The following is a 126236-nucleotide window of genomic DNA, read 5'->3' as shown; positions in this document are numbered from 1 at the left end:
TTAAAAAAAAAAAAAAAAAAAAAAGAATCATTGATGCAACCCATCAAGGGAACTTGCTTTCCTCATAATTTTTGACTTTCACTTATCTGTACTTTTTTTTTTTTTCCTTTTTTAAGTTTTTTAGTTTTAATTTAAATTCTAGTTAGTTCACATACAATGCAATATTGGTTTCAGGAGTAGAATTCAGTGATTCATTACTTAAATACAACACCCAGTGCACATCATAACAAGTGCCCTCCTTAATACCCATCACCCATCTAGCCCATCCCCCACCCACATCCCTCCATCAATCCTGTTTTTTTCTCTGTCATTTAAGAGTCTTTTATGGTTTGTTTCCCTCTTCCCACCCCTCCATATGTTCATCTGTTTTGTTTCTTAAATTCCGCATGAGTGAAATCATATGGTATTTGTCTTTCTCTGACTAATTTTGCTTAGCATAATACACTCTAGCTCCATGTTGTTACAAATGGCAAGAATTCATTCTTTTGATGGCTGAGTAATATTCCATTGTATATACATACCACATCTTTATCCATTCAATGTACTTTTAGTTCTTAGAATGAATTATTAAAATCTATTGTCATTAAAATCTGTTACTAGAGCTTCATCTTCACTCTCTCCATGAAACCTTCCCAAATCCCTTTTTCTTTGTTGGATTGGAAGCTGCAGGAGAGGAGAAAATATAATCTTACACTTTATTTCCTCACGTTGCCTTTTGCTTTGATGTGCTATGCCTCGTACTTCTTTGTTGGATTGGAAGCTGCAGTAGAGGAGAAAATATAATCTTACACTTTATTTCTTCACGTTGCCTTTTGCTTTGATGTGCCATGCCTAGCGGTCTGCTAGAGATGGGAGAATTGTAAAAATTATGTACTGCTTCATCCTCTTATGTTAGTCCACAAGAACAATTAAAAAGATATGATTTTAACATCTTTAAACTTTGGTTTTGTGGCCTCTGAATAGTCATTGGCTGCAATTTCAGCTTTTCTATCTCAACCTGCAAAAATTCCACCTGCTTTGGTGCAGTACATGAGAAATTTCAAACACTTGATTTAGACTAGTAGATAGGACTGACCATTTCAGTGGTCATTATCATTTTCACTGTTAGTTTTCACTATTAGTTTTTTGAGTATGTATATCCTCAGTAGGGTCATTTCATTAATACTAGAGAAAATACTTGTTTGAAAGTATTTTAATTGTTACATTACCTTATACAAACCTACCTAGTTTGCCATCTTTGGGTGATTATACTTTCTTTGGGCTTGTAGGTGAACATAAAAAGAGGAAGAAAAATTTGTCCAAGTAATACAGCACTTAACTTTGTATCATAAAGGCATGCTTACAATCGCTGTTGCTTTAAAGCCTTCATTGAAATGTAAACACTGTAGTCAAATAAAAAACAAGGATAAGTTGTGTGAAGCTTTATTCATTCATCTACTCATGAAATAACATGCTTTGCCTGGTTTTATTCTAGGCCCTAGGAAAGCAGCACTAAACAGAAACAAGGCTCCCACTGTCACAAAAATCTTATTGGGGATAACAAACCATAAAAGATGTCTTAGGTAGAGTTAGGGAAGTATAAGTGCATATGAAGAATAACCAAGGTGGTAGGACAGTGCTGGGGATAAGAGGAAGGTTTTTGCAAAGAGCAGAGCAATGATGTAAAAGAGCAAGCCATACAAAAATGTGGGGAAGTACCCAGACTAGGGGCAGGAAGTAAAACAGCTCTGCCTTTTTGAGGGCCTGCAAACATGCCACTATTGCTGGAGCTCTGGTGAGCAAAGGTAAGAATGGAAGATGATGTAAGCAAAGACTAGATCACTTAGGACCTACAGGCCACGCTAAAGTACGAAAGGAAAACCACTGGAAAGTTGGAGCAGGGTCATGACATGACATATTTAACATGTTTTTAAAGTTCTCTGGCTATTGTGTGGACAAGCAAGGAGATTGGTTAAGGAGCTATATTATAGTCCAGGTGAAGGATGATGTGACCTTTGGTAAATTACTTTTCTTTATGCCTCTACTTCAAGTGTAAAATGAGACTAATAATACTCCCTCCCTCATCCTGTTAGAATTAAATGAGTCAACATACGTGAAGTATATTCTGACACATGAATACATTATATAACATCCCCTTTGGCAGACTGTAGAAGATGGTATGAGTGGAACGGATTCACCATGAAAATCACCTTGAATTTAATATTCCTTCAGCCGATTTCATTTCTAAACAGGGAAAAAGGGGGCACCTAGGTGGCTCAGTTGTTAAGCGTCTGCCTTCAGCTCAGGTCATGATCCCAGGGTTCTGGGATCAAGCCCCGCATCGGGCTCTCTGCTCAAGCGGGAAGCCTGCTTCTCCTTCTCCCACTCCCCCTGCTTGTGTTCCCTCTCTCGCTGTCTCTCTCTCAAATAAATGAAATCTTTAAATAAAAAACAGGGAAAAGGGGCAGAGAATCAGCATAATGTGGCTTATCCACAGTTCATCTTCAGCCCAGCAGTTCTTGGGAAGCTGGAGTGAAAATGTTTTAATGTTGCTTTTTGCATTTAACTCCCATGACCTCGAATTACTTGGCATGGAGTTGTTCATCTAACATTGTGGTACAGTGAAAATAGCAGTAGAATGGAAATGAAAAGATTTCCTTAGGCACATTACTGTGAGCTTCAGTTCTCATTTGTAAGGTACAACTAAATATTTCTTCTGCCTGCTTCACAGAGTGGATAAAATGACAAGATAACTATACATGGAAGCTTCTCAGAAATCACAAATGGCTAAATCCACAAATGGTGCAAAAAATAAGATTTTGAGTACCGGTGATGTGTAAGAAGATCCTGGGGATGCAGCAATGAACAAGATCCAATTTCTGCCCTCAATGAATCTTGCAGTATTGGAGGCAGACAATTTCAAAACACTCTATTGTCTTAAGACGGAGTAAATGATCAGGGATTCTGAGTACACAAAGAAGGGAGGAATTTAAAGAACAAGTATACATTGTGAATGAACATACTCTTTGCACTCTATTCTCAATTCCTCTTACCTTAATTTTCATTGAATTTATTACCACTGAACATAGTATATATTTGTTTATTGCCTATCTCTCCCAACTAGAAAATATATTCCATGAGTATACTGGGTTGTCTTATTTTTTTTGTTAATTGTATCCCTAGCAACCAGTATAATGCCAGACACCAACACATACGAAACATTTAGTAAGTATTTGTTGAATGAATAAATGCAAATTCCCATAGGTACAGCAACATGGAACCACATCTAACTGTTAGAGGAGTATAACATGCAACGGGACTAGGGAGTGAGTAACAAAAGCCCTATGTGGGTTGGGGAGATAGAGAGCAGAGGCCAAACTATAAAGGACGTTACATGATAGGCTTTTGGAATTCATCTTGAGGGTAGAAGAGCAGCATCAGATAAATGCTTTAAAAGACCACTCTGGAAGACTTGTCTCAAAAATGGCAGATAAAAAAAAAGGGCTGATAAAATTCATATACTTATATCCTGTTTGCAAGAAAACCTGATGAAAATGACATAAGAAATAGAACTATAGGAATCCATACCAGAATTCTGAGGAATTTTTGGAAGCTACACAGTATATGGGATCAAGACTGATGCAGAAACTAAAACTGAATCCTTTTATAAAGTCAGTCTTATGAGAAGTTAACAGAATCACCACTAAGGTTGTGGTTCTTAACTTTGGGTGGGGTGGGGCTGTTGCATAAAAACACCTTTGGAGAATCCGATGAAAGCTACAAAAACTTTTCTCAGAAAAATTCACACAAAATTTTGGGTATATCAGATGTCATCTGGAACTCCCTTGCCCTGCTGAAATCTAGGCATAATTAGCTTAAAATCTGTGACAGTTCCACAGTCAATGAAAGTCCACAACTCTCCATGATTTTTACTAATTCACAGAGATTGTATTGAGATAGAGTTCACTAGACCAGTAGTGCTGTTTTTACATTATACTATATTGACCAGACATGAAATGTACCAGGCACCACTGGACACAACTATGAGTTGGACATACCTTCTACCCTGAAGGAACTCAGATTAGGGGAGAAATAAGCAAAAATTCATGTTAAAAAGTTGAGTACCAACTATGTGCCAGGCAGTGTGCTAGATCCTAGGGATACTGCGGTGAGTAAGGGTAAATATGGTCCCTGACCTCATGGAAATGATAGTCCATATAAAGAGATAGGCTTCAAACGATGAGTGCTCAGAAGTACAGAGCTGTATTAGAGAGTAATGGGGAATGTTGTCTAGTCTGCAAGGTCAAAGAAGTAATTTTTAAAATCTGGAACCAGGTACAGAAATATTGAGGGATAAAAAGAATAGAATGCTGGGAGAGAGAGAGGAAATGGCAGGAGTTAGTAGGATTTTGACAATATTTGGGTCTGCAGAGGCGTTCAATAAAATGTCCTGTCTTTTTTAAGAGCACTCAACAGGTACTCAGTTCTGACCTTCAAACATATCTTGATATTTAAGCTCTTACAAAAACCCTAAACCTCCTATGTCTTTGTATTGAGTGCCAGTAAATGCCAGGATGCATGAAGTCTATGTTGTCCCCAGAACAATAATAATATTTTCCCTATTTTACAGTCGGGAAAACTGGGACTCTGATAAATAACTTGCTCACAGTCAGACATCTAGGGTCGCAGAGCCAGGAACTGAGCCTGGACATTCTCACCGCTTACACGTCCTTTGGCCTTATTGCTGACTGTTCCTGAACTGGAGCTCACAGTGCAGCCAAGAGGGTTTCATCAAACGTGCTTTGCACTTGTTGGTTCTTTTTTCTTCTGTGCCTTTCCTCATATTCGCTTCTCTGCTAGAATTTTACTCAGACCCAACCCCAGGTTTTCCTAAATCATCTTTCAAGATCCTTTTCAAATACAATTCCTCTATGAAGTACTCTCCAGCAGCAAAGAGAAGCCGTCTCTCTCCCACTCTCCTTCAAAGGACTCCCTAAGGCTTCTAGTTGGTACTTTACCACCCTAGAGACCTCTTATTCTCTTCCACAGATCGTCACTCAGCTCCGCCTCGTAGGAAGAAGGTGCTGCTTCGCCAGGAGGGGTAGCCCCAGAAAAGCAGGCTGCTTTGAGCCGAAACTACCTGGTGAACCCCTTCTCAACCCCCTCCCAGGGTCCGACACTTCGTTCCTTCAGACAAGTTTCAGGTAAGGTGTATCGATTCTATCTATCCACGCAAATTTCTAGCGAACACCGCTAAGATTACGAACTCCGACACAGACTCAGGGATAAGGGCGTTTCCGACTCCAAACCGCTTAGCAACCACCGGCTTCCTCCTCCGCTTGGCCACCTCCGAAATCCTCTTCCGGGGCAGAGGTCGTCCCGCCCCTCCCCGCGTCTTCTCCAAGATGGCGAGCGGCGGCGGCGGGGGGGTTTCGGTGCCTGCGCTCTGGAGTGAAGTGAACCGTTATGGCCAGAACGGTGACTTCACGCGCGCTCTTAAGACCGTCAACAAGAGTAAGTGTCGGGGCGGGCGTTGGGGCGGGCCCAGGCCGCAGAAAGGACGCGGCCTCCTTCCGGCGCGCGCGACCACCTCCGAGTAGACGCGGGGATCGGAGATCGCCGCCCGCGGCTCGGGGGCCCGAACGCCCGATGGGCGTGGGTTGCAGCCCCTCTGCTCCACCAGATCAACCCAAGGTCCTGGGTTGCTCAGAGCCACGTGTACGTCCCTCTTTATCCACCGCTGGGTAGTGAGCGTGGAATTTAAAGAGACCGCAACTCCATGCGTCTCTTTCAAACTGTTTTCTTATCCGACTCCTCCGTTTTTGCTCCTTAATTCGGAAATATCTCACATCACCACCTTTTCTCCTTCCCTTTAGAGGAGTGATCAAGACAGTATTGCTGAGGGAGCTTTTTCTGCCGCATCGGAGGGAGGAATCTGCTAGGGACACGTAGTTTAGAAGCTGGTGCTGACAAGGTGGAAGCTGTACAGACTCCGGAGAGGGAAAAGGGCTGGATATGGATGTTAGGCCTGTCAGTCTCATAGATAAAATCTCTCTCCAGTGTCATTAGATCAGAAAATGTGTGTGTGAAAGCACATTTGAAATAACATTTGAAATTACGTCGGAAGAAAAGTTTGGCCTGGTTTTTTTTGTTTGTTTTTCGGTTTGGGGGGGCTTTTTACCCCGTAACTGGTAAATCTTGAGTCAACTGCCTTTGGTGTGAGGTTTACTCATTATATTCATTTATCCTTTACTGTGTAATTGTAATAGGGCCATGCTTTTGTTTTGTTTTGTTTGTTTTTTAATGCTCTCTGTCATGGTAAATTCTTTACTGAAGATGCAGCCTGTACTTGGTAGATTTGAAAAGTGATTACCAAGACAGGGTTTGGCTGTTTAAAGCAGTAACATACAAAGTATGTCAGTAGCATACAGGATTATGTAATTTTCAATATCCTATTGTTAATGTAAAAAGAAGTGATTATGCCACAGTGCACTTTTGGTAATTTCAGACATTAAGGAAAATAGCTACTGATTAGAGTTAATTTTATTCTTAAACTTGTTTTGAATTAACTTTAGCTTTTGGCTAAACCTGCAACCAGTACTATTCAGTAGCAGTGTAATAAGTATTTGCAGGAATTATTTAATCACGTTTTTTTTTTTCAGTTTGTTGATCAATACATATTTTCTTAATTGGTAAAAATTTATATGATTCTTACACTGAATTGGGTTCCTAATGTTACCCAGGGGCAAGGGGAGTGATTGTGGTCATTTTTACACTGAACAGCTGTTTAGCTTTCAAACTTTGCCACCTGAGTCTTTCCTTGTCCTCTTTTGCTCGGTCGTCTTAGGTGAAAAGGGAAATATTGAGTGGTTTTTGGAAATACTGCCAGCAAAATAAGTTGCATTTGTATACTTTACAGCTTATAGATTTTTCTAAAGTATTCTCATTTAATCTTCTTTATAACTTTCATACTAGTTTTGCAGATCAGAAAACTGACATTTTGCTGTGAAATGATTTGCCCATGACCTGAAGACACTAATGACAAGCTTGTACTCAAACCTAAGTCATTTGCTTCCAAATTCTACATGAACTTTTTTCTTTCTTGGTGAACTAATGAAATATGTAGGATGTAGCATGTGTCCTAAGGTGAAAAAGCTGGAGGAGATAGCTCCTTTCTCCTTTATTTCATTATTTAAATATTTATTTTTGCTACAAGCATCTTGGAAATCTATCTCATTGGAAATCTTACTAAATTTTAACTGTCCTTTTGCCACTTAAGTTAAAAATGAAGATCGGTCATTTTTTTTTTTTTAATGTTTCAACTGATTGTTGCTGCAATAAAATTGGAAATGTAGCTTCTTGAAGCAGGGGGTGGGAAAATTTAGTAAAAATGTGAGAAGGGAATGGATTTTAAAATTTTTTCCTAAAATTGTTCTCTAGTACTGCAGATCAACAAGGATGATGTAACTGCCCTACACTGTAAAGTGGTATGCCTTATCCAAAATGGAAGTTTCAAGGAAGCCTTGAATGTCATCAATACTCACACTAAAGTGTTAGCCAAGTAAGTGATTCAGTTAGTTGTTTGTGCCGTTATTAGAAATAATGGTTACCATAGCTATAAACATTTCCATGGGTTTTTTTTCTCACTATTCAGTGATTTTTTTTACCTTTTTTGGTTAGCAATAGTATTTCTGAAACTGGAAGGAGCAATAGCACCTTTTTTTTTTTTTTAAGATTTTATTTATTTACTTGACAGAAAGAGCACAAGCTGGGGGAGCAGCAGGGCAGAGGGAGAAGCAGGCTGCCCGCTGAGCAAGGAGCCTGATGTGTGCCTCGATCCCAGGACCCTGAGATCATGACCTGAGCCGAAGGCAGACGCTTAACCGACTGAGCCACCCAGGCGCCCAGGAGCAATAGTATCTTTGTTTTTTTTCTGCCTTAGGGAGCATTTTTCTTTACCTCTGTCTTCCCTTTTGAACCACTAAGAAGCAGGTAAACTGCTGAAGGATATGGGTCATAAATGTAATGAATTCTTGGAGGACATAAGGAGAACAACTCAGAAGTTTAATTAAAGGAAAAAAAGGCAGAGATGGAGGAACATGTAGGGTAGGGATGTATAAGTAGAGGCCTTTAGGATGGTATGGCAGTCTTCACCTGACTTCCATGCCTACCTCCTTTGAGAAGTGTTGAGGTGAGTATGATTTTAGGTCAAGATCATTCGGTGTCAGAGTTCTTTAGCAGTCTTTAGAATATCTAGCATTTGTTGTTGTTGTTAATCTTTTTCATTTATTTCATCATTTCACGAAATGTGAATTCTAAATTTTTACTGTAATATGATTTTTCTTTACAGTTATGCCTAAGCCGCAAAAGAAATGTGTATTGAAATAAAGTTTTTTGCAGCATATTTACTCTTTAATGAAATACTGGCTTATAAAGTTAAAAACAGTGTACAGTTGACCCTTCAATATCTCAGGGGTTAGGGGCACCAACCCTCCGTGTAGTCGAAAATCTGTGTATAACTTTAGACTCCTCAGAAACTGTACTCATAGCCTACTATTGACTGGAGGCCTAACAGATGACATAAACAGTTGATTAACACGTATTTTTATGTTATATGTATTATATACTATATTTTTAGAATGAAGTAGGCTATAGGAAAGAAAATGGTATTAAAATCATAAGAGAAAATACATCTAAGATGCTATACTGTATTTATTGAAAAAAACCCACATATAAGTGGGCTCATGCAGTTCAAACCCATGTTCAAAGGTCAACAACTATATAGTATACTTTTTGTATAAGAAAAGGAGGATATAAGAATTTATATGTGTATTTTCCTGTATTTGCAAAAACAAACACTAGGTGAAGAAACAGTGAATAAAAGTCACTTGGAGGTAAAGGAGAGCAGGATAGATGTGAATAGCAGTGGGAGTAAAACCTCTTAGCATATACCTTTTGGTATGGGGGCAGTTTAAGCCATATCTATACAGAAAGATTGAAAACTAATTTTAAAACTTCAGTAAAAATAAAAAAGTAAAGGGGACACTACTTTCTAGTAAACATATTTATACTAAAATTCAGTATCTTGAATTTTGGTTATTTTGTGACATAGGGAGATTTTCAAGTAATTTTTTTTAGACAAGTAAATAAAGGATATTGTCATTTGCTTGATAAATATTCTTCCTCATGGGTTATGGTTAAAACTCCAAAATGAGGGTCGCCTGAGTGGCTTAGTTGGTTGAGCATCTGCCTTCGGCTCAGGTCATGATCCCAGGGTCCTGGGATCGAGCCCCACATCGGGGAGCCTGCTTCACCCTCTCCCCCTGCCTGCCGCTCCCCCTGCTTGTGCTTTCTCCCCCTCTGTCAAATAAATGAATAAAATCTTTAAAAATAAATAAATGAAACTCCAAAATGAGTTTCAAGTGTCACGTTAATGTGATGAGTTGTCAATGTAGGTAGGTAATGTTTTTATTGTTGTGTGTTTATCAGTTGTTTGGTTACAAGTACTATGTTCTTTTAAGATTTTAGTTACCTTTTCTTTGCTATTCATTTGTTTTTTGAACACATTTAAAGCAGCTTTATAGGGCTTATTATTTGATTAGTATATTTAAGAAACTTCTGTAATAACCCATTTAAAATAGTGTTCAGGGGCACCTGGCTGGCTCAGTCGGTGGAGCACATGACTCGATCTCAGGGTTGTGAGTTTGAGTCTCATGTTGGGTGTGAAGATTACTGAAAAACAAAATCTTGAAAAAATAAAATAGTGCTCAGATTGTTTTTTTATCTAAGACAATTAGTTATTTAGCTGATTCATGATTTCATTCTTAAATGTTTGTTTCAAAGAATATCCATGAAAGCAAGAGAGGCAAGGGAAATGGATGTAATATTATCTGCCACTTGGGAACTGATTTTCAGGCATGTTACTACACTTTGTCAGTTTCCTCATCTGTTGTTAATGGAGATTAAATGACTTAATATGGATCAGGTACTTACAGCAGTGTCTGGCATACAGTGGATGCTTTGCAGTGTTAGCTAATGATTAGATATTGGTTTTTTTCTTTTTCAGTAACTCTCTTTCCTTTGAGAAGGCATATTGTGAGTACAGGCTGAACAGGATTGAAAATGCCTTGAAGACAATAGAAAGTGCCAATCAGCAGACAGACAAATTAAAGGAGCTTTATGGACAAGTGGTAATTACTGCTTTAAAATACATGTTGACAATCATCCTGAGTGGGCATGACTGTACCTGTAGTGAGGAGCAGGGATGAGGAACCTCAGCCCATCCTGATGCTCCACAAAACTTGTCACCAAACCAATTCTTTAGGTTTGACTATATTCCCTCTTCTTGATCTTCACACAAACAGTTGCATATATAATATTCTATGAATAAATTATTTCTTCAGGGTAATTAGAAAATTAGAATTAAAAACTATCCTATGAAATTTTGATTTTAGTTGGAAAGATGAAGGCCAGTTTTGATGGCCTTCACAGTTTTGAAATTATATTTCTAGTTTTTAACACGTTTTAAGGTTAAAATAAAGTAAATCATGATAAATAAGAATTTGGATGAATTTAACTAGTTTATGAATTCCCTAAAACTCTTATTCTGAAAGGGTTTGAGATATTTAATTAAGCCTACTGTAAAAATAAAGCTGTTAATGATGAGAGGACAAATGTTTTAGTAGAACTAACAAAACCCTCTTAAAGATTTTTAAAATGTCAGTAAGGGCAAATAATGTAATAAATGTACTGTCTCCAAGAGATACTAAGAGTTTAATAATACATACAGGTTGGAGAAAGATTTGGACAAGTTCATGGATTGTAGGTTTATAAAGAACTTTTAAGGTAAGCTGGGCAAATTTAGGGTAAATTCCAGCATTTTGAGTTTGATGAAGGGCATCAGTCTCTGTCATATAAAGTTGACTTAATTTATCCAGAGTGGCAGTTATTGCCCTTTGAGAACAACTTGAATGAAATAAGCAGGAATTATGTTTTGTGTACTTGATTATTAACCCTATATTAGCTGGTTTCTGGGAAAAGGAAATAAAGATTTAATATAGTGAACTCTTAGAAAATATTAAGTCCTGTTGTTAACATCTAATTTTGTTCCTGTTCACAGGGGCTTAACAATCATTTTGTGGGTGGGAAAATTTTTTCATTGTAAGTCAGATTTAGGTAGCAGGGTGATTTCTTTGGAAATGTTTTCTTTCAAAACCCACTTAGCCATTTCCCTAACCTCAGGAAGGAAGTAAATACAATGACTTCTATCTGAATCATGACTACAAATCTACAGTATAGTAGAGATTCATTCAGTGCAAGTTTTTGAAAGTATTAGTAGCACACAGAACTAATTGAAAAATTGCAAAGGAAAAACTGTTGATTGCCCGTATCATGCTGAATAAGGTTTCCTACTTAGTGATTCAAAAAAGGGTTTGTATGATGTTTGAGACATAATACTATGTATGTCTTCTCCTCTGATCTCTTACTTGGTGTTTGTCTCCCTAGTTATACCGGTTAGAACGCTATGATGAATGCTTAGCGGTGTATAGAGATCTTGTCCGAAACTCCCAAGATGATTATGATGAAGAGAGAAAAACAAACCTTTCAGCAGTTGTTGCAGCTCAAAGCAATTGGGAAAAAGTAGTTCCAGTGAGTATCCCTGTGTACCCACACAGCTATGAAACAATATTCCTGTCTAGTGTTTGACTGGTATTTTGCTCCATGACAGGAGAACTTGGGCCTCCAAGAAGGGACACACGAACTGTGCTACAATGCTGCATGTGCTCTGATAGGACAAGGCCAGCTGAGCCAAGCAATGAAAATCCTACAAAAAGCTGAAGGTTGGAAGTTTATTAAAATTATGTGTAATTGTAATGTGCATATAACTTAAAATAGTATTTCCAAAAATTGTATTTGATTTTTGTGAGATTTATAATTGGAAATTATTGATGCAGTGGGAATTTCTCAAAATTCATCTAGCTTTTCTCTTGGCATTTTAGCATGTCTCCCCTAGTTCTGTCTAATCCCTAAGCCAGAGTACTTGTCCATTTTCATCCATACCAGACCTTATTTTTGAGGAGGTTTTTTAATAAGTTACTGTGAATATTAAATGTAAATTGAGTTAACATCAAGCATTTACAGCAGTACATGGCATATAACATAAGCATCCAATAAATATTGGTTATCATTATTAAACTAGGGTACTCAAGTTCAGTGATAATCAGTGTGCCTTTGTGTGTATGTGCACGCATGCACATACACTGCATTTATATTGGTAACACTATTCAAGCACAGTTTTAACTCCATTTAGTATGTTGTCATATATAACATTTATATGCTTTGAAGCTTTAATTAAGAAAAAAAGAAAAATAGTCTTATTAGCTTATGTTTGGTTTCAACTCCAGAAAGATGTAGACTTTTCTTCTGCATACATATTTCCCTGGAAGCTATAAAAGTGATGCAGGACTGCAGTGATGGGGAGGGAAAAAAGGTGAAGCAGGGTCAATTTTTAATGTTGAAGGTTAAAATAAAAGCAGAAGTTGGAGCATCATGAGAAGAAAAGTATGTTTGAGATTTATAATTTCTTGATTATACCCAGTATTGACAGTAGTGTGGGAAAAGGACATTCTTATACATGGAAGTTTTGAGTGTAAAAGTAATACTGACTTTGCAGTGGGCAGTTTGGTGATGTGTGGCGGATTTAAAATTTGCATACCCTTTGATCCAAGGATTTCATTTTAAGGAAATAATTAGATTAATTAATAATAATTAGATAAATGAAGAAATTTATTGTAAGGAAATAATTAGATAAATTCATATATGTATGTTTATGAGTGCTAAATGAAGGATGGTCATAAGAAAAAAATTAGAAACATCATGAGTTTCTGTCCTATAAGAGGATTGGCTAAGTTTTACCATGACCACAAAATAGGTTACCATGCAGTCTTCAAAATAAAAATGTAGATGTGGGGGCACCTGGGTGGCTCAGTCCGTTAAGGGTCCTACTCTGTTTTGGCTCAGGTCGTGATCTCATGGGTCCTGGGATCTAGCCCCACATCAGGCTCCATGCCCATTGGGGAGCCTGCTTCTCTCCTCGCTCCCTCACTCCCTCCCTCTCTAAAATAAATAAATCTTAAAAAAAAAAGCCTTGATTAAAAAAAAAATTGTAGATCTGTATTTATTATAATAGAAAGATGCCCACAATATATTAAATGGGGAAGGTAGGTTTCAAAATAGTGTGTAGAATATCATATCACACTTTCATTTTAAAAGCGGCTGTGCATTTGCATTTAAAAAATAGTAATGACAGGGGGCGCCTGGGTGGCTCAGTCGTTAAGCGTCTGCCTTCGGCTCAGGTCATGATCCCAGGGTCCTGGGATCGAGCCCCGCAGGATCGAGCCCCGCATCGGGCTCCCTGCTTGGTGGGAAGCCTGCTTCTCCCTCTCCCACTCTCTCTGCTTGTGTTCTCTCTCTGTCAAATAAATAAATAAAATCTTAAAAAAAAACAAAAATAAATAGGAATGACAATGCTAATAATGGTTATCTCTTGGTGGTGGGGTTATTGTCTTTACTACTTTTTTGTCATTGATTTTTTGCAATCAACATTTGTTACATTTATATTTTTTAAATGCCCTTAAAATTTTTTTTAACCTAGAGATTACAAATGAAAGAAAAATGCCAGAGAGCTAGAATAGTCAGGGACTGATGGTATTTATGTAATGTTTATTATTATTTATGTTGATGCTAATAATAAATTTCCAAATTTGCTTGTTATTAAAATTACCTTGAAATCTTCTGCCCAAGAATTTAATTCTTGCTCTTCAGAATGGTGAAAGGAATGGGAGTTACCCTGCAATATTAATTTTAAAACCATTTTTTCCCCATAGATCTTTGCCGCCGTTCATTATCAGAAGATTCTGTAAGTATTCCACTCTTATTAAACCCAAATTTTACACTTCTGACTAATATAAATTTATAGGTCGCTTCATTGTAGTATTTATTGACTTGTTGGAATAGGTGGTGGTTTATTAAATAATCACAGTAAAAATCCTCTTGATCAATTATTTGATGGAGTCTTAGGCTGGGAAATTACAATACCAGAATTTTTATATGCCATATATATTTTATTTTAAATTTATATTAATATAAATTCATTCTCTTATTTTATATGCAAGGCTCAGATCTTTGAATACGGGTCCTTTCATAGGAATCCAATGCATATTTCTTAAATGAACCACAAATAATCCAACAGTCATGATTTCCAATTGTCTTAAAGACAGTTATGAAGTAGTTTCATTACAGAATCCTTAGAGTTGTTAGCCTTTTCACCAGTCTTTTATTGTTTTCTGGCGCTCATCTACACAGTAATTTGCTTTTGGAATCACCTTTATCAAATTCCTAAATTTTAACAAACTGATTCTAAGGGAAGTTTTCTGAAAATGATATGTTGTCTTTAAGATTGTGTACCTTTTGAATGTTTGGAATACTTGATAAATATGGAGATCGATTTGGAAAATTTACAAGGGAAAAAAAGTTTTTTTTTCTTTTTAGGATGGGACTGAGGAAGACCCACAGGCAGAACTGGCCATCATTCATGGGCAGATGGCCTATATTCTACAGCTTCAGGGTTGTACAGAGGAGGCGTTGCAACTTTACAATCAAATAATAAAACTAAAGTAAGTTTATTTTAAATGAAGTGTCTTTTATAGGGGGTGAAGTCTCTTTTTAAAGGTTTGTTTCTTTTTGACTATTGCTTATTGTTCACAGGCCAACAGATGTGGGATTGCTAGCTGTGATTGCAAACAACATCATTACTATTAACAAGGTATGGGATATACATTGCTTTCTTACACTTATATTTTACATTGAAAACATTACCTTAGCTTTATCCCAGGTTAACTTCTTTTTTCCATGACACAGTCCAGTTGTAGCAAAATCACAATCACAGTTTAACTTTCATAATGATGATTCTGCAAACTGTATTCAGGTAATAAAACTTTTTTGCAGTTACAGTCTCTGGACTGTCTTACCCTTTTCCCAGTTTATAATAATGTGGAGAATCTATATATTGAAAAATAAATTGTTTTGACTTTATACTAAGCATGTGCATGTTTTATGTGTCATTTTCATCTAGTGAGTCTGAGTATAAGTTTTCTATGTGTAATTCTTTTCTTTCCAGTGGTTTTTATTTTGGGGGAAGGGAGACATGCCCACCCTCAAAGCCACATGTAAAATATTACAAGTATGAATATAAACAATCCTAAAGACTACTGTACTAGTAAAATTAACCACCATTTAGAACATTGTTTTAATAGAAGAACATTTCAGATTTGAAATGGAAATCAGTAGAAAATAAGAAAAGTAACATTTGCTTTCTTTTGATAAACTGTGATTTTTCAAGTGCCATCGTATTTCATCTTCACAATTATATTTTTATTTTTTTAATTAATTGATTTATTTTTTAATATTTTATTTGACACAGAGAGACACAGCGAGAGAGGGAACACAAGCAGGGGGAGTGGGAGAGGGAGAAGCAGGCTTCCCGTGGAGCAGGGAGCCCACTGCGGGGCTCGATCCCAGGACCCCAGGATCATGACCTGAGCCGAAGGCAGACGCTTAACGACTGAGCTACTCAGGCGCCCCCACAATTATATTTTTAGGTGGCAGTACTTGGCTGCCAATTTGTAGGAGTATAATCTGAGGCTGAAAGGAGTTAAGTAATTTGTATAAGGTCACAGCCTGTTAGAGGTAGAACTTGGATTGAGATTCCAATCACTTGACTCCAGAGTCCTTCATGGTACTTCCTTCCTCCAATAGCAGAAATTCAGAGGGTCTCCAGAGCTGAGATAATAGCACTAGAAAGAGTAGTAGTTATAGGATGTTGCAGGCTTTTGGCATGGTTTAGGTTTTCAAAAATTGATTCTGGCATTTGAATCTTAGCAGCATTATATACTTGCCTGTGTTTGTGATTTTTTTTTTTTTTTTTTTTTGTGTTTGTGAATTATTTGAAGTGCCGGTGAGGATAAATTCTTTTTACCTGATATGGGAAGGAGAGTGTGTAAAACACTAGATATCTTTTTTTTTTAAGATTTTATTTATTTATTTGATAGAGACAGTGAGAGAGTGAACACAAGCAGGAGGAGTGGGAGAGGGAGAAGCAGGCTTCCCGCGGAGCAGGGAGCCCGATGCGGGGCTCGATTCCAGGATCCTGGGATCAGGACCTGAGCCGAAGGCAGACGCTTAACGACTGAGCCATCCAGGCACCCAACGCTGGATATCTTAATCTTGTTGTCATTATATACCAAACTTTTTTTTAAAGATTTTTTTTTAAATTTATTTATTTGAGAGCGATCACAGAGGGAGAGGGAGAAGCAGATTTGACACTACTCGACGCTGAGCAGGGAGCCCGATGGGAGGCTCGATCCCAGGACCCTGAGATCATGACCTGAGCTGAAGGCAGATGCTTAACTACTGAGCCACCCAGGCACCTCTATTTTTTAAAGATTTTTTTAAAATTTATTTGAGAGAGTGAGAGCAAGAGAGATCACAGAGGGAGAGAGATAGTCAATAGACTTTTTATTCAAAATAGTGCTGGATTCAATAGCTAATGCAAAAGAAATATGAAACTCAGTGGTTTCATATTATATTTTTTAAAAGTCTCATTCTGGTATTGAAAAAAATTGTGCATGTTTAAATTTTTTACTTTTTAACTGCAGTATTGGTGAAAGAAAAGATCTCTGACCTGGCAAATTTGTAGCTGACCCTTGACAAAGAGGGTTACAGTTTGAGGGTTAAAACAACAGCATAAGCAAGTGAACATATGGAGAAATACTTATGACATATGGGAAGAAAGAGAAAACAGAAGTTAAGAGGATACATACATGCTAGTTAAAAATTTTTTAAAGTTTAGATTGAATGGTACCAAGGTATGGAAGGCCTTGAAAATCAATTTTTTTTTTTTAATTTTTATTTATTTGAGAGAGAGCACAGAGGGGGTAGGGTCAGAGGGAGAAGCAGACTCCCCACTGAGCAGGGAGCCTGATGCGGGACTCGATCCCGGGACTCCAGGATCATGACCTGAGCCGAAGGCAATTGCTTAACCAACTGAGCCACCCAGGCACCTGAAAATCAAATTTTTGAGTAAGTGCCATGATAGCAAAGTTTAAGTGGCATGCAAGATGAATTGAAGTATTAAAATAGTACAGAGGAGAACCAACTAGAAATCTGGTTTCTTAAGAAGTGATTTATGTGAGGGATGCCTAGGTGGCTCAGTTGGTTAAGTGTCTGCCTTTGGCTCAGGTCATGGTCTTGGGGTCCTGGGATCGAGTCCTGCATTGGGCTCCCTGCTCAGCAGGGAGTCTGCTGCTCCCTCTCCCTCTGCCCTTCTCCGCAGCTCGTGCTCTCTCTCTCTCAAGTAAATAAAATCTTAAAAAAAAAAAAAGGATTTATATGAAAGTTTTTTGCTGTACATTAAAGTAATTTTACTTTGGTTTGAAGCTTCACACTCAGAAAAAGTATTTATTTTAGATTTCTTCTTTGTTTTCTTTTACTCTTCAAACTAGTAGAAGACCTGGTTTAAAAAACATAGGGTATTGGGACACCTGGGTGGCTCAGTCTTTAGCGTCTGCCTTTGGCTCAGGTCATGATCCCAGGGTTCTGGGATCGAGCCCCACATTGGGCTCCCTGCTCAGCGGGAAGCCTGCTTCTCTCCCACTCCCCCTGCTTGTGTTCCCTCTTTCGCTGTGTCTCTCTCTGTCAAATAAGTAAATAGAATCTTTAAAAAAAAAACAAAAACATAGGGTATCACTTATTTGCAGATACTTATTTACAAAGCCAGAATACTGTGCACACAGTAGGTATTCAGATGCTCAGTTTGTCCTCAAGATGCATGTAATTTAATTGTCTTCCTAGAAAGGTATGTGACATTCTGTAATTCTTAACAGGACTTTCTTAAGGCAGATAACATTGTGTTTGCTGCACACAGAAGTTTGAGAATTTGAGCTTCTTTGAGCTACTGCCTAGGTGAGAAGGACCTTAAGGAAAAAAAAAACAGTAGCTGTGTTACATTGGCATTTTTTTGCTAAAAATGCTTTCAAAAGAGGTGTGAATCTAATTCTGAATTTTATTGATTTGCTTACATAATGACTGTTTCAAAGAGGAAAGAATTACTTTCCTCATTTGTCATCTAAATTCTAAAGGGCATAGTGTATAGATTCCAGATTTCTTTGTATCTTTGTAGTCCTGATTTCCACTGTAAGATTTGTTCTGTCCGTAAGTACTTTTCTTCAAAAAGCTCAAAACAAGCAGTTAATAGTGGAAGGATAAATCAAAAGAAAACCAAGAACCCAAGACAAATTTATATGCATCTTAGGGGTTTAAACAACCTAACCAGGCAGATGTATTATCTTCCAAGCTCTCTTGTGTATAAAATAACTAAATGGAAGAGGAATAAAGCCTTGAAGTGTTAAAAGATTAAAGTCTGAGATTGCTGTTAATGGCAAATGAACTTTTCTTTTTCAGGACCAAAATGTCTTTGACTCCAAGAAGAAAGTGAAATTAACCAATGCAGAAGGAGTAGAGTTTAAGCTTTCTAAGAAACAGCTGCAAGCTATAGAATTTAACAAAGCTTTACTTGCTATGTACACAAACCAGGTAGGTAACAAATCTCTCATTGCTCTGGCTAAACCTTTTGGAGTATGGCATATGAGGCATAATGGGTGTAACAGTTCAATCTCTGTATATTGTTTGTCTTATACCAATGTATTTTTCAGAATGTCATATATTATAGATTTTGTTAAACAAGTAATTTACTCAATTCTTTGTAAAGGTCTACAGCTGCCTTTTAAGAGGACGAGAACACTATTCACATTTGTAAATGAGATACTGTTCTCATTATCTTATTTCTAATCTCTCTGAATTAAAGTAGAAATCATCAAAGATGTCAACTGGAATTATAGGTTTAAGATCTGTCTTTCATTTTAGTTTGTGCATAATTATAAATGCTAAGGAGGTCCATTCTAATACGCATTAATTCTAAAGATTTCACACTTTTCCATAGCAGAGGTGTTCAGTGGGAAAGTGAGAGTCAGTAACATTTTTATTATTTAGAACTGAGCTAAGTTATTCTTGAATACTTTAGCAAGAAATACCTATACATTTTGTTGCTTTTAAGCAAAGGGTGATACTTGTGTTTTCATTTTTTTTTTTTTATTTTTTTTGTGTGTGTGTTTTCATTTTTGTGTGTGTGTGTGTGTGTTTTCATTTTTTAAACAAAACTCTGGAATTTAAGCATCCAAATTAATATTTAGAACTAGTCCTTTCATGGGGCGCCTGGGTGGTTCAGTGGGTTACACGTCCAACTCTTTTTTTTTTTTTTTTAAAGATTTTTATTTATTTATTTATTTGACAGCGAGAGAAGGAACACAAGCCGGGGGAGTGGGAGAGGGGTGAAGCAGGCTTCCCGCTGAGCAGGGAGCCCGATGCGGGGCTCTATCCCAGGACCCTGGGATCATGACCTGAGCCGAAGGCAGATGCTTAACAACTGAGCCACCCAGGCGCCCCTACACGTCCAACTCTTGATTTTGGCTCAGGTCATAATCTCAGGGTTGTGAGATTGAGCCCATGTTGGGTGTCGGGCTATAAGCTGGGCGTGGAGCCTTCTTAAGATTCTCTCTCTCCTTCTGCCCGCCCCCCCAAAGAAATAGTCCTTTCCTAAATGCTTTTGTAACTCATAGCTTAAATTCAGTAAATGGAAATCTTTTCTTACAGGAGAAAATTGAAAATAGATACTGTAAACCAGTTCTTTTACCCTAGATAGTTCTTCACTATTGTCTTTCAGCTGAGTTCCTTCCCCTTCCACCCCTTCCTTTTCTTTTTGGTTATTCACTTAATGTTTAATTGCATTAACCAGCTTATTTTTGTGGGGGGAAATACTGTTTTTTAGGCAGAACAGTGCCGCAAAATATCTGCCAGTTTACAGTCCCAAAGTCCTGAGCATCTCCTGCCTATATTAATCCAAGCTGCCCAGCTCTGCCGTGAAAAGCAGCACACAAAAGCAATAGAACTGCTTCAGGTAAAGAAATTGAGTTTTTAATGAGGTGTCATGTAGTTGCATCCTTTTTTCATTTTTATTAGAATAGCCTACAAACTTGTAAGTAAAGTGGGAAAACTAATAGGTAACATACCAGTAGACAAAATCCAGAGTGTCACTTTAGTTAATTCTTGAGCTACAGCTTTGTTTTATGTATATTTGCATTATGGGGCATCAGTCTGGCTCAGTTGGTTGAGTGTTGGACTCTTGATCTCAGTTCAGGTCTTGATATCAGGGTGATGAGTTCAGGCCCCGTGTTGGGCTCCATGCTGGGCTGGGAGCCTACTTTATTTATTTATTTTTTTAAAGATTTTATTTATTTGACAGAGAGAGACAGCCAGCCAGAGAGGGAACCCAAGCAGGGGGAGTGGGAGAGGGAGAAGCAGGCCCCCCACAGAGCAGGGAGCCAGATGCAGGCTTCATCCCAGGACCCTGGGATCATGACCTGAGCCGAAGGCAGACGCTTAAGGACAGAGCCACCCAGGGGCCCCCTGGGAGCCTACTTTAAAAAAATAAATAAAGTTTGCATTAGTGAATGTTTACCATAAACCTGAAGAATCCTTTTCATTTGGCGATCAATTTAGGATGAGTTAAAGGTTTGTTTTAGGCTTATAATGCCAGAATATGCTTAACCTCTTTTTTCAATAATGTATTTTCCAATGAGTCCCAGTCCAAAACCTCAAACAATTACAGAGATACTAACTTGGTTTTTATCATCCTAAATCAGCTGTTAGATTACATGTTTGAAATTCCTGAGGGTACAGTACCCTGGAAGGTTGAACAGGGTGAAGTTAGGACCATCCTGAAGGGCAGAATTGCCTAGCAGGGATCCTCAGTAAGGAGACAGCATCTATTTGAGTATCTTATTTAAACAGACAAAACTATGTAGTAATCTTAATTATTATTTCTCTATTAGTGATTTCCTGGAACTTGATATTATTACACTTTCAGAGCATAATTTTATTATATTTTTATTTTATTTTATTTTTTAAGATTTTATTTATTTGACAGAGAGAGACAGCCGGAGAGGGAACACAAGCAGGGGGGAGTGGGAGAGGGAGAAGCAGACTCCCCGCTGAGCAGCGAGTCCAGTGTGGGCTCCATCCCAGGATCCTGGGATCATGATCTGAGCTGAAGGCAGATACTTAACCGACTGAGCCACCCAGGTGCCCCTCAGAGCATAATTTTAAAACAAAATGGGAATCAAAGTTTTTCCAGAATTAAAATTTTGACCTGAAACCAGAACTTTAATATTTCTGTGTAGAAGTGATAATTGAACTGTGTGCGGTTAGTTGTGTAAATTGTGATTTTTTTTTTTTCCTCCAACTGAAAACATTTTAGGAGTTTTCAGATCAGCATCCAGAAAATGCAGCTGAAATTAAGCTGACCATGGCACAGCTGAAGATTTCCCAAGGTATTAATAATTATTTCATCATGATTAAAATATTTTAATGGAAACATGGTTGAAATGTTTCTGAAGTAGTTGTGAACTATGTGGTTTTAAAAATTTTGCAAAAAAATTTTTTTGCATAATGATGAAGCATAATTATTACTGTTTCAAACAGCCTTTTTTTCAGGTTATTCTTAAATTTTTAGAATGATTCTCAATCTATGCCTTGAAAATGGGTAGAAGCAAAGGATTCCTATGTTTCAAAAGACCATACTTAAATTTCCTGGGTATGTCATATGTAGAAATGCTTATATCTGTCACTTGCTAGCATTTGCATGAAAGAAGGGTTACTTTGCATTTAGCTTTCTTAACTTAACCCTTTATCCTTTGTTTATAGTTTACCCATATCTTTGGGGGAAAAGAGGCAGGGAAATTTAATGAAAACTGACATTTTTGAATCCTACAGAAAACTGCTAGTGGTTTTTGGCCATGATTTGAACTAGCCTTAAGTGATTATCTAGAGCTTTTGGTAACCATTATTTACATGTAGCTATTTTAACTTTAAAATAAAATGAAATTTGTTAAAAGTCAGTTCCTCCCTTGTGCTAGCCACATAGAAATTTCATAACCACATGAGGCTAGTTGAACAGCATAGATAAAGACATTTCCATCATAGGAAGTTGTATTTCTGGTGTAGACCATGCATTCTCAACATGGGGGTAGGGATCATTTGTTTGGTGGGTGGCCAAAAAAATTACAGATATTATGGCCAAAATGAAAATTTCATGGGTAATGATCAGGATACTTGATAATTAGAGAAAAAAAAAAGTCTTACGAGATTTCTTAGTGTTTAGTAATAAAAACAAGGTTAAGAAACATTATTGGTTTTGGGGTACCTGGTTGGCTTAGTTGGTAGAGCATGCGACTCTTGATCTCAGAGTCATGAGTTTGAGCCTCAGAGCTCCACATTGGGGGTAAAGATTACCTAAAAAAAAAAAAAAGAAAAAATCATTGTTGGTCTCCCATAATATTACCCATTCTCACATTTCCTTATCTTTCTCTCTTATTTCTTTTTTTTTTTTTTTTAAGATTTTATTTATTTATTTGAGAGAGAGAATGAGAGAGAGCACATGAGAGGGGTGAGGGGCAGAGGGAGAAGGAGACTCCCTGCTGAGCAGGGAGCCCGATGCGGGACTCGATCCCAGGACTCCAGGATCATGACCTGAGCCAAAGGCAGTCGCTTAACCAACTGAGCCACCCAGGCGCCCTTCCTCTCTTATTTCTTATTCCTTTTCCCACTTCTGCTTTTTCTTGCTCTTCCCTTATTTTCTTTCCTTATCCAGTTTTTAGTTTATTTTTGAGAGGAGTATTTATCCTACTAAAATTACTAAGAAAGAGCTGTCATTGGTTTCTATTTTGCTTTTAAAGACTTTGGAAGGTTACATTATTGATGTTTACAATGACTAGAAAATCGGTATTTTGACACTGTAGGAAATTTTCCATTGCACTCACATCTGCAGTAACATGTTTTAAAGTCTTTAAGGGTAGGATGTCCTTTAAGTTACAGTCTGAAAATGGAGAAAGACTGGGTGGGAGTTGGGAGACTTCTTTTCTGGTAGAATCTCTGCCATTAACTTTCTTTGTGGGTGTAAGCAAGGTATATTGTTTCTTGGGACCATTATCCCAAAGATCCCAAAGCTTGAGCATTTGGAGATACTACAAAATAGGACTTAAATTTTTTATTGTTATTGTTTTTTAATAATATGTTTTCTTCAGTGTGATGATGATTTTTTAATCTCTCAAGGTAATATATCCAAAGCATGTCTAATATTGAGAAGCATAGAAGAGTTAAAGCATAAGCCAGGCATGGTGAGTTTATAACTAAAATATTATAAGACTAAAAAAGTAGCGGAATTATAGTCTATTGGTATGTTTGATGTTTCTTTGTATTTAATTTCTGTTTATTCATAATGTAGGAGTAGTAGTTAAAATAAGTTACTGGTCTGCATTTAATGTCATTTTGTTTTCTGCTGTGCATTGGTTTATTATTTAGGCAAATATGCTAGGCACTATTTAAGCCTTACATTATCACTAAAAGCCAACCTTAAATAACCTAAAACCTGTATAGGGAATTTCTTAGCCTAGTTTATTTTATCATGTCTTCAATGTGATATTTTGAGATAAAAAAATTTAGTGATAGTGGCCAATAAATTTGGTTTTTAGTTCTGTGATGATTCAGTCATCACAGATTTAGATCACCGATATAGCTGTGAAAGCATCTATTTCAAAGTAGAGGCTAATGCTGTCACTGGTGGTATGTACATTTATTGAACAGGGACTTTTATTCATGTCTGTATACTCTAACACAGCTTGTTTACAGTTGGCACTCAGTAAATGTATATTGGTAATGTATTATGGTAATGCTTTCTCCTTTGAAGATTCATATTTTCAAGACTGGACTACAATTACTCTGTATTAGAATCAAATATAAATTTCTAAAATTTCATATCTGGCCTTCTATTACCTTTCAAGACATTTGTCCACTTCATCATTGTTGAACTTACTGGCATAAAAGTTGTTCAGGTATTTCCTTTTTATCCCTTTAATATCTGTAGACCAACTCTCATTCCTGATACTGGTTATTCAGGTCTTCTTTTTTGTTTTCTGATCAATTTAGCCAGAGGTTCATCAGTTTTATTGATTTTCTTAAAGATCCAGTTTCTTGGGCGCCTGAGTGGCTCAGTCGTTAGGTGTCTGCCTTCAGCTCTGGTCATGATCCCAGGGTTCTGGGATCTAGCCCTGCATTGGGCTCCCTGCTTGGCGGGAAGCCTGCTTCTCCCTCTCCCACTGCCCCTGCTTGTGTTCCTATTCTTGCTCTGTTTCTCTCTGTCAAATAAATAAATAAAATCTTAAAAAAAAAAAAAAACCCAGTTTCTTGTTTCTGTTTCCTTTCTGTCCTCATCTCATGTTGCTTCTCCTATTCTCACTCTACTCCAGCGACATGGGTCTCCTTGCTGTCCCTCCAACACACTAGGCAAGCTTTTCACTGGCCTTTTGTAGCTCAGGCCAGATAGAACTTATCATGGGAGTTTAGCCACGCTGGTGTGTACCTCACTATCACACATTAGATGTCCCAGCAGTGTTTTATTATATAAACTAATTTTTAAGCACTAGTCTCAACTATTATGCTTGCTACGCACTAGTAACAAACTGTGAACTGGCACTAGTTTAAGAGGAAAGTTGTATTTTATAGATAACTACCTTTGTATTTGGGAACCACTGTTGTATATGGTATTTCTAGTTATTATGGTCTAGAAAGATAATTTTTTGTTTTAAAGATTTTATTTATTTGACAGAGAGAGACACAGTGAGAGAGGGAACAACACAAGCAGGGGGAGTGGGAGAGGGAGAAGCAGGCTTCCCGCTGAGCAGGGAGCCCAACATGGGACTTAATCCCAGAACCCTAGGATCATGACCTGAGCCAAAGGCAGACGCTTAACAGTTGAGCCACCCAGGCACCCCAGAAAGATAATAATTTTTAATGATGAATTTGGTACTGGCAGAGAGCCTAACAACTTTTATTTGCTGTTTTCTAATTTTTTCATTTTTCAAAAAGCTTATTCTGGGAGAGAAAGGGGAATTTTACTCATTAATTTATACTTTCGGCTGGGTAGGTATCTGCATTAGTGACTATGTACAGCCATGAGGAGGATATTGATAGTGCCATTGAGGTCTTCACGCAAGCTATCCAGTGGTATCAAAACCATCAGGTAAGTAAATGGAGTAAATTGTATGAGGACATGTTTTTATGTAAAAATGAAAAGCTGCAGTAGTGAACTCAAGTTATGAGATTTGAAATATTCCAAGTCACTATTTAAAGAATGGAATACTGTTAGACTGTCAAATTACTTTTTTTAAGTATACCAGATCCAAATAAAGCTATTGGAAATAAGAATTATTTCAGAATGAAAAAAAAAGCTCAGTTATGGTTTTGAAGGCCTTTCTGGTTCATTGTATTTGTGTATAATCTCAAAAAATAATACGTGAGTGCATATGGGGGTGCTCATCTTTAGTGGCTGGAGAGCTCATGGTAGTAAGTGGTGAAACAATAAATATGTGCAATAATTGTATCTCATGTTTTCCTGGAATAGGAATGTCTTCATTTTTTCCGGTATAAGTCTCTGCATAGGCAGTATCCAACTTATAAATATACATGCACACAGGTGGCATTTATACCGTTGGTACTAAAGGTAGTAGAGGGATATCCGTGTTCTGGGAAATACTGTGTTTGAGAACTGTGGTGACATATCTTTAAGATCTGATTATGGGGAAATATTTCTAGTTATAGGCAATCTTAAAAAAGATAGGTTGTGATCCAGATTCATAAATTGGTCATCACTTGTATAATTTGTCTACCTCCCTCCCTGTATGTTTGTGTGATTTTTGTTGTTGTTTCATGTATTCAATAAAACTTTGAGGAATTTAATAGATAGGTCTATCTTAAAGGTCTAATGAATGTAGTAACTTCACAAACATGGTAGATATCTAGCTTAAAACTTTTTTTCCTTTTTTTTTGAACCTGTAGCCCAAATCTTCTGCTCATTTGTCCTTGATAAGAGAAGCTGCAAACTTCAAACTCAAATATGGGCGGAAGAAAGAGGCAATTAGTGACCTAGAACAGCTATGGAAGTAAGTTCTGAAAGCTGGAGATGTAAAAATGCAAATTTTATTGCTGTTATTTGATACAAGAAGGTTATTTTGCTTGTTTATTTGTTCCATTTTCATAAACTGTACACTAACTGTTCACTAACTTTTTTTTTTTTTTTTAGACAAAATCCAAAAGATATTCACACCCTGGCGCAGCTTATTTCTGCTTACTCACTTGTAGATCCCGAGAAGGCAAAAGCGTATCCTTTTGACCTTTTGATTATTGTTTCAGACAGCTCCCAAGTAGCGTGCTAGATACCTTCCAATACCTATTTTGACCATGGCTTTTTCTGTTGTAAATTTCAACAAACAGACAGAACACTCTTCTAACTAGTAAAAGCAAAAATGAGAATTTATTGGTCAACATGACTGAAAAATATAGTAATAGATCCGACTTGGGGTACAATTTGATCCAGAAGCAAAAATGAAGTCAAGATGCAGCTTGTATCTCTTCAGGTTCAAGTCCAGCAGCAAAAGAAAAAGTGTATTTTATTTGGGTAGTTGTGAAAGATTCTGAAATGTCATTCTCATTGAAATGTCTTAGATCACATGCCTAACAGTTACTAAAGATAAGAGATTCAGTGCCCTGATTGGCTAAGTTTGGATCATGTGCTACTGTAGTCAGGGTATGCCCCCAAACCCAAGGTGGAGTTGTGGATGCTGAGCAGCCACAAGTCAAAACCTTTGTAGTGAGCAAATCTATGTTTGATAGTTGTTTTGGAATAGAGATTTTATTAAGCCCCATCTTGAAGTACAGCACTGAGTTAAGGAATAGATGATTAGATTGTGACCTCTTTTATTTTTTCAGGGTATATAATATATAATTGACCTTATAATCTAATTTGTTACTATTATTATTTTTTAAGATTTTATTATTTGAGAGCGAGATAGCACAAGTGGGGGTGAGGGGCAGAGGGAGAAGCAGACTCCCTGCTGAGCAGGGAGCCCAATACAGGGCTCAATCCTGGAACTCTGGGATCACGACCTGAACTGAAGGCAGATGCTTAACTGACTGAGCCACACAGGCGCCCCTAATTTGTTATTCTATAGAAGATTTAAGAACATTTTTTTACTTTTGAGAAAGGACATAGAAAAAAAGACTTTTTCTTTTGGCAGACATATATATGTGTATATATTGTGTTCCTGAACTCCTGTTCAATCCCAGCCTTAGTAAACACCTGCCCTCGTCCGATAGTATGTCTCTAAAAGTAGATGTTGAGGCTCTTGAAAATTCTCCTGGTGCTACTTACATTCGGAAAAAGGGTGGAAAAGTTGCTGGAGATAGTCAACCAAAGGAGCAAGGGTAATGTTTTCATTGTAACATTCTCTAATGTGGACTTTAAATTACAGAAGGAATGAAAAATACATTCTCTGAAAATTCCTCATGAATAAAGTTTAAGTCCCCCTTGTTTCTTTTTCCTTTCTTTTTTGCTATGCCCAGTTCTTAGTCCTTGTCCTGTTTACCACCTCCCCCCATCACACCCCCAAATTAACCTTTGGTGTTGAGTGTATATCCTTCAGGATCTTCTTTGTGTTTACACACACAAGTGATTTAGAAATATTTTCCTTGGATTTATTTATTTATTTATTCATTTATTCATTTTTTACAGAAGGGGATTATATTGTACTTAACTGTTTTCCAGCTTGCTTTCATTTACTAAGTTGTGGAGATTTCTCCATATTCTTTTTTTTTTTTTTAAGATTTTATTTATTTCTTAGAGCACAAGTGGGGGTGAGGGGTGGAGGGAGAAGCAGACTCCCTGCTGAGCAGGGAGCCCAATGAGGGGCTCAGTCCTAGGACCCTGAGATCATGACCTGAGCCTAAGTCAGACGCTTTATCAACTGAGCCACCCAGGCTCCCCTTCTCCATATTCTTAGTATAGACATATTTCATTCCTTTTATGCATAGTATTCCATTAGCTGGTTGTCCCCTACTTTATTTACCTCTAAATTTTTTATGTATATTTAGTACTTAATTCTATACTGAGTTCAAATGAGGTTTATTTTGCTGATTTGGAGGAAAGATTAGCTAGCTTCATTAACTTATAAGAAGTCAAATTCTTACTCTTCTACCACCTGGCCATCTCAGAAACACAGTGGAGGCCTACAGTGAAATGTTTAAGATTCCATGGATAGAGACTTGGGATGAATAGAGAATGGAAGAGATATAGCCCTTCCCCAAATTTGTGGCTTTCATGGTTTTTCACTGTTTTCTCTTTTTTTTTAAGATTTTATTTATTTGAGAGAGAGCTAGAGAGAGCACAAATGGTGGGGAGGGGCAGAGGAAGAGGGAGAAGCAGACTCCCCGCTGAGCAAGGAGCCCGATGTTGGGACTCTATCTCAGGACGTTGAGCTCATGACCTGAGCCTGAAGGCAGGTTGCTTAATGACTGAGCCACTCAGGCGCCCATTTTCTCCCTTTCTGAGTGCTTTTGAAATATAAATTTTTTCCTAACTTAGAAAAAAAATACATCAGCAACAGCATATGAGTAACGTTATTATGAACTCTGGTAAAAAAGCATTATCATCCTCATAATAATTTTTTTTAAGATTTTTCTTTAAAGATTATTTATTTATTTGACAGAGAGGGAACACAAGCAGGGGGAGTGGGAGAAGGAGAAGCAGGCTCCCCACGGAGCAGGGAGCCTGATGCGGGGCTCGATCCCAGGATCCTGGGATCATGACCTGAGCCGAAGGCAAGCACTCAATGACTGAGCCACCCAGGCACCTCTTAATTTTTTTTTTAAAGATTTTATTTATCAGAGAGAGGGTGAGCAAGCACAAGCAGGGGTTGCTGTACGCAGAGGGAGAAGCAGGCTCCCTGCTAAGCAGGAAGCCCGATGCGGGACTCAATCTCAGGATCCCGGGATCACAACCCAACCCAAAGGTAGACACTTAACCACTGAGCCACCCAGGCGTCCCACTCATAATAGATTTTTAAAACTAAAATTAGGAATTGGAGTCTCAGAAATACTACCTTGTTCCAAATTCCATTTCATCATAAGAGTCCCACCTCAAACCTTATCAAGAACCCCAAAATTGAAAAATTCAAGCCACATCTTAAGGGGATTTTCAAATAATGCCTATTTAAAGGTCTTCCTTCCTTCCTTCCTTCCTCTCTCTCTCTCTCTGAACTGTCTCTCACTCTGTCTCCCCGCTCCCCCACCCATGCTCAGTGTGGAGCCCAGCGCAGGGCTTGAACTCACGATCCTGAGATCATGACCTGAGCCTAGATCAAGAGGTGGTTGCCTAACTGACTGAGCCATCCAGGCGTCCCCTATTTAATTATTTTCAGTACTTTTTTCCTCTTTCAAAACAGAGTTTAGTAATTAGTAAGAATATAGTTCTTTTCTAGTCCTTTAATCCTCTCCTTTTCCTTAGACAATTATTAAGATATTGGCTTTTAGGCTTTTAAATTTCAGCACATTATTTTCATTAGGCATTATTAAAGCCTTTTATACTAACTTTTGGATACAAAGGTTTAGTTTCTTGGGTTTTTTTAAAGATTTTTAAGGAATCTCTACACCCCACGTGGGGCTTGAACTCACAACCCTGAGATCAAGAGTCACATGCTCTACTGACTGAGCCAGCCAGGCACCTCAAAGGTTTAGTTTCTTTTGAAGATAAACTATATTGTTGACAAAAAGTAAGTCATGGTCCTTGCCCTTAAAAGAACCTAAGTCTAGCAGAAGGAAGTATTGCAGTAATTGCAATAAAGGTTGCGTGTTCTGTGGTTGTGCAGGGCATAGAGCACCAGGGAGTATAGTCCTTCCTGGGGACAGTCGGGGGTTAGGAAATCACCTCATGGAAGAGGTGATTGTGTTGACTTTAGAGGAGGATGAATTAGGCCAAGTGTGAGCAAAGGCAAGTAAGAAAGGGCAGAAGGGCACCTGGGTGGCTCAGTCGTTAAGCGTCTGCCTTCGGCTCAGGTCATGATCCTGGGGTCCTGGGATCGAGCCCCACATCGGGCTCCCTGCTCGGCGGGAAGCCTGCTTCTCCCTCTCCCTCTGTCCCTGCTTGTGTTCCCTCTCTCACTGTGTTTCTCTCTGTCAAATAAATAAAATCTTAGAAAAGGGCAGAGAACCTTTGGGAAATAGCAGGTATGGCTGGAGAGTGATTTGTAGAGACAGTTTAGAAGACTGTTGCATAGTCTGGGTGAGAAATGAAGCTCTTTAAAGTACGACACTGTATGTTGCATTTCTTATTCTTCAGGATACCCTGAAAGGATTTTCACAATTGAATGACTTGGTAGAATGAATTTTTGGCAGAGATTGTTGCTGTCTCATCATTTTAATTCACTGTTTCATAGTTCCCATAGAGGCATATCATGTAGGATTATGTACAGATTTGATGTCTTCCTCTTATAGCCATCAGAGTACTTAATTATTTTTGAAGTGTTTTATTTCTGATGCTCCTTTCAGCACCCCTTCCCCTTTTTTTTTAGTGTATTTAATAAAGATTTTACTTTAAAAATTCAGTAAACTCACCAGGTTCAAGATTTGGAAAATAAAAACGTAGAAAGTAAAAGCTTCTTCCCATCCCTGTGTGCTCTCCTCTCTCCAAGGTCACTACCAATGTTACTTGTCTTACATACCCTCCCAGGGATAGTCTTGGCATGTATGATACCTATGCATGTTCTTGCCTAAGTGTTTAGTTATCTGTTCTCTAGTTTTGCCAAACATGTAACTTAACATAGTATTATAGATTTTCATGCTTGTGCAGATTTCTTCTCTTTTTACATAGACGTAATGTATGGGAATGTAATCTGAAAACCTAGCTAATCCTCTTTTTTAAATGACTTTCCAAAAACTACAGTATGTGAAGCTTGATTAAACTTAACCAGTATTAATATCCCAGCTAGTTTATTAGATTTGGTGAGACAGTGCCACATCTTAAATGCCTAATGATAAAGTGCCCAGCTCACTCTTTTGCACATGTTTAAAGCTGTGTAAATATTTTATCATGACTATGGTAATGGTTTTTTTTCTTTTTATAGACAGGGAGATTTGAAAAAGAAGAAAAAGAAAAAGAAGGGTAAGGATTTTTTTTTTATCTTTAGATTTTACAAGATAAAAGTTTGAATTTAGCCCAATATAAAAATCTTCAGACAAAATTACTGTTCTCTCTACTGTCTTTGAACACTGACTTTTGTCTTGACTATAAATTTTTTTTTTTTTTACTTTAAAGACTATAGCTCTAGAGAGTTTGATTGCCTGAATTCAGATTGTTGCTCTAGTGAACGTTGCTCTTTTGCTGTGACTGTGAACAGATTACTTAATGTACCTGCCTGAGTTTTTCATCTATAAAATGGTATGTGATAGTTATATACCTCATAAGATTAAATGAGATACCACATGTAAAGATCTCAGAATGATGCCTGGCACATAGTAAGCCCTTTATTCATTAGGCTGCTTTCACCTACAAACTGAACTCCATCAAACTGGCTGTTTATGAAAACGGCTGTGTATAGGAAAGGTTGACTGATCTAGAAGTTGTATCTCTTTGTTCATCTGTATACAAAACTGAATCCCATTAGAGTCCTGTGTTTGTTAACAACGGTCTGGGCTTGTCTTTTTTTTTTAAGATTTATTTTAGAGAGTGCATGTGGGGGCTGGGGTGGGGGAGAGGGAGAGAGAGTCCCAAGCAGACTCCATGCTGAGCACAGAGTGCAACATGAGGCTCAGTCTTACGACCCCAAGATCATGACCTGAGCCAAAACCAAAAGTTGGATGCTCAACTGACTGTGCCACCCAGGCACCTCTGGGGCTTGTCATTTATATCCAGCAGTTCAAAGAGGGCCTTTCTGCAGTTGTCATGTCTTTCCCATTAATCTCATGGGCCAACATAGGTCATTGTCCAAGCCTGAGCCATTAACCAGGAGAATGACATGCATTGATTGGCTTAGGCTGTGTTCTTAATTCCTGGCAAGAGTGGGTAGAATTACCATGTTTGGCTTCATCTAGTCAGAGGTTATCCCTGGAGCCACCTACCTGTTCCTGACTCTGGGAAATCTGCGGTATAAATCAGATTCATTCTGTCTTCTTTCTTTCGTTTATTTTTAAGTAGGCTCCATGCCCAACATGGGTCTCGAACTCACAAACCTGAGATTCAGTTGCACGCTAAGTATTTGTTTTATGTATTAGTAATACTGCAAGGGAACAGCTGATAAGTACAGGTAGCAATAACCTGCAATATCACTTTTCTATTTTTTGTGGTTTCCAGATGAGTATTTTTTAAAACTTAAAAGCGATATATGCTCATTCTAAGAACAAACAAAACTTCTGTCATTATACAATGGCAATAAAGCATGGAAAATTCCCTACCCGAAATTCATACTCCCAGAGATAATTACAATATAACTTTTTTGTATATAGAAACATACATTATTATACATACATTTACATGCTCAGTCAATAAAAGTTTTTACAAAATTGGTATGAACAATGTCTTCAGGATAATTTGTTTTAATCTTCTACTTTAGACTGTATTGTGCAGACATTTCTCCAAATTATTAAATATGGATGTACTTTTTAACCCATAGCTATAGCTTTTTTTTTTTTTTTTTTAAGATTTTTTATTTATTTATTTGTTGGGCAGGGAGGAGAGAGGGAGAGTGCGCGCACAAGCAGGGGGAGTGGTAGGCAGAGGGAGAAGCAGGCCCCCCAGCTGAGCCAGGAGCCTGATGCGGGACTCAGTCCCAGGACCCTGGGATCATGACCTGAGCCAAAGGCAGATGCTTAACCGACTGAGCCACCCAGGTGTCCCCATAGCTATAGCTGCGTATAGTGTGGGCATACTGTAATTTATTTAATCATTCTCTTACTGATAGACACTTAATTATTTTAAAGAAAACCATAGAGAATATCCTTTTTTTTTTTTAAAGATTTATTTACTTATTTTAGAGAGCGAGTGCAAGCGGGGGTGGGGGATAGAGAGAGAGAAAAGGAGACTTCCCACTCTACATGTAGCCCAGTGTGGGGTTCAATCCCATGATCCTGAGATCGTGACCTGAGCTGACATCAAGAATCAGATGCTCAACTGATTGAGCCACCCAGGCACCCCATGTTCTTATATATAACTTTGTGTCTTAGGGGTATCTGCAGGATAAATTTCTAGAAGTATTAATTTTGACTAGTACTGCCAAATTAAATTACTCTCTACAAAGGCTATACCATTGTACACTTCTGCCATAGTGTTTGATTGTTTCTCACTATCTCATCAACACTGGGTATTGTTATTGCTTTTAATATTTGTTAGTTTGATAGAATTTTGCTACCTTTTTCATTTATAATTAGTGAGGTGGAACATTTTTTCACATGATTAAGGACTCCTGTTTCTCCTGGCTTACCCTAATTACAGCAGTGCCCATTTTTCTTTGCATGATTTATCTATTGATTATTAAGACCTCTTTCTATATTAAGAATATCAGTCCACTCTGTTATATAGTATGCAAATATTTTTTTGTTATTTCTCTTAAAAATGTATCTCTTACCAAATGAAATTAAACATTTTTTATATAGGGGCACCTGGCTGGCTCAGTCAGAACTCCTGATCTTAGGGTTGTGAGTTTGGGCCTCATGTTAGGTACAGAGATTACTTAAAAATAAATAAAACTTAAAAAAAAATTTTTTTTTAATAGATACATATGTGAGGTCTTTTCCTTTATGGCTTCTGAATTTTGTATCATGCTTAATAAGGTCTTTTCCCTGGCTAGATTATACAAATAAAACTTTCTCAGATGAACTTGTTTCAGTTTTAATGTTATTTATTTCCAGGCCTTGGACACATTCTTTAAGCAAACTATCTTTTTTTTTTTTTTAAAGATTTTATTTATTTATTTGAGAGAGAATGAGAGAGAGCACATGAGAGGCAGGAGGATCGGAGGAGAAGCAGACTCCCTGCTGAGCAGGGAGCCCGATGTGGGACTCGATCCTGGGACTCCAGGATCGTGACCTGAGCCGAAGGCAGTCGCTTAACCAACTGAGCCACCCAGGCACCCTTAAGCAAACTATCTTGAAACCATTATAGACATATCTCATTTCTTTAACGCTTATTACACAGGAAAACTGCCTAAGAATTACGACCCAAAGGTGACCCCAGATCCAGAAAGATGGCTACCAATGCGAGAACGTTCTTACTACCGGGGGAGAAAGAAGGGTAAAAAGAAGGATCAGATTGGAAAAGGGACCCAGGGAGCAACTGCAGGAGCTTCATCTGAACTGTAAGTCATTGTTCCTCAGTTGAAGTCACTCAAAGCATAGGTTGATTCTTTCTCAGATGGACTCAGGATCATTAGTAAGAATTTTTAAAATATATTTCAAGTATAAGGAATACAGTCAGATATCTTTAATAAATGTTTTTTGCCAATAAGCTTATGTAAAGGAAAGAAAATGTGTTTTGGTTTGATTATATTATAAATATTAGGATTATAGAATTGTATCATAAATATTAGGATTCCAGTATCTTCAAAAGGAAGCTAAATACACTGAGTCATTCAACTAATTGAGTATAAAGAACAACAGATACTATAAATAAAATGATTAGGAAGAAGTATTAAAAGTGTTACTAAAGTTATTCTTATATTGTAGGATTATGAGTCATTTAAATTTTTTTTCTTTTTCCTACGCTTTCTAAAAATTGGCATGTACCATATATTACTTTTTCTTTATAAAGCAGTAAATGTATTCAAAAGAAAAGTGGATAGGAAGTTGGGGAGCCCACTTTAAAAGAAACAGAGTATGTGTGGGAGATTGTTAGGAGTAGAAAGTGAAATCCACGTACATAGGTTTTTATAGTCTTTTCCTTTGTTGAATGTATGAATGACCAGCACTCTCCTGATCTGATTTCAGGGATGCCAGTAAAACTGTGAGCAGCCCACCAACCTCCCCAAGACCTGGCAGCGCAGCAACAGCATCTGCATCTACAAGTAATATCATACCCCCAAGACACCAGAAACCTGCAGGGGCTCCAGCAATAAAAAAGAAACAGCAACAGAAAAAGAAGAAAGGTGGAAAAGGTGGCTGGTGATTAGAACATTCTTGTTTGCAGGCTATTTTTAGTCGTACTGACACTAAGAACATAATAAAGGTAACACAGCAAGAAGCACAGAGCTACTCCCTCTCCCATCCCCACATTTCATGAAATGATTTTCTTGTGCGTCGTCACACAGGAAACATCTTCCTCAACCTCTGCCTAGTCCATCTTGGCCTGCTTGTACCACCTAGCTTTGCACAGATGATAAGGACTGAAAATAATGGGGCATTTTCCCACCTTGATCTTTGTTGCATTCTTTCTCTTTGTGTGCTGTGATCTGGTGTTTCTTCAGTTTCACAAACAAGGCATGTTATCCAAAGTTTCCTAGGATTTAAACAGAACCTACTTCTGTTTCAACTAGAGTCCGAAGATACTTGTTCCTAGCAAATCCCACTTTAAATTATGTCTTAGGAGGCCTTAGGAGACTGAAAGTGGAATCTTCTGAGCATTCCAAATATCTGCTAAGAAATACATTGTGATAAAGGGAACCTTATTAATACACTGGTGTTCTTTCTTCACTTCATTACATGAATGACCACAGGAAAACTAAAGTAAATGTCAATTTTAACCATAAATTCTCTGTAATGTGATCCTGGAGTATGGGATACTATATATATGTAGTAATGAAATGTGTGTGTATGTACATATATACACACATATATATGTAAATTAGGACTCCTTTGCACCCCGTATTGTTTTCAGATTATGATGACATTATGCTGATTTAGCACCATTAACTCAAGGAAAATGTATCAATGTTGTAAGAAGTTGACTCTTAGACCCAGTGTTCTGAGATCAGATGGGTTTGGAGTGTCTCAATCAGAAAGATTTAATGGCCCTGTCAAGAGCATGAACATTGACTTCTGAGGTAGAGAGGAAATCCTTCAGAGTTCGGTAGTGGGCAGTATTAGAACTTAACAGAACTGTTTGGCCCAATTAATAGATACTAAAATGACTCACCTTTGTCATTTGGGGTAGAACTATTACCCTTCTCAAAGTAATGAAGTATTGTACAGTCTGGTATCAGTGTTGCTCTGGTCTTCCTTGCTTACAAGCCACTTTCCCATTGAACAGCTATGAGACAGGCACACTGGGATGCCACCTTTGTTAGTATTCATTTTGTGCTGCCCAAGATAGCATTGAATTTAGACTTTGAGTATTTCCTTGTGATCATATTACTTCATCCTTGTTAATAAAGTGCTACTGTATTTGACTCTGAACATATCTATTGAAACTTCTTCAAAGATATTTTTTAAAAGGCTTTCCTCCTTTACAAGAGTAAGAAATGTGGTGCTGCCTAATCAGAATCTGCAGTAACACCTAAACAAGAGACGACCCTCATATATGAATGACTTATTATGACGTAATACTTTTTGAGCTTAGAGAATAATCTTTTGGTAAGAGTGTTGTACTTATTCCTTCTGAATATATACCCCATTACAGGAATAATTGTTCATAAATTTGTTATTTAGGATTCCATTAAATTTCTGTGGTGAAGGATAATCATTTTTAGGTTAACTGAGCTACAGAATTTTGGTGAAAGTTATCCATCATTGAAAATTTTGACCCAAGGCACCAAGAGTGAAAGTTACATTTCTCTATTTAGTCATTGTAATTACTAGCCATTGTTATTACCAGTCATTACTAAGCAACTGAAACCTCAATTGAAATAAGTTATAATTGTCAAATGAAGTATAAGCATCTACATTAATTTTCTAGTAATTATTTCTTCTTTTGGACAGGTCTTTAATCAAGGACATATACTTTGTATGTGTGTGTGTACATTTATAAAAGCCAATATGGATACATCCATTCACTGCAGTACATTTTAAAATAAAATATTCTAGCAGTGAGTATGGATTAAGGTGTTTTGGGTTTTGGCATTTTATTGAGGACTTCCTGGTTGGTATACCTAAGAATTTTTTAGGCTAAATATCTAAAATTGTTTCTTGCCCCTCCCACAAAGCTTCAAACCTAATCTGATGGAACCAAGAGAACCCAGTTGTAACTTCACTGACAATTCATCATGTTCATATGTGTTTATAAACAAATTGAGGAGTAAACATTTTTTAAGTTACTAACCACAGCATTTTCAAGGCTGCTTGTAAACTGCTAACCTTAAACATTTACATCACTCAAACCTGGAACCAGCCTGTCATTCACTGTTCCTTACAAGCCTATCTGAACAGTAGATCTGATGAAAGAGAGTCAGTTTATTGCATTAAGATAATTTCATTAGATTGTGAAATATATTCTTGAGAGCAGTTTAACAAAATAATAAAAAGAACCATCCCTATACTTTTCAACCAGTTTAAGAAATGTTACCACCACCTTTGAAAAGCCCCATGGGTTACCTAATTTGCTACATACGGGATCATTGTTCGTGACTAGTTTGTTTAATTGTTTAATACCCATCATTACTAGTCTCTATGTTCCTGGCGGACTACTAATTTAATCTCCAGGTAATTTTGTTTAAACGATATGTAGCGGGAATTTAAAATAAGCGAGCTGTTCGTGTTTCTCTTAAGCGTCCTGGATAGCGGCCTCTAGACACTCCTAGTGGAGTTAACGGGACGGAGGGCGGGAAGATACCCGACTTCACTTTTCATGCTTGTGATTACTGGCTGGGAGAGGCGGGGAAACCTCTGGAACGCTCTGGACGCTGGCTTCCGAAGTGTTCTTCCGATGGGAGACTCGAGGGTCGGGCGGCTCTAGGATGATGTGGGAGTGGTGACACGCTAGGAACTGGGCTGGCTTGGAAGGCCTTTCGGAGACACTGCGCCCAGCACAAGGGAATCGGGGCCATGGTGCGACCTCCGGAGGAGGTGTCGCCTGGGGTGTTTTTCCTACTCGGAAGAGCAGTCCCGCGGGTCTCTCCACCTCCCTGCGTCAACGCTTCCCCTAGCTCCCTCCGCTATCTCCCCTTCCCCGCCCCGGGATCGGCGAGTCCGCTGCGCCGCAGACCCCCGCGGCACCCAGCGCGCCGGGGGACCGGCCTCGGCCGCGCAGTGACCGCGGGTGTTGTCTACGCCGCATGGACCTACGTCTCCACCCTGCGTCCGTCACGGGGGCCACACCTGCCGGGACTCAAGGCCCAGGCTCCAGCGCGCGGGCGCGCGGAAGGAGTGAAGGAAATTAGGGCGGTGGGGATGGAGAAGGGAAGGGTGATGAAGAAGGGGAAGGTGAAGAAGGGCAAGGAGCCAGAGAAAGAGAAAATTCGGGAAAAAGGAAAGGAGGAGAAAGAGAAAAAGAAGGAGGTGGAGAAGGAGAAAATTAAGGGAAAAGAAAAGGGAAAGGAGGAGAAAAGTAACTGTAAAGAGGAAAAGAGGAAAGAGCGGGAGACCGAGAAAGAGAAGGAACAACTTAAGGGAAAAGAAGAGAAAGAGAAGGACAACAGCGCCTTGACGAAGCGCCCGCTGGAGCCGCCGGTAAGGGTCGGGCGCCTCGACCCGCTCTCCAAGGCCGCGGGGGGCAGTCAGGCCCGAGCGCCGCCGGCTCTGTTACGTCCGAGGCCCCGACCTGCGCGGGAGGGAATCAGGCCTCCTTTCAGGGCATTTTAATCTGTGGGTGGAAGGGGGTGTGCCACGCTTCCCAAGACCCGTCGCTAGCCCCTTCTCCCTGTCACCTGCCTTACCCTCACTCCTAACCCAGCCCCTGCCTCCCACCCTCGGGCGGGGTAGCGGTGAGGAAGAAGAGGTCCTGGTTGGTGTGCACGGGGCGGAAGCGGCCCTTCTCGGGCCCCGTCTCCGTGCAGCGCTCGGCGGCGCTGGCGCACACCCCGCCTACAGTGCCGAAACCAGCCCCGAGCCGTCGCCGCGCTAGGGCTCTCTCTCCGACTCCTTTCCGTAGTGCAGGGTTCCTGAATTCGTGCAGATGTGTGTGAGGGCTGGACCTTCTCCGTGGTTACCCCTTCCGTTGTTTTCCGGCTACCAGCGCCCAGAGGGACGGTCACAAAGTTGTAACTGAGAGGTCTCTGCACTGCAATCACAAAAAGAAATACCTATGGTACTATTTATATGAGGTACCTACAGTGGTCAGAATCGTGGAGTAGAATTGGTGGTTGCCTGAGGCTGCGGGGAGAGAGAATGGTAATGACTACAGAGTTTCAGTTTTACAGGATGAAGCGTTAGGGAGATGGAGGGTGGTGATGGCTGCACAGCATCATGAATGTATTTAATACCACTGAATTGTATGCTTAATAATGGGTAAGATGGTAAATTTTATATTATGTGTATTTTACCACAGTGAAAAAATTGAGGGGGTGGAGGATAAAAAGAAAGAAAAAACAGGCATTGTTTGGATCAGCTTAATAAGCTTCTTGCTCCTGGAGTTCCTGAGCTCACAGGTGCTTTCTGGTTCTAAACAATTTTAATTTTTTTTTTTTAAAGATTTTGTTTATTTGACAGAGAGAGATAGCGAGAGAGGGAACACAAGCAGGGGCGGGGGGCGGAGAGGGAGAAACAGGCTCTCCGCGGAGCAGGAAGCCCGATGTGGGGCTACATCCCAGGACTCGGATCATGACCCTTGGGATCATGACCTGAGCCAAAGGTAGAGGCTTAACGACTGAGCCACCTAGGCGCCCCTAAACAATTTGAATTATTAACTGCGATTTGATCTCTGGTAAAACACAGATTATTATAGATCCATATATTGTTAAAAGAATGACTATTGACAGGGAACAGTGGTGTTCAAAATCACAAATTGTGTCAGAACTTTTGGCTTAACAGTAATCCTAGCTTTCCTGAAGAGATGATAAACATGAGAAAGCATGTATTTTAGCATGTGTTTTGCTAAAAAATAAAGTAAAATGTAACCATCAGTGACTGCAGAATTCCTAGACAGGGTAGAGTAAGGACAGGCATGTGGTTGGAAAGAGAGTAGGGAACTGTTTTTACTCACAATATTTCATAGGATCTCAGATACCATTATTTTAGCACCACTGAGAAAGAAAAAAAAAGTGCTGCCAATCAAAATATGACATACCCAGACACTTGGGTGGCTCAGTCGGTTAAGCATCCCACTCTTGATCTCAGCTCAGGTCATGATCTCAGGGTCCTGAGATCAAGTCCCACCTGGAGCTCTGTACTCAGCCAGGAGTCTTCTTGAGATTCTCTCTCTCTCCCTCTGCCCCTTCCCCTAATCCCACAGCCTACGCTCTTTCTCAAAAAAAAAAAAAAAGACATGAATTGTAAAACTCTCATTTTGGAGATGTTAAAATGGGGGGAGGAGTGCATCTTGGAATTGATAAAATATGTTGGGGTAGCCTTAAGTGGGGCCATTGGTAGAGACAGTAAGGGGGACACAATCCACACCCTACAGCCATTTCTTGGCCCCAACTTTGCTTTAAAGCATGCAATTTAAATCATCCTATGAAGTATTCTCTAACAATGAAGTCCTTCTTCCTCACCACCACACTCCCAGAATGACACTATAACATTTAGATGCAGATGGGAGGGAATGGGGATGAAGATAGAAAATAACTATGGAGGGGTGCCTGGGTGGCTCAGTCATTAAGCATCTGCCTTCTGCTCAGGTCATGATCCCAGGGTCCTGGCATCAAGCCCCACATTGGGCTCCCTGCTCAGCGGGAACCCTGCTTCTCCCTCTCCCACTCCCCCCTGCTTGTGTTCCCTCTCTTGCTGTGTCTCTCTCTGTCAAATAAGTAAAACTTAAAAAAAGAAAATAACTATGGAAATACCATTTGCTTTGAGCCATCAAGAACTCCAAAAACAAACATGTACCTTTTCTAATTCTGTTATTCAAAAGACAGTTTTCATAAATCATGCTCTCTATACAACCATATTAGAGCAGATCTTCAAACATCTTACTTTCACATAGATCTTATTTTCAAAAAAAGTGGGGTAGTGAAAAAAATTAACTTTCTATTAGAAACCCAGTCTAAATCTAATGTCAATATTTAGTGTTCAAGTACAAATGGAAAAGATTATTATTTCCAAACCAATGTCATTGAAGATTACTGGTGTTTTTGTGCATGAGAAGCTTCTTCAGTAGGCAGTTTGGGAAATAGAATTGAATTCCTATGGGTAATCTGGCTGTATTGTTGGTCATTTATTACTGTTCACTTTAAATTGTGCACCCTAAAAGCCACTTTTCTGAGCCCTTTGAACTTTTCATACCAGCCTGCCCTTCTTGTCTCTCAGTCACTTGTCATAAAAATTTCTAAGTCTGGTATGTTGGTAGAATGATTCTTTCTAAAGTTTGTGTCAAGTTCAACAGGTTTTAACATCAGGTTCTAAAATAAATGTTCATTTGTGATAGGAACCTGTTTAACAATTTCTATAACCTTAGCCTTTTCATTTAATCATGATACTTATATTAAAAAGTATTCACTTGCCCTAAAGTCTTTTAATCTAGTTAGTGATCCAATTAGGAAAAGAAAACAGATCAATAATATGAGACCTTAGGTGCTTACATGCTGAATGGCATAGTCAGTACATGAACCATAGAGGTCCCAAGATCCCAAACAACAAACTGAATTCTGAAGCAATCCCCAGTGGACATGAACTCAAGAAGCAAAGTGAAGTCTGAAAATTGATCCTGCAATCTATGGCACCTCCTATAAATCCTGATATATATATATGAAGTCTTTATTTAATAGATTAATCACCATCATTCTAGTTGGGGGTTGGAGGGATGTGGTATGATTAATACCACATAACTAATGGCTGGTTATAAAATACAAATTGTTTGGTACAGTTTGTTCTAGATCTATTAAATTTTTTTTTAAGTAAGCTCTATGCCCAACATGGGGCTTGAACTCATGACCCCAAGACCAAGAGTCCCATGCTCTACCAACTGAGCCAGCCAGGTGCTCCTAGACATATTAAATGTTCTGTGAAGTTTTGTTCTGGTTTACAATTTCACAATTATTATTGGGTCCTATCACAGGGAGGCACACTGCCAGGACCCAGGAAAACAAGGCCCTGGTTGCATAGGTTTATTGATTTGTCTTTTGTTTTCACAGGAGAAAAATAAGCAGATCCTTGTGTTGGGCCTGGATGGAGCAGGAAAGACCAGTGTTCTGCACTCTCTAGCTTTAAACAGAGTCCAGCACAGCGTGGCACCCACCCAAGGTTTCAATGCAGTGTGCATCAACACTGAAGATAGCCAGATGGAGTTTCTGGAGAGTAAGCCCTCTTTCTCATTAGTAACAGGATAGGCTTATCTTGTTATACCTTAAGCCAGACATACTGTTAGCAACATTACACCCTTACGAAAAGTGACACTGGGTCAGGTTTTCCTACGCTTTTAGAATGCATATATAGTTTAATAGTGCACTGTGGAGGAAATCACTTTCTATTTTTATTTCCTCCTTTTTTCAGGACTGGCATACGAGGGAGCTGCAAGGAAGGCTATAGCACCCCCTCCTATAATAGCCTCTCTTGTCCCTTACTACCCCCAATAAACATTCAATCTAAGTAAATACAACATACTTCCTTCTCTGCAAATGCAACTATAAACAAGCCCCAAACCTCTTTTTATAACCAGAGGGCAGCCCAGAATTCTCTACGCTAAAGTAATTCTGGAGTCACCCCCCTCTAAATATTGCTATTCCCCAAAGTTGCATTAGATTCTGTTCTTTACATTCTCTCCTTGGATGATTTCCTCCATCCTATTGGCCTTAAATACCATCTCTATGCTAATGGCTCCCAAATTTATCTATCCAGCCCAAGCATACCCAAATGTCACCTGACATCTTTACCTGGATATCTAATTTGGACTCTCAAACCTAAAATGGTCAAAACAAAGTGCTTGATTTATCTCCATATCTGTTCCTTTCCCTATAATCTACTGCTCAGTAAATGGTTCTTCACCTATCGTGTTACTCAAGCCAGAAAACTAGGAGTCACCCTTAATGTCTCCTTTCGCACCCCCAACTCCAGTCCACAAATAAAACACTATGAATTTTTCTACCTCTAAACAAAGCTTGAATTCATCAGCTATATCCTTTCCTACTGCACCTATTTCAGTTGGAACCTACACCATCTCTCCCTTAGATTACTGTAATTAACTTTTTATTTTTGCTTTCATCCAGTTACAAAAAGAACATATGGGCAGAGAAATTGGTCAACGTGTAGGCAAATCTTTCAGCTAACAACATAATCAGGAATAGAGGTTTTAATTTGTTCAGAAGCTATAGAAGAAATAATAATTTTAACCAAATAGATAGCTAAGAAAATAGTCTCAAAATATAAAAAATGAAAAGAAAGGAAGGAAGGAACAAAGGAATGAAAAGAAAGGGAGAATCCAACTAGGGAAAAAAATAGACATGTTTACCATTAGAGTGAGGGATTTCAACATATTGTCAATTATTAATAGAATCAAAGAGGAAAAAAATCAGCAAAGATACAAAGAATTTGAACACAATCAACAAGTTTCATCCAACGGACAATATAAGATTGTTCAATTAGACAATTTTAGCTACATCCCAAAGCTAAAATATATGTTCTTCTCAAAGACTCATGGAACATTTACCAAAATTGACCACCTGGTGGACCATACAGCAAGTGTTAACAAATTTTTCAGAGAAGGGGCATCATACAAACCATGTTCTTTGAATACATTGCAATTAAGTTAGAAGTTAATAACAAAAAGATAAAAATACCTGTATAGGTGAAATGTCATGATGTCACAAAAAAAGTTGAGGAACAACCCAAATGTTCATTCATGCTTAAACTAAATATGTTAAAACCATATGAATTACTTAGAAGATTACACAACATTCTTTTAAAAAGTGAATTACACAAAATCCTTTAGGGAATTAGTCTAGCTCTGTAAAAAGAAAACAAAGGACAGACAAATCGAGACACTTTCCCAGTAGTATTTTAAATGTTTTTGTTAAATTCCTAAAACAAAGGTCTTCAAACTTTTTCTGTAAAGGGCTAGGTAGTAAATAATTTAGGCTTTGGGGGCCACATGGTCTCTATGCAGCTACTAAACTCTGTTGTAGTTTGGAAGCAGCCATAGACAAAATGTGAGTAAGTCCACATCTATGTTCTTATAAACCGTTATTTGTAGACACTGAAATACAAATGTGACATAATGTTCCAATGTCATGAAACGTTATTCTTTCTCTTTTTTTTCCCCCAACACTTAAAAATGTAAATTCCATTCTTTGTCCCTGGGCTGTACAAAAATAGGCAGTGGGCCAGATTTAGACTTGGGCCATAGTTTGCCAGCCTCGTTCTAGGAGAAAAATAAAAATTAAATTCATTGTGTATATGTTATTATCATTACCAGTAAGTTTCTTCTGGGGAGAATCAGCAGAATGAAATAATCCAAAGGCGTTTTTTTTTCTGAGCCACGTATTCTTAAATGCCCACAGGATCCTATTAAATCTTAGTGCAATGTTAAGAGGAGAAATTAGTTCTGGGATTTTGACAAAGGAAAAAGATGGTGCAAGTGAGGCTGGCCAGTGAATTCAGTCTATTTAAAACTTATTTTGGAGAAAGGTGTGTTTTAACCTATCACCCTGAATTATTTTAGTAACATATTCCCATTTTCTGAGCTTAAGTGATAGGCAGTGGCCCCCATGGCTGTTATGAATTACAGATCGGGGGTATCTACTGTATCCACTGTAGTGGATCTAGTGTCTTTATGCTGAGTCTTTGTGTCCCAGAATGATTGAACCACTTATGGAGGGTAAATATTCCCACCAGCCATTTCCCTAGGAACATGTCTCTGGCCATTCTCAGAATTGGGTACACTCTTACACAGTGGCATTTTATCAGAACACCCGTCCAGTGTTTGGAAATTATCTAAAAGTGCCTTTCCTGCCTCCTCAGTGGATGCTTCTGCAATGTTTTTTGGTGTCTTCTTTCTCTACTCTTCTCTGTAGTTGGTGGCAGTGAACCTTTCCGTTCCTATTGGGAAATGTACCTATCCAGAGGATTGCTGCTGATCTTTGTGGTGGATTCAGCTGATCACAACAGATTACCTGAAGCCAAGAAACACCTTCATCAATTAATTGGAACAAACCCAATCCTTCCTCTGGTTGTGTTTGCAAACAAACAGGTAAAAATTTGGGCAAATATAAATTTTACTCAATAGTTTTATTATTACTAAAAGAAATAAAAATGTCTACTTTTAATAGCTAGATATTTAAAAATATGCTGTATATTCAGTTTATTTTATACTTATAAAATCTCCTAGATTATAAACCCCTTGAGAATAAAGACCATCATTCATCTTTGTGTCCCTTATACTGAACAAGCATAGTAGAAATTCAACAAATATGCGTTGAATTTAATTCAATAAACATTTACTGATGGTTGAATTGATTTCAACAAAATATTTGAGTGTCTACCATACATAAAGAAATAGTTTGCTTTAGATTAATTAGCCTGACCTGAATTTATTTCACATACACAAAAAATATTAAACAACCATGGAGAAATTGGAACCCTGTACAGTGTCATTGGGAATGTAAAATGGTGCAGCCACTTTAGAAAACAGCATGGCAGTTCCTTAAAAAATTAAAAATGGAACTCACATATAATCCAGCAATTCCACGTCTGGGTATATACTCAAAAGAATTGAAAGCAGGAACTCAAACAGATACTCATACATCCAGGTTCACAGAAGAATTATTCACAATAGTCAAAAGGTAGAAGTAACCCAAGTGTCCCTCCATGGATGAATGGATAAACAAAATGTGATATATACATACAATGGAGTATAATTCAGCCTTAAAAAAGGAAATTCTGACACATGCTGTGATATGGATAAACCTTAAGGACATTATGCTAAGAGAAATAAGCCAGCAACGAAACAACTAATATTGTATAATTCCACGTTCATGAGGTACCTAGAATAGTCAAATTCATAGAGACAGAAAGTAGATTAGAGGTTACCAGGGAACGGGAGGAGAGGAGAAGGAGGAGTCATTGTTTAATGGGTACAAAGTTTATATTGGTGATGGTTGCCTTGGGTTGGGGGAAGGAGAAATGGGAGTTATTGCTTTGTGGGTACAGAGTTTCAGTTTTGCAAGATGAAAAGACTTCTGGAGGTGGATGGTTGCACAACAGTGTGAATGTACTGAACTGTACACTCATACATGGTTAAGATGGTAAATTTTGTTATGTGTATTTTACCACAATAAAAAAAAAAGTTAAAAAAAATTAAACATCTATAGTATTGTAATACTAAAGCCCCTCTTTCAATTGCTAAGATTGCCAATCATTAAGGAACTTGATTCTTCCACTACTTCTAAGGGTGAATGCTTATGGCAGTAAACTAAGTAGTTAACAAATGATGACCTAAAGGAGGAGCCTATGTTACAGTTCAACATGGACGCTAGTCCTGCAGATTATATTGAAAAGAAAGGCTGGAGCTTTTGTTTTGTTTTGTTTTGAACTGCAGCATCTTAAATACCACAAATTACAAAGACCATGGTACATGTAAGTGAGCTGTATGGTATTCCATTGGATGAATATACCACAATTATACCATTTTCATGCTGGGTGTTTGGGTTATTTCCAATTGTTTATTGTTCTAAACTGCCGCAGTGAATCTTCATGTATGTGTCTTCTTGTAGATGTGTATCAACATTTCTCTAGTGCATACACCTAAGAGAGGAATTGCTGGGTTTCTGGATTTGTACATATTCAGTTTTACTAGATCTTACCAAGTTGCTTTCCAAAGATATTGCACCAATTTATTCTTCCACCAGCAGAATATGATAGATTTTTGCAGCTTCACATCCATCTCAATACTTGGTATTGTCAAACTTTTTCATTTTTGCCAATCTGATGGGGCTGAAATTTTATCCTATATTTTAATTTGCATTTCCTTAATTACTAGTGAGCTTGAACATCTTTTCAGATGTGCATTGGTTATTAGTTTCAAACTCGTTTCATTCTTTGAAACTAATTTCCACATCTGTGAGTTGTCTTTTATTTATTTATTTTTAGAAAGAGGGAGAGCAAGTGAGAGAGAGGGGAGGGGCAGAGGGAGAGGGAGAGAAAGAATCTCAAGCAGGCTCCCTGCCCAGTGCAGAGTCCGACATGGGGCTCGATCCCACAACCCCAAATCGTGACCCGAGTGGCAGTCAAGAGTAGGTTGCTCAACTGACTGAGCCACCCAGGCACCCCTGTGAATTGTCTTTTAATATCGCTTCCCAAATTTCTATTAGGGTATTTATCTTTTCTTATTTGAGTTGTAGAAATCTTTCATATCTTTGGGAAAAATAATCCTGTGTTACTTATATGCATTACATATATCTTCTTCAGCAACCTGTTGACGATTATTTTACTTTGCTTATGGTTCTCTTCTTTATATATAGCTTTCCATTTATTTTTTTAAACCACCACATTTTTAAAAAATTATTTTCATTCCAACAGCAATATATTACTTTCAGGTGTATAATATAGTGATTCAGTAGTTCCACATATTACTCAGTGCTCATCAAGAAAGTATACTCTTAACCCTCTTCACCTATTTCACCCACCCCCCACTCACCTCCCCTCTGGTAACTGTTTGTTCTCTATAGTTAAGAGTATGTTTTTTGGTATGCCTCTTTTTATTTCCTTTGTTTCTTTTGTATCTTAAATTTCACATGGAGTGAAATCATATGGTATTTGTCTTTCTCTTACTGGCTTATTTCTCTTAGCATTGTACTCTCTAGATCCATCCATGTTGTTGCAAATGGCAAGATTTCATTCTTTTTTATGGCTGAGTAATATTCCTCCGTGTGTGTGTGTGTGTGTGTGTGTGTGTGTGTGTGTGTGTACCACATCTTTAGCCATCTATTGATGGATACTTGGGTTGCTTCCATAGTTTGACAGTTGTAAATAACGCTTCAATAAACACAGGGGTGCATATATTCCTTTGAATTAGTGTTTTCTTATTCTTTGGGAAAATACCCAATAGTGTGATTACTAGATTACAGGGTAGTTCTATTTTTTTTTTTTTTTTAAGTAAACTCTACACCCAGTGTGGGGCACGAACTCATGACTTTGATCAAGGGTCACATGCTCTACTGACTGAGTCAGCCAGACGTCCCAGGGTAGTTCATTTTTAATCTTTGGAGGAACTATTTTCCACAATGGCTGCACCAGTTTACATTCCTACCAACAGTGCACGAGGGTTCCTTTTTCTCCACATCCTCACCAACACTTGTTATTTCTTGTGGTTTTGATTTTAGCCCTTCTGAAAGGTGTGAGGTGATAACTCATTGTGGTTTTGATTTGCATTTCCCTGATAATGAGTGATTTGAGCATCTTTTCATGTGTCTGTTGGCCATTTGTATGTTGTCTTTAGAAAATGTCTGTTCATGTCTTCTGTCTGTTTTTTAATTGGATTATTTGGTTTTTTTGTGTATTTTGAGTTGTGTAAGTTCTTTATATATTTTGGATACCAATTCTTTATTGGATATGTCATTGGTGAATATCTTCTCCCATTCAGGAGCTTGTCTTTTAATTTTGTTGGTTGTTTTTTGTTTTGTTTTGTTTTTGTTGTGGAGAAGCTTTTTATTTTCATATACTTCCAATAGTTTATTTTTGCTTTTGTTTCCCTTGCCTCAGCAGACATATCTAGAAAGATGTTGCTATGACCAATTTCAGAGAAATTACTGCCTGTGTCTCTTCTAGGATTTTTATGGTTTCAGGTTCACATGTAAGTCCTTAATCCATTTTTAGTTTGTTTTCGTTATTGTGTAAGAAAATGATCCAGTTTCATTCTTTTGCATGTTGCTGTCCTGTTTTCCCAACACCACTTGTTTTTTCCATTACATATTCTTGCCTCCTTTGTCCTAGCTTAATTGACCATATAATTGTGAGTTTATTTCTGAGCTTTGTACTCTGTTCTGTTGATCTGTGTGTCTGTTTTTGCGCCAGTACCATACTGTTTTGATTACTACAGCTTTGTAATATAACTTGAAGTCTAGAATTGTGCTACCTCCAGTTTTGTTTTTCTTTTTCAAGATTGCTTTGGCTTTTGGGGGTCTTTTTTGGTTTTATACAAATTTTAGGATTGTTTGTTCTAGTTCTGTGAAAAATGCTGTTGGTATTTTGATAGCTATTGCATTAAATCTGTATATTGCTATGGGTTATATAGACATTTTAACAATCTTTGTTCTTTCAATCCATGAGCATGGGATGTCTTTCCATTTCCTTGTGTTGTCTTCAGTTTCTTTCAACAGAGTTTCATAGTTTTCAGAATACACGTCTTTGGCTCCTTGGTTAGGTTTATTCCTAGGTATTTTATTATTTTTGGTGCCATTATAAATGAGATTTTTTTTCTTAATTTCTCTTTCTGCTGCTTCATTATTAGCATATAGAAATGCAGCAGATTTCTGTACATTGATTTTGTATCTTGCAACTTTACTGAATTCATTTATCAGTTCTAGTAGTTTTTTGGTGGAGTCTTTAGGGTTTTCTATATATTGTGCCATGTCATCTGCAAATAGTGAAAATTTGACTTCTTCCTTACTAACACAAATTACTTGCTGATTGCTGTGGCTAGGACTTCCAGTACTCTGTTGAATAATAGTGGTGAGAGTGGACATCCTTGTCTTGTTCCTTACCTTAGGGGAGAACTCTCAGTTTTTCCTCATTAAGTATGATGTTAGCTGGGGGTTTTTCATATAAGGTCTTTATTGTGTTGAGGTATGTTCTCTCTAAACCTACTTTGTGGAGGGTTTTTTATCATGACTGGATTAATTACATTGTCAAATGCTTTTTCTGCAACTATTGAAATGATCATATGGTTTCTATCCTTTCTTTTATTGATGTGATGTATCATGTTGCTTGATTTGCAAATATTGAACCACTCTAGCATCCCAGGAATAAATCCCACTTGATCGTGGTGAATATATTTTTTAATGTATTGTTGGATTCTGTTTGCTAATATTTTGTTGAGGATTTTTGCATCTATGTTCATCAAAGATATTGGCTTGTAGTTCTTTTTTTTGTGGTGTCTTTCTCTGGTTTTGGTATCAGTGTAATGCTGGCCTCATAGAATGAATTTGGAAGTTTTCCTGTTTTCTGAAATATTTTGAGAAGAATAGGTATTAACTCTTCTTTAAATGTTTGGTAGAATTCACCTGTAAAGCCATATGGTCCTGGACTTTTGTTTGTTGGAAGTTTTTTGATTACTGATTTGATTTCATTGCTGGTAATTGGCCTGTTCAGATTTTTATTTCTTCCTGATTCAGTTTTGGGAGGTTATATGTTTCTAGGACTTTATCCATTTCTTGTAGGTTGTCCAATTTGTTGGCATATAATTTTTCATGACATTCTTTTACAATCATTAGTATTTGTGTGGTGTCAGCTGTTATTTCTCCTCTTGTTTTTTATTTTGTTTGAGTCCTCTCTCTCCCTCTCTCTCTATGAGCCTGGCTAAAGGTTTATCAATTTTGTTGATCTTTTCACAGAACCAGCTTCTGGTTTCATTGATCTGTTCTATTGTTTTTTTGTTTTGTTTTGTTTTTGTTTGTTTTTTTTAGTGTCCATGTCATTTATTTCTGCTCCAGTCTTTATTATTTACTTCCTTCTGCTAGTTTGCGGTTTTGTTCTTTTTATAGCTCCTTTATGTGTACAGGTAGTTTGTTTACCTGAGATTTTTCTTGCTTCTTGAGGTGGGCCTATATTGCTATAAACTTCCCTTCCCAAAGATTTTGGACCGTTGTGTTTTCATTTTCATTTTTCTCCATGTAATTTTTTATTTGGTTGACCCACTCATTTTTAGTAGCATATTATTTAGCCCCCATCTATTTGTGCTCTTTCCAGATTTTTTTTTCTTGTGGTTGATATCTAGTTTCATAGCATTGTGATCAGAAAAGATGTATGGTGGGTAAGTGAGAGTGAGAGAGAGAGAGAGAGAACATGAGTGGGGGGAGGGGTGGAGGGAGAAACAAACTCCCCGCTAGCGGGAACCCAAGGTGGGGCTCGATTCTGGGACTCTGGGATCATGACCTGAGCCGAAGGCCGATGCCCCTTCATCTTCTTCTTCTTTTTTTAAAGTAGACTCTACATCCAGCATGGCGCTCCAACTCATGAACCTGTGATCAAGAGTTCCATGCTCTAATGACTGAGCCAGCCAGGCACCCCATCCCTAATGGGCTTTTATCACTACAAGGAACCCCTCTTTTTATCCAACATTCTCCTTGTATTTTCTTCCTCTCCAGTTCTATCAGTGAATTTATTACCTTGAGACATTGTACACAGGTTACTGGATCCATTAACACAGTTCAAAAGTTACTACAGGCTCTATGGGGCGCCTGGGTGGCTCAGTCGTTAAGACTCTGCCTTCGGCTCAGGTCATAATCCCAGGGTCCTGGGATCGAGCCCCACATCAGCCTCTCTGCTCAAGCGGGAAGCCTGCTTCTCCCTCTCCCACTCTCCCTGCTTGTGTTCCCTCTCTCTCTGTGTCTCTCTCTGTCAAAATAAATAAAATCTTTTTAAAAAAAAGTTACTACAGGCTCTAAAAATAAATGAATTCTGATCTCAGACAGGCAATATATTAGGATGACCAACATCTAGAAATGTAATCAACTGCAGCCATATACCACCAGAAACATTTTTCTGGATATGTCTCCTGAGTCAAGGGAAATAAAAGCAAAAATAAACTTTTGGGACTACATAAAAATAAAAAGCTTCTGCACATCAAAGGAATCCATCGACAAAACAAAAAGGCAAGGGGCGCCTCCGTGGTTCAGTTGGCTTAAGATCCTCAGGGTCTGTGGAATGGAGCCCCTAATTGGCTTCCTGCTCAGTGGGGAGCCTACTTCTCCCTCTTCCCTGCTGCTCCCCCTGATCATGCTCTCTCTTGCTATCTCTCTCTCTCCCCCCCAAATAAATAAATAAAATATTTTTTTAAAAAGGCAAATACTGATTGGGAAAAAATATTTGCAAATGATATATCTGATAAGGATTTAATATCCAAAATATGTAGAGAACTTACAAAACTCAACATTCAAAAAACAAATAATCCAATTTAAAAATAGGTAGAAGATATGATGAACAGACATTTCTCCAAAGAAGACATACAGATGTCCAACAGACACATGAGAAAGATGCTCAACACCATTAATCATCAGCAAAATGCAAATCGAAACCACAATGAGCTATCACTTCACACCTGTCAGAATGGCTAGAATCAAAAAGACAAGAAATAACAAGTGTTGGTAAGGATGTGAAAAAAGGACCCTTGTGCATTGCTGACAGGAAAGTAAATTGGGACAGGCACTGTGGAAAACATTATGGTGGGTCCTCACAAAATTAAAAACAGAAATACCATATGATCCAATAATTCTATTACTGAGTATTTACCAAAAAACAAAAAAAGCAAAAAACACACCAATTCGAAAAGGTATATGCATCCATGTGTTTATTGCAGCATTATTTACAGTAGCCACGATAAGGAAGCAGCCCAAGTGTCCATCAACAGGTAAATGGATAAAGAAGGTGTAGTATATATACATATATTGGAATATTACTCACCATAAAAAAGAATGAGATCTTGCCATTTGTGAGAACAGGGGTGGACCTAGAGGGTATTATGCTAAGTGAAATGAGACAAATACCATACGATTTCACTTACATCTGGAATCTGGACAACAAAAGAACAAACAAATAAAAAGGAGAAATAGACCCATAAATACAGAGAACAAACTGATGGTTGCCAGAGGGGAGAGTGGTAGAGGGATGGGCAAAAAGGAGTGAAAGGGAATGGGCGATACAGGCTTCCAGTTATGGAATGAATAGGTCACAGGGATGAAAGGTACAGTGTATAGTGCTATATGCTGAATATAATCAATGGTATCATAATAGCATTGTACGGTGAGAGATGGTAGCTACACTTATGGTGAGCATAGAATAACATACAGAGTTGTCAAATTACTATGTTGTACACCGAAAACTAATGTAATATTGTATGTCAACTGTACTTCAATAAAAAAAAAATTGATCCTATTGAGTATGATTTTGGATAAATAAAAAAGAAGTGGAAAAACAAAAACAGAAGCAGATTGACCAAAGTGTTTGTAAAACTGATTAAGGTATAGAATGGCTTAATTTCATTCCGAAAATTCTTTCTTGATGATAGCTCGTAACTGCTGGTATAATTCTGCTGCCCTTTATTTTTCTCTCATTTTTTTGGTAAGTAATCTCTATACCCAATATGGGGCTCAAACTCACAACCCCAAGATCAGGAGTTCTACCAACTAAGCCAGCCAGATGCCCCATTGCTGATGTAATTCTGATTAAAAAAGACAACCACTGGGGTCATAATAATGGGGTCACAATATCTTCACATTAAAACAGGTTTTAATCATTGAGAGCAATAAATGAGAATAATAAATGTATCTATCCAAAAGGATTGCAAAATAACCAGCTTTTTCCTATCCTTTTTCTATTCTGGGTGAAGGATCTTGAAGCAGCCTATCGTATTACAGATATCCATGAAGCTTTGGCATTGTCTGAGGTGGGAAATGACAGGAAGATGTTCTTGTTTGGAACCCAAGTGACTGAGAACGGCTCAGAAATACCCTCCGTCATGCAAGATGCCAAAGACTTGATTGCACACCTGGCTGCAGATGTGCAGGGACCACGCCCAGGCCCACTGTGCAGCTGTCAATCTAAATCTCCCTAGGGAGTGTTGAGTGACAGGTTTGAAGCCAAAGGTTTCCACTGTCCAATAAAAAATAAGCCATTTCCTATTTTCTTAGTACATGACATATATAGAAAGATAATGTTAATTGATTAAGAGCCTCTCTATGTTTAGATTTTAAACTTTAAAAATATTGGTAAAATAATATATTCGGGGGATATTTGGATTTTCATCAACAAAATTAAAGTGAACATTAGTAAGCATTCAAACCATTTGCAGTTTTTTGATGACATGAGATTTATATTAAAATATTTTAATAAACTACCTCTTTTCAAGTAAAAATCAAGGTGTCTTTCCTTAAGTAGATTCACTTAACACTGTAAGGAAAGAAATATCAGGATAAGGCAATGAGAAAAGTGAGCACTATCAGACATACATAGAAATATAAATTAACAGTATTTAGAAAGATTTAGAAAAGCCTTCTCTTTCAGGAGCCTTATATACTAGAATAGGAACACTGAGGATTTGATTTTTAAATACTTGACATTTTGCTTTTATACATAGATAAGCTTTCTTCACCAGAAATATTTTATGATACCTCTGTTTACCTACAAACATGATAAAAATCCAACTTTTAACCTAGTGTCTTGTCTTGTTAAAAAACAAAAGGACTTCAGTTTCTAGTCAGTATGTAAGAGGCTCAGAAGCTGTCACTCCATTCTAATAAGTGAAAAGCTAAACAGACTGAAAAATCAACCACTCTTCTAGGACCCATAAGAGCGGTGAGGACACAAGGCAAACTGCTGCCCCCCAAGATTGAAGAAACCAATAAAAGAATACAAAGAATGATAATTTACTGGCAAAGAGCTTCATGGGTGGAAACCCAACTGTGGGAATCAGTGCCAGGGTAGGAAAACCAGAACTGTAATTGACGAATTGCTGGAGGTCCAGATGGATGACTATGAGTTAAAACTCCAGGGGATCCAGGCATAGTGGGGTCCTTAAAATTTTGTGAGACTTATCTCCAGGAGCTTGATGAGATTCCCACAGCAAATACCAGAGAAAAACCCCCTGGTGCTTCCAGAAGAGGGAGAAGGGAACCATTTTGAAATATACCAAAGCATTCTGTCTTTATTAACAAAGCCTGCCTTTAGGGGAAACTAGTTAACCAGAACCTAACTTGCTGGGGTATTATCAAACCCTAACCTGGGGAAGAGAAATACCCAACTTCAGCCCATTCTAGCCATTTTGTCCCACATCAGCAAAGAAGAAAACAAAGGCACACACGTGAAATTCACAATCCAGAGGCAAAGGCTCAGTAAAAGACTAAGACCAATCATAGGACTATAGAACACTTCTCCCTCCCACATCTCACCACCACATTACTAAAGGTCTGTTTATAGCAGTTCCTTAATTAGTACATCATGCTTGGCTATCAAGGAAAAATTATAAGACATGCCATAAGCCACTGGGAGGCTCAGTTGGTTGATTGACTCTTGATCTCAACTCAGGTCTTCATCTCAGGGTTGTGAGTTCAAGCCCTGTGTTGGGCTCTGTGCTGGGGGTGGAGCCTACTTAATAAAAAACAAAACAAAACAAAAAAACAACCATACAGAAGAGACATCAGAACCATATGCAGCATTGGAACCACTATGGCAGAGATGTTAGGATTGTCAGAACAGGAATTTAAAACAACTTGATGATTAATATGATTAACGTGCTAAGAGTTCTAATGGATAAAGTAGACAGCATTCAAAATCAGATGGGTAATGTAAGCAGAGATGAAATTTTAAGAAAGAACCAACAAGAAATCTGAAAGATTAAGAAAAACTTTGTAATAGAAATGAAGAATGCCTTTGATGAGCTTATTAGTAGACCAGACACAGCTGAGGAAAAAAAATCTCTTGAGTTTGAGGATATCTCAATAGAAACCTCCAAAACTGAAAAGCAAGAACAGACTGGGAAACAAACAAACAACGACAACAACAAAAAAAACCAGAACAGAATATCCAGGGACTGTAGGACCACTACAAAAGATATAAAATGCATGTAATGGGAATACCAGAAGGAGAAAAAAGAAAAAAAGAAATAGAAGAAATATTTGAAACAATAATGACTGTGCAGAATGCCCCAAATTAATGTTAGACTTCAAACCACAGATCCAAGAGGGTTAGAGAACACCAGTCAGGATAAATGTCCCAAAAAACTACACGTAGACATATCATTTTTAAGCTGCAGAAAATTAAAGATAAGAAAAAAAAATCATGAAAGAAGTCAGAGGAAAAAACACCTTACCTATAGAGGAACAAAGATAATTACATTCGGCTTCTCCTCAGAAACCATGCAAGTAAGAAGAGAGTGAGTGAAACATTGAAAGGGTTGAAAGGGAAAACCCACCAACCTGGAATTCTGTACTCTGAGAAATTATCCTTCAAAAATAAAGGAGAAAGACTTTTTTTCTTTTTTCTTTTTTTTAAAAGATTTTATTTATTTATTTGACAGAGAGAGACACAGCGAGAGAGGGAACACAAGCAGGGGGAGTGGGAGAGGGAGAAGCAGGCTCCCCGCTGAGCAGGGAGCCCGATGCGGGGCTCGATCCCAGGACCCCGGGATCATGACCTGAGCCGAAGGCAGACGCTCAATGACTGAGCCACCCAGGCGCCCCATTTCTCAAATGAACAAAAATTGAGGGAATTTGTTGCCAATAGACCTGCCTTGTGAGAAATGTTAAAAGAAGTTCTTCAGGGAGAAGGAAAATTATACAGGTCAGAAATTCAGATCTTAAAGGAAGAATACTGGAAAAGAAATAAGTGAAGGTAAAATTAAAACTTGTATTTTTTTATTCCTTTTTTTTTTTTAAAGATTTTATTTATTTATTTATTTGAGAGAGAGAGTGAGCATGGGGAGGAGCAGAGGGAGAAGCAGACTCCCCGCTGAGCAGGGAGCCTGGATCTGGGATCCCAGGACCTCTGGATCATGACCGGAGTGGAAGGCAGATGCTAAACTGACTGAGCCACCCAGGCACCCCATGAAAAGAGGATTTGTTCTGCAAATCCTTCCTTTTAAAATTTGGGATTTGTGGCACCAAAAAAAAAAGAAAATTTTAGTGAAGATAATTAGCCCCTTTGAATGTTAGCACATAACCTCCACTGTCAAGTATTGGGTTGAAATGGAACATACTTGAACTTAGGCATGCATGTGCAAAATGTTAGTTGCCCTCTGAGAGATGAGATGTTAGAGTGATACTTTAAGTTCACTGGCTTTCTCACCTTCAGACCTGCAGAATAATGTTGAATAGTATCATATCACAACAGCCACTTGGGTTTCTAATGTTAGTCAGACATTCCTTTATCTGTCCTATGGAAGTTGGATCACACAATGATTCAAGATTGTCAGAAACCCTGGATTTCAGCCTCTGCCCTAAGGATTGCCAAGTACTGGTCTTTGGACAAATCCCTTAATCATATTGTGTCTTACTTGGTCTTCACTCTGCAAAAGGATTAAATCAAATACAGACTACTTCCAGCCCTAAACTCTGATTCTATTTCTTCCTTATGTTTTCTAAGGTAGTTGAGGGTATATATAAGTTCCTGGACACCTATTTCAAAGATGATGCCAAAAGCTTTTGGGATAGGGAATGATAACACTGTTCAGTTTTGTTTTTCTCACATTCTGATTTTAGCTTCTGCATTTTGGTAGTAAGTGTTGTGGCTGGAGTTTTTCCCTCAGTGAAGAACTATTGAGTGCCAACATGGTGGTGGCTGCTTGATGCTGAGGATGATTAAAGCAGGGACTTGAGATGCTCTCAGGCTAGCAAGGGAGGTACATGACACAGGGGTTTCTGATGAAACGGCACTCAGCCAAGACAGGTTGTCAGAGAGTCTGCCTGGCTGCCACTCTTCCCAACAGGCCTCATAGGTGGCACTCATTACCTTAGAATAAGGACCATTGCTAACCTTCCAGGCTCAGAAACTTTAAGTGTAGTTAGCACACTAAGAATGGATCTGTCTTTTCATTTATTGATTTAGTCAACATTTCTTGAGCACCAGAATTCTTGCATTATTTTAAATGGAAATTCAACTTAAATTGGTGTGTGCCAAAAAGGGCATGGGGGGGGCTCCTTATACTGGGAAATCTAAGGCATGGGCAGATTCAAGAGTTTGAAGATAACAAGGCTGTCTCTCCATCTCTTGGTCCTGCTAACCTCTGTTTGGCTTCATTCTCAAACTCCCTCTGCAAGGAATTGCTCTCAACACCAAGCCTACAACATTCATATAGCTCATGATCCCTGAGTAAAATGGATCCTCTCTTTTAAAGCAGCCATCCAGCACATCTCATGGAGGGGCAAGATTGGTTCTGCTGAGCTCACATATTGATCTCTGAACCAATCCCTCTGGCCAAATTGCCCAGACCTGGTGGTGGGGGTGGGGGGAGCAGGATTAACCCCCTCCAACCATATGGAATGAATTCCCCACAGAAAGAATGGGTTCTACTTTTAGAAGAAGAAGGAAGGGATTCTAGGCAGGAAAACAATAGAAAGAATGATAGCTATTCATAGCCATCCACTGTGCTTAGCATTGGGCATATACCAGCCACCAGTATAGAGAATGTCCCTGTCATTAAGGAGCTTATATTCTGGGTGTGGAGGCACACACAAAAATAAAAAAGCAGGTGAAATAATTATAAATTGTGTTGAAGCAAGGATCTGAGATAGAAAGTAATGGCAGGAACATTTTTAAAATTACTGTGGGCTGGAAACACTTGAGTGGGTGATATTTAAGCCAAGCCCTGAAGGATTGAAAAGAGCCAGTATGTGAAGAGACGGAGGAGTGAGCTCCAGGCAGTGGGGACAGGTATAGAAAGATGCTGAAATGGGAAAGAGTTTGACATGTTAGAGAAGATTGAGGAGGCTGGAATGTAGACAACAAGGGTGGAGCAGCCCACAGTAGACTGGAGAGAGAGAGAGGCAAGGACCAAGATCCTGGGGCATCTTATGGTGCAAAGCTTGAGATTTATTCTAAATAGTTTGGAGTGTCATGATTGTCATTACACCAGTTTGAGGGCACTTCAGAATCCAGAGCGATGAATGTGCCCTGGACTGGCACTGGTGAAAGGAGATGGAAAGAAAAGCGTGAGGGGCACGTGGGTGGCTCAGTCGGTTTAGCTGCTGCCTTGGGCTCAGGTCATGATCCCAGGGTCCTGGGATCGAGCCCCACGTTGGGCTCCCTGCTCAGTGGAGAGCCTGCTTCTCCCTCTCCCTCTGCCTGCCTCTCTGCCTACTTGTGCTCTCTATCTCTCTGTCAAATAAATAAGTAAAATCTTAAAAAAAAGGAAAGAAAAGCGTGGATTAAAAACACATTTGAAAGGGCGCCTGGGTGGCTCAGTTGGTTGGGCGACTGCCTTCGGCTCAGGTCATGATCCTGGAGTCCCGGGATCGAGTCTCGCATCGGGCTCCCTGCTCTGCAGGGAGTCTGCTTCTCCCTCTGACCCTCCCCCCTCTCATGTGCTCTCTCTCTCATTCTCTCTGTCTCAAATAAATAAATAAAAAATCTTTAAAAAAAAAAAACAACAACACACATTTGAAGGATGAACTGGAGTTGCTGATGTACTGGAGGGGAAGTGAGAGAAAGAGAGAATCCAGATCGATTCCTAAACTTCTCCTGGGAAAGATGTACGTCAGTTTCATGAGATTGGTGTATAAAATCAGAATGCCAATATGTAACTGTGATGTGGACCAGAATTAATTCTGTGTGATCCTAATCTCTCCCAGTAAGCAAAATCCCTGGGAAGCTGGGTTGTGTCAGAATGTTGCCTGGTGAGCATGGATCTGTTGATGTATGGTGGCATCAGGTCACAGATCCATCTCAAGAGGGCCTGAAGAACCAGCTGTATGTAACATTTGCAGTCTGTTGGCTTTGGACTCTCTCCTCTTTGCAATTTTTGAATAAACATAACCAGTAGGATATGAAATTTGAAGGCATTCCATTTAGTGGTGGACTAGTACTCATTTAGGGGTGCCTTTTTAAGGTGAATCTACGTAACTCTTGCCTCATTGTTCACATGTTGAGTGAAAACTCTCTGATAGCTTTATTTCTCATTTCCCCAAGTATTTGGGATATAATTCTTGAATTTCCATACAGTACTGCACATGTCTATATCATGTCTGAGGGAGCAGATTTCCTGATTCATATATGCCACTCTCTTCTCATTCTTCTAGATGACATCCACAATCCAAAATCTTCCTCTTTTAACTTTTTGCATCTGTGAGACAAAGTATATCCAAGGAACACCCATAGTGTGCAAAAAGTGTACTTGGATTTACCATAACTTGGACAGATGACTTGTTCTTGAACACCTCTAGTGTCTTCTCCCAAACAAAACCAAAAACCCCACATCAGGGAAACCCTACCACTTCTTTTCTCCTCTACCACACCATCATGGCCATGAAAATTAGCTGAAAGCACTCCTCCGGATTGGGAGAGGTCCAGATCACTTACCTTTTAAAATCTCTTAGTATAATAATGATTAAAAAAAAAGAGGGGGTTGCCAAAAATAGGGTTATAAAAATTCTGGTATATTGTATTTAAATACAAACGTATTTAAATACAAGATGTCACATTTAACAAGTAATGTTATCAACACACACATATCGCGAGATAATTACAGGGTTTATAAAAAAACAATGATTTATAGTGCACTTCAGTAGACAGGTGCCCTGTAACGAAACACAAGTTGTAGATGAGTGTATTATTCTTAGTAATCCCGTCAATGTTTTTTTGTGACTGTGTGTAGAACTTCATGTGAAGAAAACTTTAAAAATCTAAATTTGAGATTTTTCCTGAATATTAACTTTGGGCCAAATGACATATATTGGTGTCGCCCATCTCCCACACCCACATTATGACTGTTGTGCATTTACTAGAAACTGATGGAAGTCAATCTTAGTGATAGAGGGCCTTAGAATATTACCTTTCCCAGCATGATTAGGGAACAAAGGCCCATGGAGAGCCTGCGCCACAGAACCTCTGAACCTAACAGGGACCTGGCTCTGCTGTCCGAGTGGTGCCATAATTAGACTGGAAGCTGCTATGTTGTCCCCAAGGCCTGGGCCACGGAAAGCGCTCCAGAGTCCTCGCCATTAACACAAGGAACCCCTGTTTCCCTCCGCCGCCGGGCGCCCGGAGCGAGGCGCGTCCCCTTGGCAACCGGAGAAAGCGCGAGGAGGGCTCCAGAGCCCGGCTGCTTGGGCTGGGTGGGCCGGGCCGGGCCGGGCCGGGTCTTGGCCGCCCCCCAGCCCAAGCCGCTCGGGTTCGGCAGAAGACACACAGCGCGCGTGCGTCTCGCCTCGAGGATCGGCGCCGCGCGCAGCTGGAGCTTCTGGGCACCAATGGAGAACGAAGAATTTTCAGGCTCATCTGCGTTTACGGATGGGCATGGCGCGACAGAAATATCCGCTCCCTCCGAAGCGTTTCAGAAGCCCTTAGTACTCAGGCTCCTCGACGTGCACAAGCTTGAGGGGCTTGAGGAGCCCGAGGAACCCGAGGAACCCCAGGAGCCGGAAGAAGCCAACAAGCAGAGCCAGCGAGACCAATGGAACGAGTTTGATGAGCCCCAGGAGACATCTGAACCCCATACGCCCTATGAGCCCCACGAACCCTATGAGTCCTACGAGCCTTATGAGCCCCACAAGCCCTATGAGCTCCACGAACCCCATGAGCCCCACAAAGCCTACGAGCCCCACGCACCCCGCAAGCCCCATAAGCTCCGCAAGCCCCGTAAACCCCAGGAGTCCCATGCTCCCCGAGAGCCCAAGCCCAGCGAAACCGAGTTGCTTCCCAGAGCTGCCGCCGTGGTGATCTCCCCTTCTCTGATGACCAGGTTCCCGCTAAGGATTCCGCCATCTTCCCTGAGCGGTAGGTGTTGGGGCCCTTCCCAAGGCACTGAGCCACCCCGCCCTATCTGGAAACTGGGGGTCCGAATGTGAATATTTGCATGCCAGAGCTCACTTTGTTTTAATTTTTGTGTCATTTACCTGCTGCTTTGCAGTCATCTATCTTTGGACCGTATGTGACTCTGATGAGTAAATGAGACAAATTGAATCTCTTCACTCTCTCCTCTCTTCACCTGATGACCTCCTAGCTGTCCTTGATTATTCATTGTAACATCTTTTTGAAGCTCTTCTTCTTCTTTTTTTTTTTTTTCTCTATAGTCATTGCATTTACTCTGGGTTACCACTTTGAACGTTACCTCTATTATAGCACCTAAGATGCTATCTCTTTCTCTGCATTAAAGGGAGGGATCCTTTGTCAGTGTTTGGCACATGGTGGCACTCAATAAATGCTAGCTATTACATTATTAAAGTTGTAGGAATAAAATACTCATTGAGCGGGAATTCAAAGTATACTTACTAAATATTTACAGTCCTCACCAAGCCCATTACAGGGCTAATGGGTCTTGGGTATAAACATCCTTTGCTCTAACCACACTTAATGACTTTTCACTGATGATCCCCCCAAAACAATTCTTTGTCCACATTGGGCTTCCAGTCCCTCAGCTGACCACTTTTAATCTCGTGTTCTCCTTGGCTGCTCTTTATCAGCTTCCATTCTATGGTTTGTCAGTGGCTCACTTACATATTCCACCACCCTGTTGACTCTGGCTATCCACCATACTTCTCCAAGCAAAACCTCAACCCTGGTTAAACCTAACCATCCATCTTCTGCCTACACCTGAGCGGCTGACTCTTGCTGAACAAAATCACACAATCATATGGTTTCTTTTATTTCAATTTTATGACCACACATCTTACTGCTTACTTGATACTTCCTAGTAAGCCCACTTCATTCATCTAGTAAGTTAGTTCTCCTAATCTCTGAGAAGATAACTGTCTTCTTTACTCTCCTCCAAATGTTACACTTTTGACCCCCAAACATTGGAAGACTTTGTCTCACATTTTATTGAGCAAATAGAAACAGTCATGAGCTCTCTTCTTTTCTTTTTTAAAAATGTATTTATTTATTTATTTGACAGAGAGAGAGAGAGAGAGCACAAGCAGGGGGAGCAGCAGAGGGTGAGGGAGAAGCAGGCTCCCCACTGAGCAGGGAGCCCGATGCGGGGCTGGATCCCAGGACCCTGGGATCATGACCTGAGCTGAAGACAGACCCTTAACCAACTGAGCCACCGAGGCACCCCAAGCTCTCTTATTTTCTTACCACTAATCTATTGCCTTATCCAAATCTACACTTATGTATTCTTTTTACATATTTCAAAGAAGAATTGTGCCTTTTTCTGTGAAAAGCAAAATCCTCCACTTGTGCTTTGGGTTTCACTTGTGCTTTGGGTTCTGCTCTTGGCTCCTGAAGAATTTTGTTCTTGCCATATTCCCCCCTCCTACAGAATTAATTTCTCCATCTCTAATGAATCAGTCCCATGAATGCACACATATACTCTATAAGCATATACTCAAGAACCTTTCATCTTGAAAAAACCCTTGACCCCATGTCTTCAACATGGAATCTACCAAATTACCAGCATCTGTACATGTATTCTTTGCCTTTTCTCCTGTTAGTAATGGACGAACTGTCTTTTTTCCTATTAAAGGCCATTCTCTCAACCTGTATGTTAGATACCATTCTATCTAACTTTAAACTCTTTGCTCCTAAAATTAGCCCCTCTCTCTCCTGCATCATTTTATTTTCTCTACTGGGTCATTCAGCACCTGAACATGAAGCAATAATTCCCATCTTAAAAACAAAACAAAACAAAACAAAAAACCCTCCCTTAATCCCATGTACCACTCCTATTTCTCTGCTCCTCTTTAGAGAAAAATTCCTCAAAACAGTTATTATCTCCATATCCTCACTTCTCATTCTCTTAAGAACCCACTTTAACATTCATCTCCTCTACTTGGCTGAAGTGCTCTTGTTGAGGTCATAATGATCTCTGCCTTGCCAAAATCAATGGTTAATTCTTCATTCTCATCTTACTCATTTAACACATTCACTTCCTCTTTCTTGGAAGCCCTTCTTTACTTGCCTTCATTGTCCTCCTGTCTCATCAATTGTTCCTGACTCAGTTTTCTTTTGAGTCAGGAACTTCTCTTCCCAGCCTCTAGGTTGAAGTGAGTGATGGCTTTTCTCTGATTCTTTAGAACTTTCCTTGTTCCCTAGGCAATGTCATCACTTCCATGGCTTTAATTGTATGCTGGTAACTTCTCAAATTTTTCCCTTGAGTTCCAGAGTTTTATAACCGGTTGTCTATTTAATATCCCTACTTGAGTATCTAGTAGGCATGTAAAATTAAATGTGTCCATAACTGAACTCTTACTTCCACACCCAAACTTGCTCTTCCTTCACTGTTCCTCATTTCAGCAAATGGTACCACCACTCATTCATCTAGGTGCTAGGATCAAAAAACCTTGTAGTCATTCTTGACACATGTTTTCCTCTTAAACAGCCTCCAAACCATCAGCAAACCTCAATTTTGAGATATATCATGACTGAGCACTTACTAACATCTAAAGCTTCATCATCTTTTTAAGCCACTATCATCTCTTGCTTGATCCACTATAATGGCTTTCCGCTTGCTCTTGCCTCCAGTCTTGCCGCATTCTTCCTCCCACTCCAGTTTATTGTTCATACAGTGGTCATGGGTCTTAGAACAGAAATTATATGCAACTCTCCAGAGGGGGTTCTCATCTCATATAGTTTGTAATCTAAAGTCCTTAGCAGGCCTGCAAGGCCCCACATGATCCCCATCCAGATGTCTCATCATCTCCCCACCATCTCTGCTCTCCGACCACGTGGGCCTCCTTGCTCCCACCTCACAGTCATTTCATTTGACTTTTCCTCTGCCAGGACACCCTTCCCTCAAGTATATGTCACCTTATAAAGATATACCAGATCACTCTGTCAAAAAGAACACTTTCTAGCCTGCTCATTTTCTTTAAAGTACTTGTCTTATTGACTGTACAATATTATGTGTCTATTTGTTTACTGTTTATAGTAAGCTCACAGAGGGCAAAACCTTTCTTTTCCACTGTTTCATCCTCAGTGCCTCAAGCAGTGCCTGGAACAAGTTAGGACTTAGCAATTATTGTTGAATGAAAGATTTCTTCATTCAGCCTCTGTTACCAAGTCCAGTGGTTCCTTCTCTATCCTTAGGGTTGTTAAGAAAATTAATTGAGTTAATACCTGTAAAGCATTTAGAGCAGATTATGGTACTGGTAAGTGCTTAGTAGATGTTAGCCATTATTAGTAGTGGTGTTAGTATTTTTATCTTATTTGACCTCTGGGCAGCATTTAATATAACTGACCACTCCCTTCTTGAAATATATACCTCTTAGCCTTGGCCTCTGTGACACCACAGTCCCCCAGTTTATCACCTATGTGACTGCTTGCTTCTTGGGCTCATTCCTGACCCCTTTTCTTTTCTTTTTTTCTTTTTTTTTTTTCACTTGTCCCTCCCAGGCTGTCTTATGTACACTTATGGCTTTAAATAGCATGTCTATACTACTGCCTCCTAAATTTATATATTCCAGCTCTACTCTCTTTCCTGAGTCCCACACTCATGTATTCAAACTGCCTACTGGACATCTCCATTTGGATATATCATAGGCATCGGAAAAATAATATACTTTGAAATAGAAGTCTTGATTTCTCTCCCAATCTTGTTCCTCCCTCACTCCTCCAACTGAACGCTTCCAGAAAATGGCAAATAGATTGCAGGGGAAACAAGGGTAGAATCAGGGAGACTACTCGAGAGGCTCATCTAGAAATCCAGGTGAGAAAGGGCCATAATTGGGATGAGGGTGTACCAATGGAAGTGAATGAATTCAAGAAATAGAAAAACTAGCAACTTGCATTGGATGCATTTGATTTGAAGGTGAAGGAAGAGGAGTCAGGGAGAAATAGTAGATTTTTTTTTTGGCTTGATCAAACTCAATGCTATCTCATAAAGTAAGGATGCCACCCTTACTATATAATCCTGCTTGTGGCTTCCCATTGCTCTTAGGATAAGCCAAACCTTTGCAGGGGTCTCTAGAGTTCTGTGGCCCTCTGACCTCACTCCCTTCCACTCCCTCCTGCTTACTCTGCCCCAGTCATATTGACTTCTTTTTTTGTTCTCTAAAAGGCCAATCACATACTTGCCTCTGCTTCAGAATCTGTATTTGTGGTTTCCTCTCCCTAGATGCTTATTATTTTTACAGGAGTGTCTCATGATTAATTCCTATTCAGGTCCCAATCCACATTTTTCTTTTCTTTTTTCTTTTTAATTAATTAATTTATTTATCTTCCAAGTTTTTATTTAAACTCCAGTTATGGGGAGCCTGACTGGCTCAGTTGGTGGAACGTGTGACTCTTGATCTCTGGGTTGTGAGTTTGAGCCCCATATTGGGTATAACAATTACTTAAAAATTTTTTTTAATCTTTAACAAAAATAAATTCCGGTTAGTTAACATACAGTGTAATATTAGTTTCAGGTGTAGAATTTAGTGATTTGACACTTACATACAACACCAGGAGCTCATCACAACAAGTGCACTCCTTAATCCCCATCACCTATTTAACCCATCCCCCCCCACCTCCCCTCTGGTAACCAGCAGTTTGTTCTCTATAGTTAAGAGTCTGTTTTATGGTTTTTCTCTCTCTCCCCACCCCATGTTCATCTGTTTTGTTTCTCAAATTCTGCATATGAGTGAAATCATATGTTACTGGTCTTTCTCTGCCAGTCCACATTTTTAAAAGGTGGGAAAGCCTAACTCTTAGAGGGCCTTCCCTGTCCATGATGCCTAAAGTAACCCCCTCAGAAGTAGCTTGATGATGAGACTCTCTCTCAAAAGTTCTCAGACTCTGCTTTAGAAAATACTACTTTAAAATTTCCTATCTTATCAATTTGTTTTCTAGATTTTAGATTTTCCTTGTAAAAAGTCCTATCTTTACATTAATTCCCTTAGTAAAGCTTAATAAGCGTCCAGCATATTTATACAATATTTACATAAAATAGTGTAAATATTAGGAAATATTTAGTCAGCATGTCACCATGCTTCTGTTCACTCAATAAGATCCCTTCATCCAACAAACATTTGCTGAGCATCTACCAAGGCACTCTTTGTGTCCTGTGGGGCTGTGAAGATGACTGACACATGGCGGTTTGGTTGGGTGCATATTTTTAAAATTTACATTATAGAATAGGGCCCATAATCTATCACCTTACCAATGTATTATCATCTAATCATCAGTGTCCTTGTTAAAATTTATTGAGCACTTACTGTGTTCAGGGTGTAGACACTGAGCCATAGATGAGTAAGACAAGGATTCCATCCTTGAAGGACTGTCAGTGTGGTTGGGGAGGCTGAACACATCCATAACAATAACACATCCACATAACATACAAAGTAAAGTGGATTGGAGTATCCCACAGCACAACCACTTCATTTTCCTGAGTTGAATGGCAATACTAACTAACCTCTATTTTTAATGGAGAAGAAAGACTGAGAAAAAAATAGGACCAAAGTATTCATTTAAGGTATTTACCTAAAATAGGCTGAAATAGAGATTAAATATTTAATCTCAAGTATACAGAACTAAGAGTACTTCATTTGGATTTTATGTATGTATGTATGTATGTAGGCTCTGTGCTCAGCATGGAGCCCAATGTGGGGATTGAACTCCCGACTCTTAGATCAAGATCTGAGCTGAGATCAAGAGTTGGATGCGCTTAACTGACTAAGCCACCCAGGCGCCCCTTAATTTGGATTTATAAGGGATTAGGGAAGTGGTTTATTTTTTTTATTTTTTTTTAAGATTTTATTTATTTATTTGACAGAGAGAGACAATAGCTAGAGAGGGAACACAAGCAGGGGGAGTGGGAGAGGGAGAAGCAGGCTTCCCACTGAGCAGGGAGCCCGATGCGGGGCTCGATCCCAGGACCCCGGGATCATGACCTGAGCTGAAGGCAGCCGCTAAACCGACTGAGCCACCCAGGCGCCCCAGTTTCCTCATTTTTTTAAAAAAAGCAGATGCCTCATGTTTTATGACATAGTTGTGCCACTGAGTTTAACACCTCATTTGTTCCAGGATGTTGCTATTATTACAAGCAATGCTGTAATAGATAAACCTGTACATGATGTCGTTTAGTACACATCATACAGGTGTACCTGTAGAATAAATTTCCAGAAGTGGGATACTGGAGGGTTAACACATCTGGAACTTTGATTTAACAAATGGCCTTCCATGGGAGGTGATGCATTTTGTACGCCCAATGAAAGTGGCAATGGAAGTGTCTGTTCTCTATAGTCTCACCATTGTAATGTGTGGTTGAACTTCTGGCTTTTTGAAAATCTCATTGATGCGGGCGCATGGGTAGCTCAGTCGATTAAGCGGCTGCCTTCAGCTCAAGTCACGATCCCGGGGTCCTGGGATCCAGTCCCACATTGGGCTCCCTGCTCAGCAGTGAACCTGCTTCTCTCTCTCCCTCTGCCCCACTTGTGCTCTCTCTCTCTCTCTCAAATAAATAAATAAAATCTTAAAAAAAAAAAGAAAATCGAAATGATGAAAAACTAGTGTGTCAATTAAGTTTTAATTTGCATTTATCTTATTATCCGAATGACATTAAGCATTTTTTTGATATATATTTTTTCATGTCCTTTGCCTATTTTCTTTTGACTTGCTAGGTATTTTTCTTACTTATAAGGAGATTAGCCCTTTGGGGTATATATGACCTGTTTATTTCTGTTTGTTGGTGGTCTCCTTGTCTTTGCTTGTTTTTATTTCATTTTGTTTTGCCACAAAAATATTTTTATAGTAAAATTTATCAATAATTTCTTTTATGGCTTCTGTTTGGAATCATAATTAGGCCTTCTTCCACTTCTAGGTTATGAAGGAATTACCCATGTGTTTTCTTTTATAATCTTTTTTTTTTAAACATTTAAATCTTTGATCCATTCAGAATTTATCCTGGTGTTTGGTGTGAGTTATAAATCCAGCTTTCTTAGCAGCTACCCAAGTTGCCAGGGCTGTCTTCACATAGATGAAATCGGGTAAAAATGAACATGAAAAATAGATTTGAAATTTGAGAAAAAGGGTCACAGAAGTATAGTTATGAGAGGAGGCACAGCTTAATAGCTTGAGGATGTAATAGTTTTGAGCTCTAGTTTGCGCAGAAGTCTCTGGTTTCTGTTGTTGTTGTCATTTAACTAGATGGAAGGACTTGCCCTTTTTCTGCCTCTGGCTTCTCAACCTCAAGCAAAAACCCTTTCCCACGCTCTCCTATCTCTTGCTTGATGACCCTGAGCTAAGGCACTGGGAAGCACAGTGTTAAGGAGCCGTGCCTAGGAGAAGAGCAAGAAGAATGAACAGTAGTGACGGATCACATAGCTTATTACATCATATCAGAGAACATCCCACTGTTTGTTTACATTGTCATACCCAATATAGAAGTGGACTGCTTTACGACCAATCTCTAAAACAATAGTGCATGTAAAACAAGCACAAATTTTACTTCAAAAAGCCTTGAAAACTAAAGTAGACCTCACTGAAGTATCTTACAGGCAACTATACAATCGAACATAGAGTGAAACCTGCTAAAAATGTTCTTGAGGCATCACTCTTCCCAAGTCCCAATCCTCATGACAGCTAATCTCCAAAAATACCTCTCCTATTTCTCTCTAGTTCTAGCTTGCCTCTCTCTTACCCTCTCTTCCTGTGCCCCCTAGATCTATTCTGAGAGGTGCTCCCTGCCTTTTCTTTGTAGGTCAGTCGTATCCCATTCAGTACAACCCAGGACTAGAGGCTGAACATCTCAAACGTGGGCTCCTTAGGAGGCAGGGTAGAGGGCAAAGTGGAGAACAGTTATACTTAGACATTTCATCCTTATATGTTACAAAATGCTTTACTTGAGTTTGCAGTGGGACTCACAGTGAACAAATGCCTCATTGCTGCCATCCAGGAAGAACAGGTTTAATCAGGCTCTCTCCCAGCAGATGGCAGCCTTCTCCATCAAATGGCCTGGATCATTGCATTTTTTAGCTATAGGGGGCAACGTGAGTGATGTGGTTTGTGTGCTACAGAATAAAATACAGACATTTAAAGGGCCTACTGCAGCCATAATGTTCTGATTATCTCTTAGAGGGAGCTGGTGTTCATCATTTTGCTCAAAATCCTTTAGGGACTTACTTCTGGTAGCCTTTAAATAAAAGCCAGACTCCTGCAGGGCTCACTGGGATCTGGCCCAACCACAAATCCTGTCCTCTCTTGCTCCCTTTCCTCCAGCCACCCTGACCAACCGTCTTCCTGTGCCTTTTGCTTGATTTCACCTCAGGACCTTTACACTTGCTGTCTGCTCTGTCTGAAATGCTTTTCCTCTCTCTCTTGGTTAGAGCCAGGATTTGGTTTTAGCCTTTATGATTCCAGAGCCAGGAGTCTTACCCATTAAATAATATTGTGGCAGAGCCCAAACTTATCTGCTTCAAAAAATACCAGTAGCTGTGTCCCATCTCCAAAGACTGTGGATTTAATTGATCTAGGGTGTGACCTGGGCTCCACAATTTTTAAAAGATCCCCAAGTGATCTTTAATGTGCAGACAAGTTTGGAAACCATTGTGATAGTTCTTTGCTTGGGACATTAGCTAATAATAGCTGCCTGAGAGCTATTCTATCCCACCAATTGCTAAGATAGCATCAAAAGTATTTCTAAAATAAAGAGTGCAAGGGGTGCCTGGGTGGCTCAGTCCGTTAAGCATCCAACTCTTGATTTCGGCTCAGGTCATGATCTCAGAGTGGAGAGATTGAGCCCTTCATCAGACTCCCGCTCTGGGCGTGGGCCTCCGAAGATTCTCTCCCCTTCTCCCTCTGCTCCTCTCTCTCTCTCCCTCTCTTAAAAAAAAAAAAAAAAAGGAGAGAGTGCAACCTCTACCTGTGGGAGAAACTACCATGAAAGGGCAATAGGAAAAGTGTTATTCGTTCATATTATCAGTATCTGTAGAAGGGTTTTTAGGATTGATTCAGTGTTATACTGACTTTCTGACCTGTGTATATAAAGCTGGGAACCAAGCTTGGTGATACACAAAAAAGCCACAGAACAAGTGTTGCATCTGTGATGGGTGACAGCATGACTGGGCACAAGGGGCGTATTTGTAGACTACTCTCCCCTTTTCCTTAGGTCTGAGTCAGTTTAGCCTTAAAAAGTAGAGAAATAGATGGGGCACCTGGGTGGCTCAGTTGGTTGGGCATCTGACTTTTGATTTCAGTCCAGGTCATGATCGTAGGGTCTTGAGATTGGGCTCCGCATCAGGTTCCACCCTCAGCGAGGAGTCTGCTCCTCTCTCTCTCTCCCCCTCTCCCTTAACCCTCCCCCGCCCATGCTCTCTCTCTCTCTCTCTAAAACAAATAAATATTTTTTTTAAAAAGTAGAGTAATAGAAAATATCCCAATTCAAAAATTCCATTTACTATTTTTTTTTAAGTTTGTAACCTATCTCCTACTATGCTGTAAACTCCTTGAGAGGTGAACTTACCTTACTTATTTTTGTTCTCTCAACACTGGCACCATGCTGCACATAGTAGAAACCCAATCAGTACTGGGTTGCTGTGTTTCCTGCAGTGCTCCCACATTGATACACTAAAATTGTAATTAATAATTCTGATCACCACTCACCTACTCTATGCAGGGTACTTTACATATATGTCACTAATCTTTATACAGGCATACCTATTACCCTCCTATCTGAGAAGGGAAACTGAGTCTCAGAGAAGTTAAGCAGTTTGCCCAAGGTTGTACGGCTGAGTAACGGAACGGGGGTTTGAGCTATATCTGTCTGATGCCAGAGCACACCCACTTTCCTTTACCCAAAATACTTCAGAGGGTAGGCAGTGGTACTTCAGAACTCTCAGATGTGATTAAAAACTCCCAAGAAAAAACCGTCTGGAACAAACTGTCCTAATGAGGCCTATTATAGTAGGCCTTTGCATAACTTAGCCTGTATGATCTCCTACATTTTCCCACATTTAGCAAAGAACTAAACATGATTTTTTTTTTTTTTTCCAAAGTGGGCTCCATGCCGGGCCCCAGTGAAGGGCCTTAACTCACGATCTTGAGATCAAGACCAGCCAAGAACAAGAGTCAGACACCTAACTGACTGAGCCACCCAGGCACCCCAAAATATGATTTCTTTTAAAGATTTTATTTATTTGACAGAGAGAGAGTATGAGCAGGGGAAGGGGCAGAGAGAGAGGGAGAAGCAGACTTCCTGCTGAGTGGGGAGCCCAATGCAGGGCTGGATCCCAGGACCCCAAGATCATGACCTGAGCCGAAGTCAGACACTCAACTAGCTGAGCCACCCAGGTGCCCCTGAACCATGATTTTTAATTTGCTTAACCATGTCTTCTGTTTTGGATGTTTCAGGTGTATCCAATTTTCCCCTGATACCACAATGAACATTTTTGTGCATACATTTTTGCTATGCTTGGAATAATTTCTTTAGGGTACATTTCTTTTTTTTTAAGATTTTATTTTATTTATTTGAGAGAGAGAGTGAGTGAGAGAGAGAGAGAGAGCACAAGCTGGGGGAGAGACAGAGGGAGAGAGAGAAGCAGGTTCCCCACTGATCAGGGAGCCCGATTTAGGGCTCGATCCCAGGACCTTGGGATCATGACCTGAGCCAAAGGCAGACGCTTAAGTGACTGAGTCACCCATGCACCCCTTTAGGGTACATTTCTACAGGTAGAATTAGATTAAGGAATTTGACTTATACTGCCAAATTATTTTTCATAAAGTATACTAGTTTAGGTTTCCACAGCAGTACAAAAGAGTATTCATCTCATCTTACCCATCTAGTCTCATTATCCTCTGCAAAATTTCTTTTTTGCTAATTTTATAGTTTACAAAAAATCTCATTCTTTACATTGTTTTGATTACAAGCAAGCATGAATTTTTTCTTTTGTTTATATGTCTTTATATGTGTGTCTTCATATATGAATTCAGTTTCTGTCCTTTGTCCATTCAACTTTTGACACATACCTTGGTGTTTTTCTTATTCGTCTATACTTTTAAAATCTTCAGGTATTAAGACTATTAACCCTTTGTCATATTTGTTGCCAAATATTTTCATTTACTCTTCAAGTTTTAATTTTTGGCACAGAGAAGTTTTAAGTTTTAAGAAGTTTTAATCTATATTATTCCTGTATATCTCTTGTCACCTTTAACTTAGATTAAAATCTAGTGAGTAAGTAGGTATTCTCTTATTTTTGCTCTAATTCAATTAAATATTTAACTCCTTGCTTTACCTGTGATTTATTTTGGTACATGGTGTGACATACTTAATTTCGCAATTCCCCTAGGTGGTTATTTTTCACAGTCTCTTTTTCTATTGATTTGTGACGCTATCTTTATAGTATCTTTGATTCTTATTGAATCTAATGTTTGCTTTTACTTTTCTTTTCGTAGATCCTGGTCCCTGTGGCATTGCAAGAAAATGGTAAGACTGTAGGTATAATACTATTCTCCCAGACTAACTAGCTGATGGGAAAGACTCAATCTGGGGCATCTGAAGGAAAAACCTATCGTGGGGGTTCCTGTGCTTTTTCTTGGCCATAAGTCCATTTTCTAATGACAGTTCCTGTGTAAAAAGGAAATGAGAGATAAAGTGATTAAGAAGTGAGATGGGGAAAGAAGATTGAGATGTAGGAGAACTCTCCTTAGATTCACTCAGTGTTTTACATGTTTGCTAAATACTAAGTGTGTGTTACATGCCAGGTCTGAACCTTTAAGGGACTTGGGGTGCTGCATTGACAATCTCATGTCACAGATTTTGTGAAGCTCCAGGTCAATATATCCCGATCTCTCCTCATCTCTATTTCAAGTACAGTAGCTAATGAAATTTCAAGAAAGTGCTCTCTATGGAAAAAAGAAAGTGTGTACATACAGTACACAAAACAGATGCCCCCTGAAAATTGATGCTTAGGGCGCCTGGGTGGCTCAATTGGTTAAGCGACTGCCTTCGGCTCAGGTCATGATCCTGGAGTCCCGGGATTGAGTCCCGCATGGGGCCCCCTGCTCAGCGGGGAGTCTGCCTCTCTCTCTGACCCTCCCCCCTCTCATGTTCTCTCTCTATCTCATTCTCTCTCTCAAATAAATAAATAAAATCTTTAATAAAAAAAAAAGTTATTCAAAATTAAAAAAAAAAAGAAAAGAAAATTGATGCTTACTCTTTCTTTTGCTAAGATGGAGTTAGAAGAGGTAACAGAGGAGAATCATTAAAGAGAAATACCAAAGATGAATATCAATGGCTCATATAGATGAGAAGTAAAGAATAATAATTTTATTTGTATCCATTCTTTGAAAATGGATTACATCATTCATATTTATTGTTAAGTAAATAATAATAATAATTTTATTTGTATCCATTCTTTGAATAAATGGATTAAATCATTCATATTTATTGTTATTATTTAACATTTACATTTATTGTTATTATTTAGAGTTTTGGGATTTTTTTTAAATTTTCCCTATCCTTGAGATAGGGAGAGATCTCTCTCTCTTTTTTATTTTTATTTATTTATTTTTTTTTTAAGATTTTATTTATTTATTTGCGAGAGAGAATGAGAGAGAGCACATGAGAGGGGGGAGGGTCAGAGGGAGAAACAGACTCCCTGCCGAGCAGGGAGCCCGATGCGGGACTCGATCCAGGGACTCCAGGATCATGACCTGAGCCGAAGGCAGTCGCCCAACCAACTGAGCCACCCAGGTGCCCTCTCTCTCTTTTTTTAAGATTTATTTATTTGAGAGAGAGAGAGAGTGGAGGCACGGGGCGGGGAAGGGGTAGTGGGAGAGGGAGAAGCAGACTCCCTGCTGAGCTCGGAGCCCCATGAGGGGCTTGATCCCATGAACTGAGCCAAAACCAAGAATCCGATGCTCAACTGACTGAGCCACCCAGGCATCCCTAGAGTTTTTTGGATTTCTTATTTGCTATGCTTTCTAGTTTGTTTGTTTTTTCCTCTCAATTCTTTTAGGCAATAAATAGTACCACCTTATCTTTATGTAATGCTTTGCAGTTAAAAAAATTTCTTCTTTCTCACAAGAATCCTGAGAAGTTGATAGGGCAGATATAATCAACTAGATTTTACTGAGGGAAAATGAAATTCAGAGAAATTATATCACTTTCCCAAGGTTGTATGATGGCTGAGTTAGAAGAGCTGGTGGAACTAACATTTACTGAGTATTACCAAGTACCCACTTAAAATACCACATTACTTCAAATAAATGTATGCTGGGTGAGCAGACTCTCCTGTAGCTAAATAGTGAAATAGTTTATACCTGATAATTTTATACTTAAAAAAGAGACTGTGAAGAGAGTGTTTTTTAAAAAAATATTTTTTCGGGGCGCCTGGGTGGCTCAGTCATTAAGCCTTCAGCTCAGGTCATGATCTCAGGGTCCTGGGATGGAGCCCCGCATCGGGCTCCCTGCTCGGCGGGAAGCCTGCTTCTCCCTCTCCCACTCCCCCTGCTTGTGTTCCCTCTCTTGCTGTGTCTCTCTCTGTCAAATAAATAAAATCTTTTAAAAAATTAAAAAATATTTTTTCTCTTATTGTTATACCACTTCTTGCTCTTGTTTGAGTGGTTAATTTGGCTTGATTCTATGAGGAAGCTATGCTATCTTTATTATTTATCCCTGTCCCTGTTGTCTAAAAAAATTCAAAGGAATATGCTGTGCCTGATTGTTATGAAAGAAAATATTTTCTGAATATAAACAACATACTTAAATGTAAAAGAGCATTTTGACTGAAGGAGAGACTTGTTTGTATTACCACAAAAGTTCAGACCTGCAATCATTTCCATAATTATTGCTATATAAAGGTATATTTATTGTTCTGCACCCAAGGTAAGGATTTCAAAAGCTTTCTGAGCTATTGACAAACTATAGGAGACTAATAATCAATGAAGACATGGGACAGCAGTGTAATCCTCATTAAAAAAAAAAAAATTCTACTTTTAATAGTGAAAATCCTTCAACCACATTCTTTTGTTTCTGCCCAGGACCCTGACTACACATTGTGAGGTAACGCCAGGTGTGGAAGAAGGGGGAAGCCTGTGTTAAGATGAAGAGACAGGTGGAGATGTAGTTGTGGTGACATAATACACAAGAAGTGAATGAAGAGGATGGGTGTTAGACCTCCACACAGAATTAGCAAATGTTAATGAGATTATTTCCAGCTGAAGTAACAACTCAACGTGTCTACAGGAATAAACTAGGAAACTGTCATTGGTCTATAAAATGATACATTAAAAAAACATTATTTAGCTAGTGGAGAAAAGGTAGTGAGGGAAATCTTGGCTTGGAAGTGATGACAGAAGCCAGAAGCTCACTTGTTTTAAAAGATTAATGTATATAATGTATATAAGATGTTTTGTCGGCAACTCTGGCTTTCTTTTCTCTCCACTTAGCCATCCTCCCTGGAAAGTTGGCTCATGTGTGCTTACATGATGAAGCCCTTCCTCTGTTGAATAAGGATGTAGATTTTTTCTTTTCTTTTTTTTTTTTTGCCAAGGACAGTATCTTCATCGTTTCTAGATATTAACAGGCATGACTTGGGGGTTGCATCATATCAATTACGTAGCTGATCCCAAACGTTTTACCACCAAAAAATGTTTTGGTTATCTCTACCCACAACCACAATTTCATGTTTTGAAAGATTTTTGTTGTTGTTTACAAAACAAACCACATTTATTAATTTTTTTAAAATTAAGGGCATATAATCAGAGCCTCCTATCAGCAGGAAGTAACATGGAGATGATATAATTCAGAAACAAATTTGGGGAAGCCTCTCCAGCCTGACTGTACATGGTGTAGGATGCCATTTGATATTTTGAAATATTCTAAAGGTTGTGGACTTCCATTATTATCTTCATAGGTCCCTTAAGGATTTGAGAACTTCGGACTGGGAACTCGTGAATTAAGCAGCAGAGTTCTGAGGGACAAAGTGCAGATAGGTTAACTGCAGTAGCAAAGGGGGAAATTAGAAGAGTCCAGAGTATTAGACATTAGGGAAAAAAGACGGTGGAGGTGAGGTACCATTCTTACTAACTTTAAACCTGTATTTTGTCTAGAAACCTATTCAAGTGATAAAGGTTTACTGATAGTTCCATGATTTTCCCTTATAAGGCACTTAAACTAAGCTTATATTTTCTTTATTTTTTAAAGATTTATTTATTTTAGAGAGAGCACGTGCCTGTGCAAACCCGTGCATGCGTGTTGGTGGAGGGGCAAAGGGACGGAATCTTGAAGCAGATTCCCCAGAACATGGAGCCTGATGCAGAGCTCGGTCTCTTGACCCATGAGATCATGACCTGAGCCAAAACCAAGAGTCAGGCGCTCAACCAACTGAGCCACCCAGGTGCCCCTAAGTTTTATTTTAAACCATTAAATACCAATTCAATTCAAGTCAATTAGCATTTGCTGAGCACTGACTGTATACAAAGTGTCATACCAGGTGTTGTGGGTGGGAAAGGAAAAAGGAGCTAACATTTATTGACTACTCACTCTATGGTTAGAAGTTGCTAGGCATGCAGCCCTTTGAGATGGACATATTTATAGATGAGGCTAACCACACTGGCCTCCTGTTATTTTTCTGGGGCATGCTTCTACCCTAGGGCCTTTGCTCTTGCTAATTAACCATTGGAATGGAAAGATCTTTCCTTGAAAAATCTGTATAGGTAGCCATTGTGCAAATACAACCTGATCAGTAATGCCTTCTTGGACCACCCTATTAAAAATTGTAACCCTTTCCCCACCTCAGAGAGTTAAGTAACTTGCCCAAATATATGGAAATGACATTTCATTTTAAAATAATAAAAACCCAGGATCTCCAGTGTGGGTGCTGGAATAATAATTTTTTTTTAATTTATTTATTTGACAGAGAGATAGCACAAGTAGGCAGAGCGGCAGGCAGAGGGAGAGGGAGAAGCAGGCTCTCCGCTGAGCAGGGAGCCTGATGCGGGGCTCGATCCCAGGAGCCTGGGATCATGACCTGAGCCGAAGGCAGCCACTTAACCGACTGAGCCATCCAGGCACCCCTGGAATAATAATTTCTTAGATGAGTAGAATTGTTGGACCGGGTGTTCCATGTCCCCAGGATTGGTTGCTGCCAACACCACACTGGCCTCAGGGGAACTGTCCCACTGTTAACACTGTGGCCTGGTTTGTCTGCATAGAATCCCTACTTATGTTACCCCCCTTAGCCCATAGCTAAGGCAAGGTGTTAAAGGGCAAATAAATTGTAACTTAAAGGCTGAAGCAGCGCAAATGAATTAGAGGAACATGGAAATAGGTAATCTGACTGAAGGATTTAATCCCCCTTGCCTCCTCCCACTTTTCTGAAAGGAGCTTCCTGAGGCATCAGTCACCATTTAATTAGGGAGGCCATGTCTTTCACAGCAGGATCTGCTCACACTGTGTCAGGCCTGAATCCTACCTGACACCATGGCCAGGGCTTATTTTAAGACAAAAACCCCACTAAAAAAGAGAACTACAGGCCAATATCCCTGATGAACATGGATGCAAAAATTCTCAACAAAATACTAGCAAATGGAATCCAACTGTACATTAAAAGAATCATTCACCACAATCAAGGGGGATTTATTCCTGGGCTGCAGGAATATATAAAACTATATTATAAGGCTCAATATTCACAAATTAATCAATGTGATACACCATATTAATAAAAGAAGGGATAAGAACCATATGATACTCTCAATAGATGCAGAAAAAGCATTTGACAAAATACAGCATTCCATTCTTGATAAAAACCCTCAACAAAGTAGGGATAGAGGGAACATACCTCAACATCATAAAGGCCATAAACAAAAAACCCACAGCTAATATCATCCTCAGTGGGGAAAAACAGAGCTTTTCCTCTACAGTCAGGAACAATACAGGGATGTCCTTTCTCACCACTGTTATTTAACATAGTACTGGAAGTCCTAGCCTCAGCAATCAGACAACAAAAAGAAAAGACATCCAAATAAGCAAGGAAGAAGTCAAACTCACTATTTGCAGATGACATGATACTCTGTGTAGAAAACCCAAAAGACCACCAAAAATTGCTAGAATTAACATAAATTCAGCAAAGTCATAGGATATAAAATCAATGTACAGAAATCTGTTGCATTTCTTTACACCAATGATGAAGCAGCAGAAAGAGAAATCAAGGAATTAATCCCATTTACAATTGCACTAAAAACTAAGATACCTAGGAATAAACCTAACCAAACAGGTTAAAGATCTGTACTCTGAAAACTATAAAACACTCATGAAAGAAATTGAAGATGACTCAAAGAAATGGAAAAACATTTCATGCTCATGGATTGGAAGAACAAATATTGTTAAAATGTCTGTATCACCCAAAGCAATCTACACATTTAATGCAATCCCTATCAAAATACCACTAGCATTTTTCCTAGAGCTAGAACAAACAATTCTAAAATATGTATGGAACCACAAAAGCCTCCAAATAGCCAAAGAAATCTTGAAAAACAAAAGCAAAGCTGGAGGCATCACAATTCCAGACTTCAAGTTATATTTATTACAAAGCTGTAGTGATCAAGACAGTATGGTACTAGCACAAAAACAGACACATAAATCAGTGGAACAGAATAGAGAACCCAGAAATGGACCCACAACTATATGCTCAACTAATTTTCAACAAAGCAGGTAAGAATATCCAGTGGAAAAAAGACAGTCTCTTCAATAAATGGTGTTGGGAAAACAGGACAGCAACATGTAGAAGAATGAAACTGGACCACTTTCTTTACACCATACTCAAAAATAAATTCAAAATGGTTGAAAGACCTAAATGTAAGACAGGAAACCCTCAAAATCCTAGAGGAGAGCACAGGCAGTAACCTCTTTGACATTGGCTGTAGCAACTTCTTACTAAATATATCTCCTGAGGGAAGGGAAACAAAAGGAAAAATAAGCTATTGGGACTTCATGAAGAGAAAAAGCTTCTGCACAGCAAAGGAAACAACAAAACTAAAAGGCAGCCACTTTTAGAATGGGAGAAAATATTTACAAATGACATATCTGATAAAGGGTTAGTATCTAAAATCTATAAGGAACTTATCAAACTCAACACCCCAAAACAAATAACCCAGTTTAAAAATGGACAGAAAACGTAGACATTTTTCCAAAGAAGACATCCAGATGGCTAACAGACACATGAAAAGATGCTCAGCATCACTCATCATCAGGGAAATACAAATCAAAACTACAATGTAGATATCACCTCATACCTGTCAGAATGGCTAAAATCAACAACAGAGAAACAACAGATGTTGGCAAGGATGCAGATAAAGGGGATCCCTCCTACACTGTTGGTGGAAATGCAAACTGGTCTTGCCACTCTGGAGAACAGTTTAGAGGTTCCTCAAAAAGTTAAAAATAGAACTACCCTATGATCCAGCAACTGCACTACTGGGTATTTACCCAAAGGACACAAAAATGCTGATTGAAAGGGATACATGCCCCTTGATGTTTACTGCAGCATTATCAACAATAGCCAAACTATGGAGAGAACCCAAATGTCCATTGACTGATGAATGGATAAAGAAGATGTGGAATAATGGAATATTACTCAGCCATCAAAAAGAATGAAATCTTGGGAGGAGAGTTAATATGAAGGAGTAATGGGGGGACCTCATCCCTTGAACTCATCCCTTGAACACAGCTAGATTAACATATTTTTTTTAAAAGATTTTATTTATTTGTATGACAGAGAGGGAGAGACAGCAAGAGAGGGAACACAAGCAGGGGGAGTAGGAGAGGGAGAAGCAGGCTTCCCGCTGAGCAGGGAGCCGGATGTGGGGCTCGATCCCAGGACCCTGAGATCATGACCCGAGCCGAAGGCAGTTGCTTAACCGACTGAGCCACCCAGGCGCCCCTAGATCAACATATTTTTGAACAACTAGGAAATTGATCTAAGGATTAAGAAAACAATCTGCACAATTAGAGGGAGAGAAGGTGGCAGATGCGAGATTTGGAGACGTGAATTGGGGAGAGAAAAGCCACAGTGCCACAGAGGGAAGGGAACCCTTTTCTCAGAGAGAAGACAGGGAGAGAGGGGAAGAGAGAGCAGCAGGTGGGGCTTGCACAAGACATCATGGGGTGGGGATCCCCTGAGTCACACTGAGAGAGAATGTTCCCCTTCCTGGAGTACATTTGGAAGAGGGTGTATTCTCTCTGCAAAGACAAAACACCCGCTGGGTGCCACTGAGGGCAGATAACCTGGCCTCAGCTTTTCCCTGTGCTTCACTGAGGGCAGATAACCTGGCCTCAGCTTTTCCCTGTGCTTCACCATACACTCCAGACACCTGTGTGGCTGTGCACCTGCTTCCCTGGGACAGAGTGGCGCCAGGTGCAGGTGTGCGCTGCAAGCCTCTTCTCTCGGGGAGGGGAGCAGGTCCGTGCCTTGCGCGGTCCTTTAAGATTTGGAGTTTTGTATCCCAGCCACAGGCCAGAGGTAAAACACAGAACTGTGGTGCTGGGCATGCCAGCAGCCCAGGCACAGACAGGTTGAGGGTAGGGATCTGACAGAAACCTGGGACACAGGAGGGGAGATTATTTACTTTTGTGTGAGGGCCTCCTGAACAGCCATGGCTCGAGTTCCCCTTACCTGGGGTTGAGAGGATGGGAAGATGCCATCTTCCATAACATGCAAAAGACAGAAACTTAGACAAAATGACAAGACAGAGGAATTCTCCCCCCAAAAAGACAAGAAGAAATCACAGCCAGGGATTTGCCCAAAACAGATACAAGAAATATACCTGAACAAGAATTTAGGAAAACAGTGTAAGAATCCTAGTTGGGCTTGCAAGAAGCATAAAAGACACCAGAGAAACCCTGGCTGCAGAGATAAAAGACCTAAAAACTAGTAAGGTGAAATAAAAAATGCTATAACTAAGATGCAAAACTGACGGGATGTAATCACAACACGGATGGAAAAAGCAGAGGATCCAATAGGTGATATAGAAGATAAAATTATGGAAAATGGGGCACCTGGGTGGCTCAGTTGGTTGAGCGACTGCCTTCGGCTCAGGTCATGATCCTGGAGTCCCAGGATCGAGTCCCACATCGGGCTCCCTGCTCAGCAGGGAGTCTGCTTCTCCCTCTGACCCTCCCCCCTCTCATGTGCTCTCTCTCTCATTCTGTCTCTCAAATAAATAAATAAAATCTTTAAAAAAAAAATTATGGAAAATGAAGCTGAAAAGACGGAAAGAAAACTCTTAGATCATGAATATAGACTTAGGGAATTCCGCAGTTCTACAAAGTGCAATAATACCCATATCCTAGGAGTCCCAGAAGAAGAGTGGGAAAAAAGGGGCAGAAGGTTTATTTGAACATATGTATTTGAACATAACTTCCCTAATCTGGGGAAGGAAACAGGCACTCAAGTCCAAGAGACACAGAGAACTCCCCTCAAAATCAACAAAAACAGGTCACCACCAAGACATATAGTGAAACTTGCAAAATATAAAAAGAATGAAATATTGCCATTTGCAATGATGTGGATGGAGCTAGAGATTATTGTGCTAAGCAAAATAAGTCAGAGAAAGACAAATACCATATGATTTCAGTCATACGGGGAATTAAAACAAATGCACATGGAAAAAAGAGGCAAACCTTAAAGCAGACTCTTAACTATAGAGAACAAACTAAGGGTTGCTGGAGGGGAGGTGGGTAGAGGATGGGCTAAATGGATGATGGGTATTAAGGAGGGCACTGGTTGTGATGAGCACTGGGTGTTGTACGTAGGTGATAAGTCACTGAATTCTACACCTGAAATTGATATTACACTGTATGTTAACTAACTAGAATTTAAATAAAAACTTGAAACTGGAAAAAAAATTCTATTGTTCAGGCGAGTTTTAGGGAGAACGCTTTTCCTTTTTTATATAAAAGCACTTACCTCGAGTAATTTTCCTGACCTCTTCCCTTAATTATTCCTTTATTAGACTCTCCAGGGGGGTGGGAATGACTTCTGTTTGATGGAGTTGGGAGAGAGAACTGGCCCCTCCTGGGTCCTATTTCTTTGGGACCTTCCTGTCTATGGTGAATGATCTTTGTCATAGGCTTTCTGTCACATAGGAAACTTAGCCCCTGCAGGGGGAGGCTTGCAGTTTGGGGGGACAAGTTCAATTCAGGGATATCAGGAATCCACACTACTCTCTTCGACACCATTTCATCAATAATAGAGAAAGTATTTTATTCTATTTATCTGACTCCTGTACCTATTTTTCAGTTAGTTCCTAATTGTGGGCAAAAAAGGGTTGTTATTTATTGGGCCCTTCAAACTCCAAGCAAGTACATAAATAACTACCATATGAGCTGCAGTAACATACGTGGTGTATTAATCTGCAGAGGATAAGTAATGCTGCAGTAACAAATAAGATCCCAAACTCTCAATGACTTAATGCAATAGAAGTTTATTTCTCCCTCATGTCACAGTCCAGTGTGAGATGGCTGGCCTCTTCTGTCTTTTAGCCATGCCATCTGGAATATGTGGCTTCCAGAGTTGCTACAACAGGGGACGAGGGAAATGGAGGAGGCACACTAGCTCTTAAGCTCTTAGCTTGCCCTGGAATTAATACTCAACACTTCTACTGAAGTTAGACATAACTGTTCACATGGCTCTAAACAAGGGAGGGGCGCCTGGGTGGCTCAGTCGGTTAAGCTTCTGACTCTTGATTTCAGCTCAGGTCATGATCCCAAGGTCATGAGACTGAGCCCCATGTAGGGCTCCACACTGGGCATGGAGCCTGCTTAGATTCTCTCTCTCCTTCTTCCTCTGCTTCTCCCCCCTCCCTCTCTAAATAAATAAATAAGTAAAAATTAAACAACTGAAGGGAGGCTTGGCCATGTGGAGGAACACATGGATACCTGGTGAGCACAAACTGTGTCTGCTTTAGGTAGGTTCAGAACAATCAGGGAAGGTTCAAAGGAGCAGAGTAGGGAAGAAAGGGGGTTGAGTAGTACTCAAAGCGTACTTTGCTTATTTCATAGCTTTCTCAAAGCCAAATACTCTGTCTGAAATTTATCTATGCATCTCTTCAGAGTCTAGTGCCATCAGGCCATTTACAAATTAACTTAATATGAGAATTGAGAATTTTTCCCATGAAGTGTGCATTTTATCTGGGGTCTTCTGGAGATAATAAGCTCTTGGTTTTATTGCATATTTATTGTCTTTGTTTCACTATGTTCTATATTATTCATGACTTTAGGAGTGAGAATTTTGGGTCCACAATATTTTTGAATACTGTGAGCTTTCAGTACTCTTCAAATCACATCAAGTAGGACTTTGGGTTTTTCCCCTCAAGATGGGATTTGTTTGAGTAGGAGTTATCTAATATAACCGTATTTAAATATGGCTAAGCATTCTCTCTGAATTAATCAGTTGGTATTTGTTAGTTTTTTTTCTAGGAAGAGAATCCAAGATCTTTCTAGGCCTAAAAGACAATGGGGAACCCCAGATAGGTAAGGCAACATTACAGTCTTGTTTGTGAGGATTGTGTTAATTTAAATTAAATAGGTAAGTAAGATTCTTACTTGCCCACTGACCTTGCATCCCAGGTTTATCCACTCTGTGGTCAACTGAATCCAATGAACCAATATTGTCCCCTCAGTTAAGTCAACACATGAAAGGCTAATCCTAAATCAGTAGTTTTCAAATTAATCTGTAAATGGAATCACCTGGGCACCTATTAAAACACTGATACCTGGGCCCCATCCCCAGAAATCCTGATTTACTTGGTCTAGAGTCCAGCCTAGGCTTTGGGAGTGTTAGAAGCCCCCAGATGATTCTAATAAGCAGACGGGTTTGAAAACCACTTCGAAGCTCTTGTGTCCATCCTTCGGGTTCACCTTTGCTGCTGCTAACTTACTGTCTGTAAGCCTCTGCTTAGAGCAAACCTGTTCTCTGGGTCTCCAGCCAGTAGGACCCACTGACCTCCCATCCTTCACCACACCTTTTCTTCTTTGGCTCCTGAGTAAAGCCTTAATTTTTTTTTTTAAAGATTTTATTTATTTATTTGACAGAGAGAGACACAGCGAGAGAGGGAACACAAGCAGGGGGAGTGGGAGAGGGAGAAGCAGGCTCCCCGCAGAGCAGGGAGCCCGATGCGGGACTCGATCCCAGGACCCAGGATCATGACCTGAGCCGAAGGCAGTCGCTTAACCAACTGAGCCACTCGGGCGCCCAGTAAAGCCTTAATTTTGTCCCTTTTTTCTGATATCCTATTGCTTAAAAAAAAAAAATAATACACTTTATTTGTAAAGCAGTTTTAGGTTTACAGAAAAATTGGCCAGAAGTACAGAGTTTCTGTATTACTACCACTCCTCTTGTTTCTCCCATTATTAACATCTTGTGTTTGTGTGGTACATTTATTATAATTGATGAAGAAATATTGACCCATTATTCACTAAAGTCTGTAGTTTACATTAGGGTTCACTTTTTGTGTTGTACACTTCTATAGATTTTGATAGATGCATGTCATGTATTCACCATTACAATATATATTTTAAAGATTTTATTTATTTATTACAGAGAGAGAGCATGGGGGCGGAGGGCTCAGAGGGAGAAGCAGACTCCCCGATGAGCAGAGAGCCCAATGCGGGACTCGATCCCAGGACCCTGGGATCATGACCTGAGCCGAAGGTGGACGCTTAATCGACTGAGCCACCCAGGAGCCCTCACCATTACAGTATTATGTAAAATAGTTTCCTTGCCCTAAAAATTACCTGTGCTCTACCTATTCATCCTTTTCCCTCTGTGCTCCCTTCTCCAAAACCCTGGCAACCACCAATCTTTTTACTATATCTATAGTTTTGCCTTTTCAAGAATGTCATATAGTTAAAATGATACAGTATATAACCTTTTTATATTGGTTTCTTTCATTTAGTAATATACATTTAAGGTTCTTCCATGTCTTTTCATTGCTTGGTAGCTCATTTCTTTTTAGCACTGACAAATATTCCATTGTCTGGTTGTAGCATAGTTTGCTTATCCAGTCATCTATTGAAGGATATATTGTTTGCTTCCGATTTTTGGCAATTATGAATAAAGATGCTATAAACATTGATGCGCAGGTTTTCATGTAGATAAAAGTTTTTAATTCATTTGGGTAAACACCTAGGAATGCAATTTCTGGATTATATGGTAAGAATATGTTTAGCTTTGTAAGAAATTGCTAAACATCTTCTAAAGTGTCTAGCAATCCCATCATCAATGGATAAAATAGTTCCTGTTGTTCTACATCCCCACCAGCATTTGGTGTTTTGTATTTTAGCCATTCTAAAGGTGTATAGTGGTATCTCTCTCATTGTTTTAATTTGTAATTCTCTAATGACCTGATGCTGAGCATATTTCATATGCTGATTTACCATCTGCATATTTTTTTTGGTGAAGTGTGTGTTCAACACTTTTGTTCACTTTTTAATTGGGTGTTTGTTTTCTTATTGTTGAAATGTAAGTGTTCTTTGTATATTTTGAATACCAATCTTTTATCAGATGCTATAGACTGAATGTTTATGTTCCCCTAAAATTTATAAATTGAAAACCTAATCCCCAATGTGATGGTATTAGGAGGTAAGGCCTTTGGGAGGTATTAAATCATGAGGATGGAGCACCCGTGAATGGGATTAATGTTCTTATGAAAGAGACCTCAGAGAACTCCCTTGCTCCTTCAGCAATTTGGGAACACAGAAGAAGATGCCTGACTATGAACCAGAGAGCAGGTCCTCACCAGGCACTGAATCTGCTGATGCTTTGATCTTGGACTTCCAAACTCCTAGAATTGTGAGAAATTTCTGTTGTTTATAAGCCCCCCATCTATGTTATTGGTATTGTGACCTGAATTGCAGGTTACAATATTGTAAGATTGTCAAACATCAAATATGTGTCTTGCAAGTATTTTTTCCTAGTCGGTGGCTCATCTTTTCATTCTCTTAGCAGTGTCTTTTGCAGAGCAAAAGTTTTTAATCTGAATGAGGTTCAACTTATCAATTTTTCTCTTTCTTGGATCATGCTTTGGTCATATTTAAAAATGAATTGCTAAATCTAAGGTCACCTAGATTTTCTCTTACGTTACTTTCTAGAAGTTTTATAGTTTTGTATTTTACATTTAGGTCTATGATACATTTCAAGTTAATTTTTGTGAAAGGTGTCTCTAGATGTACTTTTTTGCGTGTGGGTGTCCAGTTTTCTGACACCATTTGTTGAAAAGACTATCCTTTCTCTGTTGGATAACCTTCACTCCTTTGTCAAAGATCAGCTGACTGTATTTGTGTGGATGATTTCTAGGATCTATATTTTCCCATTGATCTATTGGTCTATTCTTTCACTAATACTACTGTCTGATTACTATAGTGTTACAGTAAGTCTTGAAGTCAGCTAGTGGCAGTCCTCTGATTTTGTTCTTCTTTTTCAATATTGTGTTGTCTATTCTGGATCTTTTGCCTCTCCACACAAATTTTAGAATCAGTTTGTGAATGAATATCCACAAAGTAACTTGTTGGGATTTTGATTGAGATTGCACTGGATATGTAGATCAAGTTGGAAAGAACTGACATCGTAACAATTTTTGGCTCTTTGTATCTGTGAACATGGACTGTCTCTCCATTTATTTAGTTCTACCTTGATTTCTTTCACCAGAGTTTTGTAGTTTTTTTAATAGAGATCTTATACTTATGTTGTTAGATTTACACCTATGTATTTACATTTTTTTGGTGCTAATGTAAATAGTGTTCTGTCTTTAATTTCAAATTCCCATTGTTCATTGCTGGTGTATAAGAAATCAGTAGAATTTGAATATTAAGTTATATCCTGCAACTTTGCTATAACCTAAACATTTATTTTTTAAAAGGCTTGTTTTTAAACATAAATAATATAATATGCTTTAAATTCTCTCTTTTTCATGGATGGGTACATACACATATACATTGATGAGAGGTATACATTGATAAGAGATGTGTTAGTGAAAATCGCTAGAACTGTCAGTAATCTTAGAACACTCCTCTCCAACCTACTCCTATTTGAAACCATTAGAAAGTTTGAAGGAGTGATTTGATTAGGCAATTGAGCTCAAAAAAGTTAATTGCAGGTACCAAAACTGGGATTTAAATCTATGTTCATTGCATACAAAGCCCATTTACTTACATTATATCACAATGGCTGTTTTAGAAAGGCATGGTCCCTTTGATAGCATAGAGCATTAGAGTCAGGAAGATTGATTTGGGGCTATTACGATAATACAGGAGAGAAATAATGAGGGTTTGTCCTAAGAGAGTGGCTTTGAGGGTTACAAGAAAGGTTAGAGTCAAGATAGAGATGGATAGGACTTAGTGACAAATGAAGAACCTGAAGGAGAGGAGGAATCAAATATGATTTCTAGGTTTCTGTTTTTAGAAATAAAGTGGAAAACATTATTGTAACTGCAAAAGGAAATATAAGAGGGGGACAGGTTTGGGAGGAAGGTACAGGCTTGTCATGTGGGATGCTTTTGAGACATCCAGTAAGCATTTGGAAATAAATATTTAACACTCAGGAGAATGCTTGAGAATTCTTGGAGATACTATTTTGGAAATATCAGTATTTAGTGATACTTTTTTTTTTTATGACTTGTTGTTAATTTATTTTAAAGAGAAAGAGAGCATGGGAGGGAGGGGCCAAGGGAGAGGGAGAGAGAGAATCCCAAGCAGACTCCCCACCGAGTGTGGAGCCCAGCACAGGGCTCTATCCCATGACCATGAGATCATGACCTAAGCCAAAGTCAAGAATCAGACACTTAACCCACTGAGCCACCCAGGCACACTTTTAATTTTTAAAAATTTTTTTAAAAATAGTGAGGAAGAGGGAACCTTGGGCCACATGCCATTGTTTACGTTGCAAAAGAGACACTTCCTAAGGAAATTGAGAAGGAGTAGGCAAGAGAGAATTAGAAGAAGACAGGTGTTAGCTGAACCTGTTGTGGTAATCATTTCACAATATATGTAAATCAAACCATCATGCTGTGTGCCTTAATCTTATACAGTGATGTATGCCAATTATTTCTCAATAAAACTGGAAAAGAGGTGGGGGAAGGAAGGGGGGGAGAGAAAGAGAGTGTGAGTGGGAGAGAGAACCAGGAAAGAGAGGGCCTCAAAAACCAAGGAAGAAAATTATTAAAAGAAAAATGGTGGGGTGCCTGGGTGGCGCAGTTGGTTGAGTGTCTGACTCTTGGTTTTGGCTCAGGTCATGATCTGGTGGTTGTGGGATTGAGCCCTGGGTAGGGCTCTGTACTTAGTGCGGAGTCTGCTTCAGATTCTTTCTCCCTCTCCCACACCTCTGCCCCTCCCTGCTCGCACACGTGTGTGTGCTGTCCCTAAAATGAATAAATAAAATCTTTTAAAAAAAGAAAAATGGAACTATGAGGATACATTCAAATAATTTGTGGTTGTCCAGACTGACAAAGAAAGATTAAAGACTGTCTCATAAATCTTCAAGTACATAGAGCAGTTTATAGAGATGAAAGCTAAATAAATACTTGTTATAATAGGAGAGGGTGTAAGAATTTCAGAACAATAACACTCTGGAGATAGACTAATGAAAGCTGTTTTGTGTTTTCTGACTCTGGAAATAATGTAAGACTAGAGATTTAGCTGTTCAGAAAAGGATACTGAACACAGTACTCTCAAGAACCCTTCTAGGTCCCTTATTCTAGAATTCTAGGGGTGTGATTGTATCAGATATTGTTATATCTCATGGATCCATCAAACAGGTACAATATGGATAAGAACCCTATGCTCTGAGGTCAAGTCCTCATTATGGACTGTAAAAGATTAAACATTTATTTCCCTGATATTGTTAGCTATGTAACAGCTAAACATAGGTGATTTTTAAATGCTGTCAGAGTAGAGTGAAGAGTCATCTGCATAATATGTTGCTTTGACATGTCAGTTAGTCTCCCCACTTTCTGATGAACATTACATCCACATTTTTCTCAACTGTAGTCTCTGCTCTTTCTCATCCCGCTGATCCTTTCCTTCTAGCTTACTTTGGGCTGGCTCTCCTGCCTTTTACATAATTCTCAATACTTTTCCTTCATACTATGTGTTTTCTAGTTTTTATGGCCAAAATTTTCTTTTTAAAAAAATATTTATCTGAGAGAGAGAGAGAGCATGAAAGAGAAAGAGATCATGAGCAGGGGGAGGGGTAGAGGGAGAAGCAGACTGCCCACTGAGAAGAGAGCCTGATGTGGAGCTCCATCCCAGGACCCTGGGATCATACCTGAGCTGAAGGCAGACACTTAACCAACTGAGCCACCCAGGTGCCCTGTGGACAAAATTTGCAAGCAGATAATGATCTCATAAAGGTTCAGTACCTAGAAATCATCATCAGGACCATATATTATGTACTGACATAATTGTCGTGTCTAAAGTACCTTTTGCTTTGAATTTGAAGCAATGAATACAAAACCAATATACACAGTTGAACATTGAACAACACAGGGTTGAACTGCACAGGTCCACTTATACCCAGATATTTTTTTTTCAGTAAATACAGTACAGTAATTAAAAGTATTTTCTCTTCCTTATGATTTTCTTTATAACATTTTTTTGCTCTAGGTTATTTTATTATAAGAATACTGCATAGAATACATAAACAAAATATGTGTTCATTGGCTGTTTATGTTATCAGTAAGGCTTCTGGTCAACAGTAGGTTATTAGTAGTTAAGTTTTGCGGGGGTCAGAAGTTATATGCAGATTTTCAACTGTATGGGGTCGGTGCCTCTAACCCTTCATTGTTCAAGGGTCAACTGTATATATGTCACCTCTGCTTCCCAATCCCTGATTCCCTTAGCCTTTCTCCATCAGGGCTTTGATATTTATCCCTTAGATGCTCTTCACTTTTTCTATTACCACTGATATTTTCCTGGCCAAGTACCATTGTCTTTTGTTTTGTTTTAGTTTCCATTCTTGACGTCTAAGTTATATTTGATGCTTTCTGATATATTCGATGCATCTTGTCTTGAAATCTTCCTCTCCCATTCCATGATGCTTTTACCTCTATCCACCAGTCTTCTCTTTTGGAAACAGAGTTACTCTCTTCCCCAATGTCACTCCCACTCTGGCCCTCATCACCTGAGGCCCTGATTTCTGCTGTAGCCTCTTCTCCCTGTGGTCATTCTCTCCTCTCTACTCTGTTTTACATCACCCTCAGGTGAGTCCCCAGTTTTCACCATTCTTTCATTCATCAGACTGTGATGGAACACCTGTCATGTACAGCACTAAATTATCCTAGGGGGAAATCTCCAAAAGATTAAGTCATGCTCCTTCCCTTTGGATGAACTTATAGGCTGGAGTGGCAGGTGCTCTTTGTCAAAATTGTGGAGGACCTTGTAAGCCACAGTAAGGAGTTGGGAGTCCAGTGTAAAGCCAAGGGGGTGACTTGATCAGATTGGGGTTTAGAAAGATCACTCTGGCAGTGATAGGGGTGATGGGATCTGGACAAGGAAAGTAGCAACAGGGGTAAGGAGAAACGGACAGATTTAAGCCGTATTTAGGAAATGGAATCAGCAGAATGTAGGGGATGGGAATATTAATTCATTCATTAATATTTCTAATGGTGACTCTGGCTGATGCTTGCAAAGTAGAGAAATAAACATTGTATTAAAAAATATAGATAAGGTTAAAAAAAACCAGGGCCTTTTAAATAGTTAAGCTCAATTAAGTGGCAATTTCAGTTATATGCAAAGTTAGGTTACCGAGGTACTTTCTTTTGACTCCTTCTGCCTTCCCTCCCCATTGTAGCAATGTTAGTTAATTATTTACCAACATGTCCCTGACCAAACATGCCTTGACCCATACTTGATTATTCCCATTTCTCACGGTTACCCCAACATGGAATGTGCCTCATTTCTGGCAGTCTGTGCCTTTCACTTTCTTCCATGAAGCCTTTTCAGGTGAATCCCTTACTGATTCTCCTTTTCTCTTCACCCTCTGCTCAGGAATCATGCCTATTGTACAGACTAAAAGATCTGATGTCAGTGAACACTTAGCCCACTGCCTGGCCCACAGTATTTCACAAATGGGAGCTACTAATATTACCCTGATACTGTTTTATTTTCTGACCCCCTGGTATAGGGCTTCACGCATAGCGGGAACTCAGTGTTGGGTAGATGGCATGCCCATTTTACATTGATCTGATTATAAATTACAGTGTTAATTATACAATGGCAGAAACAGAACTCTTTTAGAAAACAGGTTCATTTTTGGTCACCATGTTTTAGGACAGTAGGTGAAACAATCTTCTTTTATTTTAACTGCATAAGTAGTTGATCTGTTTCTGATTACTGGAAATTGTTAAATTCTGTAATAGAGATAGTTCTGGAAGTGAAGGAAAATCAGTGTGGAACCCATCAAGAGCCATTTCTAAGATGTCCATTAGTAGTGAATTCCTTACCATTTGATTTTTCTGCTTTTTAACAGAAAACTGTTTTGGGGGAATCAAGATCCTATTTGCCCTATTGCCCGGATTGCTTTGAAAGCTCAGCTGACCAAAAGACTGGAGGACCTTGCCCATCCCAAAGAAGTCTCCCACCGATATGTACCTAACAGGTTAGTGTTTGTGTGTTATCAGGTTACTTTATCAGGAGTCCCTAGGGAAAATGAACACAGAACCCAGCCCTTTTATCTGAAAGCCATAAATTATCCAATCTGTAGTAAAAAAATTGTTGAGGATTAAAGACTCTATATATTTCCTCATCTGATGCTACAGTAAAACTTTTCTAGCGCAAGACTAATATTTAGCTATTGCTAACTTGTATTATATCTTATAATGTTTTGGCTTACTAGGATTTTGAGGGTTTTTTTTTTAAGATTTTATTTATTTATTAGAGAGAGAGAGAGCAAGTGGGGGGAAGGGTAGAGGGAGAGGGAGAGAGAGAATCTCAGGTAGACTCATGCTGAGCACAGAGCCCCACGTGGGGCTCGATCCCATGGCCCGAGATCATGACTGGAGCCAAAATCAAGAGTTGGCCACTCAAGCCCCAGTCACCCAGGTGCCCCTTGAGTTTTTAATAAAGTGGCAGTATCATGCTGGGATATGTACCATCTATAACATTGTTGTGCATGAACTATTTATGCATGCAACTTCTCGTGGATTTTGTATACCGCCACGGGCTTAATTACCATGAGTTAATTATTACATGTAGAGGTAAGAATATCGTTAAGACTTTTGATACCCATTGCCAATTTGCTTTTAGTGCATGTTTGTTGAATGACTAGACTTTCTGCTGGTTGGTTCTTTGAGGAAAGACTGTGGAGGGGGGAGGGGATGAGTACAAGTAGTGAGGGAGGTTAAAGTAACAGGAAAAAGGTGAAGATACCATTATTTATCTGAAGTTTGGTTTCCAAGATAATTGAAGTAGCCATTTCTCTATCTCTTTTCGATATACACTTTAGTCAAAAGTCAGCAAACTTTTTCAGGAAGTGGGTAGATAGTAAAGTTGATTACAAAGTCTCCACTGCAACTACCCAACTCCACTATTGTAGCAGGAAGCAGCCACAGACGTTATAAAAACTGAGCATGCCTGTGTTCCAATAAAACTAAACTTTTTGCATCTGTGCTTATGAGGTGTATTAGTCTAGATTTTTCTTATAGTGTCTTTGTGGTAATGTCTTTGTTTCTTGTAATGTCTTTACTTGTTTTTGGTAATTCGGTCCTCACAGAATCAATTGGAAAATATATAGAATTGGCATTTCTTGTTTATGTATTTCATAGAATCCACAATGAAGTCATTTTGGGTCTGGAGTTTTTTGGTGGGAAGATTTTAAAAAAATTTTTTATTTAAATTCAATTTTATGTATATGTTTATACTGTATTGTTAGTTTCAGAGGTAGAACTTAGTGATTCATCAGTTACATATAACACCCAGGCTCATTACATCACGTGCCCTCCTTAATGCCCATCACCCAGTTACCCCATCTCCCCTCCAGCAACCCTCAGTTTGTTTCCTAGAGTTAAGTTTCTTACGGTTTGCCTCCCTCTCTGTTTTCCTTTTATTGTATTTTTCCTTCCCTTCCCCTATGTTCATTTGTTTTGTTTCTTAAATTCCACACATGGGTGAAATGATATGGTATTTGCCTTTCTGTGACTGACTTATTTCACTTAGCATAATACCCTCTAGTTCAGGTTTTTAACTATAAATTCAATTTATTTAATAGATATAGGGCTGTTATGAATTTGTCAAAATAACGCTTGTTAAGGGGAGCATGGGGTCACAGTTCAACAATAGACCATAACAGAAATTGAAATAGAGAAGTTTTTTACTCACAGATCCTAGAAGTACCTGGTATGCCTTGAGGAGTCACACGTGGAGGTTAAAGCATGGTGCAGAGAGAGGCAGGACCTGGGGCACATGCCTTATTAGGGTCTGCAGGTGAAGTGCTTTGGGGTTCCTAGGCCAAGACCAGATTGATCGATTCAAATAAAAGAGCAGAGTTTTGGTAAGCTTCTTGGGACTTATATCTAAAGGATGCATAAAAAAAGGAAGGCATTGGGAGTCAGGAGATTGTTGGTCACAGGGCTATTGGCAAAGTCATATCAGGAATGTACATTTACTTATGACTTGGTGGACTGGTATCTAGGGCATGTGCTTATGAGATGGGGGCCAAGGTCAGTTTAAGGCCCCCGGAGGCTGCTTGGTCAAACAAAATGGGTGCTGCGGCAGCAAGACCATGGAATTGCTTTGTAAACTCTTGACAAGGGCTCTTCATATTATATCTTTCTGAATGAGCATCAGTAGTATGTGTCTTTCAAAGAATTTATGTATTTCACCTAAGTTTTAAAATTTGTTGGCATAAACTTGTTAGTATAGCCTTTTATTTTCCTTTTATTATCTGTGCAATCTCTAGTGATTGTCTCTGAGAGACTAAGAAGGTATTTGGTTTTAAAAGAAGCAAATTTTCTCTTTTAATTATTTTTTGGTCTATTTAAAAGAACGCAGTTTATTACAGAAAATTAATCTGTTTTGGAATGGGATATTAAAAGCCAGCTGGAACTTGATGGCTGCAACCATTTCTGATGTCTCTCCATGTGGAGAATAGCTCACAGTAAAGGGGTAAACTATCATACCTGCTCCTAGGCCTAGAGTTGGGGGTCAGCGTTGGAAATTACTGTTATTGGAATTCATGCTCATTTCACTCAGTTTTTTTCTCTTCTGTAACTTCCAGGGCTCAGTATTACTACAGCTGTGGTAGAGAGTCTGTTATCTGGGAGATCCCTTCTCCTGCACTGTTTAGCCAACCCTCCAAAAGGATCCAGAAGCTGGCACTGCCCAACAGATTCAAGAAAGAATATCTAATAAAGAGGTAGAGTACTACGATAATCTCCATAAATCCTAATTTCATTAAACCTCACAATATTTTTCTTATTATAGTGTATGTAGTTTCATAAACTAAAAGTTCACTTGTGTTTCAAAGGATCAGGGTAAAAACTCAAATGTATGCAGCAATTGTAGGTAATCAGAGGGTCATCACCAGTAATTACATTAGTGGGGTTTTTTGTTTGTTTTTTGAGAGAGAGAGAGACAGCATGCATGAGCAGTTTGGGGCAGGGCAGAGGGAGAGAGAATGTCAAGCAGGCTCCATGCCCAGCATGGAGCCTGACTTGGGGCTCAGTCTCACGACCCTGAGATCACGACCTGAGCTGAAATCAAGACTCAGACACTTAACCAAATGAGCCACCCAGGTGCCCCACCAGTAATTACATTTGACTCAAATTGTGGTGAAACTAAAATTCACTCTGAACTTACCATTGTCAGCCAATTCAAAGGAAATATGCAAATGAAACATTACATATGCAACATTACATATGAAACATATGCAAATGAAACAAATTTTTGCAGTTTGTAGAACTTGATGTTTCTCTTTTGTTTCTATGCTTTTCAAATGTTTTCCTTTTGCTTTGAATGCTGAATTTCTCCTTGTCTTTAAAAGACAGCTGAGGTGATACTTCCACATGGGAGCTAAGATTGTGAGGGGGTTGTTGGAAAAATGTTAAGTCGATTAATGGAGTGTGTATCGTGTACAATCACAGGGAGATGATAGTACCACTGTATAGTACTTTAGTCAAGACACCTTAAGTGTATGTGTCTACTTATGGATGTTATACCCTAAGAAACTGATAATAAACTTGAGACTATTCAGAAGGAGCTGAATGAAATGTTGAGGCCTCTGGAAACTATGTTACATGAAAAATAGTTAAGAGAAATGACATGCTTAGCCTAGAGAAAGACCAAGGAAGCAGTGATAGCTGTGCTCAGATATTGAAAGGGTCAGCGTCTGAACGAGGAAAAGGAGGAAAAGTAAAATTACTTTGTGTTGATCCTAGAACTAGGTCTAGAACAAGGAATTTACAGAGCAGCAGGCATCAGCTAGGTGTAGGAAAATCTTGCTGACTAGCTCTCCAGTACTGGAAATGTTTATCTGGAAAAGTCAACTGCCGCCTCCACCCCAACCCCTGAAAATGCTTATTCAAGCACAGGCTGGAATGGTGAGTTTACATGGATTTTAGAAAAGATTCCTGCATTCAGAGAGAAATTGAACTGGACCGCTTCGGTCTTTTTCCATCACAGACTCCACATAAAATTTGTTTGCTTATTTATCAGTTCATTCAACAAAATCTGCTAATTTAGTTAAAATGTACATATAACCTGATAGTTATATAACTATATTCATTTATTTTATATATTTTTATATATCTGTATTTATAATCCAGAGGAATGCTTTGTTAATATGTCACCACTTTTTAAAATTAATTTATTTTTTAAATTTAAATTCAGTTAATTCACATATAATGTGTTATTGGTTTCAGAGGTAGAGGTCAGTGATTCATCAGTCTTATATAACACCCAGTGCTCATTCTATCACGTGCCCTCCTTAATGCCTATCACCCAGTTACCCTGTCCCCCCACCCACCTCCCCTCCAGCAACCCTCAGTTTGTTTCCTATAGTTAAGAGTCTCTTATGGTTTGTCTCCCTCTCTGATTTCGTCTTGTTTTATTTTTCCCTCCCTTCCCCTATGATCCTCTGTTTTGTTTCTTAAATTCCACATATGAGTGAGATCATATGATAATTGTCTTTCTCTGATTGACTTATTTCGCTCAGCATAATACCCTCTAGTTCCATCCATGCCGTTGTAAATGGCAAGATTTCAGTTTTTTGATGGCTGAGTAGTATTCCACTGCGTATATAAACCACATCATCTTTATCCATTCATCTGCTGATGGACAACATCTGGGCTTTTTCCGTAGTTTGGCTGTTGTGGACATGGCTGCTGTAAACATTGGGGTGCAGGTGCCCCTTCGGATCACAACTTGTAACTTTGGGATAAATACCCAGTAGTAATATGTCACCACTTTTGGAGAGACCTGAGTTTGATGTTTCATATAGGTGAAACCCCCTTGAATGGTAAACTTTCTGTATTTTCAAGTTGTTTCCCTGCTTTCCTAAGCAGACTTCTCAGCTATTAAACATACATGTAACCTTTGTTCATTGGCTTGAATCTTTATTATGAACATCAACTCTTATACTTCAATACTGAAAACCTCCCAGGAGCTGTTTAAGTATGAAGCACAGTTTTTCTTTAGGCTAAGTATTCTGACTTATATGCTTTTAGATTATTAAATATTTGCTTATAGTTTTCCTGTCTTTTTTTTTTTTTTTTTTTGGTCAGGGGAATGGTCTCTAGGCTCTTTTTTTAAAATTTAATTTAATTTCAATTCCAGTGTAGTTAGTATACAGTGTTATATAAGTTTCAGGTATACAGTATAGTGATTCAGCAGTTCAATACATTACTCATTATTCATCAAGATAAGTGTACTCTTAATCCCCTTTGCCTGTTTCACCCATCCCCCACCCACCTCCCCTCTGGTAACCATCAGTTTGTTCTCTATAGAGTTAAACGTTTCTTGGTTTGCCTCTCTCTCGTTTTGTTTTTTTTTTTTTTACTTTATCCTTTGTTTTGTTTCTAAAATTCTACATACGGGAGAAGTCATATGGTATTTGTCTTTCTCTGACTGGTTTATTTCACTTAGCATTATACTCTCTAGATCTATCCATGTTGTTGCAAGTGGCAAGATTTCATTCTTTTTTATGACTGAATAATATTCATTGTGTACATATACCACATCTTCTTTATCCATTCATATACTGATGGACACTTGGCTGCTTCCATAATTTTAACTAGCCTCTTTTTTCCCAATTCTGTGCATTAGGAACAGATAACTAAGCTTGTTAGAATTGTGTGTGGGGGGGAAAAAGCAAGTGTTTAATGAAGACACACAGGGCTCTCCAATAAATGTATTATATGAACTCGGACTTTGTGTCATATATTTTAGCTGATTCACTAGAGGAGCTAAACAGCAGACTTGAATAGTCAGAAGAAAGAATCAGCAAACTTAAGGATAGGTTAATTGAGGCTATCTGAGGAACAGAAGGAAGAAAGAATGAAATAAAATTAACAAAGCCTCATGAACAAGTTGAATTTATCCCAGAAATACAAGAGTATGTTGGAATCAATAGATTACAATCAATATAATACATCAAATTAATAGAATAAGAAAACCAAAACCATGTGGTCACTTCAGTAGACTCAGAAAAATCATTTGACAAAATTCAACACACTTTCACAATAAAAATTCTTAACAAACTAGGTACAGAAGGGAATTTCCTCAGCCTGATAAAGGGCATCTACAAAAAACCCACTGCTAACATAATAATTAATGGTGAAAGACTGAATGGTTTCTCCCTAGGATCAGGAATAAGACAAGGATGTCAGCTCTCCCAGCTTTTGTTCAGCATCATACTGGAGATTCTAGTTAGGGCAATTAAGCAAGGAAAAGAAGTAAAAGGCATTCAGGTTGGAAAGGAAAAAGTAAAACCATGTCTATTAGGAAGGCACAGAATCCAAGAGCAATATACAAAAAACAATTGTATATCCATTAGCAATGAGCAATCTGAAAATGAAGGTAGGAAAACAATTCTATTTGCAGTAGCACCAAAAAGAACATTATAATACATGTAATGCCATATTACTCAGCCCTTAAAAGGAAGAAAATTCTGACACATGCTCCAACATGGATGGACCATGATGACATTAAGCTAAATGAAATAAGCCAGTCACAAAACGACAAATACTGTATAATTGCATTTATATGTGGTACCAACTGTAGTCCAATTTGTAAAGAAAAAAGTAGTATGATGGCTGGCTGGGACTAGAGGGTGGGGGAAATTAATTGTTTAATTGCTGTAGAATTTCACAAGATCAAGAGTTCTGCAGATGGGTTATATGACAGTGTGAATGCACTTAACACTACTGTACTATACACTTAAGAATGGGTAAGATGAGGGTGTCTTGGTGGCTGAGTCAGTTAAGCACCCAACTGTTGATTTCAGCTCAGATCATGATCTCATGGGTCATAAGATTGAGTCCCGTATTGGGCTCCATGCTCAGTGGGGAGTCTGTTTGAAGATTCTCTCCCTCTGCCCCCTCCTACTTGTGCTCTCTCTCTTTCTCTGAAATAAATAAATAAATCTTAAAAAAAGAATGGCTAAGATGGTAAATTTTATATGTATTTTACTAAAATTAAAAATAATAGAAGAACAAAATACTTAACAAAAGAAGTTCAAGGCATGAACACTGAAGACTACAAACATTGTTAAAAGAAATCGAAGACTTAAATAAATGGAAAGACATTTCCTGTTCATGGATTGGAAGTCTTAATTTTGTTATGATGGTAACTCTCCAGATTGATCTACATATTCAGTGCAATCCCTATTGATAACCGGCTGCAATTTTTGGTATAAATTGACGAGGCAATTCTAAAATTCATATAGAAAAGCAAGGGACCTAGCATAGAGAGAAACAATCTTGAGAAAAACATATTGAAAACGTACTTATTTATTTTTAAAAACTTTTTATTTATTTATTAGAGAGAGAGAGAGCATGAGTGGGGGGGGCAGAGGGAGAGAGAGAAGCAGACTCCCCACTGAGCAGGGAGCCCAATGTGGGGTGCTGCCCCAGGACCCTGGGATCATGACCTAAGCCAAAGGCAGACGCTCGACCAACTGAGCTGCCCAGGTGCCCCTGAAAACTTATTTAAAAGCTACAGTAATCAAGACAGCATGATACTGGCATAACAATAGACATATAAATCTATGGAACCAAACTGAGAGTCCAGAAGTTAATCCTTATATTTATGGTCAATTTATTTTTGACAAGAATGCCAAGACTATTTATTTATTTATTTATTTATTTATTTATTTATTTAATTTTTTAAAAGATTTTATTTATTTATTTGACAGAGAGAGACAGTGAGAGAGGGAACACAAGCAGGGGGAGTGGGAGAGGGGAGAAGCAGGCTTCCCGCTGAGCAGGGAGCCTGATGCGGGTCTCGATCCCAGGACCCTGGGATCATGACCTGAGCTGAAGGCAGATGCTTAATGACTGAGCCACCCAGGAGCCCCACCAAGACAATTTAATTGGGGAAAAATAGTCTTTTAAACAAATAGTGCTGGGATAATTGGACATCCAAATGAAATTGAACCCCTACTTCACATCAGACAGAAAAATTCATTTAAAATGGATCACAGGCTGGCTCTGTCAGAAGAGCATGTGACTCTTTATCTCGGGGTTGTGAGTTTGAGTCCTGCATTGAGTGTGGAGATTACTGAAAAATAAAAAAATCTTAGGGGTGCCTGGGTAGCTCAGTCAGTTCAGTGTCAGACTCTTGATCTCAGCTCAGGTCTTGATCTCAGGTGGGCATGGAGCCTACTTAAAAAATAATAATAATAATAAAAAATTTAAAAATCTTAAAAAAAATAAAATGGATCACAGACCTATAAATATAAGAGATAAAATTATAAAAACCCTTAGAAAAACACAGACATCAATCTCTGTGACTTAGGCAATGGTTTCTTAGATATGACAACAAAAACACATGACAAAAAATAAATTGGATTTCATCAAAAGTAAAAACTTTTGTGCATCAAAGGACACTATCAAGAAAGTAAAAAGATAACCCACAAATTGGGAGAAAATATTTGAAAATCATATATCTGATAAGGGACTAGTATTCAGAGTATATATATATATAATTTTTAGAACTATACAAAAAAAGTCAACACAATTTGAAAATGGGCAAATTATTTGAATAGACATTTCTCCAAAGAAGATATACAGATGAACAGGAAACACATACGAAGATGCCAAATATCATTAGTCGTCTTCGAAATACACATTAAAATGACAAGATACTACTTTAAACCTTCTAGAATGGCAATAATAATAATAATTAATAGAAAATAATATGTATTGGTGAGGATGTGGAGAAACTGAAACCCTCCTACATTGCTGGTTAGAATGCAAAATGGTGCAGCTTAATTGGAAAACCACTTTCTAGCTCCTCAAAATGTTAAGAATACAGTTATATGATCAGCATTCTATTTCTAGGCATGTACCCAAGAGAACTAAAAGTTTATGCTCACACAAAAACTTGTACATGAATATTCATAGCAGCGTTTCATAATTGCCAGAAAGTGGAAACAACTCGAATATTTATCATGGATGAATGATTAAACAAAATGTGGTAAATCATTTAATGGAATATTATTCAGCCATAAAAAAGAATGATGTACTGCTACATGAATCTTGAAAATATGCTAAGTGAAGGAAGCCAGATACAAAAGGCTACATATTTGTATGATTCCATTTATTTGAAATTTCCAAAATAGGCAAATCCATAGAAATAGAAAATAGATAGTGGTTCTGGGGGCACAGGGTTGGGGAATGAAGTAATGGAGAGGGACTGTTAATCAGTATGGGGTTTCTCTTTGGGATGATGAAAACATTCTGAATTTAGATAGTGACAGTAGTTACATAACTTTGTGAATGAATATGCTAGAAACCCCTGAATTGTACACTTTAAAAAGGTAAACTCTATGGTATGTTAATTGTGTATCAGTTTTAAAAACTAACAGACTACCCCTAGAGGGTAATCATATATTTATTTGTGAAAAACTTTTTTCATATTAGGTTTGTAGGTTTGTGGTTGATAGGTTTTTGTACCAGGAAAGGAATATGTGGGGAACAGCCTATGAAAATTGGCCAAGTTGCTGGGAGTTATGAGCAGCACCATCTCAAACTGCACTGCAGAGGAGACTGGCTATCACAGAGGGGTCCTTGGTAGTGACTGGAATTTTTTATCTCAGGAATTTAATATGAGGTTTTGGTAGGAAGTAAAGTTTAAACTGCAAGTCTCAACCCATCAGTGGATCATGAAATTGATTCCAGTTTTTTTTTAATAAAATCAAATGAAATTTTAAAAATCAGAATACCTTGCTCAGGGCAAGCGTTGTTTCATAATAATTTTGTTTCAGATACATGCGCGCACACACACACACACACACACAGATTTACATATACTGTATCACAATATAACTTCTTACTGTGGATCATAGTAAAAAAAACTTTAGGAAATACCAATCTGGTAGAAAAAAACACTAATGATTATGGGAAAAGAAGTTTCTGAGGTAGGAAAAATTACACATAATTGATCAGAGGTTGAGTACAGCAATGAAAAAATGCAATTATTTTTCCTCCAATGATTATAATATTTCATGTTCCATTTGCATATAGGCCTTACAATGATTACTTAACAAGAGATTCTCTTCAAATCTCTTATCCTTCTGCCCGGATATTACAACTCTCAATAGCCAAAGCCATAAATCCAAACTACGTTCCTCCAAAAAGGGTAAGTCCATCTGAAAGAAACAGTTGCTGATTGATTTTGTTAACAACACGTTTATAACTGTAACATGCTCTCCTCTTATTTCTAGGTATATTTTACTTTTCGCCCTGTTTATTTTCCCCTCTCATCATATGAACTTTTCTGCCTACCTCCTCTATGCCTACTGTGTCACCTAGGATTTGATCAGAGAAGCAGAACAACAATGCAAAATTAGACCATAAGCAATTATGGAAGCTGATAGAGAAGTCCATGGAAAGCTGTTTTGGCAGTTGGAACTTGGGTCTGGTTATAAATCTAGAAGCAATGACAGATAGTAGGGATAGTTCAGCAGCTACCTGGCAGGTATCTACCTCAGGGGAAACTATTACAGGTTCTTCAGGCAAGGGAACTCTAACCCCTTCAGGCAGGGGAAGTATGGCTGATTGTATTGGTAAGGAAGGTTCAGCAGTACTTAGGGGCTTAAAGTCCCCACCTTTGTTGGAATCTGCCCATATATCCCTATCCCAATTTCCAAGGTCCTATTCCTTCCCAATCATTGCTCTAACTTTAACATGGGAGACCATACAAATTTGATAATTCAGTTTGCACTGTAATTAACCCACTCACAGAATTCAATTGTGAGCTTGGTTTTCAGAATTTTCAGCCCTATGACCATAGAATATAAAGGTTTCTTTTAGGGAAGTTACAGAAACTTCTGGTCCCTTACCCAGACATTAAGGTGGGAACTTAGAGGCCCGAGCCAGTCATTTCTTAACTCACTTTCTCTAGTGCACTTAGAGACAACCAACTAGGGAAGCCTGGGTTTGCTCGGTTGGCTAAGCATCTGCCTTCAGTTCAGGTCATGATCCCAGGGTCCTGGGATCAAGTCCCACATCGGGCTCCCTGCTCAGTGGAGAGCCTGCTTCTCCATCTACCTGCCGCTCCCCCTGCTTGTGCTCTCTCTCTCTTTCTCTGACGAATAAATAAATAAATAAATAAAATCTTAAATAAAAAGAAACAACCAACTAATCCCATTATACTTGTTTATTTCACTAAAATAATTTCTGGCAGCAGCTGCTTGGTCACCCAAAGTCTTGCTTTTTATTTTGCCAATGCATGCTATGGACTACCAGTATTTTTTTTTTTTTTAACTACTGGCAAAAGGATCATTAATACCTTTAAATCCAATCAGCTCAGAAAACAAATTCCAGGTAATCTAGAATCAATACAGAGAACCAGTTCTTAAAGTTGTGATTTGGTTATCTGTTGCTTCCTACCAAACTTAGTGGTGTAAAACAACAAGCATTTTATTACGCTCAAGGATTTTGTGAGTTAGAAATCTCTCAGCTGGGATATCTCTAATGGCTTGGTTGTCTGAAATGGTAGGGGGCTGAAAGTTCCTACACACCTACCGTAGTCAGCTAGGGCTGCTATAACAAAATACCAAAGACTGGGTGGCTTGAAAGACATTTATTTCTCACAGTTCTGGAGACCAAGAAATCCAAGATCAAGGTGCCATCAGATTCTCTTCTTGATGAAGATCCTATTCCTGGTTTGCAGCCAACCACCATCTTGCTGTGTGCTCCACATGACTTCTTCTTTGTGTGTGCACAGAGAAAGAGTTCTTATCTCTCATAAGGACACCAATCCCACTATCAGGGTTCTACCCTCATGACCTCATCTGAACCTAATTACCTCCCAAAGGCCTCACCTCCTACTATTATCACATTGAGGATTAGGACTTCAACGTATGAATTTGAGGGGGACATAAACAGTCTGTCCATAGCAACAGATGTATGTGGTGCCCAGGCTGATGTGACTTAAAGGCTAGACTCAGTTGGGAATATTCACAGGAGCACTTTCATGGGGCCTGAGACTTTTCTCTGCATAGCGACTATATTCTGAGAAGGAATATTCTAAAATGGAGTGTTTCAAGGGTGAGCATTCCAAAACAACCACGTGGCAGCTGCATGTTTTTTTATGATTTGGCCTTGGAAGTCACATAATGTCACAGTCATACTCTGCATTCATACTCTGTTGATTGATACAGTTCCAAGTCACCGGATTCAAGGGGGCAGGGACACAAACCCCACCTGTCAATGAGAGAAGTGGCAAAGAATTTATAGCCACTCAAGAAAAAAACCTTGGTATCCTTGAGCATGGTTTTGTATACAGAAAAGACTGTTCAGAGGTATGCTCTTGATTTAAATAATTAATAGTCCATTTTTAAAACTTTAAATTAAAAATCTCTTTCTTAGGCTTTTACGTTTAGCTTGCAAGTTTTACTACACTGTTTATAATTCTAGCAGTCTTTAACAATGACTTCGAAGAGTTCTGAATAATGTTTGATTTGGTTTCTAAATGTTATCAAATACCTTCAAATAATTTAAATTATTTTTGTTAATATTTTAATTTGATTTCTTTTTTAAGCATTTTACTTCAACCATCTACATTAACAAACAAAATTTCAAATATTAAATACTATTTAAAAATCAAATATATCAAATTTATAAATATGGTGAACTTAAAGTTTCAATGTTATCAGAATGACATAAACTTAAGATTTCAACTTAATGTTATAATTCTAAGTCAAATACTCAATTATACGTTTTAAGTTGCAGTTGTAGGGTGATCACTCTAATAGACCAAATTCTCTTAAACATGGACATGCTTTTATTTTGTTTTGTTTTGTTTTAAAGGTTTTTTAATTTATTCATTCGAGACACAGAGATAGAGAATATGAGCAGGGGGAGAAGCAGAGGGAGGGGGAGAAGCAGGCCCCCCGCTGAGCAGGGAGCCCAATGCGGGACTCGATCCCAGGACCCTGGGATCATTACCTGAGCCGAAGGCAGACGCTTAACCATCTGAGCCACCCAGGCGCCCCTGTTTTGTTTTGTTTTTAATAAACTCTACACCCAATGTGGGGCTCAGACTCATGACCCCAAGATCAAGAGTCACATGCTCCACTGACTGAGCTAGCCAGGCGCCCTCATGCACATGCTTTTAACTTCAATAATATACACATATTTTTTATTTTAATAATTTCTAAGTTACTCAAAAAAATGCAAGAAGTAACATTTTGTTCCATTTGTTTTTTCATTCTCTCTCCTCCATGTAGGGTGTGTGTATGTATGTGTGTGTGTGTGTATTTAATTTTTTTCCTGAATCATTTTTGAGAGGTACAGACATCATACACCCATTTTCCTAAATACTTCAGTGTGTATTTCTTAAGAACAAGATCATCATCTTATGTAACCACAGAATTATTATCAAAATCAGGAAGTTTAATTGATAAATACTCCATGGTCCATGTCCAAATTTCATCAATTGTTTCACTACTTATTCTTTTTTTTTTTAAAGATTTATTTATTTATTTGAGGGGGAGAGAGAGAGCAGGGGGAAGGGGCAGAGGGAGAGGGAGAGAGTTAAAATCTCAAGCAGATTTCCCACAGAATGCAGAGCTCGACACAGAGCTCCATCTCACAAGCCCAAGATCATGACCTGAGCCAAAATCAAGAGTCAGACGCTTGACCAACTGAGCCACCCAGGTGCTCCATTGCACATACTTATTCTTAACACAAAGTATTAATTCTATGATTTTGATTCTCTTAACTTTTTTACAGTTAATGCTGAATCTTCCCAGTTTTAAAATACACATTCCCACAAAGGAAGCCAAGTTACTGTTACAGGTACCTTAGGTTACTTGTCACCAGAGACTTTGGATGGATGAACTGTAGAGGTCTTTTTTTTTTTTTTTAATTTTATTTATTTACTTGAGAGACAGAGAGAAGAGAGAGAAAGCATGAGGAAGAGGGAGGGAGAAGCAGGCTCCCGGCTGAGCAGGGAGCCCGACGTGGGGCTCGATCCCAGGACCCCAGGATCATGACCTGAGCCGAAGGCAGACGCTTAACTGACTGAGCTACCCAGGCTCCCCTGTAGAAGTGTTTTACCTCTGTGAATGTCATACTGAGTCTCTTTTTATGGTAACTGTCAGAGACTACAAAACTTAAAAAGCATTGGTTTCATAACTCACTTAGTTCATATCCATCATTCTCTCTGCTTATAGATGTCTGAAGCTCCTATTCAGACTAATCAACCTGTGTAGATTTTTTAAATTGGTGACTCAAGAGATTTTGACTTTGAAGACTCTTATTTTATATTTAGCAGATACCTTTGAGTATTGACCACCTGTACTCTGCATATCTCACATGGCTTTATCTAACTTACTGTCCTAATTTATAAGGTCATTTTACCAACATGTTCCTCCCCAATCATTCTCAATCTGATTATTTTCTGAGAACAAAAATTTGAGAAGTAAAGTTACCAGATTAAGTGTATGAACATTTTTGAGGTGATTCATATATTATCCCAAAATGTGTTCCAACAAAAGTGATTTTGATTTACATATTCACTTGCATTATTTGGGCTGACTTTTACACTGCACTCTTGCCAACATTAGATATTATTTATTTTACAAAATGTTAATTTTAAAAATGCTATCTCATTAATAAAAATGCTTTCATTTTTCTGATTACTAATAAATTTAATAGTTCCCAACATTTATTTACCTGTGTAGTTTTCTTTTGTAAACTTGTCTATTCATGGCTTTATTTATTTTTCTACTGGTCTGTATATCTTTTATTGATTCATAACAGTTCTTTACATATTAGAGGTATTCTTCATCATATGTCTATCTATTTTTCCCAGCTTATATTTTGAAATTCTGGAGTTATAATTTATATAAAATGCATAGATCTTAAGTGTATAGTTTAATGAGCTTTTAACAAATGTATATATCCATTCAATAACCACCTCAATCAATATACAAAACATTATCCCCAAAATTTTCATCCTGTTCTAGTCAATTCCACTCTACCCCTGCCCTAGAGTCAACCACTTCCAGATTCCTATCACCATAGATTAGTTGTATTTATTATTCTTTGTAGGTTTATATAAGATTTATATTATTTCTTCCTCTTAAATATTTGATAGAATTTACTATTGAAGCAATCTGCACTTAGTGTCTGTACAATTCCATGAAGTACTAATTAATCAGTTCCAATAAATAAAGCTTTGTCTCCTATCAGACTCTGGGAAAATCAAAGAAATATATGACAACCGCTGTTTTCAATTAAGGCTTATAATCAAAAAAGGAAATAAATCATTCATTTACTCAATTCATTAAACAAGTATTTCTTAATCAATTATATAATACAGGATACAACAAGAATAATAAAACCGTTCCTTAAAAGTAAATTTCAATTTAGAAGAAACCATAGACCTATAGGTAAATAATTAAGATTATTTGATACTCATAAAAGAGAATAAATAAAGTATTGAGAGATATCAGAAGAAGAGTGGGAAAATCCAAGAAAGATTCTCTTATCATGGAATTGTGCAAACAGAGAGGATCTTAGGTTTGAATCCCAGCTGTGCAACCTATTCACTATAAAAACTTAAGTAAATTTCTGAACTTCATATAGTACCTTAGTTTCTCCATGAGTGAAATGCAAATAAAAATGATACCCTAGGTGAGGAATAAATGAATTAGTACATGTAAAACACTGTCAGTATCATCATTGTCTTAACACAAAAAGGGATTTGCAACATACCTTCTATATTATTTTTCTGCCCACAGTTAAAACCTTATTTTATTTCCAGTTATCGATTATATTCCATCTCAAAGTCTTGTGGTAAGTTTTGAGTTTGAATACTAGTAATTGAAATAGAAGACCATGTAAATTGAACACATTTCCACAATTCAGATAGTGAGAAATGACTTGGGGGACTAACAGCATTGTCTATGGAGAATGTGATTCTGCCTTTCTTCCTCTTGGCTTTGGTTTCTTTTTCTTACCTGTCCCAATTAGAAGAGAACCACTTGAATTTACTTTAAGTATGGGGATTTGTGATAACGTGAGTCCCAGTTTCCAAAGGGCAAAAGCAGTTAAGAACAAACCAGAGCTCCCCCCCCTTAGACTGTGTTCTCATGTAGTAGGCCTGAGCCTTCCCTTTTGGCTGAGTTTTTCATTCCACAAATCAGCATTACCATTTATCTCTTAGTCAATATGTAATGTTGCCATTTCCTCCCCATCTTTAGTTTAACAGTAAGTTCCTGAAAAGCTGGGTTGGATTTCGTACAACCTAATTTGAGAAAGACTGAAATTGATCCTTTCAGCTATGATCATGGGTTACTGCAAGACTCTCATCCTTTCTGCTGGATTTGCTGAGAATTCTGGTCCAGCGGTCAGACAGTTCTTTGTAACCTTGATGGAGATGGTATTTATTATTTGACACTTACAGACCCTATTTTGTTTTTCTCCCCTAGATTGAAACCGAGATTTCAGTTCCTGCCCTGACTGCTGTTGCAACTCCAAGAACTGTAGACCTTGCCCATCCAAGGATCAAGATAGAGGGTCTGTGCTTTGAAAGAGAACGAAGTGAACTGCCTATCCGTCCTGTAAGCCACCACTGCCTTGGCATCCTTCACCTCACTTTTTGGTTGTTCCTGGGGTGCTGTTTTGCTACTATAGTGCGTAGGCCAAGGTCATTGGGAAAAATAATCTTGAAAGAGTGGTCTGTGGCATGAAGGAAGACCTAGCTGCAAGATATGTAGAGAGACTGGGGATAGAGGGCAAAGAGCATGGGCTTTGGAATCAGTAAGAGCTGGGTTCAAATTCCAGCCTCACCACTAGCTCTGTGATGTTGTGACAGTGTTCCTGAGCCTTATTTATTCATTCAAGTATTTGAATGCCTACTGTGTGCCAGCCACCATTCCCAGTGAACAAGATGGAGAGAGACAAAAAATAAGGGTCGAAGGCGATGAAGAAAATAAAATAGGAAATGACTGACTATGGGTGAGGGTGGGGAATAAGCTACTTTGTATATGGTAGTCAGGGAAAGGCTCTCTAAGGATGGGATATCTGGTGTGAAACCTGAGTGACAAGAAGGAGTCAGCTAGGGCGCCTGGGTGGCTCAGTTGGTTAAGCGACTGCCTTTGGCTCAGGTCATGATCCTGGAGTCCCTGGATTGAGTCCCGCATTGGGCTCCCTGCTTGGCAGGGAGCCTGCTTCTCCCTCTGACCCTCCCCCCTCTCATGTGCTCTCTCTCTCATTCTCTCTGTCTCAAATAAATAAATAAAATCTTTAAAAAAAAAAAAAGGAGTCAGCTAGGTGAAGGTCTGAGAAAAGAATATTCTAGTAAAGGGAAGAACATGTGCCAGAGTATTAAAGTGGGGATGACCTTGAAGTTGGGTGGAACAAGGTGAGCAAAGAGATTATAAAGTTAACAGTTCCCACTGGGAGGTCTGTTGTGATTTGAAATAATAGAGAAGGCATTGGTACTCAGCATAGAGCCTCGCACATTCAGTGGCTTCTCTCCCTCTTCCTCCTTGACACTCCCCTCTATTCATTGTAGTGACAACTTGGTGCCCAATACAATTGAGTTTTCCGTAAATATCTAATGATCATGTTGCCAAGGAGGTTGGATAAATTTTACCCTCTAAGAACTGAGGATATGATATGGAATTCAGTTAGGAAATAAAACTAGCCTGGGATTCAAAACCCCTCAAGAAAGCGTCTTAAGTTTGCTAAAGTGACTTGCCTTGTGACCCTTGGACAGATCACTTTATTTTCAGTTTTTTGGTATATAAAATGGGGGTTACAGTTATTTTTCTTTAGTTGCTAGGTTTGTTTGGGAGTTTATAAAAGATCTTTTTAAAAAGTGATACCACTGCAGATAATCATACTCTTAGAACCCCAAACAAGTCCATACCAGTGCAAAATAGTACTTTCAGGGCTACAGAGGGGTGTTTGTTATCCATCGTGATTCTTTTGAGTGAGCATTTAAGAGAGAGAGAATAGGAGCTGTATGTCATCCCTCCAATTTTACCAATAAAGCAACATAATAGAAAAGCAACCTGGCAGGTGTGATTTTCAAAGACCAGAAGGAGTTGATCAATCAATCAATATATATTCTGCACCAGTTATGCACTTACTCTAGCTTTTGGCAAACATGTATTTCTTTCAAGAAGTTTATGTTCTAGTGGGGAGAAGCAGACAATAAACATACCGACAAAGAGATAAGTGAGCAAAGTGAGGTGTTGGTAAATGCTATAAAGAAGATTGAATAAGTGTACTGTAGAGGAGGGTTATCAGAAAGGTTGATGTATCTTGGATGGTGAAGGAAGATGTCCTTGAGAACGTGATGTTTGACTCTAGAGACTTGAATGATGAAGAGGCAGCCATGACAAAGTTGAGGAAAGAAGCTTTCAAGCAGAGGAACTAGCAGGTGCAAAAGTCCCAAGGTGGAAAGAGCTGGATCAGAGGGGCTTTGTGTGGCAAGGATCATCGTGATCAAGGTGGGGAGGGGAGGCAGATGAGGTCAGAGCAATGGGATAGCAATCAGATCACGTAGGGCCTTCTAGGCCACAGTAGGGGGTCTAAATATTATTCATAGCAAAATGGGAAACCACTAGAAGGTTTTAAAGCCTGAGAGGGACATAATCTGACTTGGGCTTCAGAAAGTACATACCTCATAGGGTCATTATGATGATTAAGTGGGAATAATGTAGGTGCCCCACTTAGAACACTGTCTGGCTCATGGAATGCACTCAGTAAATGCTCATTCTCTTCCTCAGTAACTGGTATGTGAAGGCTAGATCGTACAGAGCAAAAATGGAAGCAGGGAGACTGGTGAGGAATCTGCTGCAGTAATCCAGGAGAGAATCCTGGATGGTGATTCAATTAGGGCCATCACTGTAAAGAGAGGGAGATGTGAAAATTGGGATATATTTTTGTATCTTTTTGATCTACTATAGATATCCCGTGCTGCCTTGCTATACAAACCTAGCCCTCGAATAATAGCTCTAGCTAAGGCCAGGCCTCTTCATCAAGATTATCTACCTGACCGTGATGCCCACTGGCCAGTATCTTATGCTGCTATCCATTGCAAAATATCTCCCAGAATTCAAGAACTAGCTAATCCAAATACAAGGTATGTCAATTTATTGCTAAGATGGGACAGGAAACCTGGGGGTGCTAGGGAGAGGGAAAAATTAACCTAATAAGACCAATGAAAGTAATCGTAGAAATACAAGAAATTTTCAAAAACATCTCACTTGTTACATTAATTGTGACAAATCTATGGTCTTACCATAAATAGAAGGCAGCAGTTAAAGGGTTAGTGGACTAGTGAAACTTAGATATAGGAAACAACTCTGTAAGGGTGGATATGGGATTATTTATCTAACATATTGTTAAGTGAAACAAGTACATAACAGAGCACACAATGCTAAGAATACTCTAAGAAAATAGGTACATGCCATATATTTGCTTGCAGGTGCCTATAATCTCAGAAGAGTATGCAAGAAGCTAGTAACAATGCTTACTTTGGGGGGCCTGAGGGAACTTGGGTGGGAGGAAGATTTATTTTTTATTAAATAGGGCTTTTGTGTTTTTTCATGTTTTTGCATCATGTACATGTATGACCTACTTGAAGTAAATAATACATTCAACAAAGAAGAAATGGACTCTAATTCCTGTTTACTTTTTAGAAGATTTCTTAACTTGCCTGAACCTCAGTTCATATTGTTTCCTTCATGAGATAATGCCTGATTCCCCTTTTAAGCATCATCAGGAAAACCTAGGAGAAGCTGAAAAAGTCACAGAAGTCTTCAGCTCAGGGAACAGGGAATATGTTCATTCTTAAATAATATTTTTAAATTTTTATAATGTGTTTTGCCTTTAAAAGAAAGTTCAACAGCAATGAAACAAAGCTCATTCTCTGTTCATTGACAAAGGAAAGGGAAAAATAAGATCAAGTACTCAGGGTCTACCCCAGTGGCAAAGTTATTATTTGGCGGTAAGGTGCTAAGTGTGGGAACTTCAAAAATTTGATTTAAGTCCACCAGAGAACTACTGGGCTTGTTTTAACATTGCCCAATTATTGAAAACTTTCCAGAATTAACTTTCTGTGGAAAGAGCCAAGGCTTTGGAATCTGATAGATACATGAATCTGGATTTGACCACAGGTCATTTTTATAACTTCCCTGAGCCTTCATGTCCTTCTCTATACAATGGGGGTCATGACACCTGTTTCATGGGGCACTTATGAAAAATCAAAACAGAATAATATCGTAGAGCCTAACACACGTAGTGGATGGTCGAGAAATGTTAGTTCCATTTTCTGTTCATTTTTTTTCAGGTCGCATTCTTTTTCCCCCATTTCAGGTCTCCCGTTCACATTATATATTATGATCCAGATGTCTTTAAAGTCAAGCCAGCTGCTTTGAAAACACAGTGTTCTCCAAGGATCCACGAGTTGGCAGAACCTCTTGTGCGTTAAATACAGAAAGCCACGTCAGTCAGACTCTTAGTTATGTGTCTAGAAAACATATTAGGTGACTTAGTTCCCTACTCTGGTCCCATCACCTTATATTCCCACATCCCCCCAAAAACCATAGAGACCTCCAGGGAACACCACTGTGACCATCGAATAGCAATTCCTGCTGTTACCTGTAGTCATGTCTTTAGCAGATTTGGAGACTCGAGCACGCAATAAAAGAGAAACAGAGAGCCTGCCTTATCCTTACTATATCTCCTCACAAGTATCTTGGCCATCTCATTGCTCTGACTGACCTGAAGAAACACTTCCTTATGTTTGCTGGGTTTGTTCTTCTTTTCCTGGAGAAATCCATATTCCCCAGACTCTGCTCAGTCCCTGCTCTAATAAGTCCTGGGAATTGAAATAATTCTTTGTGTTGCTTTTCTAACCTCCCCTCCTTAATGGAGAAGTAACACTGAAATGGCGAAACCTTTTGGGATAACTTGAAATGCGTTTCATAATCTGTAGATGAAGTTTAGGGAACAGGTTACCTTAAATAATCACCCCTGCCCCAATCTCTGTTCCTTCACTCAGGCTGCGTCATTTATCAGGAATGACAGAGAAAGCAAGGTATTTGGTAAGCATTATAATTCTCTGTCAAATTACATCTGCCCAGAGTTTTTTTTTTAATTTAATTGTTTTGTATTTACCCCAAAGATACAAATGTAGGGATCTGAAGGGGTACGTGCACCCCAATGTTTATAGCAGCAATGTCCACAATAGCCAAACTGTGGAAAGAGCCAAGATGTCCATCGACAGATGAATGGATAAAGAAGATGTGGTGCATACACACACACACACACACACACACACACACACACACACACACAATGGAATATTATGCAGCCATCAAAAGGAATGAGATCTTGCCATTTGCAATGACGTGGATGGAACTGGAGGGTGTTATGCTGAGCAAAGTAAGTCAATCAGAGAAAGACATGTATCATATGACCTCACTGATAATGAGGAATTCTTAATCTCAGGAAACAAACTGAGGGTTGCTGGAGTGGTGGCGGGTGGGAGGGATGGGGTGGCTGGGTGATAGACATTGGGGAGGGTATGTGCTATGGTGAGCACTGTGAATTGTGCAAGACTGTTGAATCACAGATCTGTACCTCTGAAACAAATAATGCAATATATGTTAAGAAAAAAAAAGAAGAAGAAGATAGCAGGAAGAGGAGAATGAAGGTGAAGAAATCAGAGGGGGAGATGAACCATGAGAGATGATGGACTCTGAAAAACAAACTGAGGGTTCTAGAGGGGAGGAGGGTGGGAGGATGGGTTAGCCTGGTGGTAAGTATTGAGGAGGGCACGTTCTGCATGGAGCACTGGGTGTTATGCACAAACAATGAATCATGGAACACTACATCAAAAACTAATGATATAATGTATGGTGATTAACATAACAATAAAAAAGTAAAAAAAAATTTGTTTTATTCTCTCCATGGATCAGTATTTTACAAATGAAACTAAGTTTTATGACATATCTAGATTTACATGAAAATGAACTTATCTGAAAACCAATTTTACAGATGGATGAGTTCATCTCCATTGCTTTGTGTTAAGGAAATAACTAGTGTTATGGAGAGGCAATATTATATAGTAGTTTTGAACTTGCATTTTGGAATCAGGCAGACCTGGCTTAGTCTCCCCCATGGATCATTTATGCCAGGTATGTGATTTTGAACAAATTTCCTACCCCCCGCCCCGTGCCTGTTTCTTTATGTGTAAAATGGGTTCTGCTGCATTATTATAAAGATTAAATAAGAAAATTATGGGGGCGCCTGAGTGGCTCAGTCAGTTAAGTATCCGACTTGTGATTTCGGCTCAGGTCATGATCTCAGGGTTGTGAGATCAAGCCCCTCATCCAGCTCTGTGCTCAGTGGGGAGTCTGCTGCTTTCCCTCCCTTTGCCCTTCCCCTTACTTGCACTCCCTCTCTCTCTCTAAAATAAATAAATCTTTTTAAAAAAAATTATGTAAAAAAGTATGAATTGGAAAAAAATTGTTTACAAATTTAGTTCCTTTGGTCTTCTGGGGGGGGCATAGTTCATATCAATGGGAAAATAAATACCTTTATGGCTTGATTGATACATTGAATGAATATTTGTTGAGTGTCTTTGCTTTGCCAGGCATTGGAGATAATCACACTAACCCCAACAGATGTGGGCTCTGCTTTCATGGACTATTTAGCCAATTGGGAGAGATGGATGTAATTCAAATATTCATAAATGTAAAATTACAGCAGTGGCAAAGTGCCATGGCAGAGAGGTTATAATGCTACGAAATAACAGAATAGAGAACTCTGACTCCCTTGGGAGGGCAAAGGAAGACTTCTTTAATGAAGGGACAATTGGGCTGGAATCTAAACATTGAGTAAGGTTAACTAACCAAATAGGGGATGGGAAGTCAGTCCAGGTAGTGAGAACATGTGTTTAGTGGACATTTGTTGATTTGGGGGCCATCCTTCATCCATTTCTCCTCCTCCTGGTAAGAACTCCCAATTTTCTTTTGGAGAATTACTTTGTCTTCATTGTTTAAAGCTTTACTGGTACTTTTTTTTTTTTAAATATTTTATTTATTTATTTGACAGAGAGAGACACAGCGAGAGAGGGAACATAAGCAGGGGGAGTGGGAGAGGGAGAAGCAGGCTTCCCGCCGAGCAGGGAGCCCGATGTGGGACTCGATCCCAGGATCCTGGGATCATGACCTGAGCCAAAGGCAGACGCTTAACGACTGAGCCACCCAGGCGCCCTATTGGTACTTTTAAAAATATATATTTATTTGAGAGAGAGAGAGCACACAAGCAGGGGGTAAGGGGCAGAAGGAGAAGGAGGAGCAGACTCCCCACTGAGCAGGGAGCCCAAAGCAGGGCTCAATTCCAGGACCCTGAGATCATGACCTGAGCCAAAGGCAGACACTTAACCGACTAAGCCAGCCAGGTGCCCCTGGGCTTTGGATCTTACGTAGAGTGGTGCAAGGGGTGGGGGGTATAGTCGGAGCTGATATTTCCCAGTAGTGGTGCCCTGATGAGACTTCCTTTTGCTTCTACCCTCTGTGTCCCTGGAGCTACTCTGACCCTTCACCTATTCCTTTGACTCAGAAGCTGCCCACAGCCATCTAGTAAATCCCCTGTGGCAGGTGGGCAGATGTATTGGGGACTGAAAGAAAGCCAGTTCCACTCAAACAGAGGTAAAATGGGGTTACACTAAGCAAGAGGAGCAGAAGGATGGGAGCCAGAACATGCAGGGCCCTGGAGGCCATGTTGAAGACTTTAGTTTTTTTGTTTTTTTAAAGATTTTATTTATTTATTTGACAGAGAGAGAGCGTGAGAGCACAAGCAGGGGGAGCAGCAGAGGGAAAGGGAGAAGCAGGCTCCCCACTGAGCAGGGAGCCCGATATGGGGCTCGATCCCAGAACCCTGGGATCATGACCTGAGCCGAAGGCAGCCGCTTAACCGACTGAGCCACCCAGGCATCCTGAAGACTTTAGTTTTTATCCTAAAACCTGTGAGAGTTGTTGAAGTAATGTAAGCACAGGGATAATGTAATCAGGGTTGCTTTTTGAAAAAATCTCCTTGGACAAAAAAATTGGGGAGGAGACCGTAGAAGTAGGTAGACCAGGTTAGGGGGCTATTTAGCAGATTGGATGAAAATAGTTTGGTGGTACCGTAGTAGAGATGGAAAGAAGTGACAAACTCGAGATTTGAGGAAGTGATTTTTTTTTTTTTAAGATTTTATTTATTTGACAGAGACACAGCGAGAGAGGGAACATAAGCAGGGGGAGTGGGAGAGGGAGAAGCAGGCCTCCTGCGAAGCAGAAGCCCAATGCGGGGCTCCTTCAGAAACTCTTGCCTTGCTGTCTCTATCAATCTGTTGCCCAGTCCTAACTGCTCCCAAACTCGTAAATACCTCGCCACTGCCCTTTCCTTACCAGATGTGGCTAACATTCGATGAAGGTAGCCATCTCCCTTATCTTAGTAAGCTATAAACTCAACTTTGCCTCATTCACAAGCTCTTTGGTGGTGCTTTGCGGGAAAACATTTGACAGTACTATTCTTACCGCCATTTTACAAGTGAGGAAATTGAGGCCCAGAAAGGTTAGTTAATTTATCTGAAGACACAGAGCTAGTGAGTGGTGTGTCCAGGGTTGAAATTCTGCATTCTTCTTCCAGAAAGTACACATCCAGTCACAAGTCTACACTTCCTCCCTGTATATTTGAAATCATGCAATAAAGTCACTTACTCTTTCTCCACCAGTCATCAACCATGTGGTGATGATCTTGGAACTCAAATGGCTTCCTGAGCTAGGCTATGCTTTAAGCTTGCTGAAGCCAGGAATGTGGTGCTTTCAAACTCTCTAAACCCCGAGGCACTCCCACCTGCTTAAATTGTTAAACAAAAAGAGGTGTGTTACCTGGGGTCTGTTACTGCTTTCCTTTAATGTCCACCTGCCTGAGCCACAGCCGTTTTCCACAGAGTGGCTGCCTGACAGCCACCATTGTGTCCCTAGTCTGGGGTGACTTTGCCCACCGCTTCACACTGAAAACAAACTGCTTCTTTCTGCTCCCTTACTGCACACAGCCACCTTTTTCTGTCCCCAATCTTATGCCTGCCCTGTCTTGCAATCCGGCTCAGGATGCTCAACATCCTGGAAGTTCTAGCTGACCACACCTTGGCAACAGAGAGCCGGCAGGCAGATGCATGCTGCTATGGGTGGGGAAGTTTCCCATCTGGCAGCCCCTCCCAGATGGAAAAGAAAAACCAACACAAATTACGAAAGAACATGTATCTTCAGGCTCCCTCTCCTTACTGCCTGTGGTATGTCTCTGCTGCCAAGGGAGGCCACGGGCCAGGACCTCCTCAGATAGGCACAGTAGGCCCAATGCCTATAGCTCATAGTATTTTTAGGAGCTCACAAAAATGTAGTTTTAAATGAGAAGGGAAAGAGAAACTTCTAGTAAAAAATATTTTTAATATATAATATTAATATGTCCATCTTTATACCAACACAGTCATAAAATGTAATTTTTCATATTATTTTAAGGAAGAACCCAGAAAGGCAAAATGCCTAGGGGACATGCAAGTCATAAGATAGCCCTGCACCTGGCACCTCCTTTGAGCTCAAAGCATCTCAAAGGCATCCTCTAATCTAAGTATCCAGAACTAAACACATGCTTTTCTACTTTCCTCTTCTGGTCCTCTCCCAGTGAAGGGATAAATTGTGGAAATGAAGATTACCCAAATGAAGACACCCAGGCTATTTATTTAGAGCTTGCTATTGTGAGTCAGCCATCATCGCTTGCATCTGGCAGAGATTCAAAGGCAGAGGAGTGTTAAAGCTTTAGAGGGAACACGGAGGAGGCTTTGGGTATGCTCTGATTAAAGGCTGCTGGCGTGGGGAAGTTGGAGAGGAGCTAACTAGAAATAGGGCATCCTGTGTGACTGGCTTAGGGAGTATATTTGGCTCTCTCTGGTTGGCCCTGACTTGGAAGTGGGGGCAAAAATAGGCACCAGTAAGGACCATTGACCAGATCCTGACCCTTCTGGGCTAATTGCTACAGAGGTTGTAGTTTAGATTCCTGACCTGGTGGTTGCTGCAAAGGTTGTAAGTCAGAGTTCTGTTGTCATTTATGACCAGGCAATTGTCCATTTGTATATTAAGACACTTCTATCTTATTTCATAGTTTAGAAATCCAGGGATTATCTTAAATGCTTCCCTCTCTCCCATACCATATCCAACCCATCACCAAACCCTATAAAAATTCACTTCCTTGGGGCACCTGGGTGGCTCAGTCGTTAAGCGTCTGCCTTCAGCTCGGGTCATGATCCCGGGGTCCTGGGATGGAAGCCTGCGTCGGGCTCCCTGCTCAGCGGGGAGCCTGCTTCTCCCTCTGCCTCTCCCCCTGCTTGTGTTCCCTCTCTCGCTGTGTCTCTCTCTGTCAAATAAATAAATAAAATCTTAAAAAAAAAATACTTGGGGGTGCCTGGGTGGCTCAGTTGGTTAAGCATCCAACTCTTGATCTCAGCTCAAGTCTTAATCTCAGGGTCGTGAGTTCAAGTCCCACATTGGGTTCCATGCTGGGTGTGGAGCCTGCCTTAAAAAAAAAAAAGTATTGCTAAAAAAAGTATTAGCATCATCTCAGCTTTCAGTGAGTTTTATAATCTTTTTGCTGGTGAAGGGTTTTGCCTTGATGGTGGAACACTGCCGTGGTTGTTGAAGGTTGGGGTGGCTGTGGCAATTGCTTAAAAAAAGAAAACAATGAAGTTGCCACATCAATTGTCTTCCTTTTACAAACAATTTTTCTGTAGCAGTGATGCTCTTTGATAGCATTTTGCTCACAGTAGAACTTCTCTCAACATTGGAGTTAATCCTCTCAAACCCTGTTGCTTATTTATAAGTTCATGTAATATCCTAAATCCTTTGCTATCATTTCAACAATCTTCACAGCATCTTCACCAGGAGTAGATTCCATCTCAAGAAACCACTTTCTTTGCTCATCCATAAGAAGTAACTCCTCATCCCTTCAGCTTTGTCATGAGATTACAGCAATTCAGTCCCATCTTCAGGCTCCACTTCTCATTCTCATTCTCCTGTTCTTTCCACCACACCTGCGCTTACTTCCTCCACTGAAGTCTGGAACCCCTCAAAGTCCTCCATGAGGGTCGAAATCCACTTCTTCCAGACTCCTATTCATGTTGATATTTGGATCTCTCCCCATGAATCACAAATGTTCTTAATGGTATCTAGAATGGTGAATCCTTTCCAGAAGGTTTTCAAATTACTTTGCTCAGATCCATCAGAGGAATCACTATCTGAGGCAGCTATAGTCTTATGAAATGTATTTCTTCAGTAATAAGACTTGAAAAAAGACCCACAATGATCCCTTGATCCATGGACTGCAGAATGGATGTTGTGTTAGCAGGCATGAAAGCAACATTAATCTCATTGTCCTCTCCATCAGAGCTCTTGGGTGACCAGGTGCATTGTCAATGAGCAGTGATATTTTCAAAGGAATCTGTTTTTCTGATCATTAGGTTTCAACAGGGGGCTTAAAATATTCAGTAAACTATGTTGGAAACAGATGTGCTGTCATCCAGGCTTTGCTGTTCCATTATAGAACAGAGACAGAGTTGATTTAGCATAATTCTTAAAGGCCCTAGAACTTTTGAAATGGTAGATGAGCACTGGCTTCAATTTAAAGTCGCCAGCTGCATCAGCCCCCAACAAAGGCCTGTTCTTTGAAGCTTTGAAGCCAGGCATTGACTTCTCCTCTTTGACTCTGAAAGTCCTAGAGGCGTCTTCTTCCGATATAAGGTTGTTTCATCTACATTAACAATCTGTTGTTCATTCTAGCCACCCTCATTCACTCTCTTAGCTGGATCTTCTGGGGAACTTGCTGCAGCTTCTAATCAGTACTTGCTGCTTCACCTTGTACTTCTACGTTATAAAAACAGCTTCCTTCTTTAAACCTCATGGATCAACCTCTGCTAGCTTCAAACTTTTCTTTTGCAGCTTCTTCACCTCTCTCAGCCTTCATGAAATTGAAGAGTCTCAGGGCCTTGCTCTGGATTAGGTTTTGATTTAAGGGAATGTTGTGGCTGGTTTGATCATCTGTCCAGACCACTCACACTTTCCCCATGTCAGCAGTAAAGCTGTTTTGCTTTCTTAGCCGTTGTATGTTCACTAGAGTAACACTTTAAATTTCCTTCAAGAACTCTTCCTCTGCATTCACAACTTGACTGGTACAAGAGGCCCAGCTTTCAGCCCATTGGCTTTCAACATGCCTTCCTCACTAAGCTTAATCATTCCTAACTTTTGATTTAAAGTGAGAGATGAGTGACTTGAATGCTTCGAGGACATTGTAGGGTTATTAATAGACCTAATTTCAAGGAATAAGGAGGGCTGAGGAGAGGGAGAGAAACTGGGGAATGGCTGATAGGTGGAACAGTCAGAACACACCAACATTTATTGGTTATGTTCACCATCCTACATGGGCACGGTTCGCGGTGCCCCAAAAATTCCAATAGTGACATCAAAGATCACTCATCACAGATCATCCATAGCAATATAATAATAATGAAAAAGTTTGAAATATTGTGAATCTTACCAAAATATGACACAAAGACACAAAGTGAGCAAGTGTTGTTGGAAAAATGGCATCAATAGACTTGCTCAGGGTTGCCACAAACCTCCAACTGGCGAAAAACACAATATCTGCAAAGCTCAGTAAAGGGAAGCTCAATAAAAGGAAGTATGCCTGTACATGGGAACTCTCTACTTCCCCTCAATTTTTCTGAAAACCTAAAACTGCCCCCAAAATTAAAATATTAAAGAGAAAAAAGTAAACTGGTGGAAGAGGAGATTGCTGCATGATAGGTACATTCTTGGGGAAATCTTGAATCATCCAACACAAATCAGGCTAAAACATGCTTTTGGTTCTTCATTTACTCTGCATAAAGGTGCACTGTTTATTTTGCAAGGGCATAAAAGAACAAAATGAGAGCAATAGCATGTCTCACACCCATTGCCAAAATAAGCTCTCTCAGTAGGTTAACAATCATGAACGTTAAATCAATCTCCTCAGAGAAGTAAATCTCAGCCTTATAGGAAAGGTTCCAAATCTCCCTCAGTTTATTCAGTAAATAAAGGCTGTATCTTAGTGATTCATATTAAAGGATTCACCACATCAACAAATATACATGAAGGTGTTTAACAAAGTGCTTTATTGTTAGTATCTCGTTGATCAGCAATCCCTCATTTAACTTCATCATCAGAACACAGCTTTTGCTCAGGCAGAGAACCAGCTCCTTAATGCCCTCCCTGCGGTGGAAGTTTGGTCATCCAGGAGAATTCAAACACATCCTCCACAACCAGACCCCAATCTCCTCCAGCCCTGGGACCACTCACCTTCTCTGCCTTCAATCATGGACATAAACTCAGGTCTGTGTAAAACATGCTTTTCTTCTCTGTAACTCACTTGCTTTCTAACCTTGAGCCTTGTACCACTGAGCTGGTGGAAAAAATAGCCTCACACCTTTCTGGGGTTCCAGGAGCCTCCCCAGTGCCAAGATGTTGAGTAGTGGGGCTTGAGGGTGGGGTGGGGTGGGGAAGGTCCTCTGCGCTTGGTCCACATAGTTACTGCCAAGACATGTCATCCCTTTTCCATACGTGCCCTGCAGGTCTTTCAGCTTTCTGCTGCTTTTCTGCTGTGATGGGGATGTGGGAGTCTCTGGCGGGGCTGCCTTTGATCCTGCCTGCCTGGACACAGCCATTTTCTCTGGGATTTTCTTTCCTCAGTAGTGCCTATTTTGCAAAGCCAGACACAGATGCTTTCTGCTCCTGGAATCCATGACCTCTCATTTTTGCCACTTTACTCCCACCTATGAACAAACATTTCCAGTCTGGGGATGACACAGGTTCTCTTTCTTTCATCTGCCCTACAGTGCTCCACCCCAAGGATTCCCTAAGGGCTTAAGCTTTTCGAACAAGGAGCAAAATTACTTTCAAACGGTATCTCTTCTCTCCTTTGCTACATCCCTACCCCAAGGCAATGAGACTGGAGCCTACCGGGATGGAAAGGAGCCCTACAGAGAGGAAAAGGAAGAAATCCACATTTCAAAATATTATTTGGCCATATATTTTAGTTGTATGTAGGTCTTACTTCCCCTAGTATATTTTAAGCGACCTGACGGTAGGAATTGTTTTCTTGTGTCCTCCACAATACCTATGGAGAGAGAAGGTGTGTCCTCTGACAAACTCTGGTTTTTCTTCCCTAAGCCTTGGCCAGTTTTGAGGAAAGCTCTGGAGCTCTATTGTGGGCTGTGATGGTCACATTGCTGATGCTGAATCACAAGACTTCCCTTCTCAGTCATTGACAACTGTTACATTTTTGGTCACTTTGGAGATATTGGATATATCTGAACATAGTTCATCAGAATGGATGGAACTTTAAAACTTTTTCATCAGGTGGAAATGTTTTGGTCCAAATCATTAAATAGGGTGGGAATATAAATCATCACATTACTATTAGGGTGTGGGGGGTGGGGAGGGAAGAGGCAGAAACCTTAATACAGTGACTCTCCTACCCCCAAATGCTGCAGTGCTGATTCAAAATTTTCACATCTGATACTCCTTTAAGCTGAGGTGCCAAAGGCCTATCTTAAAATGTAAACGTGTTATTTGATGATGGTCTTAGATTACCTTGGTAGTTACTCAGCAGAGCACAAACCCTGAAGGAATGAGACACAGGTTAGGTAAGTTGTGATGGAAAAGGGTGAAAATTTGAAAAGGAGAAGGCCACCGTCTCCCATGGGTGACTGGAATTAGAAATGAAGTATGAAAGGGGCTCAGAAACCAGGACAAAAGTTCATAATCTTGTCCAAGATACAGAGGCCCTATTTCTGGGGCAAGGGGATTGTATGAGCCTATCGACTTTCTTTTATGTGAGTTATCCAATGAGAGCTTTTTCGTTCTCCACTCAGTAGGGGTGTTTAGCTCCCTAGGCTGGGTGGGCTGGGGTCCCAGGGCCCCAGGGGGGTGGCTCACCACTGGAAGCCCCATGCAGAGAAGGGAGAACGAGCTCCTTGCACCAGCTGTCGGGTCTGTCACCAGTTCTCGCTTGCTTCCACCAGCGGCGCTGAAGTTGTTCTCCATGGCACCCTGCCGCCCAAAACCTCGTCAAGGCCATTAATGCTTTCATTCCAAACTTTTCTGTTCCTCTAGTGTTTTCCTCTCTAGAGACGGGTCCATACTGCCACAGCTGGATCGCAACAAGCGATTTCGGGGCCCAGCCTTCTGCTGCGTGCTGAAAATGGAGAACCGGGTACTTGGAGCGATCACCTGCCCCTCTCCAGTTCCCATTTAAGTAGCTCTGGGGTGATCCCTGATCCCAAAATGAGCTGAAAAGCGGCTAAGAAGGCCCTGCTGGGACATCTCACAACGGGCTGAGCTTATGCACTTCTGGCCACTTGCACCTCCTAAAAGCAAGGAAGGCAAAGACCCTTATTGAAACCCTGTCTGAGCTTCTGCCTGATCCTGAAGCTGAGTTCAGTTCTGAAGCTGCATGTGGACTCGGGGCGGGGGAGGGCAATTGTACTACGTGAGGCCAGAGTACAAGGCCCTTGGGACTCAGCTGCGGTGCCCATGCTGGATGCTGAGCGATCTGTGAGAGCAGGTCCAGGGGCATTCATTCCTGCACCCCAGTTTCCAGCCCCGGGTCTGCCACCCCAGAGCCACTCAGTAGATATATACCATCCTGCAATGAAACTGCCTTTAGTCCACATTTATGGAATCTGGTTCTATTTGACCAAACTTTTTAACATCCCCCAAATTATCTGGCTCTAAAAAAGATAAAATAATTTTATTAATTGACTCAGAAGATTCAAATCCTTTGTCTCTGCTTTTCTTATTGCTCTGCCCTCCCCCCCACCCCCAGCAGTAAGGAGTGCATCGTGCGAAGGAGTAGAAAGTGAAGGGAAAGGCCTCTTCTTATTGCCAGACCAGACACTCATGTGCTTTTAAGGAATAAGTATTTTGCATCAGGACTGGACAACATAGCGGATTCCCGATGAGAGAAGATGAAAGGAATGACAGTTGGCCAGGACAGGAATGCCAAAGTTTCTCCCTCCAGCCAGCAGCTCAGCTCCTCGGAGAAAACAACCTTCTGTCTGGGATTTGTGTTAGACATGACCCTGCCGTGGCTTTTCCCCCAGACAGTGTAAGGCAAGTTCCTTTATTATTATCCTTGTTTAGACTCAGCTAAATCCACACACAGGACCCCTTAGGTTGCTGCTACGGTTTTGGAACTTTCTGGGGCTTTGAAGATGGTCTATGACCTATTTATGAATTACAGAATCTCAAATTCTTGGTAAAGTTTTCACTCATGAACCCCCACAGCTCCCAATTTTTGGTGCAAATGGAACGAGTTAGTTGAAATAGAAGTGAATTATATAAACCTGTAGGACATTCCAAATGGTTGCTGTTTGATGGTATATGTGTATTTGTCCTATTTTCTTTTTTAAAGATTTTATTTATTCATGTGAGAGAGAAAGAGATTGCTTTCCAGGGCAGGAGCAGAGGGAGAAGCACAAGCAGACTCCATGCTGAGTGCAGAGCCCAATGGCGGGGGCAGGGAGGGGCTCGATCCCACAACCCTGAGATCATGACCTGAGCCGAAATCAAGAGTTGGATGCTCAACCGACTGAGCCACCCACTTGCCACTGTAGCCCTATTTTCTGAACCCCAAACATGACACATTCAGACCATGAGAAAGATTTGAAATCAAGACTGCCCTGGGAGCAAGAGATATAGTCACTTTATGACTGTTGCATATTATTTAAATAAGTCATTTCTCTAACCTTGTCTTGCTTCGACAGGTAGTATAATTACTTGTATTCTGTGACCTCACACCAGTTTGAAGGTAGTGAAAACAGCTGTGCGTGAGGGGAAACAGGGAAGAGAGAAAATGGTTCAGATGTTCTGAATGAGTGTTTCAGAAATACAGGTGCTACTGAGCCGAAACTAGTTACGTATAGTTTATTATATTATTTCTATTATGCATATCATATATTATATTAAATATACAATATAGATTTATTTGGCTGGAAATCCCTTTAGTAAATAAAACCACGTGTGCAGTGATGGCTCAGTGACCAGTTGGCAAACCAGCTGAATTCCATTCACTTTACCTTTACAGGCAAGAGTGCTTAGCTGCTAGGCCTTTAGTTTAGCTTAGTAATTTCCCTCACTTTGCCTTTGCAAAAAGTCATTGTATGAGTATCTATTGCTGTGTAACAAACTACCCCAAACCTCAGTGGTTTAACGTATTTATCAGCTCAGTTTCTGTGAGTCTGGAATCTGGGTGCAGCTGAGGTGAGTGATTTAGGTCCTTGCTGGCTGTTGGCCAGAGGCTTCCCTCAGTTTTTTGACGTGTGGGCCTCTCCAGAAGGCAGCTCACAACACAGCAGCAGCCTCCCTCAGAGTGAATAAGAGGGTAAACAAAAGAGCAAGACAGAAGTCATAGTCTTTTTGTCACCTAATCTTGGAAGTGACATCCCATCACTTTTGCCGTAGGGTCCTGCCCACAGTCAAGGGAAGGGGATTCCACAACAGAATGAATATCGGGTGATAGGGATCATTGGCGCTATCTTAGATGCTGCCTACCACAGCTAAAGAGAAAAAAAGCAACCATTTTATTTGTAATCAAAGTAGTATGACCTAAATATGACACAAAACACACAAGCAATCAAAGAAAAGGTAGGTGAATTGGACTTC

At 39.3% G+C, this 126236-nt stretch overlaps 3 protein-coding genes across 7 annotated transcripts; all 3 read left to right on the top strand.

Moving 5' to 3' along the window:
• Window positions 1-5372: 5372 nt before the first annotated feature.
• On the top strand, window positions 5373-36417 carry SRP72 (signal recognition particle 72). Of its 4 annotated transcripts, none has more exons than XM_021701602.2 (19): window positions 5373-5493; window positions 7420-7540; window positions 10046-10169; window positions 11485-11628; window positions 11708-11819; window positions 13866-13897; window positions 14530-14654; window positions 14746-14803; window positions 18499-18630; window positions 19922-20050; window positions 21410-21482; window positions 23263-23327; window positions 25133-25228; window positions 26044-26147; window positions 26288-26365; window positions 27331-27468; window positions 31161-31198; window positions 34226-34385; window positions 35014-36417. In XM_021701602.2, exons 1-19 carry the CDS (start codon window positions 5385-5387, stop codon window positions 35189-35191), a joined length of 2016 nt encoding a protein of 671 aa, XP_021557277.1. In that variant the 5' UTR covers window positions 5373-5384; the 3' UTR covers window positions 35192-36417. The 4 variants fall into 4 exon arrangements, with proteins under 4 accessions (XP_021557277.1, XP_021557278.1, XP_044768880.1 ...); XM_021701603.2 differs by having other exon boundaries at window positions 5374-5493; window positions 27337-27468; XM_044912945.1 differs by lacking the exons at window positions 14530-14654; window positions 14746-14803 and having other exon boundaries at window positions 5374-5493.
• Window positions 36418-38285: 1868 nt separating this feature from the next.
• Window positions 38286-54103, top strand: ARL9 (ADP ribosylation factor like GTPase 9). 2 transcript variants are annotated; one of them, XM_021701677.1, is made up of 4 exons: window positions 38286-38625; window positions 42183-42345; window positions 45057-45232; window positions 53585-54103. In XM_021701677.1, exons 1-4 carry the CDS (start codon window positions 38347-38349, stop codon window positions 53807-53809), a joined length of 843 nt encoding a protein of 280 aa, XP_021557352.1. In that variant the 5' UTR covers window positions 38286-38346; the 3' UTR covers window positions 53810-54103. The 2 variants fall into 2 exon arrangements, with proteins under 2 accessions (XP_021557352.1, XP_021557353.1); XM_021701678.2 differs by lacking the exon at window positions 38286-38625 and adding an exon at window positions 39280-39285 and having other exon boundaries at window positions 53585-54057.
• Window positions 54104-61154: 7051 nt separating this feature from the next.
• On the top strand, window positions 61155-112924 carry THEGL (theg spermatid protein like). The gene is made up of 10 exons (XM_021701622.2): window positions 61155-61680; window positions 64930-64991; window positions 73210-73248; window positions 84210-84289; window positions 92280-92408; window positions 95025-95162; window positions 102490-102604; window positions 108909-109040; window positions 111399-111574; window positions 112810-112924. The coding sequence occupies exons 1-10, from the start codon at window positions 61155-61157 to the stop codon at window positions 112922-112924; spliced, it is 1512 nt and encodes a 503-aa protein (XP_021557297.1).
• The last annotated feature ends 13312 nt before the right edge of the window (window positions 112925-126236 follow it).

The sequence above is a fragment of the Neomonachus schauinslandi genome, chromosome 2 (genome assembly GCF_002201575.2).
Source record: "Neomonachus schauinslandi chromosome 2, ASM220157v2, whole genome shotgun sequence".
NCBI classification, from domain to species: Eukaryota; Metazoa; Chordata; class Mammalia; order Carnivora; family Phocidae; genus Neomonachus; species Neomonachus schauinslandi.
Note: the sequence above shows the minus strand (reverse complement) of the source record. Positions and strands in the feature narration are given on the sequence as shown.

What these genes read in the sequence shown, in the direction of transcription:
- THEGL (XM_021701622.2), top strand. Translation starts at nt 61,155, where the DNA reads ATGGAGAACGAAGAATTTTCAGGCTCATCTGCGTTTACGGATGGGCAT. An exon ending in CACCGATATGTACCTAACAG is followed by an intron (nt 92,409 to 95,024) that starts GTTAGTGTTTGT and finishes TGTAACTTCCAG; the next exon opens with GGCTCAGTATTACTACAGCT. An exon ending in CTAGCTAATCCAAATACAAG is followed by an intron (nt 111,575 to 112,809) that starts GTATGTCAATTT and finishes CCCCCATTTCAG; the next exon opens with GTCTCCCGTTCACATTATAT.
- ARL9 (XM_021701677.1), top strand. Translation starts at nt 38,347, where the DNA reads ATGGAGAAGGGAAGGGTGATGAAGAAGGGGAAGGTGAAGAAGGGCAAG. An exon ending in AGCGCCCGCTGGAGCCGCCG is followed by an intron (nt 38,626 to 42,182) that starts GTAAGGGTCGGG and finishes TTGTTTTCACAG; the next exon opens with GAGAAAAATAAGCAGATCCT. An exon ending in TTGTGTTTGCAAACAAACAG is followed by an intron (nt 45,233 to 53,584) that starts GTAAAAATTTGG and finishes TTCTGGGTGAAG; the next exon opens with GATCTTGAAGCAGCCTATCG.
- SRP72 (XM_021701602.2), top strand. Translation starts at nt 5,385, where the DNA reads ATGGCGAGCGGCGGCGGCGGGGGGGTTTCGGTGCCTGCGCTCTGGAGT. An exon ending in AATCAAATAATAAAACTAAA is followed by an intron (nt 14,655 to 14,745) that starts GTAAGTTTATTT and finishes TATTGTTCACAG; the next exon opens with GCCAACAGATGTGGGATTGC. An exon ending in GCAGGAGCTTCATCTGAACT is followed by an intron (nt 34,386 to 35,013) that starts GTAAGTCATTGT and finishes ATCTGATTTCAG; the next exon opens with GGATGCCAGTAAAACTGTGA.